The following is a 144,179-nucleotide window of genomic DNA, read 5'->3' as shown; positions in this document are numbered from 1 at the left end:
TCAGATGCAATTAAATCCCGGGTCAGTCTGGGTTCTTTCTCACTCCTCACAGGCCTCATTTTCTGTCTTCCTTCCTTGGGGTTAAGTGACTTGCCCAGGGTCACAGAGCTAATAAGTGTCTGGGGCCACATTTGAACTCTGGTGCTCCTGACTCCAGGGGTGGTGCTCTATCCACTTCAACACCTTAGCTGCCCCTCAGGCATCATTTTCAAACATCTCCTTTCCTCCCATCAGCAGTCAGACTTCTGCCTCCATCCTCTGCCTGCCCTCCCCCCTGACTGCAGGTGAGTCACTCTCTTACTTCACTGAGAAGATTGGGGTCATCTGGCAGGTCCCCTCCTAGCTCTATTCCTCAGATCTCCTCATGCTCATTCTTCCTTCCTTCCCTTCCAGTCCCCTCCAGAAAAGGTACTTTTGCTGCTAAGACCAAACCCTGGATCCCATTCCCTCCCACCTGTGATAGGACCTTGCCCCAGCAGGGATCCCTCTATACCCTCACATTGAACAATTCTTTCTCTGGCCATTTGCTCCCTCCCAGCTGGCTCTAGAATATTCAGATCCCCACTTTGTTCAGAAAGCCTTTCCTTGGTCTTCCTCCCCCAACCCAAGCACTATTCTATCTCTCTCCTTTTTACCCCTTCCTGGCTAAACTTGATGAAAAACTTAATAACTCCTGAGATTCATTTCCCTTGCTACTCAACCCCTTACAAGCAACCACACACACACACACACACACACACACACACCCCTCCCACCTCCCACTGTACTAAAGCCAGTCTCTAAGGCCACCAATGATCACCTAATCACCCAAAACAACCTGATTCCCCAAACCCCTCCTCTTTAAGCTCTCTGTAACTTTTTTTTTTGGTAGGGCAATGAGGGTTAAGTGACTTGCCCAGGGTCACACAGCTAGTTGAGTGTCAAGTGTCTGAGGCTGGATTTGAACTCAGGTCCTCCTGAATTCAAGGTCAGTGCTTTATTCACTGTGCCACCTAGCTGCCCCATCTCTATAACTTTTGATAGTGTTAACCATCCCCTTGAAGTATAAGGCACTTGACTTATCTCAGTCAGGAACACTTAGTTGCTGGAAGACCCTGGGTAAGTCATTTAACTTCTCTTTGCCTCAATTTCTTCATCTGTAAAATGAAGGGTTTGGCTTAATGACCTCTAAGATCTCTTCCACCTATAAATCTGTGAGCTTATGATCCTTTAAATCAGGAAGGCCTGGGTTCAAATTCTATCTCAAATACTTATAAGCTATGTGACCCAGGGCAAGTCACTTAACCTCTCTGTTCCTCAGTTTCCTCATCTGTAAAATGACGGGGGATTGGTTTCAATAGCCCCTCAGGTTCCTTCCAGCTCCAGCCCTCCATCAACTTCAGAGGTGCCATGTCTTCCTGGTTCTTCCCTTACCTCTAAATGTTCCTTTTCTGTCTCCTTTGCAGGCTTCTCACCCTCTTCATGACCCCAAACATCTGTCCTTGGCATCCTTTTCTTCTCTCCCTACACTTCTTCTCTTGCCAATTTCATTACCTCCTTCCTCTGTGCAGATCAGTCCTTGATGTTCATCTGTAGTTCTGACATCTTTGCTGAGTTCCCCTCCTCCATCACTGCCCAACCTTCCCCACACCATCCCACCCCCAAGACATCTGTACCTCAGCATTCCTTCGGTGCCTAAAACTGAGATTATTCTACCTGTTATCCTGCTCTGTGATCAGTGATCTTTGATATTACTATGGTAATTGTTTTGGAGTACCATGAAACTCACCCATATAAGATATTAATAAATGTTGTGTGTCTCCTGATTGCTCCACCAACCATCCTTCCCTCATCTCTCTCTCTGTCTCTCTCTCTCTCTGTCTGTTTCTCTCTATCTCTGTCTGTCTCTGTCTGTCTCTATCTCTCCCTTGCTGTCTCTGTCTCTCTCTCTCTCTGTCTCTCTCTCTGTCTTTCTATCTCTGTCTCTCTGTCTCTCTCTGTGTCTGTCTCTCTGTCTCTCTGGGTCTGTGTGTGTGTGTGTGTGTGTGTGTGTCTCCTCTTTCCTGGGGCCTACTTATTCCCTGAAACACAATGTTGAAATCAGGACAATTAATAACCTTACAATGGCCTCTAAGTGTTTGAGTGAAATGAAGAATCAATTCATGTGGCAATCTTCATTGTTGCCTTATTTGAAGAAACTGCCACAGCCACTCTGACCCTCAGAGCAGCCACCAACTGATCAGTCAGCAGCCATCATCATTGAGGTAAGACCCTCCACAAGCAAAAAGATTATGACTCCCTGAAGGCTCAGGTGATGGTTAGCATTTTTTAGCATTAAAAGTATTTTTAAATTAAGGCATATAGCTTGCACATGTATAACCTATATTTGATTGCTTACTGTGTTGGGGAAGGGGAAGGGGAAGGGGAAGAAGAAGGGAGGGAGGGAGAGAATTTGGAACTCGAAACTTTAAAAAAGTTACAAAAATGTTTTAACATATAATTAGGGGAGATAAAATACGTATACAAATAAATCAAGGTATGTACATTGGTTTTTTTTTTTCAGGCATAATACTATTGTACACTTAACAGACTATAGTTTAGTGTAAACATAACTTCTTTATGTCCTGGGAAACCAAAAATTCAAGTGACTCTCTTTATTGTGATATTCACTTTTTTGCAGTGGTCTGGAACCCAACCCACAGTATCTTGCTTTCATATGTGTAACCTCTGGGCATAGCGTGCAGTAAGCACTTAATAAGTGCTTTTCAGTCATTCATTGGCATCTACTTGAAGCTTTGTCTTTGCTAAGCTTTGTCCTTTCCTTGGTGACGCCATAGTACCCTGAGCACAGTAAATGTTTGATATTAGTTGCAAGATTTTGGTTGCTGGGGCAACTAGGTGGCACAGTGGATAAAGCACCAGCCCTGGATTCAGGAGTACCTGAGTTCAAATTTGGCCTCAGACACTTGACACTTACTAGCTCTGTGACCCTAGGCAAGTCACTTAACCCCCATTGCCCCACCAAAAAAAAAAAGATTTTAGTTGCTGGTTCACCTCAAGCTTGCTGAATGGATCACAAATTGCAGTGGAGAAATACTTGAATCAGGCAGACCCACTAGCATGCTATTGCAAATTGGTCAGGTGTAAGGTCATGAGAGCCTGCACCAGTATGGTGAAAGTGTTAGAGGAGAAAAGGGGGGGCATGTGGTGAGATTGTCAGGTCTTGGAAATAGATTGGATATGGAGTTCAAGAGATAGTGAGGGGGCAGGGGAAAAAGATAGTGAGGAGATCAGAACAATCCCTAGGCTGTGAGTCTAGGGGACTGGGAGGAGGATATTGTCCTCAATGGTAATAGAAAAGTTTGGAGGGAGAGAAGGTTTAGGGGGGAAATGGAACAGTTTTGGACATGCTGAGTTTAATATATCCACTGGACATCCAGTTCAAGATGTCTGAAAGGCAATTGGATATGGGAGACTGGAGGTAAGCAGAGAGGTTGGGGCAGGAAAGGTATATTTGAGAATCATCAGTTTAGAGATGGTAATTGAATCCATGGGGGCTGATGAGAGCAAGTGAAGTAGTGTAGCGGGAGAAGAGAAGACGGCCCAGGACAGAACCCTGAGAGACACTTACAATTAGAAGCTGCGATCTGGATGAGGATCCAGCGAAGCAGACTGAGAAAGAGCAGTCAGAGAGGTAGGAGCGAAAGGAGGAGAGAAAAAACCTAGAGAGGAGGGAATATCAAGGAGGAGGGAGTGGTCCACAGTCTCAGAGACTGTAGAAAGGCAGAGGAGAATGAGGATGGAGAAAAGGCCATTGGGTTTGGCAATAAGATATCATTGATAACTTTGGGGAGAGCAGTTTTGGTGGAATGATGAGGTTGAAAGCCAGATTGTAAAAGATTAAGGAGAGATCTACAGCAGAGAAAGTAGGAACATCTATTGTAGGGAGTTTAGCCATAAAGGGCAGAAGAGAAATAGGACAGATAGCAGGGATGGATCAAATGAAGATCGGGTGTTTTTTTTTTTCCCCCAGGATTGGGGAGATGTGGGCATGTTTGTAGGCAGTAGGGAAGGAGACAGTAAAGAAGGGGAGAATGAATATAAGTGATATTGGGGATTATAATCTGTTGGAGGGGGGGCAGCTAGATGGCGCAGTGGATAGAACACTGGCCCTGGAGTCAGGAGTACCTGAGTTCAAATCCGGCCTCAGACACTTAACACTTACTAGCTGTGTGACCCTGAGCAAGTCACTTAACCCCAATTGCCTCACTAAAAAAAAAAAAAAAATTATCTATTGGAGGAAAAGGGATGGATCGGTATGTAGAGGGGTTTGCCTTGGCAAGAAGAAAGACCACCTGATCATGTGAAATAGTGTAGTGTCACGTGGCATCTCACAGCTTGAAAGGCCCAGAAGACAAAACTGCTATCCCTTAGGAATCCCACCTTAACTATGGGTCACTTAGACAAGCAGGAAAGACAGGCTATGGGCTTGAAGTGTCAAAAAGAAATACAAAAACAGGCAGTGCTGGGTCATAGTTTGTGGACCTCTGCCCTAGAGAAGCAGTGAGGAAAAAGAAAAGAAACCAATTTTGAAATTGGAGCACCATGGGGCGGCTAGGTGGCGCAGTGGATAAAGCACCGGCCCTGGATTCAGGAGTTCCTGAGTTCAAATCCGGCCTCAGACACTTGACACTTACCAGCTGTGTGAACTTGGGCAAGTCACTTAAGCCCCATTGCCCTAAAAAAAAAAAAAAAAAATTGGAGCACCATAAGACAAAGATCAAAAAAAAAAAAGATGTAGGAATTAGGAGAAAGGGGGGTCTCATGAACCAAGCTCATCTGGGCTGGGTAAGAAAAGTATAAAAAAGAGTATAACAATAGGTTACAAGAAAACTATGAACTGGGTAGGATGGCATGAGATGCAGCATCTTCTGAGAGAACCATATTTCTATTAGCAGAAAAAGATGGAAAGGGTATAAAATTAAGAGATCTAAGATAAAAAGCAGTTTATTCATAATTGACAGTGGCCAAGGGAGATGGGGATTTGGAGAGACAGGACTGAGGAGGACAGGGACGAGGAGAGAGAGAGAGAGAGAGAGAGAGAGAGAGAGAGAGAGAGAGAGGGAGGGAGAGAGGAAATTTTTGTTTCGGTTGTACACTGAATGAATTACAAGGATAAAGGGAATTAGGAATTTACTTGCTGTAACACAGAGAATGCCTAGTAGATGGATGGGATCCACTCACTCTCTATTTCTTTAATGATAGCACAAAAGCAGTAAGGTGATTCATATAGCAGTGGTATTCATTATTCTTTAAATTCTGATCAAATTTACCCATAAATCCATCTGGATCAGAGATGTGGTGTTTTTTATTGGGTTGTTGAGGATCTCTATCACATGTTCTGCTATTTGGGGGCGTTTTTGTGGGGTTTTTTGTGAGTAAGCTTTCCTTTTAAATGTTGGGGTTTTGCCAGCACATAATCGTCTATGGCAGAATCCGATCCTTTTTTTTTTTTTTAATTTCTTCGGTTGGTTATGATTTCACCTTATTCATTTTTTTATTTGATCATTTGGTTTTTCTTTCCTTTCTTTTAAATCAGGTCTTAGTGATTTTAATCAAGTCTTTGTTAAACTTTTCAAAGAACCAGCTTTTTTTTTTAAGAACCAGCTTTTAATACCGATATAGTCTTCTTTATTTTTGGATTTACCTATTTCTCCTCTATTTTCAAGATTATCTCTTTTGTGCTTATTTTGTGTGTTTTTTTATTTGTTGATTTTCTGTTTATAAAGTGCATCCTCAGGGGAATTTGTTTTCCTTGACTATACATATTTTTAACAGGGGTTTTGTTTTTCTTGCTTTTGCAATTTGGTGGGGGAGGGGGGACAGGAAGGAGAGAATGTGGATCTGAAAAAACAATAAAATCTAATTTTAAAAATGCATACTCAGTTCATTAATATGTTCTTTTTATTTTGTTAATTTTCTCATAGATATAATATTGGCTCTGGTTTGACTGTATCCCTGAAATGTTGATATGTTATATCATTATCACCCACTGTACCTAAGTATTATTTGTTTCTATCAACCAATCAAGCAGCAAGCCAGGCACTCTACTAAGCATTGAGGACAGAAAGACAAATGAGACAGTCCCTGTCCTCAAGAAGTTTACATTTTAACAGAGAAGACAGCATGTAAACATACGCATTTATAAATAATGGAGGCACAGTTTTGGGAAGGAAGGCAATAGCAGTTACAAGGATCGAGTAGAGTCATATCAAAAGTGGTGCTTGAGCTGAGTCTTAAAGGAACCTAGAAATTTTAAAAACTAACAATGTTTTGGTTTTTTTGACCAATTCATTATTCAGGACATCATTAGGGATGGAGAAATTTAATTTAAATTTAATTTAAGTAAATCTTTTACTTGAATTCCCTATATTAGATATTATTTTCATTGCTTTATAGTATGTAAATAATGTCTAGTATTTCTGCATGTTTACACTTATTAATTTCTCTGTGCCTTAGGACATGACATGTCTTTGTAAAGGTACAATATGGTACTTAGAAATATGTATATTCTATAAGTTCCCCATTCAAAATACATAATATGACTCCTCCTTTTTTGGAAGATGTATTTATAAATTCATTATTCAATGGCTGGTGTGACTTTTGGAGGCTGGTGCACAGCAGGGAATCTGCTTTGGATTAGGTGGGGGGAATTCATCAAGGACAATAAGACTTTTAAAATATATACCCTTGGATAGAGCACTGGCCCTGGAGTCGGGAGTACCTGAGTTCAAATCCGGCTTCAGACACTTAACACTTGCTAGCTGTGTGACCCTGGGCAAGTCACTTAACCCCAATTGCCTCACTAAAAAATATATATATATATAAATGTAACAACATATAGTTTTCAATTTTGTACATGGCATTCAGTTTGTTGATTAATACCTAAAGAAACCTGTTAGGGCCTTAAGGCAATAGGTTTAGCCCTGGTTTGCTAGGGCAGCAGTGGGATAAGACCAGATCTCATAGGTCATTGCCCAGAGAGATGTGGCAGATAGCACCCCTTTAGAGACACAGTAGAAGACAACAGCAGTTCAACTGTCTTTTCCACCTCTGAAAGTCCAGGGAAACCTTGAAGGAGACCTAAGACCAGTTCAATCTTCAGCTTCTAATTGGGACCTGTCAGGACCACATCAAGGGGTAGAACCAAATCCTGGTTGGGGATTGTCCAAGTAAAAGGAGACAGAGAAAGGCTGAGGCCAACATCATTATTAGGAGCTCGGGAGAGAAGGTAGAAATCAAGGATTATGGCAGAGGATGGAGCCTGGTTGTAGGCAGTCAATTCAGAATTCTTTTGTTTTGTTTTGTTTTGTTTTAATTTTACTTATTTTTAAAATTCTGAACCCAACCAACATAAAATAAAACTAATGTTTACATATACAAAGTAAGATTAAGAGGATGTGAAACTGAATCTCTATTATATATTGTTTACTTTTCAAATATAAAATAAATTTGTCATGTAATTTTAAAATACCATAAATCTTTCAGAGCTAACTTCTTCAGCAGTTTCTTCTATTCTACAATTTCCTTTTAAATTTATTATTCTATTTGATTTATCCAGCTTTGAGAGAGGAACATTGAAGTCACTTATAGTTACTGTATTACTATCTATGTCTTCTTGCAATTTAGTTAATTTTTCCTTTTTGAATTTAGATTAAATGACCAATTAAATCAATCGATCTCTCACAAAAGACAAAGACAAACCAAATTACCAAAATATGAAAAAGGGAATTTATAACAAATGAAGATGAAATTAAATTATTAGAAATTATTATACATGATTCTATGACAACAAAACTGGAAATATATAAAATGGATGAATATTTCTAAAAGCCTAAAATGCCTAAATTAACAAAGCAGGAAATAGAAGCCAAACAACCCAGTCTTAGAAAGAGAAAGTGAACAGTCCATAAATCAAATCCCAAAGAAAAACACTACTGCATGCCCTTTGAGCTAGCGATTCTACTCCTAGGAATATACCCCAAGGAGGTAAATGACAAAAAAGAAGTTCCCACATATACCAAAATATCTGTTGCAGCCTTTCATGTAGTAGCAAAGAACTGGAATCCAAGAAGAGGCCCATTAATTGAGAGAATGGTTAAACAAATTTTATGCCAGAGTATAATAGAATATTACTATGCTGTAAAAATAATAAATAAGATGAAAGAGAGAAGCATAGGAAGACATGAACTGATGCAAAGTAAAGTAAGCAGAACCAGGAAAATAATATATACAATAACTAAAACAATATAAATAGAAAGAAAACAACAAAACAACCAAAATTGAATTATTTGACATTATAATGACCAAGTTTGGTCCCAAAGAAGAGATATGAGAAGGCATCTACTTTTATAGCTTTCCTGAAGTGGCAAACCATTATGGGTATAGGACAATAATGTTAGGATTTTTCAATATGTTGGGTAGTGTTTCTAAACTATTTCTTCCTCTCTTTTTTATTCTTTATTATAAAGGGTAGGTCTCTTTAAGGGAAGGTTGCATATAAAACCAAAGACTATAAATAAAAGTGCATTTTTTAAAAAGGAAAAGAAAACACTTCTGATGCAGATGCATTAAGAAAATAATTCTAGCAAACATTTGAAGATCAAATAATTCCAGTGCAATATAAAGTATTTGCAAACATTGAGAATAAGACTCCTTATTAAACTCTTTCTATGCTCCTCTTACCCAAAATGAAGAGAGATATGGTGGAGAAAGAAAATTATACATCAATATTGGTAATATTTGAATATTCATGTAAAATATTATATAAGATATTAACAAAGGGATAATAACTTTTTAAAAATTCGCTATCACCGAGTTGGATTTATATCAGAAATTCAGGGGTGATTGAACATTTGGAAAACTTTTAACATATCTAATCATGTTAATGAAAAATCATGTTTCTATCAATACACATTGAAAAAGCCTCTAAGAAAATAAAGCATTTCTTTGTACTTAAGGGATAAAAGCATTTTTCTTTTATATGATCAAAGGCATACATCAAAGCTGACATTTTTGTGAAGAAAAAACCCTCTCCAATAAGATCAGGAAGTGAAGCAAAGATGCCCACTGTTTTCACTATTTGATAGGCTGCTAGAAATGCAATCTATAGTAATAAGAAAAAGAAATTAAGGCAATAAGCATAGATGAAGAGGGAAAATTGTTTTTAACAGATGATGACATAACAGATGACATGATTGTTACTTAGAGAACCCTGAAGATTCAACAAAAAATTAAGACAACAAAAAAATTCAACAGAAAAAGAACAGAAAGCAGAGGTGGTGCCCATCCATTGGGAATGGCTGGGAAAATGCTGGTAAAATAAAAGAGAATATTATGGGGTTTTAAGAAATGGCAAAAGGAGCAGAGTCAGAGAAACCTTGGGAAGATTTCTAGAAATTGACATGGATTTAGTGAGCAGAATCAAGTAAACAATTTATGTTATAACTACAATTTTGTCATCCAGTCGTTTCAGTCATGTCCAGCTCTTCATGACCCCATTTAGGGTTTTCTTGGTAGAGATACTGAAGTGGTTTGCCATTTCCTCCTCCAGCTCATTTTGCAGGTGAGGAGCTGAGGCAAACAGGGTTAAGTGAGTTGCCCAAGATCACACAGCAAGCAATTAAGTATCTGAAGTCAGATTTAAACTTGGGTTCTTCCTGACTCCAGGCCCAGTGCTCTATCTACTGTATGATCCCAATGTCTTGATGACTACAATATTGGAAAGGAAAATAACTTCTAAACAATAAGAACAGTGATCAATGCAGTGACCAATCATAACTCCAGATGAATAAAGCTTGCTTCCCACAGCTTTGAAAAGAGGTGACAGACGGGGCGGCTAGGTAGCACAGTGGATAGAGCACCGGCCCTGGAGTCAGGAGTACCTGAGTTTAAATCCGGCCTCAGACACTTGACACTTACTAGCTGTGTGACCCTGGGCAAGTCACTTAACCCCAATTGCCTCACCAAAAAAAAAAAGTAAAGAAAAGAAAAGAGGTGACAGACTAAAGGACTAATTTAAATCAGCATTTCAGTGAAGTAGCAGAGGGAAAAAAACACAAAGCCTCAAAATCATTAGCTTTTCTTAATATGTCTAACAAAATCTGAAAGAGAAATTCCATTTAACATAACAATAGCAGGAATTAAATAAAATTAACAAAACAATTTTGCTGAAATAAAACGTGAAAAGGAGAGAAAACAGGTTTTTAATTAAAAAAATGAATTGAATTGAAAAAACAAAATAAAATTATGCAAAGCAATCATAGATAAAAGAACAACATACCCAACAACTACATCAATGCAAATAAACTCAACATTGCAATATAACAAAACTATAATAATTTAATAATAGCTAGCATTTAGATATTGCTTTAAGGTTTGCAAAGCACTTTACAAACATCTAATTTTATTCTCACAACGGCCTTGGGAGATATGTGGTTTTACAGATTTTATGCATTTTACCAATGAGGAAACTAAGGCAGATAGCAGTGAAATGACTTTTCCAGGGTCCCACAGCTAGTAAATACCTGAGGTCACATTTGAACTCAGGTCTTTCAAATTTGCAGCCCAGCTCTTTGTGCACTGTGCCACCTAGCTGCCTCATGATTAGATACAATGATCTCTTTCTGTTAAAAATGGATAAAATAAGAAAGCTGAAAGTGACATTTCCATTTTTGGTCACAATCATACTATTGGGCAGTGCTTTGTCCAGTTGTTAACCCTGAATGTTCATTGGGAAATGTCTTTCATGCTTAGCAAAATTTTGAAAATACGCAAAATAAAACTATAATTGCCTAAAATATATAAGTAACTAAAATGGGCAGCATGACCTTGACATTCCTTTCTGCCCAAGACTGTTGGCCTGGGGGTTTTGTACTCACAGAGTACCTCACACCCATCAGATCTGCAAAGATGACAAGACAAAAATAGTAAACACCAAAGGGACTATTAGGAAGGCAGGCACATGGATGTGCTGCTGGTGAAATTACGAATTCATCCATCCATTCTGGAGGTAATCTGGAATTAAACCCAAAAAGTCACTCAATCGTGTGTACCCTCTGACCAAGAAATACTACTAAGTAGGCACTTGACCCCAGGGAAGATAGATAAAAAGGTCCCATGTATACAAAAATATGCATAGCAGTATTTCTTGTCATAGCAAAGAACTGGAAAGAAAGCAGGTATCCGTCAGTAGGGGAATGTCCAAATAAATTAGTGTATAAGAATGTAATGGGATGTCATGGTGCTGTAAGAAACAAGTAAGAATTCAGAGAAACTTGAGAAGACTTGATTTGCAAGTAAGCCAAACCAGAGCCAGTTAGATGACAATCACAGTCATGCAAAGAAAACAACAACAACAAAAAGACTTTAGAGGTTGGATCAATGCATGATCAATCATGACTTCAGAAGGCTAATGACAAGTCTGCCTCCCTCTTCTTAAGAGAGAAGGTAGGGGGCAGCTAGGTGGTGCAGTGGATAGAGCACCAGCCCTGGAGTCAGGAGTACCTGAGTTCAAATCCGGCTTCAGACACTTAACACTTACTAGTTGTGTGACCCTGGGCAAGTCACTTAACCCCAATTGCCTCACTAAAAAAAAAAAAAAAACACACACACAGAGAAGGTAGTGGGCTAGTGGTGCTGATTGAGGCATATGTTTTCAGGAATGGACAATGTGTTGAACTGTTTGGTTTGACTGTGTTTGTTTGTTTAAAGGAATGGTTCTACAGATTTGTGGAGGCAGGGGAAGTCAGTGAGAAATGATAGTGATGGTTTTTTTTTTTTAAAGGGGGAAAGCACATCAACAAAGCATTTTTAAGTGTTTCCTAACATTTAAAGCAATAGTTATGGGGGATGTAATTATTATAATTACAAATGGATGTCAAAACTGCTAAATCTTTCCCCTTAATATAAACTTTCTTGGACCCAGACAAGAATTGAGAAAATGTACCCCCATCTTCTGCAGAGGTGGGGGACTATGCATATGGAATATTACATATACTGTCTGAGTTAGAGTCTAGTTGGTTAAATTGCCTTTTTTCATATTTCTTTTTTCATTCTTTGTTTCAAGGGTTTGGAAGAGAAGGGGAGAGAAAGGAAGGAAATGAGCATTTATTATTTTATTATTATTATTTAATAAGCACTTACTATGTGCCAAGCACCATGCTAAACTCTTGATATATGTTATCTCATTTTGTCCTCACAACAATGGGAGGTAGATGATATTATTATCCTCATTTTAAGGTGAGGAAACTGAGGTAAATAGAGGCTATATTACTTGCCCAGGGTCACACAGCTAGGAAGTGTCTGAGTGAGATCTGAACTCGAGTCCTCTTGTATCCAGGTCAAGAATCTACTACGCCACCTTAGGTAGCTCAATGGATCAACCACCAGCCCTGGAGTCAAAGATGACCTGAGTTCAAATCTCACCTCATATGCTTCCTAGCTGTGTGACCCTGGGCAAGTCACTTAACCCCAATTTCCATGAAACATCCAGAGCCAACTCCAGTCATCCTGATGTATATCTTGCCACCGAACCCAGATAGCTTTGGAGGAGAGAGTGAGGTTGGTGACTTTGCACAGCCCTCCCTCACCTAAATCCAATTCAGTGCAAGTTATGACATCATCGCCGGGTCACTGTCCTCTTTAAGTATGAAGGACAAAGAACAGCAACAAACAGATAGTCATTCCCAGGTATGAATCTGTGACTCCATGTACACAATAGGATCTGAACTCCTTGATTGCAAGGGACGTTCTGTCTTCACATCCTTGCCTGGAACCAGAATGGGCAATTAACAAGTACTTGATGATCGTTTTGACTGATCTATCGATCTCTTCATAATGCTTTACCTCTTCCAAGGAGAGGAGACATGGACACAAGTTCTATAAAACCAAAGTCCGTGAGGCTGGGTCTTATTTGTCTTTGTAAACCCAGCTCTGGGGAACAGAAGGGGAAACACGCCCATGCTCATATACATTAGATGTTTGATGAATGAATCATTGAGGGAAGCAGGGAGAAAAGGAACTGTCGGTCATTTCCTTATTTTAACAGAAGCAGCTGCAGAATGGGCCTTCCTTCAGCTCATCCCTGTCCCTTGTTCAAACATAGCCCACCCCCCCACCCCCAGGCCCCTCCAAAATAAGCAGGACCGAGAGGCCGGGTTCCAGCCTCTTTGAGGCTGACAGAAGTTTTCCAAGCTGTCTGAGAGAAACAGGAAGCAACTTTCAAGGGATTCAAACAATTGTCTTCAAGTGCCTCAGTCCTGTTTCCCCGCCCCTCCCTGGGACAAAATAAAAGGAAGGAGGGCAAGGTTGAAAGCTCAGCAGATGTCGCAGGTGGAAGACAGGCCGACAGGGGCTCAGTATCCATGTAAAATACAAATTTGTTCCAGCAGACGGCATTTCTTTGGAGGCAGGGGGAATGAAACTAGATGACACTTCCTTGCTAGGGAAAACAGGTCGATTTTGCTATTTTTCAAAGGTGAGGTAAGCTCTGTAAGAATCTCAGAATGCATCCAGGCTGCTGTTTGCACAGTCCTGGGCACTTCTGCTGAGCTTCCATATAGGATGGAGAGTAGAGGACTATGATAACCAGGGAACACAGAATGTTGGTGCAGGCAGAGCCCTTAGAACAAAGGATGTCAGGGCTGGGAGGGTCCTTAGAACACAGGATGTCAGAGCTGGGAGAGCCCTTAGAACACTCAGTCAATAAACACTTTTTAAACACCTACTGTGTGTCAGACATTCTTGCTAAGAGCTGAAGGAGCAAAAAAAAAGGTCAAAAAACAATGTCTCAGGGGCAGCTAGGTGGTGTAGTAGATAGAGCACCATCCCTGGACTCAGGAGGACCTGAAGTTCAAATCCAGGCTCAGATACTTGATACTTACTAGCTGTGTGACCCTGGGCAAGTCACTTAACCCCAATTGCCTCACCCAAAACAAACAAACAAACAAACAAAAAAACACCCAATGTCTCCCGAGCTCACAATCACAGAATATCAGCACTTGGAGGGATCTTAGAACACAGAATATCAGAGCTGAGACGGTCCTTAGATCCCAGAAGCTAGCACAGTAGGGTTGAAAGGACCTTAGAAAACCCTCTGCTCTGACCTCAGCTCACACAGCCCACAGCCCCTAACTCTCCACGAAGCCCCTCTACAACATCCCCAACAAGTGATCTACCCAGTCTCTTCATGAGAACCTCCCATACCAAGCAACCCATTACTTCCTGAAGCTGCACTTCCCACTTGGTAACTGGAAGTCTTAAAAATAAAAGGAGGCATTACTAGTATTATTATTAATAACAACAATAATTGTGATAATAATACATTATTATTCGTAATAATAATGACACTTATTATTACAGGGCTCACCTCTGCTCCTGTGGTTATTAGAACTTGAAGGCACCTGTGAGCTACTCCAATTTACAACCAACTAGAATAAAAGCTCTCCCCAGTGGCTGATCCATTGGGTGGCTTAGTTTGAGGGTCAATAGCTATTTACCCCAGGAGACCTGATTAAAATGAGACCACTGTAGTCAGCGGGCCATTAATGGGATCAGCACAGCCACCAGGACTGAGACAAGCTAGAGGAGGAAGAAATGGACTTCCATCACTCCAGTTCCTCTGGATTATTCTAGACCCCCCTCCCTGGCATTTTTTTTTTAATTTGGGCCTTTTAAATGGGTCTGTTCAAGCCCTCTGCCCAACCGCAGGACCTGAATCTGAATGTGCCTTCATCCCTGGCATGGATGGATTAAAGCAGAAGAGATGAGACAAGGGATTTCAGGAGACAATACTCAACTTGGATTGTTTCTTTTTATTTTCAAGGTGCTCCTTGGGATCCTTTGATGCCAATGTCCATTCCTGGGGCCCGCCCCCTGGTGAGGCTGACAAGGCCATGCTGGGAAAGAGAGGAGGATCCAGGGGCTCAGGTGTCCCTGGAAACCCTTCCAGCCCAGCGGCCCAGGCAGAGGTCAGAGGCGAGTAGCACTCGACATCTTCCAGCGGAGGAGGGTTTGGCAGCCTTGGTAGGCAGCTATCTTCTTGGCCTCAGTTTACGTGCACATTACACACTCCAGCGTCATTGGAGCGGGGGGGGGGGGGGGGGGGGAGAGGGAGGGAGGAATATGAGCTCCTCCCCATCCCCCCCCCCTCCACTGCTGCTCAGCATCCCAGAGTCCCAGGCAGCTTGTGAGCTCACAAACAACCTCTTTGCTAGGCAGAGAGAGAACCAGCGTGAAGCCTGATATCATTTGTAACACGGACTCAGGTGTGTGTGGCCCCATTTGAAGAGGGAGAGCCGAGCCCAGTCCTTGTTCCAAAGATGACAAGGGCCCTCCCAGCAGAAGGGAAGAGGGGAGGGTGGGGAGTGCGATTCATGGGGAGCTCATCCGATGTCATCCCCAAGCTGTCAGCTCTTTCCTTTTCAGTCTCTTTGATGAAGGCATCCGTCTCTTAATCACCAATCTCAATGGAAGTGGCTGGGGAGGGGGAGAGTGGGGGAAGAGAGAAAGGGAGGGCTGAGGGCTCCTTCAGTTTGGACCCTGGGGAACCAGAGGGAAGCACTTCTCATTGGGGCCATATCGGCTTTCCATTTCGAATCATGGGGAGGGCTTGAAACTAAGCCACCCTCTGCTTGTCTTAGATGGGGAGAAACCCCCAGAAGCCCAGAGCTTGAAGGGGCTATCTAACACAACCCCAACCTGAGCAGAAATCTCCACCACAGTGTGGCCAACAAATGGTGATCCAGACTTTTCTTGAAAACCTTGGTCGGAAGGGCAGCTAGGTGGTGCAGTGGATTCGGGCCCCTGGATTCACGAGGACCTGAGTTCAAATCCGACCTCAGACACTTGATACTTACCAGTTGTGTGACCCTGGGCAAGTCACTTAACCCCAATAGCCTCACCAAAAAAAAAAAAAGGAAAGGAAAAAAAAGAAAACCTCAGTCAGCAGAGAACTCACTCCCCCCCAGAGGGAGGGCAGCTCTGATTTCTAGGTACTTTATTCCTTGTCTCAAACTGCTTCTTGGCCATTTAGGATTGGAACTGTGGAATTGGAAGGACCCCCGGGGGCCATCTAGTCCAGAGATGCTTAACCTCTTTTATAAGGTCTAAACTCCTTTGGTTAGAACATTGGGCCTGAAGTCAGGAACCCGGAGTTCAAATCCAGCCGCAGACACTAGCTACATGACCTTTGGCAAATCACTTAATCTCTCCTTGCCTGTTTTCTCAACTATAGAATGGAGATGATAATAGCACTTACCTCCCAGAGTTGTTGTGCAAACCAAATGAGATAATATTTGTGAAATGTACTGGTACATATTGTTCACCTGCTTCAGTTGTGCCTGACTCTTTGTGCCTTCATTTTGGGTTTCCTTGGCAAAGATACCTGAATGGTTTGCTATTTCCTTCTCCTGCTCATTTTACAGATGAGAAAACTGAGGTAAACAGGAGAAAGTGACTTTCCCAGGGTCATACAACTACTAAGTATCTGAAGCTGGGCTTGAACTCAGGTCTTCCTGATGCCAGCCTTGGTGCTGGCATCTAGCTGCCCACCTGGTACATAGTAAGCACTATATAAAAGCTTATTTCCTTCCTCCCTGTGGCCTCTGGCAATAGGCTGGCCTAGGAGAAATCCTTCTCCAAAGCAGTTTTAAATGCATAAAGTAAAACACCTAGAATTCCAAAGGAAACCAGTTCTACTGACGTACAGTTATCAAAATTATTCATTTTTTTAAAAGTTCACGGACCTCAGGTTAAGAACCCATGATCTAGTCCAGCTCCCTCATTTTACAGATGGAAGAAACTGAGGCCAAGGGAGGGGAAATAATTCACCCAAGATCACATAGGTCATTTGCATCAGGGTAGGATTTGAATCTAGGTCCCAATTCCAAAGACAGTGCTTTTTTACATCATAGCATGTGACTTCTCCCCCATTGCTTCCAGTTCTCCCTTCTTCCCAAACTATATCAAATCCTTCTTCCACATGCTATGTCCCTGGCATGTCTTCTCTACTTCAGACTTTTTGGAAGGCCACTGCTACCACATTATGTAAAGAAAAGCCCCCACCCAGGAAGGGGCAGGGGGCCACTCTGGGAATCAGTATCCAAAACCCAGTTCCAACCCTGGCTCCATCCCTGCCAAGCAGGGGGCATCAGCAGAGAGACCAATGGTGCCAGCATGGATGGGAGCCTGGAGAAAAGCACCAGCTGGGCTCCCTCAGCCATCCCCTGCCAGCCCGTGGCATCTAGATCCTGATCTCTGCCAGACCAATTCCTTCAGGGATCCAGAGAGAGTTTGACAGGCCTGGGTTAGTGAACCATCCAAAGAGTCGCCCCAGGGTACCCACTGTGCTTGGCAAACTGCCTCTGCCCTCCCGGCTCTCCCAGGCCCTCTCACCTGAATCGTTCCTCCTGGATCTCCCCTTCCCCTTGCTGCGCATTCCCTGCATCCTCATTGCCCCTTTTCCGATGACTCACCCAGGCATTCTGGCCTCACTGTGGCTTCTCCAACGTCTCTTTCCAGGCTGGCCCTCTTGCCAGGTTCTGCTCCATGCATGACTCCTGGTTCTGACCGTGACTCTGACCTCTATTTCTTGAGGTGTGTCATCCTGGCTGCCTCCCTTGTACTATTTGTGGACAGCTAATAATCCCCCTAATCCCCCTGTCTCTTGCCCTCCTTGGTCTACTCTAGTAGTCATTCACCTTCAGCTTACTGCCACTTAGTAATGAGTTGCCACATTTGGGAGGCAGGGGGGCTGGGTAGGAGGTGTTGGGGTGTGTGTGTGTGGCTTTTTTTTTTTTTTTTTTGAGGCTGAGGTCTGTTTTTCCTTGTGTTTTCATTTCAGGCAGCCTTGTCCATCAAAGGGTTTAATAATTGGATTAGAATTGGGATCAATCAATCAACAATCACTTATTAAGGAGCCATTGTGTCACAGACAGGTGAGAAAGTATGTTGGTCTAGGGCCTAAGAAGAACTAGGTTCAAAGTCTCACCTCTGATAAGTGCATGCTGGCCAATGGAACCATGGGCAGGTGCCTACCTGCATTGGTAAAAGTGGTGGGGCAACAGACAGACAGAAAGGTACACCCACCAGAGACAGCCAAGCAAAAGCCTAGGTGGGGCTGGAGGAGGGAGAGTCTGTAGCAGAAAGGTAGATTGGTCCCCTGGGGCATCACTTGAGGGCCAGACTGGACAGATTGCATCTCAGGGTGCTAGAAGGAGTTGACACCTTTGTCCCGTTGGTCCGGGATCCCAGGGAGTCCTCACTCTTCTTCCACTGAAGAACAAACAGCTCCTTCTACTTAGTGGCATATAATAACAACTGTGCCCAGGAAAATTCATTTCAGGAGGGTAGGCAGCATTCTGAGTTGGCGGGACAAACCGAGCCAAGGGGAATCCATCTGCACAGACACAAAATCAATTCCGAGAACTGAAAGGTTCCCGAGAAATTCCGAGTTAACTGAACCTCTCGGCTTGAAGCTCCCATTACTCAGGGCAGGGAGCAATGACTTACAGGCAGGGTCTGAGGAACTTGGAGCCAAGTAAGCGAGTTGCCAAGCCCCAGAAGAGAGGCACGACGCGACTCGGGTGGCCATGGAAATCTCCTGAATCAGCAGGTTGGGGGCAAAGTCCCTGACTGCCTCCAAGCTCCCTTGCTTACTGTTCTGGTCTCCTAACTCCCAGGCCAAGCCTTTCCATTAGACCTCTTTTGCAGAGACTACAGTAAGTGCCAAAGGCCCTAGGAATCAGTGTGGGCTGGCGTGACCAGGGATGGCCCTGGGATCTTGAGCTGGATATTCAAGTTTGAGTAAGGTTTGCTTTGCTTTATTGTTTGTCCTTCGTTCTCAAAGAGGACCATGACATTGGGAGGTGATGTCATGACTTGCAGTGAATTAGATTTAAGCGAGGGAGGGCTGTGCAAGGTCACCAGCCTCACTCTCTCCTCCAGAGCCATCTGGGTCCAGTGGCAAGATGTAGATCAGCACTACTGGAGATGGCTCCAGATGTTTAAGGCAATTGGGGTTAAGTGACTTGCCCAGGGTCACACAACTAGTAAGTGTTGAAGTGAGATTTGAACTCAGGTTCTCCCAACTTCAGAGCCAGTGCTCTATCCACTGCACCACCTAATTGCCACACGTAAGATTTGAGTAAGGGGAGGAAAGAGAGGAGGGCATTCTAGATGGTTAAAGGCCAGAAATAGGCCTGGAATCTATGAAGAACAGGATAGATGTTGAGCTAGAAGAGGCTTTACTCATCACCCATCAGCTATCAAGTGACAGCTAGACCTGAATTCAAATCCTGCCTCTGGAGCTTAATAGCTGTATGACCCTGGGACGCTTAACCACTGTCTGTCTCACATATAAAATGGGAATGATAACAGCACCCAGGGTTCCTGTAAGGATAAAATGAGATAATGTTTGTAAAGTGCTTTGTAGACCTTATTATAGCATTGTGTAAATGCTAGCTATCATTATTGTTCCTTTTATTATAGTGTCTAATTTCCTCTCCACCCCACCCCCCATTTAACAGATAAAAGAACTGAGACGCAGAGGAGTTAAGAGACCTATTCAGGGACACACAGCTCCTAAGTGTCACAGGTGAGATTCAAACCCAGATCTTCCTGACTCCTGGCCTGACATCCTATCCACCAACCCCCATTACCTGCCAATACTGGGGGGGGGCGGGGAATGGCTTGACTGAAGCAAAAGATTTGTATTTGGGAAGGAGAGAATGTCTTGACCCACCAGAGCAAGGCAGAGGAGTGTGAATGTAGCACCTCTTCCAGGAAGTCAGCCTGATTCTCTCCCTGCCCAAGCAGAGCTCTCCCTGCAAGGAACCTCCATAGCACGGAGTTCCTACCTGTCCCATTAAATTCAGTTCAATAAGTGTTGATTACCAGGGGAATGGCTTCTGACTAGGCAAGGAGAATGAAAAGATATCAGATAAAATCACTCTCCTAGAGGAGCTTAGGCACCATAGTGCACAGAGAGCTGGGCCTGGAATCAAGAAGACTCATCTTCCTGAGTTCAAATCCAGTCTCAGACACTTACTAGTTGTGTGTCCCTGGGCAAGTCACTTCAACCTGTTTGCCTCAGTTTCCTCATCTGTAGAATGAGCTGGAGAAGGAGATGGCAAACCATCCAGTATCTCTGCCAAGAAAACCCCAAATGGGGTCATGGAGAATTGGAAAGGACTGAAAAATAGGAGCGTACTCTGCATCAGGGGAAACAGCACCTGAGTGCACAGTACATACAAGGTCATGAGGGGGTGGCCGGAGGCACTAGCAACTGGGGATCGGGAAAGGTCTCATGTAGGAGGGGACTCCAGAGCTGAGCTTGGAGGGAAGCTGGGGATTATGAAACAAAGGGAAGGAGAGAGCTCATTCCAGGCCTGTGCAAGAGGATGGAGACAGGAGAGGAGATATTACAGATAAGGAACAGTAAGAAGGGGTCAGTTTGGCTGGATCAGAGAATGCGTGATGAGTGATATATAAGATTGGGAAAATAAGCGGGCTACAGAATGTGAAAGACTCCTTGGCAAAAGAAGACTCTGCATTTAACCCTAGAGGTAATAGGGAGCCACAGGGGCTTATTGGGCGGGGAAGTGGCAGCATTTAGGAAGGTCCCTCGGGTAACCAATGTGAAGGATAGATTGGAGCAGGGAGACCAGAGGAATGAGCCAGGTATGTAAATATCATTCACATTAGGTCATGATTAAGTACATCAAACATGTCAGAACAGCCTAAGAGAATCCAAGAGGGAAGGATGATTCAGGCAGGCAAGATGAGGGATCAAATCTTGAAGGACGTGACACTCCAGCCTGGTCTTGAAAGATTGCAGCAGGCCGGAATGAGCCAAGAGAAATCCAGAGACAGAAATACTACTGCTGCTTCTGCTGTTACTACTACTACTACTATTACCACCACCACCACTACTGCCACTGCTACATCGTCGTCGTTGTCGTCATCATAATCATCATAGCAACGTGCCTTTGAGGTTTTCAAAGTATCTTGTGGCTATTATCTTCATTTCGTCCTCACAAACAACCATGGAAGGTAGCTTGAGTTATTGTTTAGGCTCATTCTATGGATGAGGAAACCTAAACCGAGACAATGGGTAATTTACCCAGGATCACACAATTAGTGATTACCTGATGTCTGATTTGAATTGAGGTCTGCTATTATGCTCTCACCCCTTAGGACCTTAGCCCTACCCCTCCCTCCACAGTCCATATTTTTTTTTTTGTCTCTCCCTTTACATTGTTCCCCGTGGAATCCCTACCATATTGTTAATTACCTCCTGGGAAGCTTTGATCTCACCACCTCATACCTTCCATCTTAGGGCCATCATGGAGACCTCTCTGCCTGTGGGAGACACCACCTCTCTGAACATCCTCTTCAGGGTTGGGTACTCCTCCTCTCAGCCTCCCTCCTTCCCCTCACCCCCACGCTGAGCCATAAGGAAGAGGCATTTTCTATAACCCTTCTGTCCCCTACTTCCAGATTGTCCCTCTGAACCTATTACTCTTCATCCTTTGAGACTCATTCTGTCTATTGGAGTCCAGTCTGTGTCCCTCCTCATCACTCTCCATCCTTTCTCAACCCTCAGTAACCAGATCATAGTCCTGTCACAGTCTTCCTCTCAACTCCAAACCCAGCCCTTGTGCTTGGAGACTCCAAGGCAAACTTCACCGTTCCCTCAAACATCCCACCCTCCCAGGTCGCCATTTTCCTGCAATCTCGTGACCTCCATCTTTCATCCTCTTTTGGCCTCATGCAGGAATGCCCACCTGAGATCCTTCTATCACTTATTACTCTGCTGCCTCCATGACCTTGAACTCTGAAATTTTTTCTGATACTCACTTCTCAGCCTTTCATCTCTCCCTCAGTCTCACTCCTCTTAAACCCATTCTTCTTCCTCCCCATGAGCTCCAGGTCCACCAACCTTCCCTGTTTCCCCAGTTCATCACACCGGCTTTGATTTTGCTTTCCTCCCCCTCACTCCCTTTGACCTTATTGTTGACCAGTTCAGGGAGCTATTATCCTCTGCCCTTGAATCCTATTGTCCCCAGGTTCAGTGTTCAATCGACTCTTGCCAACCCCCAAGCCCGGGGTTACTCCTACCATCTGCCTTCTCTGCTCCTACTCATGTGCTGCCGACTGTCGCTGGAGAAAATCTTACTAGCCAGATCCGCTACACATTTATGTTATTTAATCTCAACTGGACCCTGGATGCTGCTGGGTGACAAGCTTTTCATCAATTAGCAAGTATTTATGAAGCACTTCATATTTGCTGAGCGCTGTGCTCAATATGGGGCATGACAAAGACAAGGCAAAAAACAAAGTCCCTTCCCTGGCTGAATTTCTACCATGTTCTTCACGACTGTCTCAAATTCTCTCTTTTCTCCTCAAACCCCTTGGACAATTCTTTTCTCCCTCCCTCTCAGAAGATGACCACAGCTCCTACTTTAGATCAATAGAAAAATAGATGTGTAAAGGGGCTTTGGCCATGCCCAGAACACCCAAGATGGAAGCACCCATGAGGAAGACACCAGGGACCGGTTTCTGGAAGGAGACATGCCTTTTACCATGTGGGTAGGAGCAGCTTCTTTCCATTGGCTGCATCATCAGAACAGGCTGGGGCTTTAAAACTACCAGGCTGGCACAGTCTCTCTTTCTTTCTCAGGTTCAAGGGAACGAAGGTCCTGTTCACCTACAGCCTGGGGAACCATGCACTGAGCTGGGTGTTGGAGAAGGACTACATTCCTGTCCCCCACTCCCATGCCTTTTAAGGTCCCTGTGGCCCTAAGAATCAGGTATGGGGTTTGGTCTTTTTCATTTGTCCTTTTCGGTTAGAGGCACAGGTAGTGGACCCAGGAAATCCAACTGGGATGACCTTGGAGCCAGGATTCCAGGCCAGATGTTGCTGCCAGCCCAGCAGGGAAACCCAAAGAAACCAGAATTCAAGGACAAAGGCCCAAGGGATCGTTGGACTTAGAACTTGGTGGGATCATGATATATAGGAGTTGAGTTAAGCTATGAACCAAATCCCCACCCCACCCCCAGGTGATGTAAGAGGAGATTATGCCCCTTAAATACTGAGGGAGGATGCTTGTATATTTTTTCTTGCTATATCTTTGAAATAAATATACCTCTGTAAAAGCTGTTCTGTCTGTTAAGTGGTTAAATGGAACTAGAGTAAAATGGATCCCTTAAATTTGGGGGAGCACAATCAGTGGGGGGGGCGGTTTGAGCCAGTAGCAGAGAAACTAGACACCTCCTAACCCCCTTAAAGGTATTAGAAAAATCTGGAGGAGTCAAATGTAATATACCTAAACTTCTGGGCAGTGAGGGTCAGGGAAGTCACAGATAGATATGGAGAGAGAGAGACAGAGAGAAACAGAGAGATAGAGACAGAGACAGAGAGAGGGAGATACAGAGAGAGGGGAGCAGCTAGGTGGTGCAGGGGATAAAGCATTAGTCCTGGATTCAGGAGGACCTGAGTTCAAATCCGACCTCAGACACTTGACACTTACTAGCTGTGTGACCCTGGGCAAGTCACTTAACCCTCATTGCCCCACAGACAGAGAGAGAGAGAGAGAGAGAGATCTTGTGGTATGGACAGAGAGGATAATGGTATAGGATTAAGATTACCTACAAGTAGGGGGCAGCTAGGTGGCACAGTGGATAGAGCACAGGCCCTGGAGTCAGGAGGACCTGAGTTCAAATTCGGCCTCAGACACTTAACACTTACTAGCTGTGTGACCCTGGGCAAGTCACTTAACCCCAATTGCCTCACTAAAAAAAAAAAAAAAAAGATTACCTACAAGTAGAAGCAGCTAGGTGGAACAATGGATAAAGCACTGACCCTGGATTTAGGAGGACCTGAGTTCAAATCTGGCCTCAGATACTTGACATTTACTAGCTGTGTGACCCTGGGCAAGTCATTTAACCCCCATTGCCTCACACACACACACACACAAAGATTACCTACAAGAAAAAAAGAGAGGTTAAATAGATAGGCAGATGGATAGATGGATGAATGTATAGATAATTTAATTTTTTTTTTTTTAGTGAGGCAATTGGGGTTAAGTGACTTGCCCAGGGTCACACAACTAGTAAGTGTTAAGTGTCTGAGGCCGGATTTGAACTCAGGTACTCCTGACTCCAGGGCTGGTGCTCTATCCACTGCCCCATCTAGCTGCCCCTGAATATATAGATAATTGATAGATGGTTAGATAGGTAGGTAATGGATAGAGCATTTATTAAGCACCTTAAGTCTAGAAAATCAACAAAACAATAAATCAAGACCCGATTTTCAGGTTGCTAGTTATATATGCTAACACTGAAAAAGTGAACAGCAGTCTGGAGAAGCAGTTAAGGCTGCTTCTAAGCATACCCCCCTGGTCCTTACCCTCAAGGAGCTTACATTCCCAGAAAAGACTACATTAAAAACAACAGCTAAGAGGAGGAGCAGAAGTCCCGAGTCTGGAGCAGAGCCAGGACTTTGTGAAATTGGGAGTCCAAGAAGAAACTCACCAATTAGAGGAGAGGATTGCCTCTTCTGAACAGAGAGGAGATGGAAAAGTCTGTCTAGTCAGGGACAGAGGTGGGAGAGGAGTGAGAAAATAGAGTGGTCATTTGCTCTGAGTTCCCTCTTTTCCCCTACTCCACCCTTCAAAACCCCTCTTTCCCATCCCCCACTCTCTCTTCTTTTGTCCCATTCTTTGATGAAGGGGTAGCCTCTCTCCTTGCCAAGGCCACCACATTCTTCAAACCTTGGTCCCATACCATTCAGACACTTATGCCCTCACACATTCCCTCTCTTATCTTATTTTCCATTTCTCCCCACTCATTGGTGCTTGCTCTACTTTCTAAAAACACATCCATGGGTGTTTCTCATCCTTAAAAACCTTGATTTGATTCTGCCATTGCATTGAGTCATAGTCCTATATCTTTCCTCCCTTTCCTAGTTGAAATTCTAGAAAAATTGGCCTACAGTCTACACTGCTACTTTCATTTCTTCACCTCCCACTTATATCTCAATCCCCAGTGGTCTGGTTTCCAATCAATCAATCAATAAACATTTATTAAGCACCTACTATGTGCTAAGGACTATCATTCTGATAAATCAACCCTCTCTACAATTAACTGATTATCTATTAAATGCTAAATCTTAAAGGTTTTTCTCAATCTTTATTCCACATGACCTTCCTGAAACTTTGGATGGTATTGGCTACTCCCTCCTCTTATAGACTCTGTCTTCCCTTGACATCAGTTATAGTGATTTCTTTTGGTTCTTTTACCTTTCTGGCTGCTCCTTCTCAGCCCCTTCTTTGAGGGATCTTCATCAATACCCTTCCCACTTAGCACGAATGTCCCTCAAAAGATTGTCCAGGGTCTTTTTCTCTTCCCTCTCTATACTCAATCCCCATCATGATCTCAATCTGCTCTGATGGGTTTGATAATCATCTTTATTCAAATGACTCCCAGATTTAAATATCTGATTATAGTCTACCTCCTAAAATCTCTTTCTGCATAACCAGTTCCTTACTGGGCATTTCCACTAGGACATCTGATAGCCATCTCAAGCCCAACATAATCAAAACAGAATTCATTTCCTTATTGCTGTAATGATTGGAATGATGCCACCTACTGGAGACTTGCTGTGGGAAAGCTCCACCATGTGGAAAATGCCTCAGAGGGCAAGGCCATGTGGCTTTTCCTTGACGTCAGGAAGTGACGTTTGCTCATGTGATTTTAGTCAGTTTCCCCCAAAACTGGGGGAACAGATTAGAATCCACATTTAGAATCTTAAATTACACATTGCCTAAGTCTACCCATCTTCCAAAATTCCCCATATCAACTGAGAAAAGCCATCTCTCTTTCAGGCACCCAAATCTGTATCTCATAGTAATCCTCAACTCTTCCCTTGTCTCCCATACTCAAAGAATTGCTACATTTTATTAGCTGGTTGTCTTGACTTATGTCTTGCCTCTGGACTCTGATGATTCTGGAGGAGAGAGTGAGGCTGATGACTTTGCACAGCTCTGCCTCACTTAAATTCGATTCACTTGTGAGTCAAGACATCACCCTGCTAATGTCTTTGGTCCTCTTCTAGAACAAAGGACAAACAAGTCTTGTCCATTTTATCTCTGCACTATCTCTTACAACCATCTCCTCTCTATTCACATGGCAACTAACCTATTTCATGCCCAAATCATTATTTTTTTTTTTGACGTCCTGGCCAGATACATTTTATTTTTATTTTTTTCAGCAACAAACATTTATTTTATTTTCCAGTTACATGTAAGGGTAGTCTTCAATGTTCATTTCCATAAGATTTAGCATTCCAAATTTTTCTCCCTCCCTCCCTCCCTTTCCTCCTCCCTCCACAAGACTGCAACCAGGTTATATATGTACAATCCACAAGTGTTCTTTTTATCAGTTCTTTCTATAGGGGTGCATAGTAAGCTTCCTCATTAGTTCCTTGGGATTGTCTTGGATCATTGCACTGCTGAGAGTAGTTAAGTCATTCACAATTGCTCATTGAATAATACTGCTGTCACTATGCACAATGTCCTCCCAGCTCTGCTCACTTCACTATACATTGATGTTCATTAATCTTTCCAGGTTTTTCCTGGATCATCCTGTTTGTCATTTCCTGTAGCACAAGAACAATCATATAACACAGCTTTTTCCATCATTCCTCAATTGATGGACATTCCCTTGATTCTCAATTCTTAGCCTCCACCAAGAGTTGCTATAAATATTTTTTGTACAATTTTTCCCCCTTTTCTCTTTTTCATGATTACTATTGTTAACTGTTTCCCTTCCATCCTATTCCCTTCCCCATGATATTTATTCTATTATCCATCTTCTTTCATCCTATCACTCTTCAAAAGGGATTTGCTTCTGTCTGTCCCCTCCCCCACTCTGCCCTTCCTTCTTTTGCCCCTCTCTCTTTATCCTCTTCCCCTCCTATTTTCCTGCTGGGTTAGAGAGATTAGTCCACCCAATTGAGTGTGTATGTTATTTCCTCCTTGAGCCAATTCTAATGAGATTGAGGTCTTTGAGCCAATTCTGATCAGTGTTAGGCCCAGTTACTGCCCAGATTAAACAGATTACTACACCCAGTTGGGTGTGTCTGTTAGTCCCTCCTTGAGGCAGCTCTGATGAGTTTAAGGTCCTTGAGCCTTTTCTGATGAGTGTAAAATTCATTTGCTTCCCTGATCCTCTCCCATATCTTCCCCCACTCCATAAGCCTTTTCCTGTTACTTTCATGTAGGATTTCACTTCTGCCCTTCCCCCTCCCCCAGTGAATTCCCTTCACCCCTCAATTTAACCCTAAAGATGTCATCACTTAGCTAAGTGACACAATGGACAAAGCGTCACCCCTGGCCTCAGGGGGATCCCAGCCAAAACCCAGCCTCAGACACAAGACAGTCGCCCACTGTACAACCCCAGGTATGTCCCCCAGCTCCAATTGTTTATGGTTCTCTAGGGTCTTGTGTTTGAAAGTCAAATTTGCCATTCAGTTCAGGTCTTTTCATCACAAATATCTGAAAGTCTTCTTTTTCATTAAAGTCCCATTTTTTCCTCTGAAAGATAATGCTGAGTTTTGCTGGGTAGGTGATTCTTGGTTGTAATCCCATTTCCTTTGCCCTTTGGAATATCATATTCCATCCCTTCTGGTCCTTTAATGTAGAAGCTGTTAGATCTTGTGCTATCCTGACTGGGGCTCCACAGTACTTTAATTCTTTCTTTTTGGCAGCTTGCAATATTTTCTCCTTGACCTGGGAGCTCTGGAATTTGGCTATAATATTCCTAGGAGTTTTCCTTTTGGTATCTCTTTCTGGAGGTGATCGGTGGATTCTTTCAATTTCTATTTTAGCTTCTTCTAGAATTTCAGGGCAATTTTCCCTGAGAATATCTTGGAAGATGATTTCTAAGCTCTTTCTTGAGGTAGACCAAGAATTTTCAAATTATCTCTCCTGGACCTATGTTCCAGGTCAGCAGTTTTTCCCAGAAGATATTTCACATTGCCCTCTATTTTTTTATTCATTTGGATTTGCTTTATTGTATCTTGGTTTCTCATAAAGTCACTGGCTTCCATTTGTTCAATCCTCATTCTTAGGCAATTATTTTCATCAGAGAGCTTTTGTACCTCCTTTTTCATTTGGCCAATTTGACTTTTCAAGCTGTTGACTTTTTTCTCATGTCTTTCCTGCATCACCCTCATTTCTCTTTCCATTTTTTTCCTCTATCTCTCTAACTTTATCTTCAAAGTCCTTTTTGAGCACCTCTATGGCCTGAGACCAATAACTATTTTTCTTGGAAGCTTTAGATATAGGAGCCCTAATGTTGACATCTTCCTCTGAGGGTGCCCCTCGGTCTTTCTTGTTACTGAAGAAACTTTCTATGGTCCTTACCTTTCTCTGTTGGCTCATCCTGCCTTTCTTTTACTAGACTTTTAGCTCCTTAAAGTGGAACACTGTTTCCAGGCTGCAGTATCCCAAGCTTAAGAAGTCCCAGGTGGTATGACTTAAGGAGAATCAGGTTCTTCACTTGCCCAGCCTGTTCCCTGGTCCTTAGATGACCCCAGACCAACTTGCTAATCAACCAGCTTTGTGTATTGTGGTTGTTAGCTCCAAGGAGCCTGTGCCCCTCCCCCACCTGGGCCACTGCTACTGGAGTCTACCTCTTGGTTCTCAGCAGGGGTGTAAAATCCAAGTTCTGCCTCAGCACCAGCATAGAGCCCTGTAGTCTCCCCCCTGCCCAGGGCTCAGCCCACTCACCACACTGTGAGCTTAGTTCCAGACAACACCAGTGCTTCAGCTGATTCAGAGGCTCTGGGGGTCTGCTTTTCTGGTGAGGCCTTCCTGGGACTGGATCTGTGTCAGGGTGACTGTGGGGTTGGGCTCGACTCCTCTATCAGCACAGCAGCTCCCTCCTTCTGACCTTCCAAGTCATTCTTGGTTAGAAGATGATTTCAGCACATTCTCCTGTGAGTTTTGCTGCTCTGGGCATTTTCCTATGGCATTATTTGGATGTTTTTTGGAGTGATCAGGTCATGAGTTCAGGAGCTTACTGCCTTTCCTCTGCCATCTTGGCTCTGCCCCAGAAGTCCCAAATCATTCTTACTGGACTAGTACAATGGCATTTTAATTGTTCTTCCCATTTCTAGTCATTCCCCTCTCCAATACATCCTCCACACAGCTGCCAAATTAACATTCCTAAAAGAGAACCTAAGTATGTCACTCCCCTGCTCAAAATCATTAGTGACTCCCTATTGTCTCTAGGGAAAAATACAAACTCCTCAACATGGCATTGAATGCCCTCCCCAAGATGGCTCCCTTTGGGGACCCTGTGTTTCAGCCCAACTGCCCTGCTTGACACTCCCCAAACTCAATATTACATATTCTGCCTTCATATCTTGACAGGGGCTGTCCCCCATGCCTGGAATGTATTCCCTTCTCACATGTGTTTCTTAGAATTCCCAGGTTCCTTCAAAGCTCAGCTTGGGGTTATACCTCCTACTCCAAGCTTTCTTATTCCCCCAGATGTTAATATTCTCTCTTTCCTCAAATTATTTTGTATCTACTCATCTTAGTCCTGGGTCCTTGAGTTCTATCACCCAAGTAGAATGGAATCCCGAGGGCAGGCACTACCAAGTTTTTGTCTTTGTGTCCCCAGGATCTAGCATCTTGTATCTTGAACCTTGTACATAATAAGTGCTTATTAAATTGAACTCTACTTCAGGATTGGGGGATGACACGAGCAACTGGTCAGAGTTGAAAGAGAGACAAGAATACCGAGAAAACAGTCAGTGAGCCAATTTACCTAAAGTTATAGAGAGGGCTTTTGTGAAATAAGTCTGGAAAGATAGGTTTTAGGAAGGCTGAAGAGGGCCTTGAATGCCAGACTAAGGAAGTTGAATTAAGTCATGCAAACACAATGAAGGCATTTGAGCAAGGGAGTGATATGATTAAACCTGTACATTAGGAAGATTACTGGGGTAGCAGCAACATGAACTATGCTTAGTATAGTGCCTGGCACACAGTAACCATTAAAATGTTGATTAGATTGAATTGGACTGGTTTGGATTGGATTGTAAGGGGAATGACTGAAGGGATGGAGTTAGGGAGCCATTGCAAAAGTTGAGGTGAGGTAATGAGGACCTAATCAGCAACAACAATAAGTAATAGTATGTGTGCATGTATGTACGTATGTATTGGGTGTTTGTGTATATAAACTTTGCAAAGGGTTTTACATACATTTGGTAGTAGTGGGTGTAGGAAGGGGAAGATGCAAGAGATATATCAGAGGTAGACTTGAATAACTGGACAGATGTCAGGGATGAGAGAATGTGCTATATAAGTACTAGCTATTATTATTTCATTCACACCTTTAATTGTATCCAGAGCAAATGGGTCATGGTGCCTTACCGCCACCTAGTGGATGAGAGTATACCCTTCCTCTCAGTTCTCCAGTACCTTTCCTCGTTCTCAAGAATCTTCCTTTTAAATCAGGACATGCAGATGTAGCCCATCCTTGCAACTGGAGCTGAGATAGCTCCCAGTTGATCTGGACAGGGCAATCCAACCTGCCAGATTGGATTATCGGTATTCTTTGAAAGAATGTCCTAAAGCGCATCTTATGTCATTTCACAATGTAGGAGGTGGGGAGAGGAGTGTTGGGAGGAGAAAGGAAGAAAGTGAACTAACAATCAGTAGATCGGGATTTTAGTCCTATAAGTTACTCACTCACAACATAAACTGGAACAAACTATTTCTCCCCTCTCTGAACTTTGGTTCCCTCGTCTGTAAAATGAGGAACCTGAACAAATCAGTCCCTAAAAGTTGACAGAACATGTTCTATGTTCTATAGTCCCTCCTAGCTCTGATTTATTTATTTGTTTGTTTATTTATTTTTTGCAGGGCAATGAGGGTTAAGTGACTTGCCCAGGGTCACACAACTAGTGTCAGGTGTCTGAGGTGGATTTGAACTCACGTCCTCCTGAATCCAGGGCCGGTGCTTATCCAATATGCCACCTAGCTGCCCCTGCTCTGATTTATTTCAGGGCTTCAAGAATACCTCCAATCTCAACAATATGGGTATTGCCTCCATCCTCGAAGACCACCACCCATCAATGCCTCTTCATTCTGTGCTATTGGCATCCATGTTTTCCCATTGGTTCTCAGTAGAGGATCTATCCCATGTGCTGAAGACCTTCCTCTGGGTCAGGGATTCTTAACCTTTTTTGTGTCCTGGACTCCTTTGGCCCGGTGAAGCCAACAGACTGCTTAGAATAAGGTTTTTGAATGTATAAAATAAAATATATAGAATTACAATGTAAATCCAGTATATCAAAATGCAGTTATAGGGGCAGCTAGATGGCGCGGTGGATAGAGCACCGGCCCTGGAGTCAGGAGTACCTGAGTTCAAATCCGGCCTCAGACACTTAACACTTAACTGGCTGTGTGACCCTGGGCAAGTCACTCAATTGCCTCACTAAAAAAAAAAATGCAGTTATAAAAAAATTAAATTCATGGACACCCCACCAGGTTAAGAATCTCTGCTCTAGGTTAAGAAAGAAGAGGTTCATAAAGCACTGGCCCTGGATTCAAGAGGACCTGAGTTCAAATCTGGCCTCGGACACTTGACACTTGACACTTACTAGCTGTGTGACCCTGGGCAAGTCACTTAACCCCCATTGCCCCACAAAAAAAAAAAGAAAAAGAAAGGAGAGGTTCATTATTGTTATATTGACCACTGTATAGTAAATTCTTTCTCAGTCGCAAATCATGTACAGGGCAGGCTTCTAGACTCTGATGGTATCTCCCACAAGATGGATCCCTGGAAAGTAGGAGATATTGAAGCTGGGAGTCTCTACATTCCTCTAGTCTCATCACTCTTAGCAATTCCTCCTGACTCTTCTCTCATAAAAGGCTATCTACATCCAAAAGGGTATATTACACATGAAACCAAGGGGACAGAGAGGAAAAGAATATTTTTTTAAATTTTAAATTCCAAATTTTCTCTCCCTCCTTCCTTCCCTCCTCACCTCACCCTACTCCTTGAGAAGGCAAGCAATTTGATATGTTATACAGGTGCCATCATGCAAACATTTTCATATTAGTCATGTTGTGAAAGAAAACACAGACCCAAAAAACTGCGAGAAAAAATAATTTTTTTTAAAAAAAGTTTGCTTTGATCTGTATTTAGACTCCATCAGTTCCTTCTCTGCAGGTGGATAGCATTTTTCATCATAAGTCTTTCAGAATTGTCTTGGATCATTATCTTGCTAAGAATAGCTAAGTCATTCATAGTGGATTGTTATACAATGTTGCTGTTACTGAATACAACATTCTCCTATTCTCTTTGTTCTGCTCACTTCACTTTGTATCAGTTCATGTAAGTCCTCCTAGGTTTTTCTGAAAGCACCCTGCTCATCATTTCTTATAACACAACTGTATTCCATCACAATTATATACCACAACGTGTTCAACCATTTCCCAATTGATGGGCATCCTCTCTATTTCCATTTCTTTGCTACCACAAAAAGAGCTGCTATAAATATTTTTGTACATGTAGGTGGGTCCCTTTCCTTATTTTTAAAATCTCTTTGGGATACAGACCTAGTAGTGTCATTGCTGGGTCAAAGGGTATGCACGTTATTGTCCTTTGGGCATAGTTCCTAATTGTTCTCCAGAATGGTTTGATCAGTTCACAACTCCACCAACAGTGCATTAATGTCCCAACTTTTCCACATTCTCTCCATTTGTCATTTTCCTTTTCTGTCATATTAGCCCATCTGATAAGTATGAGATGGTACCTTAGAGTTGTTTTCATTTGCAATTCTCTAATCAATAGTGATTCAGAACATTTTTCATATGACTATAAATAGTTTTGATTTCTTCATTTGAAAACTGCCTGTTCATATCCTTTAGGGCAGCTAGGTGGCGCAGTGGATAGAGCACTGGCCCTGGAGTCAGGAGTACCTGAGTTCAAATCCGGCCTCAGACACTTAACACTTACTAGCTGTGTGACCCTGGGCATGTCACTTAACCCCAATTGCCTCACTAAAAAAAAAAAAAAAGAAAACTGCCTGTTCATATCCTTTAATGACTTGTATTCTTATAAGTTTAACTCAGTTCTCTACATATTTGAAAAATAAGGCCTTTTTCAAAGAAATTAACTATAAAATTTTTTCAGTTATTACTATGCAATTCTCTTCATCCTATTTCCTCCATTTATCCTCTCCACCCCCCTCTTTTCACCCCATCCCTCTTGAAAAGGTTTTGCTTCTGACTATCACCTCTCCAAATGCACCCTCCCTTCTATCAACCTCTCCTTTTATCCCCTTCCCCTCCTACTTCCCTGTAGGGTAAAATGGATTTTTGTACCCACCTTAGCATGTTGTGTTATTCCCTCTTTGAGCCAATTCCAGTGAGATTAAGGTTCAAATGTTGTCTGCCACCCTCATTTTCCCCTCCACTGTAAAAGCTCTTTTATGCCTCTTTTATGAGATAATTTATCCCATTCTACTTCTTCCTTCCTTCTCACAGTGCATCCCCCTTTCTCACCCATTAATTTTATTTTTTATATTATCCTATCATAGTCAACTCACACCCATATCCCCTATGTCTATTTATACTCCTTCTAACTGTCCTAATAATGAAAAAGTTCTTAGGAGTTCCAAGTATCATCTTCCCATGTGGGAATGTAAACAATTTAACCTTATTGAATCCCTTATGATTTTTCTTTCCTAGTTACCTTTTTATGCTCCTCTTGAGTCTCGTATTTGAAAGTAAAATTTTCTATTCAGCTCTAGTCTTTTTATTAAGAATACTTGAAAGTCTTCTATTTCATTAAATATCTATTTTCCCTTCCCCCCCCCCATGTTTTTGCACATACTGGAGTTCTTTTTTGCTGGGTAAGTGATTCTTAGTTGTAATCCTAGCTCCTTTGTCCTCCAGAACATAATATTACAAGTGATTTTATCCTTTAATATAAAAACTGCTAAATCTTGTGTGATCCTGACTGTAGCAACACAATATTCGAATTGTTTCTTTCTGGTTGCTTGCAATATTTTCTCCTTGACCTGGGAGCACTGGAATTTGGCTATAATATTCCTGGGAGTCTTCATTTTGGGGTTTCTTTCAGGAGACGACCAGTGTATTCTTTCAATTTCTATTTTACCCTCTGGTTCTAGGATATTAGGGCAGTTTTCTTTGCTAATGTCTTGAAATATTATATCTAGGTTCTTTTTTATGAAGATGGCTTTCTGGAAGCCCAATAATTCTTAAATTATTTCTCCTTGATCTATTTCCTGGTTAGTTGTTTTTCTGATTAGCTATTTCACATTTTCTTCTATTTTTTCATTCTTTTGATTTTGTTCTATTGTTTCTTGATTTCTCATGGAGTCATTAGCTTACACTTGTCCAATTCTAATTTTTAAGGTATTACTGTCTTCAGTGAACTTTTTAAACTCTTCTTCATTGGCCAATTCTGCTTTTTAAGGAGTTCTTCATTTAAGTGGATTTTGGTACTTTTCCCTGATTTGGCCAATTCTACTTTTTAAGGTGTTATGTTCTTCCATATATTTTGTTTTGTTTTTGTTGTTGTTGTTTTGGGGTTTTTTTGTGAGGCAATAGGGGTTAAGTGACTTGCCCAGGGTCACACAGCTAGTAAGTGTCAAGTGTCTCAGGCCGGATTTGAACTCAGGTCCTCCTGAATCCAGGGCCAGTGCTTTATCCACTGCGCCACCTAGCTGCCCCCTTCCATATATTTTGCATCAGTATTATTTTACCAAGCTGTTGACTCTCTATTCATGATTTTCTTGTATTATTCTCATTTCTTAATTTTTCCTCCAACTCTCCTATTTGATCTTTAAAATCTTTTTTGAGCTTTATCAATAATGGGGGGGGGGGAGCAGGGCTAAGACCAATTCACATTTTTCTTTGAGGCTTTAGATATAGCAGTTTTGATTTTGCTGTCATCTTCTGAGTTTGTGTTTTGATTGTCCCTGTCACCATAGTAACTTTCTATAGTCAGGTTCTTTTATATGCTGTTTGCTCATTTTTCTTTCTATTTCTTGACTTTTAACTTTATGTTAAAATTAAGCTCTACTTCTGGGGTAAGGGAGCACTATACCAAGCTTTATGCTTTTCATGCTGCTATTTTCCGAGAAATTTCTGTGGGTTTGTAAGTCTTCAGTTCTTTCAAGGTGTTCTCCTGGCCTATAATCTAGTCTGTGAAACACTCTTTTCTGCCCAGAAACTGTGACCAGGGTCCCTGCTGCATACCCCAGTGTGCTAGTACTCCTTCTTGCCCTAGGCCTGTAACTCAGAACCACTTATGAGCAATGCAACAGAGTCCTGTACCTGGTGCCAGCAAAGATTCTCCTTTAATCTCCTAACCAGCTTCTAAAAGTATAACCCCTTACCACTGGTGAGTTATCTCCAGAAGTTGCTCTTGCCTCCATACAGTTGCCTCCAAGACTTGTTGCTAGTTTGCCAAGGTGTGACCTGCACTGCCATGTCTTCTCTGGACTATACTCCCCGCTCACCTCAGTGAGACAGACCTTTCTTGCAAATCTTCTAGTTTGTCTTGGGCTGAAAAACTGTTTCACTTTGTCCTTTTGTTGGTTCTGCTGCTCCAGAATTTATTTTGAGGCACTATTTTAAAGTTGTTTGGAGGGGAATTGGGGAGATCTCATTATTACTCCACCACCTCTCATGGAGTTCTCCAAAATCCTATTTTGGTGTGTTCCTCCAATGACAATTAGCCAACAATATTATTTACTAGTGCCATTTAGTATCTCCCCAATATCAGCTAACCAGTTGATATCTCCTCAATATCATTGATAAGTAATTAACATCAATTAGCTTTAACAAAGGAATACTCACTGAGAGGATATAGTAGGGAGTACAAACATCACCCCAAGCTGGGGCATACTCTCCCTTATACCACCTTATTCCCTGAGGTGAGCTCAAGCTTAAGGTAGCAGCCACAAACATTCCTCCCACCAAGCTCACTTTCTTTTTTTTTTTTCTTTTTTAGTGAGGCAATTGAGGTTAAGTGACTTGCCCAGGGTCACACAGCTAGTAAGTTAAGTGTCTGAGGCTGGATTTGAACTCAGGTACTCCTGACTCCAGGGCCAGTGCTCTATCCACTGTGCCATCTAGCTGTCCCCCAAGCTCACTTTCAAATGCAGACTAGCCAGTGGATAAATGTCTTGGCTACAGGGTTGATTCATTGTTGACTATCTAGGTCAAACAGGTTGCTCCTTGGATCAACACTAGTATCCCACTTGTGGCTATGGAAATCTCTGTCATTGACTCCTGTCACCAGATTTTTAGTGGCTCATTCAACCTTTTGAAATTCACAAGTGCATTCTTTCTCATTTCCAGAAGGAGGTTCCCTAAGCACCCACATAGATTGGCAAATAGGCAGAGCAGAGTATGGGCCAAAACAGAAGAAAGCCAAATCCTTGAAGGGGAAGTGACATGATGGAGAAACCCTGCCCACCCACAGGTAGGGAGTTTCCTAGTCACATTCAATCAAGAAGCAAGGGGAAATTGACAGCTTGGTGTGCCTTGTTTGCCAGCAGGACCATCTTGTGATTGATTGGGTGGGGGAGATAACCCCTTCATAGAACTGTCCTGAAGCAAACACAATTCTACAAACATTCATGAAGCATCTGCAGTTCACGAGACATGTAAATTTGAGTAAATATTCTTATTAAATAGCAGTTAAACAGGATGCCTCCAGAAAAGTGGTGTGGACATGATCCCGGGTTCACAAAGAATATGCCAGTGGGATTGAAGCTCTTATATTCCAAGATTCCAAGCAAGAATTGCCTTGAGGATGCTTGTGATGATAGCCCTTGTCTGATTTCTGAGAATCAGCCTAGTTAAGTACCAAGAGACTCATCATCACCAGTAGGCTCACCACCAAGTGAGAAATTCTTTGGTTGTCCAGGGCAACCCATGAACAAAGAAAAAACATTAAATGGTCCTCAACCCTTTCGTTTCTGCAGCAATGATGACAGAATTTTGGGAAAGGAAACAAAGGATGCTAAGAATCACACAGATCTTAGCTAATTTATGAACATGAATTTAATTGTTGGATCAAATTTTTAAATCTTCTATTTAACATTCCAAATTTTAGTGCAGTGCAGTGCATAGAGTGGCCAGGCAAGGAGTCAGGAAGACTCATCTTCCTGAGTTCAAATCCAGCCTCAGACACTGAGTAGCTAGGTGACCCTTAGGGAAGTCACTTCACCCTGTTTGCCTCAGTTTCCTCCTCTGTCAAATAAGCTGGAGAAGGAAATGGCAAACTATTCCAGTACCTTTGCCAAGAAAACCCCAAATGGAGTCCTGAAGAGTTGGGCACAACAGAAAAATGACTAAATAAAAAAATCAGCATTCAAAGACCTTCATAACCTTTCCAGTCTTCTTACCTTTTACTACTGCCTATGTTCTATGAAAGCCAGGGGCCCTGGATTCCTTCCTTTTTCACTCACATGCTAGTTTCCTTGCTGCTCCTCACATGAGACAATCTATCTCCTGACTCGGCATTGTCACTGGCCGCCCCGAAATCTGGTATTCTCTCCCTACCTGTCTCTATCACCTGGCTTCTTTCAAGTGCTCAAGTCCCAGTTTCTACAAGCAGCTCTTCCTGATCCCCCTCAAAGCTAGTGTTTTCCTCTGTTATCTCCAATTATTCTGTATATATCTCATTTGCATATAACTGCTCGCCTATCATCTACCTAATTAGATTGTGAGTTCCTTAAAGCAGGTGCTATATTTTGTTTTTGTTTTTGTTTTTTGACATGCCTTAGTACAGTGCTTGGCACATAGTAGATGCTTAATAAATGTTTATTGACTGATTGGTGCTCTAGATATAAGATCTTTGTCCATCAACCATCAAATTGACCAGCTACTAGAAGAACTAAACAAAAGAGGCCAATAGGCAATGAATTGTAGACTACCTTATGAAAGTTTAGTGAATACTTTCTTCAAGTAGGAAATTAAACATCAATGGCCAGGACAAATGTGGCTATGCATGCATGTGCACACACACAAGCCCACAAAAAAAAAATGAAAATGCCTATATCCTAACAGATAGGAGACAAGGAGTTACCAATGTGGATGCCATTTCTTCCTTTCTTTCTTTCTTTCTTTCTTTCTTTCTTTCTTTCTTTCTTTCTTTCTTTCTTTCTTTCTTTCTTTCTTTCTTCCTTCCTTCCTTCCTTCCTTCCTTCCTTCCTTCCTTCCTTCCTTCCTTCCTTCCTTCCTTTCTTTCTTTCTTTTGCGGGGCAATGAGGGTTAAGTGACTTTCCCAGGGTCATGCAGCTAGTAAGTGTCAAGGGTCTGAGGTCAGATTTGAACTCAAGTCCTCCTGAATCCAGGGCCTGTGCTTTATCCACATGGGTGCCATTTCTGAGCCATCTGCCTGTGTATCCTTAGACCATTGGCTTGTTTTAGAGCAAGGATGAAAAGGAAAACAAATTAGTAGACTAAAAATGAGACAAATATATGGCATAATTGACTGATCTCAACCCCAGAAGACTGATAACTGTTCTCCATCCTCTGGGTAGAGGATTAACAGCAAGGGTCAGCAGACTACACCTGGGACCCTTTTTGTTTGCCCATAACCTAAGAATGGCTTTTACATCTTTAAATAAAGCCGTGTTTAAATATTTGCATCTATTTACAGTAATCTGTCTTGTATTTAATTGCAAATTTCAAAAACATTCTTAGATTAAGGGCCCTACAAAAACAGGTGGCAGGCCAGATTTGGTCCCAAAGTTTGCCAACCCCTAGACTCAGGATATGGAAGGAAGCATAAATTGTCAGACATGATCAATATGTTCATTTATATTACTTAACTGCAGTTATTTTTTATAAGAGAGAGTTATATTCGGATAGTAGCACTGGAAAATGATAATATTGTTAAAAGCATTAATTTTAAAATGTTAAGAGACATAAAGGAAATATGACATGCAAACAAAACAACCTAACCTATTTAAAATACAAAGTAAGGGGCAGCTAGGTGGCGCAGTGGATAGAGCACTGGCCCTGGATTCAGGAGGACCTGAGTTCAAATCTGGATTCAGACACTTAACACTTACTAGCTGTGTGACCCTGGGCAAGTCACTTAACCCTCATTGCCCCACAAAATAAAAAATAAAATAAAATAAAATAAAATAAAATACAAAGTAAAACAGGAATCAGATGAAATCAGCATGGACCATTGCCATTTCCTATGGAACATGGAAGTTTATATTTGTCAATGTAAAGCATACTTAATAGCTGTAGGACCCTGGGCAAGTCATTTAACACTGTTTGCCTCAGTTTCTTCATCTGTCAAATGAACTAGAGAAGGAAATGGCAAACCCCTCCAGGATCTTTTCCAAGAAAACCCCAAATGGGGTGAAGAGACAGACATAACTGAAACAACTGAACATCATCACCATCGCCATCATCATTCACTTGTATTATTTGAAAAGTAGTCCCTGCCCTCAAGGAGATCTCATTCTAATGGGGTGAAATAAAAGATCAAAGGAAACCCAAAGCCGAGGGTTAAGGAGAAAAGATGAAGTTCCCCAGCAAGGGGACATTGTAGGGAAAGTCCAGAGAATCTGGAGTAAGTTTTGGAAAAAAAAATGAAGACATGGCTAGCCTGGTTGTCCTCCTCCAGAATGGAAATTCTGAGAGGAACCAGTCAATTTGAGGGAAAGGACAAAGGGCAGAACAGGAGAAGTTCAGGGATAGAGAGATTTTCTGGAGTGAAAAGGCCTTAGAAAAAACCCAGAAGTCAGAAGTGTCACCTGGAGATGAACAGAGGGAGGGAAGATGGGAGGAATGAGAGAGCATTTCATCATTCTCCCAGCAAGTCCCAGAGAAAAAACTCCATACATTCCAGAAAGAGAGGGAAGAGAATGAGAACAGATGGTTGTCTCTCTCCTAAAAGTTCATTGGCGGGGCAGCTAGGTGGCGCAGTGGATAAAGCACCGGCCCTGAATTCAGGAGTTCCTGAGTTCAAATCCGGCCTCAGACACTTGACACTTACTAGCTGTGTGACCCTGGGCAAGTCACTTAACCCCCATTGCCCCACAAAAAACAAAACAAAACAAAACAAAATTAAAAAAAAAAAAGTTCATTGGCTCTTCCTGGAATCCAGAGAGTCATGTTTACATATGTCCTTGTTGCCTTCTCCAAAAGAAGGTAAGGTCTATGAAAACAAGGGCTGTTTCATTGTTAGTCTGTACATCCTCAGTGCCTGGCACTGTTCCTAGAACATGATAGATAGAATGTTGATTGCCTTCCTAAATAACTAGGAGGTTTTCCCTCTTTAGGCCTTCTAACAGAGGTTAGACAAGCCCTTATCAAGTATGTTGGTGTGATGGGGCTGGAGGAAGGAGATAGTTTTTCACGTATGGATTGAACTAAATGGCAGTTAAAACCTCTTCTAGCTCTGAAACTATGATTCTGTTTCCCCTCTCTGGTCCCCAGGTTTCTGCGTGAGAATGCTTTCTTATTATGTAATGAAACAGTATTATATAATTATATAATGAATATAACATTATTATCTAATTGTATCATTATATAATGTATGTAGCATTAGCTAATGTGTATAATTACATGTGTGCCACATAATTATCTAATGTGCATAATTTTATGATGTATATAACATATTATCTGTGTGTAATCATACAATGTAGTGGTGGGCCTCCACCAGTTGCTGACGACCATGGATCAGCGCCTTGAAGAGCCACAGACCACAGTGTGGCCGTGCAGTCTGATATGGGAGCCACAGCTCCTGAGTGACTTATAACAGGTAACTGCCACATCCCGTGTTGTATCTACCCCATGAGGAGTAGCTGGAGTGTCCTCTTCAGGGCGCTGGCCTGGGCAGATCAATATGGAAAACAAGCTGTTGCCCATGCAGCAGGTTTTCCCTCTCTGCGACATTGGTGGATCCAAAGGAAAGGCAGAGCCAATACAGTTTGGCACCAGTGCCGCTGCAGGAGTCACCAGAGGGATGTGATGTCCAATATCCAACTGCCTAAGGGACTCCGACTCCTGATTTTTCCTCAGGGTTAACTCCCGAAGTTTTTCCTATATATGGGTATAGCCGCAAGGCAGTGGAGGTTTAAAATCAGGGTTTTCCTTCCCCTAGGCAGGTTGCCTGCCAAGGCTGATGAGCCCCACCAGCCCAAAACGACTGGTTTTAAGGCACCAGTGACTCGCCTTCGCCCCTTCTCCTGTTAGTGGAAACAGTTCCGCCACAAGAAGGCCAGGAGTTGGGCTTCAGTTGTCCAAGGCTAGTGTGTATAATTACATAATGCATGCATTATCTAATGTGTATAATTATATAACATATAACATTATCTAAAATATATCATATTATGTATATAACATTCTATCTAATGTATAAAATTATACAACATATATAACATTGTTATCTAATTGTATAATTATAGAATATATAACATTATCTAGTGAGGATAATTATATAACATATGTAACATCATTATCTAATGTGTATAATTATGACATGTAACATTTTATTGTATAATTATATAATGTATATAACATTATCTAGTGTAATTACATAATGCAAATATTATTATCTAATGTGTATAATTATATAATACATAGACCATTATTATATGTGTATCATGGTATCATGTATATAATATTCTAATGTGTAAAACTGCACAATGTATATAACATTGTTATCTAATGTATATAACTATGTAATATGTAACATTGTTGTTTAATTGTATATATCTCTAACATGTAACATTCTATAATGTATACGATCATATAATGTGTATATAATATTGTTACATAATGATACCCTAATACCATGCCCCATGCCCATCCCCTATATCCACCCTTTTCCATTTGAATCAGGTATTACCTACCCAAGGCCACATTACAATCATGACTCTCATTTCACCAAGTCTCAGTGATGCCTATGAAGCCAAATTTGCTTTCTTGCATCAGGCTCTCTAGTTCATCTAATTCGCCTCAAATCTGCATAGACATCTAAGGCCATAGGTGTCGCTGTTGTATCCTTCCTTGGATTTTCTTCTCATAAATTTCTGGATGTATCTACTGCCATCCTTCCTACATTCTAGTTACTCTCAATAGTCTTGTGCTTAGTGGATAGACCCATGTGGTTTTCTTCCTCCTCTCTTCCTTTTAATTAGATTTGCAAAACTATAAGTAAATTCATCCTTACCAGCCCTTGTTTATTGCACTCCATCCCCAGCCAGGAGCCTGTCGTTCCTATATTTTGAGGAATGTGTGGTCCAACAACCCAAATTCCATCCTCAGATACCATCTTCTTAACCAACTGTTCACTTCCCAACCATGCCTTTTTCTTCTCAAGCCCTTGACTTCAATTGGCAGCAGTGATGAAAATACTACTTGTGCTCCCCTCCCTCTTCCCATCCCTGTCTTTAATTTCTCCCTAAGGACTGTTATCCTTAACAATATTCTCTAGATTCTTTCAGGCAAGGTCATTTGTACACACGTGACCCATCAGACGTGGTCAGGAATTACTGGTTTGACAAGTCATAAAAGATTCCCTTGGGTCAATGTCAGTTTGGAAGAGAAGTCTCTGGTAGAGAGTCTCAAGCATCCTTCAGTTCAGCCATGCAATTCTTTTTTTTTTTTTAATTAGGTATGGAACAATTTTCATTTCACTGGGCCACAGAAAATGAATAAGACACAAAGGGTTCATTGTAGCCCATGAATGAATAGAGAAACATAAGACACTTAAAGACCTCATTAGGCTTCTGAGACAGCAATTCAATTCAACAAATATTTGTTAAGCACCTGATGTTTGCAAGTTAGTCAGTCAACTAGTATTTTTTAAGCACCTACTACATGCCAGACACTAAGCACTAAGCTTAGACTTGGCTAAGCACTGGGAAAACAAAGACAGTCTGTCTTCTCAAGGAGTTCACAGTTTAAAGCAAACAACTATGTTCAAATAAGGTATAGACAGGATAAATTGGAGATAACCAACTGAGAGAAGGCACTAAGATTAAGGAGGACTGGGAAAGGCTTCTTCTAGAAGTGAGACTAGCTGAGGGAGGGAAGCCAGGAAGATATGAGGAAGAAGAGAATTCCAAGCATGAGGGGCAGCCAGAGTTGGAGATGAGAGTCTCATAACCAAAGAACAGAAAGGAAACCAGTGGCACTGCATTAAAGAGTTCTTGGAGGGGTGTGAAGACTTTAAAAGCCAAAATGAGGGAGGGGGTTATATTTGATCTTAGAGGGAATAGGGAAATAGCATGGTTTACTAAATAAAGAGTTGATATGGTCAGATGCACTTTGGGAAAAGAAATTTGATAGCCATGGGGAAGATGGGTTGGAAAGATTTGAGGAAGGGCTGAGAACCTATACCAGGTTGGCTGCAGTTTCAGAGGAGAGAAGGGGGAATATATGATGAGATATTATGAAAGTAGAAACAACAGAACTTGACACCTGGGGGGTGAGAAAGAGTGAAGAGTCAAGGATGACTCCTAAGTTGTGAAACTGGGCAATGGGGAGGATGATGACGCCTTTGACAATAATAGAGATTGAAGGGTGGGTTTAGGGAAAAGATAATGAATTCCATTTTGTACCTGTTGAGTTTAAGAAACCTATGGGAGGGGGGCAGCTAGGTAGCACAGTGTTTAAAGCACCAGCCCTGGATTCAGGAGGACCTGAGTTCAAATCTGGTCTCAAACACTTGACACATACTAGCTGTGTGACCCTGGGCAAGTCACTTAACCCTCATTGCCCCACAAAAAAAAACACCCCAGAAACCTATGGGACATCCCTCAGAGTGAAGACAGAACTCAACAGGCTTGAGCTTCTCTTCTTAGCTTCACTGCCCAGAAGATGAGAGAAGAGGCTAGAACAGCTGAGCTCAGGGTTCATGGAAACCACGTGGTCAGAAGGAGGTTCCTAGCCCTGTGGCCATACTGACTCCTTAGTTCTCCATTCCAACTTCCTCCCTTCCTCTGTGTTCCTCGGTTCTGTGCTTTTTAGAAACTCTTCCTTTAAAAAAATAAAAACAACATGATAAATATCTAGTGGGGAAAGAAACATGGAAAGAAAGGGAGGGAGAGAGGAAAGGGAGGAAGAAGGGAAGGAGGGAAGAAAGTAGGGTAGGAAGGAAGAATTGAAGAAAGAATAAAGGAAGAGAAAGAGAGAGAGAGAGAGAGAGAAATCAGTCAATCAATCTTATCACCTGGAGGGCTACATCCAAGAGGAGCCTTCTTAATAGCTACCTCTTCTACTACCAGGTGTGACACACCATATCTTCATCTTTTCCAACTCAACAGCCAATCAAGAAACACACAACAGGGAGTCCTATGCATGGCCAGAAGGTACCTCCCCACCCCCATAACTCCCATATGATCCATCAGAAACAGGTGGAGAATATCTGCCCATGTTGTTTGGGGGAGGGGGAACAGAAAGGACCCCATTCCATCAGCATAATGTTCTGCACACAGCAAGCATTTACTATATGTGGATGGAAGCCATTAGCATGAAGACTAGGGTATGATGTCCTTCTGCACCTTGTCACAGAACCACAGAACTGCTAAAGTGCAAGAATCCAGACCAGACTTGAAGGAATCCTGCTTCACACACACACACACACACACACACACACACACACACACCGCCCCCTTCCCTGACAAAAAGTCATCCAACATTTGCTCGATGACTCCTACAAGTGAAAACCACTGTCTCACCAGGCAGTTCACTGCATGTCAGGACAGCCTTTAGGGTTCAGAAGTTTTTCTTTGCAGTTCTCCCTCTCCCCCACCCCACTGCTCTTTATTCTAGCCCCAGGCCAAACAGGACAAATTTGATCTTTCTTTACACTATGGACCTTCAAGCCTGCTGTCATGTCCCCCCTGAGTCTTCTCTGAGTCACCTCCAATTCCTTCAAATGATACTCGGCTAGTAAGTGTCTGAGGCTAAATTTGAACTCGGGTCTTTTCTGATTCCAGGCCCCATGCTGTATCCACTGCAAATCAGCTGCCCCCTTTGTGTACAAACAAGCTCTATCCAGGAGAGGCAGGTGATAATTAACAGAGAGAAAGCACTGGAATTAAGAGGGGTTGGGATAGGCTTCCTGGAGAAGGTGGAATTTTAGTTGGGAGTTCAGGGAGGTCACCAGGCAGAACTGAGGAGGGAGAACATTGCAGGCATGGGGGACAGCCAGAGAAAATGCCCAGAGTCAAGAGATGGAGGGTCAGGGGCAGCTAGGTGGCGCAGTGGATAAAGCTCCGGTCCTGGATTCAGGAGGACCTGAGTTCAAATCCACCCTCAGACACTTGACACTTACTAGCTGTGTGACCCTGGGCAAGTCACTTAACCTTCATTGCCCCGACAAAAGAGAGAGAGAGAGAGAGAGAGAGAGAGAGAGAGAGAGAGAGATGGAGGGTCTTATTCATGGAAGAGCCAGGAGGCCAGTATCATTGGATCAAAGAGTATGTGTTGGGGAATAAGATGCAAGAAGGCTGGAAGTGTGTGTGTTGTGGGAAGAGAGGAAGATTATGAAGGTTATGAAGGACTTTGAAGGTCAAACTAAGGATTTTGTATCTGTAACTGGAAGCAATAGGGAGCCACTGGAGTTTATTGAATGGGGGGGTGAGGGTAGGAAGAGAGCACATAAGACCTGTACTTTAGGAAAATCACTTTAGTGACTGAACAGAGACACCAAAAGTGGCAGGTAGAGGGGTTAGCTTTGGTAAGGAGTAACACCACCTCTTCTGTTTTGTTTTTGTTTCTGTTTTTTGGTGGGGCAATGGGGGTTAAGTGATTTCCCCAGGGTCACACAGCTAGTAAGTGTCATGTGTCTGAGACCGGATTTGAACTCAGGTACTTTATCCACTGCGCCACCTAGCTGCCCCCAACACCACCTCTTCTCATGAGACAGGGGTAAAGGAGAGAGTGGCAGTAGGCACTTCTGAGTGATATGAGAGGAGGAAGAGGGAAGAAAAGGGAGCTCATAAAGCCTCAATTTTTTTCTCCGAATTATGAAATGGTGGGAGTGACTACAGTTTGAGAGGACTCGATTGGCAACATGATGTGGAGCCCTGCTGGTTCTTTGATTTTGGGTTGAATTTATTTTATTTTATTTATTTTGCAGGGCAATGAGGGTTAAGTGACTTGCCCAGGGTCACACAGCTAGTAAGTGTCAAGTGTCTGAGGCCAAATTTGAACTCAGGTCTTCCTGAATCCAGGGCCAGTGCTTTATCTATTGCGCCACCTAGCTGCCCCTGGGTTGAATTGATTTTGAGCAAGTTTTATTGATGCCTTTTGTTTTCATATTATGGTCATTTCACAAATACCCAATCCTCAAATTGAATTTTCCCTTGGGACAAAGAAAAACATTAAGCAAAAACATGTAACCTGTGACTAAATCTGACAGTGTATGCAACATTTTCTTGCTGGGTTTTTGTGATCACTGCTTCTGTTTCTAATTGTTCACTAACCATCTTTTTTAACAATGTATCCTATGCTTTTTCCAGGAATCAAAGTCCAGATCATTGGCCTAGGGTTTACTCCATTCTTTCACATATTATTGAAAACCAAGCCAACATTTCTGCTTCTCCAATACTACAGTATCTCTCCTATTTTCTATCATCTTTGAAAAACTACTGACAGTGTCTCAGCAATCACATTTGCCAATTCTTTCAGTCCTTGAGGAGGTAGTTCAAGTGAGCCAGGTGAATATACAGGTGAAATAGAGCAGGTAGACATTCACTTACCCACCTTGAGTATCAACTTCCTATTCATCATATTTGTTCCATCGTTTCCAGTCCAAAGAACCTCCTTAGCAGAGAAAATAGAAAGTCTCCTCATTGATGCAAGCAAGGAGACTCAAGGAAGGAATCTGGGTTAAGAGTTAGATCCTAATAGAGAGGCAGTATGGTCCAATAATAATGACAACTGATGTAAGAGGGGTAGTTCAGAGGAGCTCCCCAATCAAATCGATAAACACACCTCTTCCCCTACAGGGTGTGTTAAGAGGAAGAAGACAATTCTTAGTTAGTTTCCAGTCGATAGAAACCCAAGTGATTTATTGACTGGTACCGCTGTATGGATTTTTGTGGGAAAATCCATCCCTTTGCACTGGTCTATAAAATTGAGCCAGCAGCCCTGCTCCATCTTTTGTACTTATTTTTTCTGTTCAGAGGCCAGAACAAAGTTCAGAAGATTATATCCATTTGGAGTAAGGATAGCTGGATTCAAATTCTGTCTGTGCTACTATCTGTGTAACCCAGGACAAATCACATGGCCTCTCTGAACCTCAGTCTCTTCATCTATAAAAACAAAGGGGTTGGACTAGATGATGCTTGAAATTGATTTCAGCTCAAAGTCTTTGATCCCGTGTTGATCCTATGATTCTGATGGGGGATGCGGGACATAGACACAGTCTCCTCTCATCGACCAATCCTGGCTGCCTTGGAGCAGGAGCACATGGAAGCTACATATGCCCACCCACAACCTTCAGCCCACTTGGCCAGAGGAAAGAATTATTGACAGTGAATTTTCCCACCACCTCCCCAACCCCGCCAGCCCGCTGCAATGATAGTGCCAAGACTGTGAAGGAATACCAAGAGCTTCTGCAGAAGCAGGTGGCAGAAGGTGATGTGCTTGTCCATGTAGTCCAAGGGGGCATCTCATGGGCAATGGTCCTCAACTCATTAGAGGAGGGAGAGGGGAGGGTTGTGATTTCCTAAGCAGCATGCCTCTGAGATAAACTAGAGGATTGCCGATACGGTCCCTCCATAAGCAGAGCAGTATAGATAGTGTAAGACTTGTGTTTTGCTCTCTGCTATTACCACAAGTGATTTGGATGGTGTAAATCCAATGGGTAGTGGCTTGCCTCTCCAGCAATCCCAAAATGTCTGTTTTCTAGGGAGTCTCCATCGTGTCCGACTCTTCATGATCCCATTTGGAGTTTTCTTGGCAAAGGTACTGGAGTGGTTTGCCACTTCCTTCTCCAGCTCATTTTACAGAAGCAAACAGGGTGAAGTGATCTGCCCAGGGTCACACAGCTAGTTAGTGTCTGAGGCCACATTTGAACTCAGGGAGATGAATCTTCCTGACTCCAAGCTTTATGCACTATGGCGCCACCTAGCGCCCTTTTTTGCTATGTCATACTGCTATTTATGGGGAGCTAAGACAGGGACACAAGTAACCATAAAACAAAGTAGATCATGAAAATGTCAAAGGAGAGCAACACAACACCATACAGGATGTTTTAGACTCAGAGATACGGATACTCTTCTGCTTTCTATCTGTGTGACCTTGAGTGAAGCTCCAAATTGCTCTGTAAAAATAAGAGTCAGAGAGGCCATGTTGTACAGTGAAGTTGTTGGATTTGGGGTTAAAGGAACTGGGTTCAAATCTTGGTTCTGCAGTCGTCTTACCCCTCCCTAATTGAGTCACTTTCACTCACTACAGCAACTTTTTAAAACTTTTTTATCCCAACTTAAACCTCCCAGAGCATCTCCTAGCCCCACCCCCTCAGCTCAGAGCCCTGTCTCAAATTTTACTGAAAAATAATTGATCCCTCTTTTCTTCTCTTCTTCCTCCTCTTCCTCTTCCCTCCTCCTCCTCATCTCCCATCACTCAAATGCCTTCTGCCACCATCTCCTCCTTCACCCCCACCCCCACACACAGCCTTTTGGGGTGGGGATGCCTGAAAGACTTGGTATCACATTTCCTGAGCTCTGGGGTCGAAGGTTATAGCATTTTGGGGTGTGGATGCTTGAAACATTTCTGAGCACTAGGGTCCAAGGGGCCCCTTGGTATGATAATGCTGACCTCCAGGATTATCTGTCTCCTGGCTCCAGCCAGGTAATAAGCACACCTGGTTACCATTTGGCTTCCTGCTATAAATTTTTATAGCCCCTTAATTCTTAGATATGTCTGTCCTGCTATCTGGTTGATTAATCTTTTTTTGTTCCTCACAGGGAGAGCCCCTTCTGATTGATTCTATGCCCATATCACCCCAAATCTTTTTAATCATCACATCACCCTCAAAAAACCCTCACTCGAGGGGCAGCTAGATGGTGCAGTGGATAGAGCACCGGCCCTGGATTCAGGAGGACCTGAGTTCAAATCTGGCCTCAGACACTTAACACTTACTAGCTGTGTGACCCTGGGCAAGTCACTTACCCCAATTGCCTCCCTTAAAAACAAACAAACAAAAAAAACCCTCACTCGAGCCAGACATCCCTCCTAGCTATCATCCCGCATCTCCCTCCCATTCAAGGATAAACTCCTTGAGGAGGCTGCCTATCATCTGTGCTTCCTCAGCCTTTCCTTTCACTCTACTCAACTCCCTACAATCTAGCTTCAAACCTCATCATACCATGGAACCTTCTCTCTCCAAAGTTACCAATGATCCCTCTCAGTGGTCAAATCCAGGGGCCTTTTCTCAATCTTCATTCTCCTTGACCTCTCTGTAGTCCTTGACTCTGTGATCACCCTCTTCTTATTCTCTTCTCTCTAGGTTTCTGTGACACTACTTTCTCCCGTTTATCCCATCTTAAATGCTCTTTTTCCGTCTCCTTCACTGGTTCTTCACCAAAGTCCTGTCTGCCCCATTGTGCGTCCCCCATGGATCTGTCCTGGGCGCCCTTCTCTTCTGATGTGCTATTTCCCTCGGTTATCTCATCAGATCTCATGGGTTTAATCATTATTTCTATCTAGATGATTCTCAAATCTATTTATCAAGCCCTAACCTCTTTCCTGATCTCTAACCTCACATCTTCAACTGCCTATTGGACATAACAAACTGGATGTCTCAAAGACATCTTAAATTCAACATGCCCAAAACCAAACTACTCATCTCACCAAACTCAAATTTATTACCCTCCCCTCTTTCTAACTATTCCATTTCTGTTGAGGACACTATCTTCCCCATCACCCAGGCTCAGAACCTAGCTGTCTTCCTCAACTCCTCTCTCTCTCTCTCTCTGTCTCTCTCTCTCTCTCTGTCTCTCTCTCTCTCTCTGTCTCTCTCTGTCTCTCTCTCTGTCTCTCTCTCTGTCTCTGTCTCTGTCTCTCTCTCTCTCAGCCTCACCATTAATATTGCTGCCAAAGCTCTATTGATTACCTTGGTAACATCTTTTTATTTTGGACCCCTTTCTTTCCTTCTCTCACCATCCTGGTACCTCATCAACTGGTTGGTCTGCCCGCCACAAGTCTCCCCACTCCAGTCCTTTCTCCATTCAGATGTTAAATTGTTCTTCCTAAAGCACAGGTCTGACCATGTCACACCCCATTCAATAAATTCTACTGGCTCTCTCCCTCTTCCAGGATCAAAAATAAAACGCTGTTTGGTTCTCAAAGCTGACCTTCTCTTAGCTTTCCAGCCTTCTTACCCATTCTTTCTCCCAAGTACAGTGACGTTCAGTGACACTGGCCTCCTGGATGTCCCTTGACCAAGTCACTCATCTTTCAACTTCATGCTTTTTCACGGGCTGTCCTTCCTGCCTGGATCGCTCTCCCTCCTCATCTCCACTCACCATTCCCTCATCTCCTTCAGGTGCCAGCTAAAAATCTTACCTCTACAAGTTTTCCCTAATTCTCAGGAATTCTGGGGACTTCCTCCTATTGATTTTTTCCAGTTTCTCCAGTCTACACTTTGCACATAGCTGTTTGCATATTGTCTTCCCCATTAGACTGGAAGTTCCTTGAAAACAGGAACTGTCTTTTGCCTTTCTTTGTATCCCCAGAAGCTTAACACAGTACCTGGCACATAGTAGGTGCTTAATAAATAAATGCCTGCTAATTGTTTGATTGATAGATTGAGAGGAGGATGTTTGGGATTAAGGGTGGTGGTCCTACTATGTTAGAATGGCTAAGGGAGAGGGGAGGTAAGAACTGGGGTAGGTCTGACCATATTCTTTTCAATTTAATTTTAATTTTGGGTGGGGTAGGGCAATGAGGGTTAAGTGACTTCCCCAGGGACACACAGCTAGTAAGTGTCTGAGGCCAGATTTGAATTCAGGTCCTCCTAAATCCAGGGCTGGTGTTTTATCCACTGTGCCACCTAGCTCCCCTCCTCCTTCCCCCATATTCTTTTCAATGAAATCCAATGGCTCCTTATTACTCCCAATAAAATCCAGTTTGGCTTATAAAGCCCTACATAACCTGGCCCCTTCTTACTTTTCCAGTCTTATTACACCTTTCTCCCCTCCATGTACCTTGTAATCCAGTAGGTGCTTAATAACTGCTGGTTAATTGACTGACAGTGGGGGAAGGAGGGGAATATGGATGTACTGTCAAAAGGGACAGTGTTGGAGTAGGGAGGAGAATTTGGACTGTGTGGAAGGGGATAGAGAGAGGGGAAGGAGACGACGTGGACAATGAGGGAGGTAGGGGAGGATGATTTGACTGGTGGGGAGTGTTGGGAAGGATGGTTTTGGGGGTGGAAGAGGATGGTAGGATGATGAGGACTCCTTACAGGGGGACCCACTAGGGTTGCAGAGCACAATCTCCAAGGGGTCTGTTGATCGAGGGAGAGTGGTCACTTGCCTGGCCCCTATCAAGGTGGCTAACGAGAGCTTGATTCCCTGAAGGTTCAACCAGCAATTCTTTGTTCTGGGTTTGGCCTCCAGTAGGGGGTGCCAGAGAGCAAGGAGCAGTCCCTGGACCCAGGTGTGATAAGCAAAGGGACAAATAGAGTTGGAAAGGAGTCTATGCCCTAAGCAGAGACTCTTCTCCTTATTGCCAAGCTGGGCATCTGCAAGACCCGTGCACCCAGGAGAGGGAGGTGGTGGGCAGAAAAGAAGGCTGGTCTTAAACCCAGGAAGGTAAATTATAGAATTGAAATGGGCCGGGGGGGGGGGGAAGAGGGGTGCAGGGGAGGTGGCAGGGAGAGAAAATAGATTCGTCAGAATCTATTCATTGGGGAAAAATAATAAAACAATAGAAAAGGACTTCAGAGGCATACAACATACCCTAAGAAGAGGCCATCCCCCTTCTGATTCTGAAGGGGAACACTCCTACTTGCTCCCAAAGCAGCCCACTGCCCTCTGGGGCAACTCTTATTATTAGGAAGTCTTCCCCAACCCAAAGCCTGAACTGCCACTTTCTTCATTGACTTCCCATCCACCAACCCACCCAACCATTGTTCTGGGGCCAAACAGACCAGATCCGATCCTTTTTCCACATGACAGCCCTTCAGATACTGGGAGAGCTAAACAAGGTGCCTGCTGCATCTTCCCTCGATGCAGACTTAACATCATCGCTTTTTCTTATCGAGTATTAGAAGGATCTCAAACCCCCTCACTAGCCTGGAGCATCCCTGGGGACGCTCTCCAGCTTATGCATGCCTAAAATTCGATGCCCAGAATGGAACATGCCTAGCCTAGGCAGGACAACAGGCTGTTAGAATCACAGATTTAGACCTGAAAGGGACTTCAAGAGTTTATTCAACCCAAACTCTCTTATTTTACAAATGGGGAAACTGAGACCCAGAGGGTAAGTGACTTGCAAGGTCACACAAACCAGTAAATGGTAGAGCTGGGATTCAGACCCATGCCCTCTGACTCAGCGTCCAAGCTCTTTCCATTGTACCATACCATAATACTACTTATTGTTTACTAATCTCGTGCAGCTCTTGGGACTGAAGTAAAGGAAATGGGGGCGGGGGAAGTAGAATGGTTGTGAGATGAGAAGGGGAGCCGAGAAAGTTCTTGGAGAATAACCTTGAAATCTACAGAGCATAAAGATCTGAGCTAAGAGGGTCAAAAGAGGGGGGTGCTATTGGTGGCTTGAGGAGAAGGTCAGAACAGTAGTTGCAGAGCCCAGGATCCAGAATCACTTAGGAGGGAGCAGGATTGCTGCAGTGAAGATAGAGTAACACATTTGTAGTGGGCCCAGTGTGCAAGGCTTCATTACTTTCTCCCAACTCTATTCAGAACCATGTAAGTAGGAACACAAGAGGTTAGATGAGGGTTTGAAAAGCATGATCTGCAATAGGATAAAGTGGGGAAGGGGAAGCAGGGCAGAGACTCAAGAACTGAGGAAAGAGTAGAATCAAATTGGCTTATTAAGTTAAGGGTTAGAGATTGGTAAAGGGAGGAAGTGTGGTTAGAACAGGAGTGACGGCCTGACAAAATACTATAGATGCTGTGAGGACAAAGAAGAGTTCTAGAAGGAGTAAAAGGGAGAGATAGAATGGCAGAAGATTGATAAAAGATTTTCAGAGTTCTTGATCAAGGAAGTAGAGTCCTTGGGGGTGATAGTGAGATGGAAGGCATGATCCTCTCTGGGTGTGATTAAGATGGAGTGGAGGAATAGGGAAGGGTAGACTGAGGAACGGGGAGGTGAGAGAACATCAACATGTGTTGAGGCAGCAAGGCAGCACAGTGGATGGTGTGCTAGACCTAAGTTTAAACCCAGCCTGATATACTGGGCAAGTGAGAACCTCTACCTCAGTTTCTTCAACTATAAAATGGGGGAAAATAACAGCACCTTTGCCTCCCAGAGGTGTGACGGAGGCCAACTGCATAGAGTGCTTTTTTTTTTTTAAAGAGTAGCACTTTTGCTTAGCACAGTGCCTGACAGATAATAGGTGCTTAACAAATGCCTGTTTCTTCCCTCCCTTAGTAAGAGGACAGGAGATGGGGGGGCAGCTAGGTGGCGCAAATAGATAAAGCACGGGCCCTAGATTCAGGAGGACCTGAGTTCAAATCCAGCCTCAGACACTTGACACTATGTGACCCTGGGCAAGTCACTTAACCCCCATTGCCCTAGAAAAAAAGAAAAAAAGAGGACAGGAGATGGAAGAGGAAGACTGCATACCAGGGTCTAAACTCACTGAGAAAGGTGGGAGATTATCCCGGGGTTGGATAGTTAAGTCATCAGGATACCACTAGATCCAGTGAGACTCAAGGAAGAGGTTTCTGAGCGATGGCAACCAAGGGAGAGTAGATGTGGCAATGCAGGGAGAAGCAACAAGTCACCATAATCCCACAGGAGCCGGGTCTCAGGGGAGAGCTAGAAGGTGGAAGAAGCAGGAAAGAAGTCTGGCACAAATGGAAGTTTGTTCATTATAGAACAAGAGTTCTAGAGGACACTGCGGAAGGTGTGAGCAATTCTGGATTAAGGCATGGGCAGGAGGAGAGGAAGAATATTGAGGCCAATGGAAGGAGAGAACAGGAAGCATTATATTCTGCTTTACCTTCCCCCTGCCCCAAGTTGAGTATAAGCTCCTTAAAAGAAGGTACTATCTGGGGGCAGCTAGGTGGCACAGTGGATAGAGCACCGGCCCTGGATTCAGGAGTACCTGAGTTCAAATCCAGCCTCAGACACTTAACACTTACTAGCTGTGTGACCCTGGGCAAGTCACTTAACCCCAATTGCCTCACTAAAAAAAAAAAAAAAAAAAAAAAGAAGGTACGATCTGGGGGCAGCTAGGTGGCGCAGTGGATAAAGCATTGGCCCTGGATTCAGGAGGACCTGTGTTCAAATCGGGCCTCATGTGTGACCCTGGGCAAGTTACTTAACCCTCATTGCCCTGAAAAAAAGAAAAAGAAAAAAAAAGGGGACTATTTCTATTTTGCACGGCTTGATAGTCTTTTGCAAATAGTAGTGCTTAATGTTTGTTGAATTGAAAGGTTAACTGACTTGTTGGGGTTTGGGGGAGGGCATCCAGACCTTAATTGGCCAAAGGATGATCTTTTTTTTTTTTTTTTTTTTGGTGAGGCAACTGGGGTTAAGTGACTTGCCCAGGGTCACACAGCTAGTAAGTGTTAAGTGTCTGAGGCCAAATTTGAACTCAGGTCCTCCTGACTCCAGGGCTGGTGCTCTATCCACTGCGCCACCTAGCTGCCCCAGGATGATCTTGATGTTCAGTTGCGTCTGACCCCATTTGGGGTTTTCTTAGCAAAGAGTGGTTTGTTATTTCCTTCTCCAGCTCATTTTACAGATGAGGGATCTCAGGCAAACAGTGAAGTGATTTGCCCAGGGTCACACAACTGGTGTCTGAGACTGAATTTGAACTCAGGTCTTCCTGAGATTCCAGGCCCAGTGCTCTATTCGCCACACTAGGACTCTTCCAATTCTAAGGTCAGTGCTTCTTGTACAACCTGTGTTATTTCCATTTGGCGGCTCAGGAAGCCGGCTCAGAGAAGGCTGAGTGATTTGCCCAGTCACAGAGCCTATCAGAAAACCCATTCTCTCTGATTCCAAGTGTGCGGCTCTTTCCTCTCTCCTGAACAACTGCTGAGTTTCAGGCCCGATTTCAGCCAGGTCCTTTGTCCTTCTACACTAGGAAAGCCACTTGAGGATCAAGATACCCCACTTACTTAATAGCCACCAAGCTTTCAGAGGTGGGATTCTGCAGCAACAGAAGATGGGAGGCTGAGTCCCACAGCAGCTCAGCTGCATGCCCCTGAGGGTGGCAACAATTCAAATAAACTTCAGAGGAGGTAAGTAGGTAACCCTCCCACCTATTCTACCTGCCTCGTAGAGCCAGGAGCTGCTCACACTCCAAGTTGTGCAAGGCCTGGCTCGAGAGGGGACGAAGGACTGGGGGAAAGGTATAAAAACCCTCTAATTTCCCCGTCAGCCACTCTGCAACAAGTCCCTTTCTCCTCCAAATGACGAAATCTTCCAACAGCCATCCGTGCATTGCAGGGAGTTTGAGGAGCCACCTCGTCCACCCTCCCCGCTCCAGTTCCAGCTCCATCCATGGAAGTGAGACCCAGCTCTCCAAGAATGCCAGGCTGTTTGCAAAGTTGGGCGATCCAAATTTGAGACTATGGATTCACCTCATGACAAAATTTCATTTTCCACACCCTTTTTTCTCCCCGCCTTGAACAGGGATAAGATTCCAGGAAGGCAGCTCGAGTCCCTCTAGATCAGGGGTTCCTAACCTGGAATCCACAAACACAAGTGGGTTTGTACAGCAATTTCACAGACCATCAACTTGGGGGGGGGGGGGAATACATGGAGCAATGAGTTAAAGCGACCTGGCCAGCAAGAAGAAAGAGCAAGTGTCTGCAGCAGAATTCCAACCTGTCTTCCTCACTCCCACACTCTCTCCACTGCACTCCTCAGCTGCCCAAGGGTTCCACAGATAGAAAAACAGTTTAAGAACCCCTGGCCTAGAATCGTCAGCCTCTAAAACAAGACTCAACAGGAAGACCTTTCAATATGGCTTTATTTTTCCAAGTTATTCCTTCCCACAGTTCGCAGGGACCCTGAATTAATCAATGTCTTGACCTTACAGATCAACCATAGGCAGAAGACTCCTTAGCCCAAACACATCAGTGCTCACTTAAAACAATAAAAAAAGGGGAGGGGTGGGGGGACGGACCCCAAACCACGCCTTGAGAGCTGGGTCCAGCCTCTGCGTGGAGGCCCAGGAAGACAGAACAGGCAAGTTGATCCCCCAATGACATCTGGGAGGGAGGGCTCATTGTGCTCCCAGAAGAACCTGCGCAAAGGGCGCTTTAAAGGAGAGATAGAGGAGTGTGCTAGGAAACATGACGGCCCCTCCCGTCCCATTGCTCCCTCCAAATCCTCTCTCCAAAATCCCATCTCAGACCTGAGAACGCCAGAGCTGGATGGGGCCGTAGTCTGAGAAGATACCGAGGCCTAGAGTACAGGAAGGCCTTCACCATCTGGGCTCCCTCTCCTAGGCTGGGTGGTAATGTGCTGCCCAAGGGCAGCCTGAGGGCTTGTTGGAGGCGAGGCCTGCCAGGGAGTCATGGTAGGAGAGAAGAGGCACCTTTAGGGAGGAGTGTGGGGCATGGCAGGGGTTCAGGAGTATGAAAACTGTTGTCCACAGCAGCTGTGCAGTGACCCCAGCCCGAGCTCAGCCGCTGAAGGGCCGGATGGCCAGAGATGGGGTTAAGGGCAGGAAAGCCAGATGGAAAAATCCACCGCCCACACATCTATCCTTAGCCTTGGAAGCAGAAAAATGGAGGCAATATCTGAAGGTGGCACTCGATGATGCCAAACTTTGTGCTAAACCCTGTGGGGTCATCTAAATTTGCTTCTGCCCCGAGCATGAGGGCCAGTCTCAGCCCCACCTTCAAGCACCCTTCCCTTGTCTATTGTTCAAGGCCCAGCTCCGGTCCCAGACTACTGCAGCTTACCTTGACCTTCCTCCCATCTCCCCTTACAATCCACTGGGTGCTGAGACTCCCAGCTAACCTCAAGTTCTTCCAAAGCAGAGACCACCCACCTCTGCTATTTCACTTGTATGCTGAGATGGGAATGGAATGAGTGCACATTCAGTCAAGACCAGCAGAATGAGTTTGATGGACAGAAGCTTCGTCTGATGCCTTCAACCGACTAGCCAGGTCCCCAAAATTTTTTTGGAATATCCTTTCCCAAAGCAGACAGACCCCGGAGGTCAGCCTGGACACAAGGGCCCAATGCAGGCATATGGGCTGTAGGCCCCACAAAACAGAAGCCAAATCGGTGGAAGTGAAAGAAGTTGGGGAACTTCAGAAGTGGAAGGGAATCATCCCAGCCCTCCCCACCCCACGTAGGAATTCCTTCCAGAGCCTCCCCAAGAGGTGTGCACCCAGCTTCTGTTCAAAACATCTCCAGGGACAGGTAACTCACTACCTTGTAGAGCAAACCATTTGCTTCCCAGGCGGTTCGGTTATAAAGTTCTTCCTGACAGTGAGTCACAAGCCACCTCTCTGTGATGTCCACTTAGCGACCAGCCTTGGAGACACAAAATAAATCCCGTGCCTCTTGTCTGGGCTATAGTTACTTGAAAGCACAAGGGCCCTTCTTTGACAGGCTGAACACTCCTCTTTCCCATGTGTCACAGCGGAAGGCTACCCCTTGGAGCACAAAGATGGGAGCGAGCAACCCAGGAGGTCAGAGCTGAAAGGTACCTTAGAGGTCATCTGGTCCCATGCCCTTGTCTTAGAGGAGAGACTCAGGTGAGAGGCATGGAGACGGTGGCCAGACTGGAATTAGAACCCGGGCCTCCCAACAATCCCCACCCCCTCTGCGGCTGTTAGGGTTCCCCAGGGTGGAGCCCAGGTCCTCCCACCAGGGCTGCGGAGGGGACCCTCCTGCATGCTGGGGGCAGAGCACTCTCGGAAGGCAGAGGCACGGCTGGGGGAGCGGGAAAGCTGGGGCCTGGGGCCTCCTCGCCGAATGCCATTCTCCTCTGCCACACCTCCTGGGAGGGAGCGTTGGCCCTCCTAGGGCAGGGAGTTCCCTCCTCCCCTCCCTCCCAAGGCTGCCCATTCTGCCTCTGCCAGGCTCCCGGGGCTGGGGAGTCCTTCCTTCTACTAACCCAAAGCCTGTGTCCCCGTCTCATCCCCTGTGCCGCTCGGTCTCTAGGGCCTCTGGGACAGGGCCGGTGTCTCTCCCCACTCCCAAAGTCTTACTCGCCATCTTCTCCCAGGTGGCCCTACCCCTTGGGCACCCAGGCCTGCAGAGGGAAGTCAGAGAGAAAGCCCAGCCAGGATCACCGGCCCGGGAAGGAGTCCTCGAGTTTCTGGTTCTCTTTAATTCAGGTGTGCACTGTTAACATGAGCTCCAAGGTCTGGGGCGTGGCAGGTCCCAGGGCCAGAGCTCCGCTCCCCCAGGACCCCGGCAGGTCCAGGCTCCTCGGCTACACTCTGAGGAAGCTTAAGGACACCCGCTGTTCAGTGTCTCTGCCTCGCCCGCCCGTGATGGGGCAGGCAGGGGTGCAGGAGGCTGGAAGGTGGGCCCGAGCGGTCCTCTGGGTCTCTTGCCCTCCCTGCCCTGGAGTGGAGAAGAGAGCAGAAGGCAGGACTGAGCCAGACGGGGGTGGGCGGGGGGACAAAAGGGCAGAGACGTGGCTGGACTGAATGGAAGCTCCTGGCTGCTCCCTCTGAGGTGCCTGGCTCAGTGCTGCTTGACGAGGGTGCTGAGGGGCCAGTTCACTGCTGCTTCATCTTCAGAGATATTCTCTGTACTGTCTTATAGAGGAGCCCAAAGTGCTAGGACAGAAGGGAGAACCAGTAAGTCCACAGCCCAGCATCAGGCCGGAGGATAGTCAGGTGGGGGGGGGGGGGGGGAGAAGCTTGTCTAGAGTAAAAGGCAGAGCCCAGACATGGGCAGACCCTTGTGCCCTTCCATCGGGAGGGCCGGGTGTCCGCCATTGCCCCTTGTAGCCCACCCTCCACCTGCTGCTAGAATCCCACCCCCAACAATAGATCCAAAGCCCTAAAGACCTCAGACAGCAAGTCCAACCCCTCACTGTGCAGACAGACTGACAAGCATTTATGAAGCACCTCCTGTATACAGAGAAAAAGAACAGCCCCTGCTCTCACAGAGCTTCCCCAGTGGGGGAGATGGACAAGCAGCATTGCAAACAAATGCGGAAGAAATCCCAAGGCAGAGGTGCCAAGGGTGGGCATTGCAGGGAGCGGGGCGAGGGCAAATCAGAGCCAGGGCTGAAGCCCAGGGCCTCTGCATCTCACTCCCTCTACTGCCTAAACGTTTGTTTCTGGCGGCTTCTGTGCCTGGCATTCAAGGCCCTCCACAATCTGGGGCCGTGCCACACCTTCTCAGTCTCATCAACTGTTTCTCCTCTCCACAAATTCTAGGCCCCGGTCACACCGGGTAATTTCCTACCCCTTCCTGTGTCTTTCATGCCCTTCTTCCTCATCTGCACCTACTGAATTCTTACCCATTTTTAATGCCACCTCTTCTCTTCCAGGCAGCCTCCCAGGATTGCCTGCCTGCTGGACCATCTGTGATACTTTTTCTGCATTTCTCCAGTGTATTGATCATGTAACATGATGTATTACAGTGATTTATGTGAATGTCTTACCTCCCTTTCCCAGCCCCCCACTAGACTATGAGCTCCTCATGTCTCATAGGGATTTGAGCCCCTCCCAGGACAGGGCTCTGCCCTCAGGGTACCAGGAGATGGCACAGCTAGGCCATGCTGATTAAACACCATGCTCTCTGCCACCCCTGAGAGAGGCACGACATCTATCTGAACACTATGCTGCGCCCCCAGGGTGGGACTGAGGCGGGGGAAGGCCCCACAGCCCTGCTCTCACTCCCCCTCAAGAAGTGACCCTGGGCCGTGGCCAGGCTGAGGACAAAGAGCAGACCTGGCTTCTTCACCCCAACTGAACCATGATTAATTTGTGTGGCCACAGACAAGTTACTGAAACACCAGGCCTCGATCTCCTCACCAGGCCAATGGGGGCTCGCTTCACAGCACTGCTGGAGGGATCGAGGGCTGTGCCAATCGGCCAAAAACCCCGGGCTTGCCCCCTCCCAACTCACCTGGACGGCAAAGTAAGCCACTCCCAAGTAGGCTCCTATGCAGAGAGCCAGGAGAAGGTCGAAGATAGCTGGCTTGACCCTGATGGAGAGCAGAGGAAGACAGCGCAAGTCAGTAAAGAAGCCAGAGTTGGCTGGAAGCAGGTGTGGAGACAGCCATCCAGACAGACAGAGAAAGACACACACGCACAAACTCACATACACACACACTCACAAACTCACATACACACTCAAATACACACTCACACAAACTTACATACACATTAAATACACACACACACACACACGCACGCACAAACTCACATACACATTAAATACACAGACACACACACACACCCCTACCTGTAGGCATTCATCACCTGCTTCAGTTGGTCATAGAAGACAAACTCAGGGTCCCTGTTAGGGGGAAGAAATTGGCCTTTCAGCAGAAGTGAAGCAAATGGGCCTGACTTGGGCCCTCACACCCTCAGCCTCTTCCACTGCTAAAGAGCGCTGGGGTAGCCCCTTCTTGGCCTCTCCGTTCCCTAACTATCACCCAGCCCTAATCAGTGCTGCACTCAAAGGGAAAAGGAGGGGGAGAGGAGGAGGAAAGGGGGGGAGGAGGAGGGTCGGCAGAGAAACACAGAAAGAAAGAGAAGATTTAATGGCTTTGCTACAGAGGAGCAGAAGGTCCATTGAGAAAGAAATGGTCTCACCTCTTGGCAGAAAGGTGATGGACCAAAAGTGAAGAATGAGGCACACGTTTTCAGACACGGATGTGTAGTTTCGATTGTCTTGCTTATACTTGTGTGTTTTTTTTCATCATAAAAGTATGTTATTATTTTCTAGTTACATGTAGAGATAGTTTTCAGCATTTGTTTCTATAAGATTTCTAGTGCCAAATTTTTCTCCCTCCCTCCCTTCCCTTTCCCTCCCCAAGACAGCAACCAATCTGATATAGGTTATACAAGTACAATCACATTAAACCTATTTCTGCGTTACTCATGTTGTGAAAAAAGATTGATTATACTTGTTACAAGGGATTTTTTTTGCAGAGTGGTGGGTAGTTGGGGGTGAGGAAGGAAGGGAGAATGGGGTTGGGGAGAAGGAGGCTGGTGATGGAGAATCGAGGAAAGACGAGAAGAAAGTACCAATGAATCCCTTTTTAAAAAATGCACAGAAGAGAACAGAGAACAATTCAGAGGCAGAAACAGACAAGGAGCATGGCTTTGGAACTGAGGTGCTGAAATGATCACATCCTTTAAAAATCAATCCAAAAGTCAACTCGGCCACTGACAAAGCATTAAATGAAATGAGGATGGCAAAAAAAATGTGAATGGAGAACATGAGGGGAAGATGTAAAAGTGAGAAACAGACAAAAAAAAATCAAACTAACAAAATGCAAGGGGTTTGATCCTGAAGTCAGACACCAAAAAATTCTGACTCTCCACCATTCCCACAGTTGGAGGACAGTGTCGTGTCTGCGGGGGTGAGGGGAAGGGGAGGGAGAACAGGGCTTCCTTTCCCTTGGCCTTGGGTATCTTAGCCAAAGATTTATACTAACTAGGATGGGAGAGAACTCTGGGTGTGGAATACTGCATGTGCTCTCAAACAAGGGTGAAGTATGGGCTATCTACTTTCCCCCTATATTTTAAAAATCTCTGTTACAAGGGATAGTTGGCTGGGTACGGGAGAGGGGAGGGATATATATAGAAATGAATGTGGGGGCAGCTAGGTGGCGCAGTGGATAGAACACCGGCCCTGGAGTCAGGAGTACCCAAGTTCAAATCCGGCCTCAGACACTTAACACTTACTAGCTGTGTGACCCTGGGCAAATCACTTAACCCCAATTGCCTCACTAAAAAAAAAAAAAAAAGAAATGAATGTGATGGGTTAAAAAAAAAGGAAATCAGTCAAGATTTTAAAAACACCTCTCCCATCTGAGAGACATGCTCTACCCTAGCTCCTGGCTTGCAGACTCAGTGGCCCCAGCCCCATCTGCCCCATCCGCCCTCACCGTTTGTCTGCCTTCACATGGTGCTGTCTGACATCCTTCAGGTAGCGGCTCAGATAATACTCTAAGGTGTTGAGGAAGGTGCTGTCTTTGTCCACAAGCTGGGCGGCGCGGGGCTGATTGGTGAGCCAGTCCATCACAGAGTCGATCTGCTCCTGCTGGATCTGCTGTGAAGAGCCAGGTTGCCAGAGACTCGACCCACTCATCCAAACTCCTCCCCTCCTTGGTCCCCACCCAGCCTGGGGACTGCAAAGGCCCGGGGCTCCCTTACCATCTGTTCTGTGAACACCTGAAGATCAGCAGGGGTGCCCTGCGGAGAGAGGAGGAAGAACACGAGTGCTGAGGCTGGACGAGACGGCGAGCAGCAGGGAGGGGGCCAGCCACGCTGGGCTTTCTTACCTTCTTTGTCAGGTTGTAGATAACTCGGGTCAGGGCCTCTGCAATGATTCTGGTATTTCGGGTGAGAGTCTTGGAATCTACCCGCGACCTTCAAAGGAAGAGGGAGGAGCTCAAGGGACCAGAAATCAGAATAACTCTTTTCAGACTCTCCGGGAAACCTTTCAGAGGACACTGCATCCCTGACTATCCTCTCCAAGGCTGGTGGCTCTTCCTCTCCTACCCTCCACAAGGGCAGGTCAGGAAGAGGATCGAAGGATCAGATTCAGAGCTGAAAGTGACCTTAGAGGCTACCTGATAATAAGTAACACCTACTATGTGCCAGGCCTCATGCTAAAGCTTTACAAATATTCTCTAATTTGATCTTCACAACAACTCTGGAAGGGACGCACTATTACTATCCACATTTAACAAATGAGAAACAGATGGGGTAAAATATCTCGCCCAGACTGGTGTCAGAGCCCTATTTGTAGCCATTACCAACATCTTCAGTCCACATCAGCCATGCATAGGAATGGTCACAAGATTAAGTTGGTAAATGTTTAACAACAGGATTCTCCACTCCCCCCCCCAAAAAAGTACATACAACAGAGTCACACAGCTACTAAGTGTCAAGTGTCTGAGGCTGGATTTGAATTCAGGTCCTCCTGTATCCAGGGCCGGTGCTCTATCCACTGCACCACCTAGCTGCCCCACAACACACTTTTAAGTTGAAGCTGCATCATTAACACCTTCTCCATCTTTCTTAAACCTAGAGAAGCAACAAAACAATAAACTAAGTCCCAGATGTACCGTTTGCTGATTTCCAAGACCTAACAATCGGCTCTCAAGGGACGGTATGAGCTGGCTCCAGCACAATGCTGGATGGTGATACCCTAGATCTCCCCATAACCTTTAACTACACCACCTTCACAAATCTGACATCTGAAATTCCCTTTACTGATCACAATCTCCTGTCCTTTCTCCTTCCACTTCATTCCTCCAAAAACTATTCATCCTTTTTACTAAAGCCTCTGGCAGAATCATCCCTAGCTCATGAAGTCCAGCTTTGATCTTTCATCATCCCTTCCCAGACTTTAATCTACAACCACACACAGTCCTCCATCTGACTCCCTTGCCTCTGATCTGCTATCACTCACACCATACTCTTTATCACCCCTGAATATAATTTCTATCCTCTCTGTGCAAAACAACTGAGTCACTCAACCACAGTGACAGTTCAGAAAAAGTTAGCGTTATGTATCGTGGCTAGGTGACCCTAAGTAAGTCACTCTCACTTCTTAGTGCTCCCAGAAAAACATTTTTAAAATATGTGCTCTTAATCTGGGATTCATGAATTTTTTTTTAACAGATGTATTTCTATGTAACTGGTTTCATTTGCAATACCTTGTATTTTATAGAATTAAAACAAGATTCAGGAGTCCACAGGCTGCACAACTCACTGATGTCAGGGGGCAGCTAGGTGGCGCAGTGGATAAAGCACCGGCCTTGGAGTCAGGAGGACCTGATTTCAAATCCAGCCTCAGACACTTGACACTAGCTGTGTGACCCTGGGCAAGTCACTTAACCCTCATTGCCCCGCAAAAACAAAAACAAAACAAAAAAACAAAAAACAACACACTGATGTCAGGGTCTAGGACAAAAAAGTGAAGAGCCCTTGATCTAAGGCTGTGTATTACAGAATAGTGATGAAAAGCCATTAAGAAACTCCTCCCCACCAGGGAAAAATTAATCTCAACTTGGCCTTCATCATATCATGGCCACCCACTTTTGTTGTTGCTAAATTTATTTAGCCCTGACAGGGACAAACTGAGGTACCCCATTATTACGGTTTTACTGTCCATTTGTCCTTCTAACTATTTAACTTTTCCAGTATTTAAATCCTACTCTACTGGGTACATATAAGCTTGACATTGGCATGAATTCATTGACTACGGTAACTTTCAGCGAAATGTAGCTTCCTTATCTCTCTTAATCATCTATTTTTGTTGTTTTGTCTTAGATCATGACTGCCACCCCTCTTTTTTTTTTTTAATTTTAGCTGAAATCTAACAGATTCTGCTTTTTTATTTTATTTTTTTTTGTGGGGCAATGGAGGTTAGTGACTTGCCCAGGGTCACACAGCTAGTAAGTGTCAGGCGTCTGAGGCTTGATTTGAACTCAAGTCCTCCTGAATCCAGGGCTGGTGTTTTATCCACTGTGCCATCTAGCTGCTCCCAGATTCTGCTTTATAAGATACTTCACCAACTGCTTCAGCCTCATATTTTAACTATGGGAATCTTTCTCTTTCACCTGTGCCTCTGGTAATCTATACTGTTGGATTCTGGTTTCTAATCATCCTGCTGTCCTCTTCTATTTTATGGGTGAGTTTATCCCTTCCACATTCACTGTATATTGTTAGTTGTGTAATTCCCTCCATCCTATTTTCTTACACTTTTCCTTGTCTTTGTTTCTTGCCCCTTCTTTAAGAGTTTGTTTTGCTTAAAACTAATCTTTCCCTTAATCTATTTTCTTTCTTTTTTTGGTGAGGCAATTGGGATTAAGTGACTTGCCCAGGGTCACACAGCTACTAAGTGTCAAGTGTCAGAGACCACATTTGAACTCAGGTTCTCCTGAATCCAGGGCTGGTGCTTTATCCACTGCACCACCTAGCTGCCCCTCTCCCTTAATCTACTTTCACTCTTAATCCTCCCTGCTTTCCCTTCTCCTATTTCCCTGTTGAGTGAAATGTATTTCTGTATCCAATCCTGTGTTCTTCCCTCCTTTTCCCAGTTCAGAGTGAAGTTCAAGTGTTACTTGCTCCCTCCTTGTTTGTATAAAACTTCTACTTGTTTGTATAGACTTCTACTTGTGAAGCCTATTGTGAAGAGATTATTTTCGCTATCCTTCCACTCTGTTCCTCCCCTAGTGTTTTCCTCTTCTCCCTTTCCAACATTCTTTTTTTTTTTGTGTGAGGCAATTGGGGTTAAGTGACTTGCCCAGAGTCACACAGCTAGTAAGTGTCAAGTGTCTGAGGCCGGATTTGAACTCAGGTCCTCCTGAATCCAGGGCTTGTGCTTTAACCACTGCGCCATCTAGCTGCCCCTCCAATATTCTTTTGAGATCAAAACATAACAACCACTCTCAGGTCCTCTATCTAATTAGATTCCCTCTATGACTTCTGATAGAATTCTGAGTGAATACAAGTATCATTTCCCTATATTAGAATATAAACAATTTATCTTTCTTTTGCTTTCTGGAATATTGTATTCCAAGCTCTCCACTCCTTCACTGTGATAGCTACCAAATCATGTGTGATCCAAACTGTGGTTCCTGGAAACTTAAATTCCTTCTTTCTGGCTGCTTGTAGTATTTTTTCTGTGTTCTAGAAGCTCTGGATTTTGGCTATAACATTACTGGGAATTCTCATCCTGGCATTTCTTTCAGGAGATGACCAGTAGATTCTATTTCTACTTTGCCCACTAATTCCAAGAAATAGGAAGTTTTCTTTTATAAATTCTTTTTTAAAAATGTTTCTTTTTAACATTTTCTTTTTAAATTTTGAGTTTCAAAGGAAAATTTTTGTTTCAAATTCTCTCCCTTCTACTCCTACCTTACAACTGAGAAAGTGAGCAATATCAATTATACATGTGAAATTATGCAAAATATTTCCACATTAGCCATACTGCCAAAAAAAAAGAAGAAGAAGAAAGTGAAAAAAATTATACTTCAATTTGTACTCAGAGTTCATCAGTTCTCCCTCTGGAAGGAGATAGCATTTTTTCATTGTGAGTCCTTTAGAACTGTCTTAGATCATTGTATTGATCAGAGTAAAAAAGTATTTCAAAGTTGATCATTACAACATTGTTGTTACTAAGCACAATGATCTCCCAGTTCATCTCATTTCAGTTTGCATCCATGCAAATAGATCGTCATGTTTTTCTGAAACCAACCCCCACATCATTTCTAAAAGCACTATAGTACTTGATCACAATCATATGGCATAGCTTGTTGAACCATTCCCAAACCAATGAACACCCCCTCAAAAATGGCAACTGTACCAACAGTGCTTTTATTGTACCCATTTTTCCCCTATCCCCTCTTTTCTGATAGGTGTGAGGTGGTACCTCAGAGTTGTTCTAATTTGCATTTCTCTTATCAATAGTGATTTAGAGCTTTTCATATGGCTATAGAGAGCTTTGATTTCCTCTGAAAACCACCTGTTTATATCCTTTGACCATTTATCAACTGCAGAATGGCTCTTATTTTCATAAGACAGGCCTCAGACATCCACTGGGCCAGATTTAACTCAGGTCCTCCTGACTCGAGAGCTGGTGCTCTATCAACTGCAACACCTACCTCAGCCCCTCCTCCAACACACACACACACACACACACACACACACACACACACGCACACACGCACACACGCACACATTTTTAGAGGCAATTGGGGTGAAGTGACTACAATATCTTTAAATTAGGTCTATTGTGGCTTTTACTTTGCCAAAGATCATGACTGCTATAACAGCCTGTTAAAATTCAACTGAAGCATATTAGATTCTGCTCCAGCCCTTTACTTTATCTGTTTCAAGAGGTATTTCTTGTAAATAATATTATCTTCTGTAATTTCTTAAAATATGATGTCTGTGCTCTTTTTTTGGCTATGGCTTTAAGGTACTACAGTGATTCTTAAATTACCTCTCCTCAGTTTTCCAGGTCAGTTGGTTTTGCTATGAGAAACCTTACATTTTCTTCTAGTTTTTCAGTCATTTGAGTTTGTTTTACTATTTCTTGCTGTCTAATGGCTTTTATTTGGTCCATTTTAATTTTCAGGGAGTTCTTCTCTAGAGTAAGGTTTTGTATCCTGTTTCAAGTTATTTTCAAATCTTTCATCCTTAGCTCTTGTTTTTTCTCCTATTTTTCTCCTCTAGTGCTCTCATGTGGCTTTTAAAATCATTTTTAGCTTTTTTTAATATCATTTTTAGCTTTTTAAAAACTTGCTTCATCTGTTCCACAATTTCTAGCTGAACTTGTGTCCAAGCTGTTTTTCTTTGAGCCTCTGTTTATAGAAGTTTTAAAGTATTCTCTTTTTCTGGATGTGTGTCTTAAGCTTCCCAGTTACCTACTCATAACTCTTCATGGTGCCATTTTTTCCTATTTGCTCATTCTTCCAGGCTCTTTCCTTACCTTGGACTTTATTTTAGAGCCAGGCTCTGCTCACTTATGGAGGAAATTTCTGAGTTTTTTTAACTCTCCAGGCCTTCTGCTGCTTTCTTGCGGGCACTGAGAATTATGTAGGTCCAAGACGTTGGGGAAAGGTTAGGTTGAGAAACCACAAGCTGTCAATGTTTCCAAAGCGGTCTGATCCAAGACAAAGTGTGCTCACTGCCCCCTGGTCTGAGCTCTGTAAGTTCCCAACTTGGGTTTGGGTCTCTGCAACACTACTACTGGCTCACCCCTGGTTCAGAAGTCCAGTAAACTGTTGTCGAGCTCAGCCACCATCAGCCAGATGGGAAGGTGTACTGGTTCACAGTGGGTCTGGGATTCCACCCTAGTTATTCCACTGCAGGCTTCGGATTTGATTGTGGGCCAAAACTGAGTCCCCATTCCACTTCTTGAGCCAGTCACACAGCTGTTTGCTACAGAACTTGTACCTAGCTCAGTACACAGCCTAGGACCAATAACCACACATCACACTTACTCCTCAAGCTTCCTGGGTCTGTGACCTATGATGGAGCTGCCTGGTGGCCCCTATATAGATCCCTCCCCCTATATAGAGCCAGGAACTTTGCTCATCCTGGTACACAGTTCTGGTCCTCCTTCAGTTTCTATTTGTTAGAAGACATTGTAGGCACACCCCTGGCTAGATCCTGCTCCTAGCACCTCTATTCCTATACTGGCCCAGGCTAGAAATATGACATAGTGTGATTTTTTTCCTCCTTGGATTTCCCAATAAGGACTTAGCCTGATACATTTTCCAGATCTTCGGAGGAGCTTGTATTAGAGAAGAGAAACAGAATAGCTAAAGAGGATGACTGAAACAAGTGAGGACTTTTTTGAGGACGGGAGATACCTGCAAAAATTGAAGGTTTGATAGTGGAAATGGGGGAAGAGGGGAGGGCAAGCTGCTGGAAAATACAAGATAGAAGGACATCACTTGTGCATGTAGAGATTCAGGTCACCACTGGTCATACCTGCAAGACTGAGCCAGCCTGACACATTGCTGGGCACAATTTAACCCATTACAACTGCCCCACCTACCCAACTAAACTAGACTCCTAGCCAGCTGAAGAGTCACATCATTTGCAAGGGAATAACTATCTCTCACCACAGGAGAGGTGGTTCTGCCTCAGAATCCCATCTTCCCTTTCAATAAGCTCAAAACTCAAGCAATTACAGACATCTCCAATAAAGGAAAAACATTATTTCAATTCCATTCAGTGCTAACTTTGTAGTCTGGGGACCTGGGTTCAGATCCTATCTTGTCACTTACTATCTTTGTGACTCTGGGCAAATCATGTCATCTCTCTGGGCTTTGGTTTCTTGATCTAATAAAATATGGGGTGGGGAGGAAAGGGGAGGAAAGAAGAGTGCACACTCTCCAGCCCTAAACTGAGGATCCTGCCTTGCTGCTGACCCCTCCACCCACACAGCGACGTGCTTTGCTAAACCCTTTGATCTTATACAGGTCCTGACAAGAAATGAGAGGGCTTGCCAGCAGCCATTCCAAGACAGGGTAGGGTGGAGGCACAGGGAACACTGCCAAATGAGATCACTGTACAGACTGGGGACACCCATGCCAGGACCCCTCCCCATGTGCCCACATGTCTCTGGCTAAGTGCAGGAGCACAGCTTGTTACTATCCCAGTTTTCCAGCAGAGACAGCGGGACACTCAGATCCTACAGAGGTCTCCTGGGTGGGCTGCGACAGCCAGCTACACGATGTGAGAAAGCCTCTGGCAGGCCTAAGGGACATCAGCACTCCACACACAGGATCCTGGAGCTGGCCTCGATAGAGCCTCAGAGGTCACCTATCCAATGCCGTCACAGTGCAGATGAGGAAAGCGATGGCCAGTCACTCATCCAACATCCCTCCTGCTGAAGTTAAGGAGGGCGTCAAATGCCGCCATTGCTAAAAAGCCGGCCCAGATCTCTTCCTCCTCTGATTCCAAAGCACCTCAGAAGCAAGAGTGCAGGGTTCAAGTCCATCCTGGCTGTGGGATCCAGAGTAACTCACAAGAGCGCCTCTCAGCGCTCTCTGTGACTCTCCGTGACCACAGCCAGGATATTGAAGACCCTGCAATGATCACATGTATTGGAATTCACACTATGTGAAGGTGCAATTACGCAAAAACGTTCATTATGGATTCCAGACCAATGTAAAAAGGCTCTATATATCCAAATAACATGACCCCTATAGCTGGTCGAGTTGCAAAGGAAGCACTGACCTGCCTGGAAAGAGAGAATTTCCCCACCTAGGACATCCCTACATGCATGAAACCACAAGTCTGTCAGTGCCCCTTTGATTCTTAGGTACTCCACAGTCCCTATCTCAGCCAGCAGGCCCTCCCAGGCTAGATTTCATGACTGGCCTGGAAGCTCTAACCTGCCCCATTTCTGACCTGACTCAGTTCCTTAGGCCTACGAGCCCTCCTACAAGGCAGAACTTCCGAGCTCCAGCAACCCACCTGCCTCAGCCTCCCAGCAGCAGAGACTTCAGGCCTGCACCACAAAGCCCAGCTCCCCATTCTAATCTACTGCACTACTATGGGCCTCACACTGGATTCCTGAAGCCTAGACCAACAGAATGTTTACCCTGGCAGCTTCTATCTGGCTAGAAACAGAGGAAGCCCCAAGCAATAGCTTGTTTGTGTCCCCAGAACCAGCCAAAGTACAGAGAGGATCATTCCCAGCAGGTCAGTCATGGGGGGTGAGTATACAACCACAGTACCCCATGAAACAGAGAAAATGGCTCTCAGTCCCATGAAGCCACTTTCTGCTCCAGCATCAACAGATGACGGTGGTAAGACCATCAATGAATACTGACGAGGCTACTGGCACCTAAATGGGAGACCTTTATCCAGTGACCACTGAGCTCACTTACAGTTACAGGAGGAACTAAATCCTATCACAGCCTTGACATTCTCCCTATGACTGAAACCAGAAGTCAGTCAGAAGGATGCAGCAGCTAACTCAGGCTGGTTCTCCTAGGAAAGGCAGACAAAGGAGCCAGGAGCTAGATTTTATCTTGCAGCCAAAGGCAAGAGAAACCTCATTTCAAGAGGCTGCTGGTTATCTGATCTTGGTTATCAGCCCTCACAATACCGATCCTCGGCAAAAAGACTGCTGGAGGGGGCAGCTAGGTGGCGCAGTGGATAGAGCAATGGCCCTGGATTCAGGAGTACCTGAGTTCAAATCCAGCCTCAGACACTTGACACTTACTAGCTGTGTGACCCTGGGCAAGTCACTTAACCCCAATTGCCTCACTAAAAAAAAAAAAAGACTGCTGGAGATAATTCATTGGCAGAGGATGAGGAGGCCCAGAACACATCATCACAGGAACAGTTCCAGATCTGCGCGGAACCTCAGAGGTCATCAAGTCCAACCCTCTCTTTTTACAGATGAGGAAATGGAGGCTCAGAAAGGTTCAGTGATCTTCCTAAGATCATAAAAAGGGAACCAGAGACAGGATTGGAACTGAAGGTCTCTGACTCCAGAACCACACTGCTCTTTCCCCTCTACTCAGTGACTTCAATGAAAAGGGGCAGGGGGCTATGTTGGAAATCCTGTTTCCAGAGTAAGAAACCAAAGATGCCAGTGGCTAGTAAACAACACTGCAAACCCCACCCATCCTGAATATTTTCTCTAAGTGGGAAGGCCTGTAGCACGGGACAAAAAAAGGAAACTGATAGCCTTGGTCCAGTTAAGTTTTTTTTTAATTAAAAAACTATTGGAACAGAAACAGTTCTAGCTCTTAAAATGAATAAATCAAAATGAATAAAGACAGGAAACATTCAGATTTGAAAGTGGAAGTCATTTCTAAATTAGTGGTCTCAGCCACCGACTTGTGAGAGCAAATAAAAACCTAACACCTAATGTGAAGAATAAAAATGAGAAGACGAGATAAGCAAATAAGGCAATTCTAACCTGACTTTTTTGGGGAGGGGGAAGGGGGAGCAGTGAGGGTTAAGTGATTTGCCCAGGGTCACACAGCTAATAAGTGTTGTGAGGGCCAAAATTTAATATACAGAGCGTTTTTTGGGTAACTCACCTTAATACTGGGGTCCCAGAAATATGAGGGACCTTTTAGGTTCTCCCTCTGCTCTGAACTGCCTTTTTTAGATATTTCTCCCAGGCCAGTAAGAAAGGAACCTCTAAGCTTTAGTTCACAAAGGATCAGATTTGATTACTTGGGAATTAATTAAACAACAACAAAGGTGAAACTAATAAAAATCAAAGATAAGGAAATAGGAAAATAGAAATACAGATAAATATTCTTAACTCTAAGCTTAACCTATTCACTGCCCAGACCATTCTCAATTAAGCTAGTTCAAAGGAATTTAGGGGTTTCCATAATTAACTCAAAGAACCTGAAAGTCTACAGTTGCTCACACCGCCAGAACTAACACACCACCACAAGGGGACAGAGAGAGCTGAGAGTGAGTTCGCATTCCGGAAGAAGCCTTCAGGAAGCAGCCCTCCCCCTCCCTTCAGGGAGTATTCAATCAATCTTTCCTTCCCCAAAAGGGGAGGTCCTTCAAAAACTGCCTATGGAGAGTTCTCCTTCTTAGTTCAGTAGCATACATAACCTCAGGGTGGGCCAGGTGTAGCCCCTCCCAAATGAGTTAGCTAAAAACGGGAATATTAATCTTTACCACAAATAATTTTTACCACAGTGTCAAGTGTCTGAGGCTGGATTTGAACTCAGGTCCTCCTGAATCCAGGGTCAGTGCTTTATCTCCTGCACCACCCAACTGCCCCTAACCTGACCTATTTAAACAAGCTACTAATACAGGAAAATGGGAAATAAATAAAAGAATAGATTTGTGCTAACCGATGTAAAAGCAGGAGCCACACACAAGCACCTTGGCACCATCTTGGCCAAAAAAAACTCCATCTCTTTGCCCACCAGAGAAAGACAGCTGCCAAGGCCAACATTGGTTTACAACATAAACATTTGTAAAATCTTACAGCAGATGATGATGGAAGAACACAAGCCATATTTCACTTCACCAAAGTTACTGAGAAGCAATGTAGAGAAAACCACATTTAAAGGACGCTTGACAAGAGACCCAACCAAGCCAGGACAGGCTGAGGGGACATTCAAGGATAAAACTGGAAGAAGAAAAGGTAAGCAACGGAAAGATCTGTTTTCCACCAGCGACGGTGAAGCTCATACACATCTGAATCCTGCCATCCCAGTCAGTCCCCTGAGGACTTGCATGAGACAAGAGAAGTAGCAAACATGTTGAGAAATTTAAAATGGCAAGAGCAGCCAAAGCCCAGGTGAACTCAGGGATATCGTGGGAGGGAACATGGCACTCAGGTTGTTGAGGGACTTGCCAAAAGAAGGCAAGAGGTTGAATGCTTGGGTGTGGGAGGTACCCTAAAAGCTGGCACATAACCATAGGCCTGCTTTCCACCTCTTCACGACTTTCAGGAAAATAAATCTGCACGTGCATCTGTGTCAGCAGCCTCTCCACTGCCAACGAGGCAGCCCGGCACAGGGAGGAGAGTTGGCCTCGAAGCCAGGAAGACGTGGGTGCAAGTTCAGACTACGCTCCACTAGCTGGGTGATCCTGCAGTGTGCCAAGTGACTCTAGGAGGCTCTGTGTGGCACAGAGGGTGCTGATGTCTAGCCCTATTCCACAGCTTCATGGGTCTTTGTGGTCACACAAACTGACCAAAAGATCCAGCCCTATTTACTGTTTGTTGATTTTAAAAAAATAGTTCATAAGAACAAAACACTGCCCAGCAAACTCTCCCCCAACAAGGCACTTCCTAGAAACACTCTGAAAGGTGTTAACAACCGAGACAGATGCTTCTGCCCAAGAGCCGAGGCACAAGGCAAACGGACTGCGTGTGCTCCCCAAAAGCATCTGCTACTGTCCTGGAGGGCGGCCATCATACTCCAACTGGGGGCGATTCCCTAGCAATGCGGAGGGGCCTCCAGATGCTCCTGTGTTTGCCCTCAATCATGGCAGATGCTCCCAAATGAGCGGCAGACTCCCTCAAAAGTGTCTGACTGAACCATCTACACAGCAAAAACCAAGAGGGGGCTGAACGTGTGCCCGGAGCAGAAAGAGCCCAGGAACGGACGAGATGGCCCAGACAGAAAGCAGGCTAGAATGCCCTTGGGAAAATGCCCCCTGCATTTAATGACCTGAGGTTCATTTGAAACACAAGCCTGGGGGGCAGTGAGGTGGTGCAGTGGATAAAGCACCGGCCCTGGATTCAGGAGGACCTGAGTTCAAATCTGGCCTCAGACACTTGACACTTACTAGCTGTGTGACCCTGGGCAAGTCACTTAACCCCCACTGCCCCACCAAAAAAACAAAACAAAACAAACACAAGCCCGCTGTGTTGCTGTGTCATGAGAAATCACCTTCTCTAGAGAATTAGATGCTTCAGGTTCATCAAAAGGTATAAGAGAGACATTTGGTCACCAGAAGCAGTAACACCAGGGACGTCATAGCAATGGATGACCCATAAAGGGAGGTGGGCTAATCAAATAATGGAAGGGACATCCTGGCCGCCTGCATCCTCCATCAGGAGCCACACAATGCCAAGACATCCAGAGAAGGCCCTCAGCTCATGGATGGAGGGTGGGCTCCTTGTGGAGAATTTGCAGGAGCCCGGGACCACAGGTCCCACTGAAGTACAGGATCTATTTCTGCTTGTCTCACCTTCCTTTAGCAGACTATAAACCCCATGAGAGATGGTGTACCTTCCTATGTCCCTGCACCACAGGGACTGGATACATGTTTGTGGGAGGAAAAGACCTGTCCCATTTCACAGGTTCAGTACTAGAAATAAATATTGTGAGGAGAGTGAAAGGGCCCAGTGTGGTAGGGGTAACAAACTGTCAGGAGTGATGTGCCCCCAAAGATCAAGGACCCAGGTGGAAAAGGAAGTGAGCAGTCCTAGAGGAAAAGCGAGGGAGAGCACAGGAGCAAATACTGTAAAATAAATGAAAGGCAGGAAGGTGCTCAGCCCACGGGAGAAACTCTGAATCCAGGCGCATGTACACAATGGCACAGGCTGATCAGGCATAAAGGGGATGCCAACCAGGACTCACAGCCATGGGCGGCTGCTCTGCTGAATAACAATGAGACAAACGCCAGGGTCTGGAGGACTTGGGGGTCTACAGAGTCCCTCCCTCCCAGGAACTCTGAGGAAACGTAATGAGTGAGAGGACAAGCCTGGTGTTCGTGAAGGGAAAGCAGACGGCAGAGGGCTTGGATGAGCTGTGGACACCCTGCAGCCCCTGCCTCCGAAGCCCCACCTGAAGACCCAGAGGCCCTAGTTCTCTCCAGCTCCCCACAGTCCTAACCCTTGGCCAAGACGCCCATCTGGGAAGCTGCCTCCAGAGAGCCCAGGCCCTGCGGGAGCTCCAGGCCAGAAGGCCCAGGCCCCGACACGCCACCCTGCTCACTCACCCTCATCTGCTGTGGCAGCTCGGCACAACAGCAGGCAGCCAGCACCACCGTCCTCCCCAAACTGCCCACCTCTCTCAGGCAGGAGAGGGCGGCTCACCCAGGGCCTGGCTGAGGCTGCCCCAGAGAAAGGCTTGGGGAAGGAGGGATGCTTACCGGACGTCCATGATGCTGTTCCGCAGCCCATCTCGATGGCTTTCCAGATGGGAGACCGTGAACGCGGGCAGCCGGCGGATGGCGAAGCGCTCATGCTCCCAGGCCAGCATGTCCTCCGCCAGGTTGATCTTCTTGTGCACCATGGAAAACCTCACCTCTGGGAACTGGCTGGCGGCCACCTGCAGAGAGAGCAGCTGTCGCCCGGCTGGGGCTGGGGAGGGGACAGCGGCCAGCGCCGGCTGCAGGGCTCGGGCCCAGCGCCTACACAGCCAGCTGGCAAAGGCGGCCCGGCACAGGCAGAGGTTCTGGCCTTCCCCGGGGCTGGCCTCACTGGCCGCCAAGTGTGAGGAAGGAGATGGGAGGAGAAGAGCCCGAGCCTGGCTTCTGCGGGAATCTTGGTGCAGTCCCTGCTCAGACCCACTGGCATCGAGCAAGAGGGATGGGGAACCCCACCCCCCTGGGCTGCGGACCTCAGGCTCCCGCCCCGGGCCGTTACCATCTCGAGCTCTCGAAGGAAAGCGTACTGCAGGGTGCCCCTCCTTGGGGGGGCTTCGACACGTGCAGGTGCAGGCCATTCCCTCGGCCCAGGGTGTCCAGGCACAGGACGAAGGCCACGTTGTCCTGCAGCAAGCTCGAGTCTGCAAGAGGGTGGGGGACGGGTGACAGGGAGCAGCCAGAGCGGCCCGCCTGAGCGTGGCAGCAGACAGGAGGAAGCCTGCTGTGCCCGGGCATCTCACCCACATCCCAGCCCTCCCAGGCCTGCCGACTCACCGGTGTGATCCAGGTTATCTTCTAACCACCTCTTAGTGCCCTGATAGTTAAACTTGCCCCCACCAGAAGCAAAAAACAACAGGTTGTACCTGCCAGGTGAAAAACAGAACCATGAGATTAGACTGTCAGAGCTGGGAGGGTCCTTAGAGCACAGCAGGTTACAACTAAGAGGAACCTTAGTTAATCCAACCCCCTCATTTTACAGATGGAGAAACTGAGTCTTGGAGAGGAAATGACTTGATAAAGGTCATTAAGTGAGTTAACAGCAAACCTGGTTCTGGCACCCAGGAGGACTGGCTCCCAATTCAAGGGTTTCTTCAACTATTATGTATTTTGTGCTAAAGTGTTTATGCAACATTCAGATACCAGCAAAGGCCTTGAAAGTGGAAAACACATGGATGGACCCTAGGGAAATAGGGATCTCTAAGTGCTCATTATAACTGGGGAGGTACCTAGCCTGTGAACACGAAGAGTGGCACATCTTTCACCAATTCAGTTCAATGAACTCTCATGAGGAAGGCTCCATGCCAAGGACCCAAAACAAAAACAGTCTAAGGGCCCTCCCAGTTCTGACATTCTGAGCTCTAAGGGCCCTCCCAGTCCTGACATCCAGTGTCCTAAGGGCCCTCCCAGCCCTGACATCCTGGGTCCTAAGGGCCCTCCCAGCCCTGAGATCCTGGGTTCTAAGGACCTCCAGTTCTGATATTCTATTCTCTAAGGCTTCTTCTTATAGCTCCTCTATCACACTAGTAGGCATTAGCACAGCCCTCTCATTCAGGAAGAGCATACACTGATGGAGAACGGAAGGAAATGCATGAGTAAAGTCTGAAAGGAGCCTATTTAGGGGAGAACAGAGAAAGAGCACACTGGATCTATAGTGAGAATCTGCATTCAATGCCAGCTGTCACTGACTCCCCATGTGACCTTGGATAAGTCTCAGGAGAAGGGGAGGGGGGCAAAGGGGTCTGAAGTCATTCTGGCCTCTCCGCGGTGGCCCCGTGAGAGGAAGCCTCTTCTCCAAGCCTCGGGCCCGCTTACCCCGCATGGGTGCGTTTGTAGGTGTACAGCCTTGAGAAGAGTCTGGCCAGCTCCAGGAGCACAGAAATCCCGCTACCATTGGAGTCAGCTCCATGGGAAAGCCACTAGAACAGAAGCAGCTGCCTCAGAGTCCGACTCGAGGGAAGTCGCCCAGAGCTCCCCCCTCCCACTCTGGCCCTTCCTGCAGGGAAAGGGTCCCTGGAGGGAGGAAAATACGTACGGGGGCCACCCCGAAGGAGTCGTAGTGAGCCACAATGACGATGGTGGGGAGGTCCTCTCCGCCCAGTCCTGTCAGCCGGCCCTGTGAAGAGAACCACCATCAGCCATGGGAGGGCCGTGAAAAAATGTCCCAAGAATCAGGAGTCAGAAAGTGCTGCTAAGGATGAGCATCGAACATCATCCCATGGGGGAGCCTAAGGGCCACATGAGCATAGCTCTGGGGCCAGGGGGCCTGGGTTCCAACCCTGCCTCTCTGACGCTTCTTAGCTGTGTGACCCCCTGATCCCCAGGATCCTCTTCTACACAGTGAGGGGGCTGGCCTCCCAGCAGCATTCAGTACACTTGGCTGCAAAAGTTCCCCGACCTGCCCATCCCAGGCCATGGCATCCAAAAGCAGGACATAGAGTAAGGAAAAGAAGGGGGCCATGAGCATCCTCATTCCCTTTACAATAATAATGTATATCAATTGGTTGTGCATAATTTCGTCCCCCACCAAAAGGAGCTCACATTTTCTTCTCATTTACTTCTTATTCTTATTATTCTAACACTAACCCAAGAGGCCTGGTATAGAGGCTACAAGGCGAGCCTTGGCATCAGAAATGCGGTTCCCAGAGGCCCATCTTCTAGTTCTAGAATGTAAGATCCTGAGGGCACAAGTGTCTCAGTGCAGATCCCCTGAATCTAGTACAGGGCCTAGCACTCAGTGGAGGTTTACTAAAGGGGCTCTGGATAGCTATGTGCCTGGAGAGCCAATTTGCCACTTCCCCGACAACATCCAGCAGACGTCCTGAACCTTGTGGTGTCCTGGACCTCCTGAGCATCAGGCTGCTAGAGCCTGAGGACCCTTACTCAAAATCATGTTTGTAAAACAAAGAAAATACCGAGGATTACAAGAGATCACCTGCACTAAGATGCAGTTATCGCAATACGTATTTTACAAAGTTCACAGACCTCAGAACCCCTGCCCTGCAGTCAAGTTTCAATTATCCCTAAGTGAATAAACCAAAACTCACTTTTATCAGTGTGGGAAGGATGGGCACACATACACACCTCACGGGGCCGTGATTTCATCAGAGTGGGTCACTGTTCTCACCAAGGCAGATCCCAATCCCTCCACATCTCTTCCTGAGCTACCTTGTGGTAGCCAAAACAATCCTTCCCCTGGTGGGTCACGTTCTGGTGCTGAGCCTCTTCTAACTCAGCGAGTCTTTTCAGGCCCACCTGCACCAGAGGCCCTGCCAATGGGGCAGACCCTGCCAGAGCATCCCCTCCACTGAAGAGCCTTCGAAGACCCAGATTCATCCCCACACGAGGCTTAGACATGGATGGGGGGACCACGGCGGGGAGGGGAGCATTAGAGTCTTGAGAAAGGAGACAGTGGATCCGAGTCTTTGCCAATCCATAACCTCAGTGAATTCAGGCGTTAATCTATCAGATTCCTACACTTCCATCAGACTGCTCTTCATAACAGCAAACTCTGCCTTCACTGAGCATACACCACTGCGGGGCGGGGGAGTTGATGGCTGGCAAGGGGAAGTTCTTCTGGCAATTAAAGAGCCGTCAAATGCCACATGCAAATGATGACTGAAGTTGTCTGAAGACCGCTTCTTCTTCCCCCTACTCCTCCTCTGAAGAGGTAGGAAAGGGGGTGAGGATGCCAGCTCTTTTAGACATATCTATTATATGTATTACATATAATTCTGATGTCATCATTTTTTTTTCTTCCCTCCTTTTAAGGAATGGCTCCCAGTGGGAGCAGAAACACACAGGGAATTGAAACAATCAGTAAAATGTATTTTTTTAAAAAGGAAGTTTTCTGTTTTTCTACTTTTGCTCCTTGGTAAATTCAGCAAGGGCTAAGGAATGTCTCCAGCTCACACAGGGCTGGCTCGGTGCTCCGGTCTCACGGCACTCACCTCCACACTGGTGATGAGCCAGTCGCTCACAGCTTTGCTCTGGGCTCCACTAGTAACCATCTGGAAGCCATTGGCAGTGGCTGTGTGCAGAAGAACTGTGGAGACAAGAAGCACACGGCTCAGGCCACCCTCGCCCCCTCTCCATCCAGGGTCCCCCTCCTCCCAGCTCCCTCCAGGAGATCACAAGCGGCCCAGCCAAGGCTTCTCAAAGCGAAGCCAGTCCCACTGATCGACTGGTGAGCAGAGCAGGCCTCCACGGCCTCTTCTCCAAACCCATTCGGAGAGCCCTCTGTAGATGGGGCAAAATTGCCATCACCTGTCCCCCCCCCCCACTGTGTTTGCTCTCTGTGGTCCTGGGGCTTGAGCTCTTTGGCACATGATTCTAGCACAAAGACTCAGCTGCCCTCCCACAATAACTTTCACCGTGTAATTAGGTAGAGATGGGAGATGACAGAAAGAGATTTATTTAAAAATGCTGCCTCTGCACACTGGGGGCAGCCGAAAGGGGCCCAATGACTGGGAACCGCTGAGCAAAGTGCTCTAGGAATGTAACGGAACATGGGGCTCTGGTTGTGTCGTAAAAGACAACTAGCAAGAGAGAGGGTCTGGGAGAAAGGCGGGGGAAACGTCAGCAGACCCAGGAAAGCCACCCCCTGGATGGCTACAACACCGTAAATGAGAAAAGCGCCCAAACCTGCTGAACACGGTGTGACTACGACAAGCAAAGTGGTGCCCGGAGAAGAAATGAGGATGAAAGGATGATCCCCAGGAGCTGGAGGGAACCTCAGCCATCCAGTCCACCCCTCCCCCTTAACAGAGGTAGAAACCGAGGGCCCTAGAGGTGAAATGCCTGGCCTGAGGTCACCTCTCCTCCAGGAGGGTGGGGCGGGGCAGGGGCGGGGCGGGGCCTGGGGACAGAGAGTCCCTGTTTGGGGTGGCTGGAGAGTTCAATGAGTGAAGGGTGACAATGTGAAAAAAACAAAAGCCATCAATAAACCTGAAATTTTTTAAATGCCTAAAATGGAGATAACTTTTTACAAATGTTCAATAGAATTAATAATAAAAAATCTATTAAAAGCTCCTTGTTTTCTGATGATTCTTCCCAGCTAGAGAGGAAATGCTGCTCCACTGTTGAGTCATTAGTACCTGGCCAATTATCCCCCCAAACGGACACTTTTCCCTGGAATGAAGGAGAGCAGCCACCCCACACCCGAGATCAAACGCCCTTGATGGGGACACGAGGAACTCTGGGGGCGCAGCAGCCCCTACCTTCCGCTGCAGATGCGGAGCCCTGGGAGGCTGAGGCAGCCTGCGTTTGCTCGTAGATGGAAAGCAAGGCCTCATCTTCCACCGCGAAGTAGACGGGGACAATGGTCTCCATGGCCAGCATCTCGGGCTCAATCTCCATGAATTGCTGTGGAAAGAAGGGAAAGCCTGGGCTGACAATGGGGCCCGGCAGACGGCTCCAGAGTCCAATAATAAGGGGGGGGGGGCGGGGGAAGCTAGATGGTGCAGTGGATAGAACACCGGCCCTGGAGTCAGGAGTACCTGAGTTCAAATCCGGCCTCAGACACTTAACACTTACTAGCTGTGTGACCCTGGGCAAGTCACTTAACCCCAATTGCCTCACTTTAAAAAAAAAAAAAAAGAGAGGCCGGGGAGGGGCCACGAGTGGGGGGACAGGACGCCACAGCGGGAGGCCAAAGGGGAGCCCTGAACCCAGAGGCAGAAGACCACGTGCCTAGACCCCGTGGCTCACCATCTACCAGCTCTGACCCCACCTGTACACCAGGCCTCCCTACTGTGTGCGGGGCACGTTCAGTGCTGGCTCCTGAGGACTGGGCAGAGACAAATGCGGAGACCAGCAGGTGGCCCAGGCCCTTCCTGAACAGGAGGCCCCAGGGAGGAGCATCCTGGCCAGACTCTCGGGAGGCCCAGCAGAGAGTCCGAATGGAGGAGGGACATCCCCAGAGATAAGATCACAGCCACGCTCCTCTCGGCAAACCCCAGAATCCTACAACCTCATGCGAGGCATGGACCGGAAAACAGAAATGGGGGAGTTCTTGATCATGTGTGGCAGAAGGTGAAATCAGGGCATGACTGTGCCCATGTAGGGCTGAGGTACTGTTATTACTACTACTAATAATAATAATTAATAATGACAAGAGCCAACATTTACAGGCCATCTGATCCCCACAACCACCTTGGGAAGTAACTGCTCTTATTATCCCCATTTTAAAGAGGAGGAAACTGAGGCAAACAGGGTGAAGTGACTTGCCCAAGGTCACACAGCTAGCAGGTGTCTGAGGCCAGATTTTAACTCCGGTTCTCCTGACTCTAGGTGTGGTGATCTACCCACTGCGGCCCAGGGATACCACAGTGACATTTCTATAGCCCTTCAAAGTCTACAATTCACCTGACATATATTATCTCATTTGATCCTCAAAATAATCTTGGAAGTGGGTCATGGGACCAGAAGAGACTGAAACACTAGGAGGTCAGGGTAACTAGGTGGCCTCACTGTGTACTTTGATGTCCTTGATGTAAGAAAGGAAGACCCTGGACCAGGTAAGGGATTCCTTGAGCAGTGCCTGACACATAGCAGGCGCTTAATAAATGTTTATTGACTTACTTAATCCACACTTATTGTTGACTGACTACTAGTAGAGAAAGGACCCACCCAGAGCCATGGAAATATAAAACCCTGGGGAGTAAGAACAAAGAGGACAGAGCCAGGAAGAGGAGAGATGGAGGGTGACAAGACGATTAATGCCCGCAGCACAGCAAAGAACTGCTAGAAGCTCCAGAAGCCATTCAGTCCAACTCAACCATTTTACAGCCAGGGAAACTGAGACCCATCGAACCAGAAGCACTTGCCCCCCAGGGCCTCCCAACCCGCCAGTGACCAAAGTGGGCTCAGAAGGCCAGTCTCTCTTCCAACAACACTTCGAGCTCTGAGGGCAGGCTCCTAGGAAGGCTGGGGGGGCTGAGGGTGGAGGGGGTGAGAGAGGACTGAGCGATGGGGAGAGACTGGGGGGACGGTACAGTACATACCCGGATGACGTCCTGGGGCACAGCAGCCATGGCCCGAGGCAGGATGATGACGACTGCCCCAGCTGACTGCCGGAGGGCCTTCTGATACTGTTCATAGGAGAAATCCACCAGCCGCATCATGACGCAGCGGCGGCTCAGCACATCCGCCTCTACTGTCCTCGCCTCTGTGTTGAGCACTGCATTCCGGGTGCCTGTGAGAAGGGAGAAAGCAGAGAAGCCCTCAGCCACTGAAGACGCTCTCCCCAGCCTGGGGATCTCACAAAGAAAGAGTATCCAGTGGGGCCACCTGGCAGCATGAATCGATCAACGAGACTGATGGCGCACCTACTATGTGTCATATACCAAGTTAGGTGCTAAGAGATCCAAGTACCCAAAATGAAACAACCCCTGCTAGAAAGGAGCTGATGTCCTCAGAGTGGAGACAAGGGCACCCCTAAATATACACAGCACAAATATTAAGTGAATACAGACATATACCAGAGAACTAAATACAAGGGAATGTGGGAGCACTGGGGGGATCGGGAAAAGCTTCATGCAGAAGATGGTGTCTGAACTGCATCTCAACAGAGGAGAGGGACTGCTCCGGGAAGAAGCAGCCAGCTAGTACAAGGGCTCCAGAGCTAAGGGGACTGCCCTGTGTAAGGACCAGAAAGAAGGCCAGTCTGGCTGGAAGACAGTGTCCAAAAAAAGGAAGCTGGAAAGTTAGGTTAGATGAAGGTATTACACTGTAAGAAATGGCAGGAAGGGTATCAGAAACACCTGGGAACAGACTGATGTGAGCTGATGCAAAGCGAAGTGAGCAGAACCAGGAGAACATTGTACACAGTAGTAGCAGCAACTTTATAAAGATCAACTGTGAACGGCTTCACAGCACCAAAGGACTCGTGATATAAATGCTACCCACCTCCAGACAGAAAGCTGATGGACTCAGAGTGCAGACTGAACAATATTTTTTTTGCTTTTTTTCAGAACACGGCTAATGTAGAAATGTTTTTGCATGACTTTGTTCGTATGTATAATGGGCATCATATTTCTTACCTTCTCAAAGAGTGGGGGAAGAGATAGAGGGAGATTTGGGAATTGAAAATTTAATTTTTTTTTAATTAAGCGGGGGCCAAGTTGTGTATGCCTTTTTTTAATTTATTTTTTGGGGGGGTATAGCTTTAAAAGCTATAGAGAAGGGGACAGCTAGGTGGCACAGTAGATAAAATACCAGCCCTGGATTCAGGAGGACCTGAGTTCAAAATCAGCCTCAAACACTTGATACTAGCTGTGTGACCCTGGGCAAGTCACAACCCTCATTGCTCCACCAAAAAAATTTAATTTAATTTAAAAATAAAATAAAAGGCTATAGAGAAGCTTATATTTTATTCTTGGGCAGCTAGGTGACTCAGTGAATAGAGCACTGGGCTTGGAATCAAGAAGATTCATCTTCAAAAGTTCAAATCTGGCCTCAGACACTTACTAGCTGTGTGACCCTGGGCAAGTCATTTCACCCTGTTTGCCTCAGTTTCTTCTTCTATAAAATGAACTGGGGGGGCAGAGCCAAGATGGCGGAGGAAAGGCAGTGAGCTCCCGAACTCATGACATGATCACTCCAAAAAACACCCAAATAATGCCATAGGAAAATGCACAGAGCAGCAAAACTCACAGGAGAATGTGCTAAAATCATCTTCTAACCAAGAACGGCTTGGAAGGTCAGAAGGAGGGAGCTGCTGTGCTGATACAGGAGTCGAGCCCAACCCCACAGTCACCCTGACACAGATCCAGTCCCAGGAAGGCCTCACCAGAGAAGCAGACCCCCAGAGCCTCTGAATCAGCTGAAGCACCAGTGTTGTCTGGAACTAAGCTCACAGTGTGGTGAGTGGGCTGAGCCCTGGGCAGGGGGGAGACTACAGGGGTCTATGCTGGCGCTGAGGCAGAACTTGGATTTTTCACCCCTGCTGAGAACCAAGAGGTAGGCTCTAGTAGCAGTGGCCCAGGGAGGGGAGGGGCGCAGGCTCCTTGGAGCTAACAACCACAATACACAAAGCTGGTTGATTAGCAAGTTGGTCTGGGGTCATCTAAGGACCAGGGAACAGGCTGGGCAAGTGAAGAACCTGATTCTCCTTAAGTCATACCACCTGGGACTTCTTAAGCTTGGGATACTGCAGCCTGGAAACAGTGCCCCACTTTAAGGAGCTGAAAGTCTAGTAAAAGAAAGGCAAGATGAGCCAACAGAGAAAGGTGAGGACCATAGAAAGTTTCTTCAGTAACAAGGAAGACCAAGGGGCACCCTCAGAGGAAGATGTCAACATCAGGGCCCCTATATCTAAAGCTTCCAAGAAAAATACGAATTGGTCTCAGGCCATAGAGGTGCTCAAAAAGGACTTTGAAGATAAAGTTAGAGAGGTAGAGGAAAAAATGGAAAGAGAAATGAGGGTGATGCAGGAAAGACATGAGAAAAAAGTCAACAGCTTGAAAAGCCAAATGGAAAAGCTCTCTGATGAAAATAACTGCCTAAGAATTAGGATTGAACAAATGGAAGCCAGTGACTTTATGAGAAACCAAGATACAATAAAGCAAATCCAAATGAATTAAAAAAATAGAGGGCAATGTGAAATATCTTCTGGGAAAAACTGCTGACCTGGAAAATAGGTCCAGGAGAGATAATCTGAAAATTATTGGTCTACCTGAAAACCATGATCAAGGAAAGAGCTTAGACACCATCTTCCAAGATATTCTCAGGGAAAATCGCCCTGAAATTCTAGAAGAAGAAGCTAAAATAGAAATTGAAAGAATCCACCGATCACCTCCAGAAAGAGATCCCCAAAGGAAAACTCCTAGGAATATTATAGCCAAATTCCAGAGCTCTCAGGTCAAGGAGAAAATATTGCAAGCTGCCAAAAAGAAAGAATTCAAGTACTGTGGAGCCCTAGTCAGGATAGCACAAGATCTAGCAGCTTCTACATTAAAGGACTGGAGGGCATGGAATATGATATTCCAGAGGGCAAAGGAATTGGGATTACAACCAAGAATCACCTAGCCAGCAAAACTCAGCATAATCTTTCAGAGGAAAAAATGGGACTTTAGTAAAAAAGAGGACTTTCCGATATTTGTGATGAAAAGACCTGAAATGAATGGCAAAGTAGACTTTCAAATACAATATCCTAGAGAACTATAAAAAATTGGAACTGGGAGACATGCCTGGGGTCATACAGTGGGTGACTGTCTTGTGTCTGAGGCCGGGTTCTGGCTGGGATCCCCCTGGGTCCAGGAGTGATGCTTTGTCCACTGTGTCACCTAGCTGCCCCATGATGACATCTTTAGGGTTAAATTGAGGGGTGAGGGGAATGCACTGGGGGTGGGGGAAGGGCAGAAGTGAAATCCTACATGAAAGTAACAGGAAAAGGCTTATGGAGTGGGGGAAGAGATGGGAGAGGAGCAGGGCAGTAAATGAATTTTACACTCATCAGAAAAGGCTCACAGACCTTAAACTCATCAGAGTTGCCTCAAGGAGGGACTAACACACACACCCAACTGGGTGGAGTAATCTATTTAATCCGGGCATTAAATGAGCCTAATACTCATCAGAATTGGCTCAAAGACCTCAATCTCAGCAGAATTGACTCAAAGAGGGAATGTACACACTCAATTGGGTGGAGTAATCTCTCTAACCCTACAGGAAAATAGGAGGGGAAGGGGATAGAGAGGGGCAAAAGGAGGGGCAGAGTGGAGGAGGGGACAGACAGACAGAAGCAAATCCCTTTTGAAGAGTGATAGGATGAAAGAAGAGGGATAATAGAATAAATATTATGGGGAAGGGAATAGGATGGAAGGGAAACAGTTAACAATAGTAATCATGAAAAAGAGAAAAGGGGGGAAAATTGTACAAAAAATATTTATAGCAACTCTTTGTAGAGGCTAAGAATTGAGAATCAAGGCAATTGAGGAATGATGGAAGAAGCTGTGCTATATGATTGTGGTGGAATGGTCTTGTTAAGCTATAGGAAATGACAAACAGGAAGATCCCAGAAAAACCTGGAAAGACTAATGAACATCGATATATAGTGAAGTGAGCAGAGCTGGGAGGACATTGTGCATAGTGACAGCAGTATTATTCAATGAGCAATTGTGAATGACAACTACTCTCAGCAGTGCAATGATCCAAGACAATCCCAAGGAACTAATGAGGAAGCTTACTATGCACCCCCATAGAAAGAACTGATAAAAAGAACACTTATGGATTGTACATATATAACCTGGTTGCAATCTTGTGGAGGGGAAAGGAAAGGGAGGGAGAAAAATTTGGAACTCTAAATTTTATGAAAATGAATGTTGAAAACTACCCTTACATGTAACTGGAAAAAATAAAATAAATGTTTGTTGCTAAAAAAAAAATGAGCTGGAGAAAGAAATCACAAACCACTCTAATACTTCTGCCAAGAAAACCTCAAATGAGGTCACAGAGAGGCAGACACAATGGAAAAACACGACAATATATTCTATCCTTGAGACTGTAAGAAGCCATTGGAGCTGACAGAGGAGAGTCAAGGGGTCGAATCTCTGCTTAAGGAAAATCATTTTGGCTACAATGTGTGGGACAGGTGGGGAGTGGGGGCAGTGGGGAGACACTTGTGGCACAGAGGCCAATTAGGAGGCTGGAGCCTCAACTAAGGGAATGGACAGAAGGGGCTGGATGAAAGAGATGAGGAAGTAGAAAAGACAAGATTTAGCAACTAACTGCATACAGTCAGAGGAAAAGGAAAAGGACCCACATATACAAAAATATTTATAGCAGCTCTTTTTATAGTAGTCAAAAGCAGGAAACTAAAAGGGTGCTCTCCTATGGGGCAATGGCTAAACAAAATATGGTACATGAATGCAATGGAATACAACTGAGCCAAAAGAAACAAGGGACAGTTTCTGAGGAAATTGTAAAGATCTCTATGAACTGATGCAAAGTGAAAGGAGCAGAACTAGAACAATTTATACAATGATAACACTATAGAGAAAAGCAACTTTCAAAGACTTGAGAATGGGGCAGCTAGGTGGCGCAGTGGATAGAGCACCAGCCCTGGAGTCAGGAGGACCTGAGTTCAAATCTGGCCTCAGACACTTAACACTTACTAGCTGTGTGACCCTGGGCAAGTCACTTAACCCCAATTGCCTCACTAAAAACAAAAAACAAAACAAAAACAAAGACCTGAGAATTCTGATCAATGCAACAAGAAACCACTAATCCACAGAAAAACCTGCAAAGACTTACATGAACTGATGCTGAGTGAAGTGAGCGGAAGAGAACATTGTACAGTAACAGCAACATTGTGCAATGAGTAACTATGGATGGACTTAGGTCTTCTCAGCAATATAATATTTCAAGACAATGATAGAAAACGTTCTCCACATCCAGAGAAAGAACCACACAGTCTGAACGCAGATCAAAGCACACTATTTTCACTTTTTTTGTTTTTTTGGTTTCTCTTTTTTGGGGTTTTTCCCTTTTGCTCTGATTCTTCTCTCACAAGATGACTAATGTGGAAATATGTTAAACAAGATTGTACTGTATGACCTCTATCAGATTGGTTGCTGTCTTGTGGAGGGGGGAGGGAAGGGAGGGGAGGAGAAAAATTTGGAACTCAAAATCTTACAAAAATGAATGCTGAAAACTATCTTTACGTGTAATTGGAAAAAAATACACTAAAATACTATTACGCTGGGGGGAGGGAAGGAATCACTAATCCAAAGACTTAAGATGAAACAGGAGCCCCACCTTGTTCCAGAGGGGTGATGGACTTTTAAATGCAGAACAAGACATGCACTTTGGACATGATCCACGTGGAAATTTGTTTTTTACCCAACTATACTTATTTGTTATGAGGCCTTTTTTTTAATTAAAAAAAAAAATCAATTGCACACTTCACCCACCTCCTTCCAGGTCTAATCAAAGGTTTCAGCTCATGCTGAACCTTGAACTCCTACCCAGCAATCCAAAATGTTAATATAATCCTTGTAACAAAACCTTTTTAATAAGCATTAATAAATAGCCATATCAGGGCAGCTAGGTGGCACAGTGGATAGAGCACGGGCCCTGGAGTCAGGAGTACCTCAGTTCAAATCCGACCTCAGATACTAGCTGTGTGACCCTGGGCAAGTCACTTAACCCCAATTGCCTCACTAAAAAAACAAAAAACAAAAACAAACAAATAAATAGCAATATGGCCCCAGTCAAGTCTCAGCCTCAGTTTACTCATCTTCCAAAAGGGAAGGAATACTTGTACTCAGTACTTCCCAGGGCCATTGTGAAAGAAAGTAACTGTCGTACACTTTAAGACACTAAAACAAATCAATTTAAGAACACTCCCTAAGTGCCTACCATGTGCAAAGCAGTAAGTGTGCTGGGCTATAGAAAGAGGATTCTTCTTTATTATTCTCTCTCCCTCTACACACTACCTACTCACTCTCCTGCCAGGGAACAAACATGGAGAAAGGATGTCTTCAGTCAGGCCCCCTCTGGACAAGCTGCTGTTGGCAGCCCCAGGCGAGCACTCTGGGTTTGGGACAAACCTCTGTAGCCAACCAAAGCCCTGACATTAGAGAACAGCTGGCCTCCCTACAGACAGAACAAGCAAGCATTAGCAAACCCCAGGGACGTGAAGAAGGAACATTTCACCAGGAGAAAAGTAGTCCCGAAAAAACAATTCTATGAAATATTAATTGCAAGAACTTGGACGGGGTGAGAGGGAGGCATTGATGCGGTGCTTTTCAAAGGAGTTCACGAGGAAAGAGGCTATCAGCACTTGGTCAGCTGGATTTGCCAAGAGCTCACCGGGAAGCCAGCCGTGTTCTGGGCATCATGACAGCAAAGATAAATGGAACTCCAGCAGCAAAGGGGATCTGATATCACCTTGTCCTGACAACTGTCCAAATCCCCTATCAATAAATACCACCCAGTGCCTGGCCCTATACCCACTGAGCTCCAATCCTGCCTAGGACACAAATCAGCCCTGTTATCTTGACCAGCCTCAGCCAGGATGGTTCCGAATCAGGATTTGAACTTGGGTCTTCCTGGCTTCAAAGCCAGCTCTCTATCCACCAAACCATGCTGCCTCTACAGGCTACAGAAATGGGAATTACCATTCGTGACAATCATTACACCAAGATCTGCGGCTTTATATGCAATCTTCTTTTTCCGCTTATATTCAGAAATAGAAAAATCTTACTTGTCAAGTTTGTAATAACAGAATTTTAAAAAAATTATCATCATTTCATATGGAGAAACTGAGATGCAGAGACGTGACGGGGCCAAGTTTGCCTACAGTCACTGGGCCAGTATCTGAGAAGACCGCCCACCACTGCCTTGAAATGTTCTCTCAGGCTCACCATCCAGGAACAAGGACTTCAGCTATTCAGTCAATGGCCTCCCAAGGGTCTGGACTCCACTCCCCACCCCCCCTTGCCTTTTTTTTTTTTTTTTTAGTGAGGCAGTTGGGGTTAAGTGACTTGCCCAGGGTCACACAGCTAGTAAGTGTTAAGTGTCTGAGGCCACATTTGAACTCAGGTACTCCTGACTCCAGGGCCGGTGCACTATCCACTGCGCCACCTAGCTGCCCCCCCTTGCCTTTTTTAAAATACATAGTCTTTGCTTCACAAATTAAGAGCAATAATAATGTTTTTACACCACGCAGACAAGTGTAACTATTTACCATATGACCACTGTCATAATCCAAGTCACTCCAAACTTCAACATGGCAGTGTTTGACTCCCCTTATTTATCTGGAAGCTCAGCATTCTCTACAAACTACTCTTTTTTTTTTTTTTGGTGGGATGATGAGGGTTAAGTGATGTGGCCAGGATCACACAGCTAGTTGTCAAGTGTCTGAGGCCAGATTTGAACTCAGATCCTCCTGAATCCAGGGCCAGTGCTTTATCCACTGCGCCACCTAGCGGCCCCCTGCCCCACAAACCACTCTTAAAGGGATTGCTAGAAAATCCCTCATTCTGAGACTATTTTTGGCATCTCAGAACCTTTTGGCTGCAAGGGCCATTAAGAGCTCAAGTCCAAACATCCCATTTTATGGATGAGGAAAGCGAGGCCCTGACAGAGGAAAAGATTTGCCTAAAATCATGGAGCAATGGAAGGCCAGGACATGGATTTAAATCTGGGTCTTCCAACTCAGAGCCCAGCCCAAGTCCTCGCCCACTTCACCTGACTCCCTCCAGGTCTAATCTAAGGTTTCAGCTCCTGCTGAACCTTGAACTCTGCCCCAGAAACCCAAGATGTAATATAATCTAACCTAGAAATGGGTGGGAGGTGATTGGGGGTAAAGGTAGCAAGCAAGGCAACCTTGAGAGGCCGTTCATGAAGCAAAGAACATGTTCCCCCCAGGGGCAGACTCCATGACAGGCCCCAAACTGCAGAGAGAGGGAGTGGGCAGCTCCTGGAGCCAGACCTCCTCTCCCTTCACAGGAGAGGCCCCCAAGGACCACAGAGCCAGGGCCGCCTCCAGGCCCAGCCGCCCAGCATGAGATTTCTGGGGCTGCTTTAAGGACGGCCGATGCCCCATGCAGCTAATCAGCTTTCAACATTTCCTCTACTTCCCTCTGTTGGAGCCCAGACAGAAGGGCCCCAGCTAGAAAGCAGGGAAGGCCAAGAAAGAGGAGCCGCTCCCCATGCCCCTGGCTTCAGACCCTCCCCCACACACACACACACACCCCTTCCCCCGGGCACCTTTCTGCAGCCCAGCCCAAATCCTTCCAGTCACACACAGGGTCAGCACCAGAGTGTGGGGCAGGGAGTCAGCAGGAAGCGGACATGTGTGCGGAGCCCGCCCGCTGCCCTCAAAGAGCTTGCACCTACCAAGCAGGCCCTTGCCTGACGAGGGAACGGCAATGCAAACATCTCAGGAATGGGCAGCCCACAGAGCTACACGGCAGATTAGGAAGAGGGTGGAAAGCCCACTTACAGGGAGGAGTCTGGGGAAAGGGAGAAGGGAGAGGGGAAGCCCTGTGGCAGAGACCGAGTCAGAGGGCCTGGTCCCAGGGGGAGGGAACCTAATCCAATCCCAGGGCCCCATTCCCGGGGAGGATCACAAGTTCCCAAGGCTGGGGCCAGGCAGTCTCCCAGGAGGCCCAATTAAGCAGAGCTCAGAAAAACATACAGCCTCCTCCCCAGGCCTCCAGAGCCTTCATTTCCCCAGGGCAGAAAAAAAAGGTAAGGGGAGGGGCCTAAGGCCCACAAAGCCTTAGGGGAGGGGAGTCAGTCCCTCTACCTGTGCCGGGCTTAGCGAGGGCCGGGAGAGGCCATCTGGAGATTCAGTGACATGTCCAAGGGCACGCAGGCAGGAAGCCAGGCCCCTATTCCAGAGTCATTCCCACAGTTCTTCCCCAAGGGCCACTCCAGGCAAGGCCAAGCTGCCCAGGTTCGTGCCGAATGGGGTACGCTGAAGAAGGGGCCTTGGAAATCATCTCATGTGCCCTCTCTGTTTTTCAAATGAGGAAACTGAGGCTCAGGAAGGATAAGGAATTTGCCCAGGGTCACACTGGAGTGGTGGAGCCTGGCTCTGAACCCAAGTCATGAAGGTTTTCTCCACTAGTCCGCATCGGCTGGCCCGTGAAGGGGCATGAGGAGATTCACGACCACTGGTGGTCTTTTCTCCAGCGGCTGCTGGGTAGCCTCGGAAGGGCTGACACTGGAGCCGGCAGATCTCCTGGGCGCCTCTCTTTCTGGGCCTCAATTTCTCTACTTGTAAAATGAAAGTAGTCCTCCCCTCCCAAGGTTACTGTGAGGAAAGCACCCTGCGCCCTCCAACACCTTACATATAAAAGGTTATCAGTGTCATACGTGGGGCAGCAGGTTGGAGGTGCCAGGGTTAATTACCTCATTTTTGGTTTTTTTAAAACAGATGAGAAAACTGAGGTTTAAGACTTGCCACCCAAGGTCAAATAACCAGCAAAGGGCAGAAGGAGAAATTTAAATTCCAGGCTTTGAATTCCAAGTCCAGTGGGGCCCCCTGGATGCCTGGTTGTACGAGAGCGAGCGCGCGCACACACACACACACACACACACTCTCTCTCTCTCTCTCTCTCTCTCTCTCTCTCTCTCTCCCCCTCCCCTCTACCCCCAGTGCAGACTCCAGTCCATGAATGGAGGGGGGGCAGGGACATGGCATACATATCATACAACATGGTACATGACACACGTGCATCACACACAAATTCTTCTAGGAACACGTGCTCTGCAGATTCAAAAGCCTGTCACTGCCAACTGTCCAAGCCTTTCCCCCCAAAGCAGCTGGTAAGGGGGAGGGGATGGGAAGGACTCTCTGGGAAACAGTGCCCCCCATGCCCCTGAGGGTAGGGCAGCTCCCAAGCTTGGGAAAAGCTGGAATCCTAAGACCAGGAAGGAGTAACTGCCTCCAAATGCCTCCCTCCAAAGGCTAGGACTTCAGGAGAGGAAAATAGGCGGAATCTGTAGGAAAATGAAAGGTGACTGAGGCTGGGGGTGGGGAAGGCAGGTAATTAAGTGGGTTGTAAGAAAGAAGCTGACTCTGAGGAAAGAGGTAGGAGAGTGAGACTGGGAGAAAATCGAGCATCTTTGGAGAATGGGGGCAGAAGGGGGGAGGGAAGTTCCAGGAGAGGTCTGGCCCGGCCCCTACACAGGGGCCTGCCCTCTGGGATTGAGGGAATGAGAGACAGGATGGAGGAGCAGGTGACTGAGCCAGGGTTCCTGGGAATGTTCTAAGCTCACGAGTCCCAGACTGGGTTAGACTCCCTGACAGGTGAGGCCCAAGACAGGTGCTGAGTGGGGGGGGGGGGGGCAGGGCCCGACCCGGCTCACTGGCAGGGGTGACAGACAAGATCAGGTCTGAGGACAGATTGCCAAAGGGCCACGAGGCAAGGCTGAGACAGCCTGGGCCCAGAAGCAGGGGCCGGCCAGAAATGGGGAGGCACGGGAAAGCAAGGTTGGGCTCATGGGGAGGGGGCAGCTGGGACAAAATTGGGCTCAGTACTCGTTGCAAAGAGGGGGAAAGGTCAGCTTGGGGCAGATGCTGAGACAGAATTCGGCTCGTGGGCAGGAGACCCCCTAAGAACAGGGCTGGGCTCTACCCAATCCGTGGATCACCAGCACTGGGAGACAGAGGTCCAGTTTCCTGGGCTGGGAGCTTCAGGCTCCAGGGCAATGGGAGAGGCTGGCCCCCAGACCCAAGGATGGGTGTGCAGGGGGCAGGGCTGGGCTCCCACTCCAAACAGTAGGTTCTGATGGGGATCAGTCCGAGGGCCACAAGGAGCGGGTGGGCACTGGCTTGGCCGGGGTAAGAGAAGGGCGGGGATCTGCCTCCCTGGCGGTGGACAAGGTGGGGAGGGGGGAAGGGGCTCTACGACAGGGAGCGGGAAGGGCTCCAGCTTTAGGACAGGAGAGGGGGAAGGGAAGGGGGAGGGCCCCAGCTCTAGGACAGTGGAGGGGGCCCGGCTCTAACCCCGGGTCAGAGGCCCACGGGCTCAGGCTGGGGCACTGCGGGCGGGGCGGGGCACATACACTCTCTCTCGGTCTCTCTCTCAGTGGGGGGGAGGTGGGTCCGCGGATCGCGGACGCGCGGGGACCGGGCCCGCGCGCGGGGTCGCGGCGGGGGGCTGGGGGGGGGCCTGGAGCGCGGGCCGGGCGGGCCGGGGCGGCGGCGGGGGAGGACGCACCGTAAGCCTGGCCCTGCAGGTCGTACTGCTGCATGCGGTAGACGGTGAATTCGTGCGCCGCGTCGGCGGCGGGCAGCGGCGGCGCCACGAGCAGCAGCACGGCCGGCAGGAAGACGATGAAGCTGAGGGGCAGGCACGAGGCCTTCAGCATGTTCTCCAACACCTCGCCCGCCTCCTCCAGCATCCTGGCGGCCGGGCAGGGGCGGCCCGCGGTCGGCGGGACTCCGGCAGGGTCACGGACGGCGGCGGCGGCGGTGGCGGCTCGGGCTTGGACTCCCGAAGCTCGGACTCCTGGTCCGCCGGCAGCACAGCGGCATGGAAAGCCCTGGGGTCCTTCAGGCAGCGCCGCTTACACCCCCGCCTCCGCTGCCGCTCTACCTCCTGGGAAACGTAGTCTTAGCGGCACCGGGAAAACAACGCGTTCTCAGGGCGCGCTCAGCCTCATGGGAGTTGTAGTCCTCTGGACGGCAGGTGGCCACGGGGAGGGGCGAAGCTTTGACAGGCGAGCGCAAACGCGGTTGGGAGATGTAGTCTCCTTGGCCAAGGTGGCTGGGTCACCCAGCCCCAAGAGAGCACGTGTAGTTTAAAATGTTAATTTTAGGATTGGGGGAGGAGGCACTCTGGAGCTGAGCACCCACGTGGCGTTTAGGTTTGACTCAGCTCTGATATTCAATTGTGTGACCTTAGGCAAATCAATTTACCTCTGTGAGCCTCAGTTTCCTCACCTGCAAAATGAGGGGGTTGGGCCAGATAAGGCATCTAGATGGTAAAGTGGGTACGGCTCTGGGCCAACAGTCCACGAGATGACCAGTGTTCGTATCTGGCCTCAGATACTTCCAGCCCCCTGACCCAGGGCAAGCCATCTCACCCCTTCCTGCCTCAGTGTCCTCATCTTTAAATTGGAGATTAATAACAGCTCCTACCTCCCAGAGTTGTTTTGAGGATCAAATCAGATAATATTTGTAAAGCACTAACATACAGTAAGCACTTAACAGATGCTTTTTTCATTTCTTCCATCCCTAAATCTGTGATCCAATAATTTTTTTTTCTTTACTTCCTTTCACAATTGACAAAGTGTTGTCCTCACAACAACCTTCTTATAATTTGCAGGTGTTATTATGACTTGTCTGTGGCTGCCCAGCTAGAAAGGGGCACATGTGGGTCTCAGGTAGGATCCCTGATTTTGAGAACAACTGTACCACTCCCCAAACATCACTGGGGAGCCATGGAATTTTTGGCAAATTATTCAATGAGCAAATGAGCACATTCTTCATACTGAAGACATATTACGTTACTATTCTTAAATGTATGTCCTTTTGCAGCAGAGTGGGTAATGAGGGCAGGAAGAGACCCTCAATTTCATCCATACAGGGAACTCCCAGCAGGGAAAATTCCCTCCAGTGATACAAATTGGCAACTCCTATACCTTGTAGTCCTACACAGTTGACTAGGGCACACTAAAAAGTTAAGTGACTTGTACAGAGTCACACAACTACCATGAGTCAGAATCAAGACTTGAACGAGGGTCTTCCTGACTCCAAGGCCAGCCCCTCCATGTTGTGATGAACAAAATACAAATGCATTTGAAAGCACTAATGCATTTCATCCTGTATTATCTCATTCAACAGATACTAACAGTATTCCTATCATTTGGGGGGAAGGGTCCCCAAAAGATTTTTGACACTTAGAAAGGGCCCCCATGCTAGAAAAGATAAGAAACCAATTCATTTATTTATACTTTACTTCCTGCCTATGAGTGAGTCAACAAACTTTTTTTTTAATTGTTTGATTTTATTTTCATATCCACCTTCTTTCCTTCTTACCTCCACCCATCCCCCCCTGGAAAGCAAGAAAAGTAAAACCTGTGTAAATATGGACAATCAAGCAAAGCAAATTCCCACATTGTCCAAGTATCTCCCAAAAATGCCTTAATCTACCCTTAGAGTCCATCATCGACTCTTAGGAGGTGGGGAGTGTGCTTCATTATGGGTCATCATCGGACATGACACTGATCTGAGCTCCTAAATCTTTCAGTGTTGTTTATCTTTACATTATCCTTGTCATTATACAAATTGTTATCCTGGTTCTGCTCACTTCACTCTGCATCAGTTTATAAAAGTTTTTCCAGGTTTCTCTGAAACCATCCCCTTCATCAGTTCTTACAGCACAATAGTATTGCTTTCATGTGCCATAACTTGTTCAACCATTCCCCGAATGATGGGCATCCCTTCAGTTTCCAATTCTTTGCCACTACAAAAAGAGCTGCTGTCAATATATTTGCACACATGGGCTCCTTTCCTCCTTTTTTGGTCCCCTTTAGAAGATATATGTAATAGTGGAATCAATAGGGTATGCACAGTTAATAGCTTTTTAGGCATGGTTCCAAAGAGCTTCCCGGAATGGCTGGACTAGTTCACAGCTCCACTGGTGTAGTTCATTATATTTATTTTCCCACAGCCCTTCCAACATTTGCCATTTTCCTTTGTCAGCTTTGTCAATCCTATGGGTGCAAGGGGAGACCTCAGAGCTGTTTTAATTTACATTTCTCTAATTATTAGTGACTCAGAGGACTTTTTCATATAGCTATTGATAGGGTGAATTTCTTCCTCTGCAAACTTCCCGTTCATATGCTTTGATTTTTTCAGTTGGGGAATAGCTCTTATTCTTAAAAATTTGAATCAGTTCCTTATCTGTCTTAGAAATGAGATTTTTATCAGAGAAATTGCTTCAAAGATTTTTTTTTCCTCTCTTACCTGCTTCTGTTCTAATTTTAGGTGAATCGGTTTTGTTTTAAAAGTGCAATTTTTAAAAAAAATTTATGCAATCAAAATTGCCCATTACACCTGTGAACCTCTCTATTTCTTGGTTATGAATTCTCTCCCATCCATAAATCTGACAGGTAATTTCTTCCATTCTCCTGCAATTTGTTTAGGATGTCTTTATGTCTAAATTTTACACTTTTGAAGCTTTCAACAAGCATTTGTTGAGTGCCTACTATGTTCCAGGCCTTATGCTAAATGCTGGGAATAAAAAGAAAGGCAAAAAAATTTGAATATGAAAAACAAAGAGGTATATGAGGACCCTCAAAGAGCTCCCATTCTGAATGGAAAGGACAACATGTCTGTAGGTAAGCTCATCAAAAAGACCTTTTACAATAGGTGCCTCCACTAACTCTCCTCTCACTCTCTTCTTAGCCCCTTACAATCCAGCTTTTGACCTTATCATCCCACCAAAACTACCCTCTCCAGAGTTACCAGTCCTGGATACTGTCTTTTCTCTAGGTTTTCAAGACACTCCACTCTCCTGGTTTTCCTTCTGCTCCTCTGACTGCTCCTTCCCTGGATCCACTTCCAGATCACACTCTCTAACCATGGGTGTCCCACAGGGTTCTGTCCTAGGCCCTCTTCTCTTCTCCCTTGATACATCTTCACTTGGTGATCTCATCAGCTCCCATGGATTTAATGACTATCTCTGTGCTGATGATGCTCAAATCTACCTGTCCTTCCCCAACCTCTCTGCTGACCTCCAATTTCCCATCTTCCACAGCCTTTCGGATAGCTCCAACTAAAATGCCCAGAAGACAACTTAAACTCAATATGCCTGAAACAGAATTAATTCTTTTTCTCTCTAGGGACTCCTCCCTTCCTAACTTCCTTATTACTATAGAGGACAACACCAAACTCCCATCCCTCCAGCTCACAACCTAGGAGTCAGCCTGGACTCCTCACTATCTCTCATTTTCCCTTCCCCCTCCCAAATCCAAGCTGTTGCCAAGATGTGCCATTTTCACCTCGGCAGCATCTCTCAGACATGCCCCCTTCTCTCCTCTGCCACTGCCAAGCCTCTGGTACAGACCCTCATCACTTCATCCCTGGATCATTGCAAGAGCCTGCTGGGGGGGGGGGGGTCTGCCTGCCTCAAGTCTCTCTCCACTTCAGTCCATCCTTCATTCATCCATTAAAGTCATTAAAGTCATTAAAGTCACCCCCACCACCCCCACATTCCATAAACTCCAGTGGCTTCTTATTGCCCACAAGATCAAATACAAAATGCTCTGTTTGGCATTCAAAGCCCTTCATAACCTAGCACCTCCTCTCCCTACCTTTTCAGTCTTCTTATGCCTTACTCTCTGACACATACTCTTTACCTTTTTTTTTTTTTTTGGTGAGGCAGTTGGGTTAAGTGACTTGCCCAGGGTCACACAGCTAGTAAGTGTCAATTATCTGAGGCTGGATTTGAGCTCAGGTACTCCTGAATCCAGGGCCAGTGCTCTATCCACTGTGCCACCTAGCTGCCCCCTGATACATACTCTTTAATCCAGTGGCACTGACCTCCTGGCTGTTCCATGAACAAGACCCTCCATCTCCCAGCTCTAAGAATTCTCTCTGGCTGTCCCCCATGCCTGAAACACTCTCCCTCCTCCATTCTGACTACTGACCTCCATGGCTTCAAGTCCCAACTAAAATCCTATGGTCTACAGGAAGCCTTCCCTAACTCCTCTTCTTTTTTTTTCTTTTTTTTTTGAGGGTTAAGTGATTTGCCCAAGGTCACACAGCTAGTAAGTGTCAAGTGTCTGAGACTGGATTTGAACTCAGGTCCTCCTGAATCCAAGGCCAGTGCTTTATCCACTTTGCCACCTAGCTGCCCCCTCTCTAACTCCTCTTAATTCCAAAGCCTTCCCTCTATTCATTATTTCCTATTTATCCTGTATAGAGCTTGGTGGGTGTATATTTGTTTTCTGGTTGTCTCCTTCATTAGATTGTAACCCCCTTGAGGGCAAGGACTGTCTTTTGCCTCTTTATGTGTTCCCAGCATTTAGCACAGTGCCTGGCACATAGCAGTCATTAAAAAAAAATTTATCGATTGAAGAAAAAAAAGGAACATACAAGATGCATGACAGGTAACCTTAGAGTAGAAGGTTCTAGCAAGTGGGGAGATCAACAAAGACTTCCTGAAGAAGGTGGCATTTGAGCTGAATCCTAAAGGAAGCCAAGGACTCCAAAAGGCATCAGTGAGAAGGGAAAGTGTTTCGGGCATGGGAGACAAGCTGCAGGTGCAAAGCCATCTGAAGACCAGCAAGTGGACCCTTCCCATACCCCATCTCCTCTTCTCCTGGTAGATGGGCCCTGTCTCTGAAATTCCCTAAAGGGGGAAGAAAAGGAGGTTATGGACTTGTAGCATAGCAAATATTAGTGGTTTAACATATATTCACACAGAGGGGGCAGCTAGATGGCACAGTGGATCCAGTACCAGGTCTGGAGTCAGGAAGACCTGAATTCAAATATATTCTCAGACACTTAGTAGCTGTGTGACCCTGGGCAAGTCACTTCACCCTGTTTGCCTCAGTTTCCTCATCTGTCAAATAAGCTGGAGAAGGAAATGACGAAGAAAACCACCAAATGGGGCCATGAAGAGTCAGACATGACTGAAAAGACCCTCAACAGCAACAAAAGTGCCGGGCTTTGTGCAAAGCACTGAGGACATGAGGAAGCATGGTCCCTGGCCTCAAGGAACTCACATTCGAATGAGGCAGACAACAGACAAACAACTATGAACATACAAGATATAGATGAAAATTGGAGATGATCTCAGAGCGGGGTTGGGCTGGCAAGGACTTCCTGCAGAAGATCTTGAAGGACCAGAGAAGCCGGGAGGCAAAGGTGAGGAGGGAGGAAATTCCAGGACAGCCAGTGAAAAGGCACAGACTCAGGAAATGGGGAATCCTGGACTCGAGAACCAGGCTGGAGGCCAGCAACACTGGATCATAAAGGACTTAGAAGGGAGTAAGGTATAAGAACACTGGAAGGGTAGGAAGCATTGAGAGCTAAAGAGATCACCAAGTGCAACAGTGTAGATGGAGAAGAAGAGAATGACCAGGACAGAATCTTGGGGGGATGGGGAGGATGGGGGCAGACATCCACCAGGAGCTAAAGGTATGACCTGTATTGTAAAGATGCGTTAAAGGAGGCTGAGGAGTAATCAGAAAATAGGACTCCCAACCCAACAACCTCTCTGCTAGATCTGGTCAACCCTGGTGAGCCATGAGCATCAAAGAGGCAATGCTTTCTCCCAAAGTTCCAGCCAAGAACCATCCTCCTAATACAGTCCCATGACTCCAGGACAAACTCTCATGAGCTGGCTGGAGACTCAACCATGATGGCCACCAGGGGGAGCCAATGACCAATGAGCCTAGTTGATTCATTTCTACCATAGACACTGCAGCTGTGCCCTTGGGGCTAGGGTATTGCTCCCATTCCCTTTACATTTAATGAGCCCATATTCTCTGGACCCAGTCACATGGTCCAGACCTGAGGAAGTGTGGCCTCTAATGGGAGGCTCCCTTTTCTCACCCTCTGGTTCATTCAGTCCCCCACTCCAGCATGCTGGGAAAAAAATTCCTTAAGCTTAAGTTTTGGCTCATGTCTAGGATCTTTCCAAACATAGGAGTAGAAAGGTGCTACTCAACATACCATATGAATCAGTTATGGGACATGTATTTATTTCCTATATGCAAAAGAAATACTAAACATTAAACACTCAGAAACATGCATTAAGAGAAAAGACTTAAAACACATTTCAGTAACAACATAACTAATTATACAGTCCCAGGAAGCTGAGACCTATTTTCTTTAACACTTGGCTTCCCTATCTCACCCAGGTTGCAAGTACAGGGGCTACTCACAGCCCCAAACTATTGCTGATCATTTCATAGCTTCGATCTACTCCATTTCTTTCTTTCTTTCTTTCTTTCTTTCTTTCTTTCTTTCTTTCTTTCTTTCTTTCTTTCTTTCTTTCTTTCTTTCTTTCTTTCTTTCTTTTTTTTGGTGGGGCAAAGAGGGTTAAGTGACTTGCCCAGGGTCAGGCAGCTAGTGAGTGTTAAGTGTCTGAGGCAGGATCCTGCTCTGTCCACTACACCAAGCTACCTCCAATTTCTCCTGGTGCCTTATTCTAGTCTAACTCAACCGCCAGTTGTTCAGCCCCTAACTGATTTTCTAGGTTATTGCCAACTCAATAGTCTCACTTTCCTCCCTTCAAAATCTATACTCTTTAGTCATCTGGTTCAACATTATATTGTCTATAGGTAGCACAGTAGCTAGAGCCCTGCCCCTTAAGTCAGAGGACCTGAGTTCAAATTTCACTTCAGACACTTACTAGCTGTGTGACTCTGGGCAAATCACTTAACTCCAATTGCCTTAAACATCCTAGGCCACCTCCAGTTGTCCTAATACATATCTTGCCACTGGAGCCAGATGGCTCTGGAGGAGAGAGTGAGGTTGGTGACTTTGCACAGCCCTCCCTAGCTTAAACCCAATTCACTGCAAGTCATGACATCACCCTGGTGTCATGGTCCTCTTCAAGAACAAAGGACAAACAATAACAACGTTGTCTCTCCTCTTCTACCTTCTCTTCCTCGCCCCCCTCGTCCCTTTCCTAACTTCAACCTTGGATTGTTCCAGCCATCCAGACCCTCTCTCTACTTCTGCTCTCTTGCTAGTGAATGCCAGGAGAGAAACCAATGCAATGGTTCACTACAAATCAATGTTATCCAAGGCACTTGAGTCCTTACCATTGCCCAACCATCTTCATCTTCCCCAATTGACTCTCCCTTCCACTCCCCACAGTGGCTTTTCTAAACTTTTCCTCTTCTCCCCAAACCTTCCATACCACCCCAGCCCTCATTAGAGAACCACATCCTTTACTTTGCTGAAAAAAAAATTGAAGCCATGGGGCTCCTCCCCAGTCCTATCCCTCCAATTCCCTTGATACCATCCCACATTCATTCTCTTTTCCTGTGCTCCGGTCTTGAAGGAACAGATAACCCTCCTTCTTGCCAATGCCAACCTCTCACCTTGTATGCTTGATCCAGGAGCTGGAAGCTAGTTCACACTGGCTCCCAAGAGCCAATGGTTAAATGTTTAGTGTGAGCATTCACACCTTGGGAATTATCAAATGCTACAAATCAAGACTTGATTTTGTTGTTGTTGATTGACGAAAGGAAAAAAGTTATGGAGGAAATATTAATGATGCAAATTACACTTAAAAAGTGTTTCCTGTGTACATGGGTTTTGGGCGGGGAGAGCCTGTTATTAAACATTTACTAGCCCACCCCTGCTTTGATCCCTTATTCCTCATCTCCTCCAAGAATTTGCCTTTTTTTTTTTTTAGTGAGGCAATTGGGGTTAAGAGACTTGCCCAGGGTCACACAGCTAATAAGTGTTAAGTGTCTGAGGACGGATTTGAACTCAGGTCCTCCTGACTCCAGGGCTGGTGCTTTATCCACTGCGCCACCTAGCCACCCCCTTAAATTTGCCTTTTTGATCACCCTTTCCCTCCCTTTCATCACGATGGAAAGATATAAAGCCAGCCTCCGAACCAGAAAGACCCACCTCTGACACATACTGGCTGGGAACTCTGGCTTGGTTATTTAATCTCTTAGAGACCTTGGCCAGCAACTCTTTGACTATAAATTTCAAAGGAGCAGCCAGCTTTCATGAGGAAAGAGCTTGTTCCCTATACCAGGGAATTCACAGGTCTGGTCCCTATCTCTGTCCTGCCAATACCCACTATTTTCTTCCCTAGTCCCCACCCCCACCCCCACCATCTTTAAAGACCTTCGCTTGGCCCTTAGTACCTCCTGAAAGAATCTTATACCTCTTCTCCCTTCCACTCTCAAATTCCTAGAAAAAAAAACCTATAAAGCTTCCTAGAGTCCCCACATTCACTTTCTTACCCTCCCACACATTTCTCAATTCTCTGCCAGCTGGTTTCTGTTACCACGATTTTAATGAAACTTCTCTAAGGTCACCCACCCTTCTTGACCTCTCTGCAGCATTTCACCCAACCAACCAACCCCTCTGTCTGGATTCCCTCTTCTCCCTCAGTGTCTGTGCCCTTGTTCTGTTGTGGTCCTCTTCCAGCAATGTCCAGACAGTTCTACTCAATCTCCCTGGCAGCTTCATTACCCACACCACCCCCCTCCATGTCAGGGTGTGCCCTATGACTGTCCTGGGCCCTCTCCTTTTCTCTTGCTACAATAATTTGTTTTCTATATCCTGTATGAGTTTATTGTGAAGATATATTCCCTTAGTTGAGTCATCTAGGTGGGATAGGGAATATCACACTGGACTTGGAACTCAGGAGGACCTAAATTCAAATCTAGTCTCAGATATTTCCTAGTCGGGTGACCCTGGGCAAGTCACTTAACTTCTGTCTGCCTCAGTTTCCCTCAACTATAAACAGGCATAATAACAATAATGCCTGCCTCAGTTTCCTCAACTATAAAACAGGTATAATAATACCTACCCCACAAAATTATCGTGAGGATTGAATGAGATAACATACATATTGAACTTTGCAAACCTTAAAGTGCTATATAAATTAAGCTATAATGATTATTATTTATTATTATTATATAATGATAATAATTATTGAATGTGAAATTTGTGAGGGCCAATGCCTAACACACAGTAGGTGATTAATTAAAATACCTTTTGATTGATCCAAAGTCCACCTAATAAGTGAATAGATTCCAAGATAACTGATATAAAGACTATGGAAACTGAAAGAGGCCACCAGGGAAATCTAGCTCAACGTATACCAGAGCAGTAATCCTTTTTTTTTTTTTTTTGCAGGGCAATGGGGGTTAAGTGACTCGCCCAGGGTCACACAGCTAGTAAGTGTCAAGCATCTGAGGTCGGATTTGAACTCAGGTTCTCCTGAATCCAGGGCTGGTGCTTTATCCACTGCGCCACCTAGCTGCTCCCAGTAATCCTTTTGATAAATTTCAAACATGTGATCCTCCAGCCTCTTTTAAAGACACCCCACACACACACATGTCTGAACCCACTCACCCTCACCCTTCACGGTATGACACTGCTGATGAATTCAAGGATCATTGAAGAAGTGAAAGGTACCTTAGAGATACCTCAGCCAGTCTCCTCACAGATGAGGAAACGGAAACACAATGCATAGCAAATGTAGCTTGATCTCTCAACCTGGACCCCCAGATTCCAGCTCACTTGTTCTTTCCATTGTAACAGAAATTGATTCATTTATTCACTAGGGAAGGGAAGGCCCAGCCAGGGGGGCGGAGTTGGGTTGAGGTAAGGAAAACACAGTCTGTCAACAACTATTTTTATTAAGTACCTACTAGTTGCTGAACACTGTGCTAAACACTAGGGATACAAAGAAAGGCAAAACACAATCCGTTCCCTCAAAGAACTCACAATATATTGGAAGAGACAACATGCAAACGATTATGGGCATACAAAGATATATACAGGTACAAACTATCATACAGGATATATACAGGTAAGTTGGTGACAATCAAGAGAGAGAAGCCATGAACCTTCAGAATTTAGGGTCAGGAAAGGCCTCCTATACAAGGTGGGACTTTAGAGGAGATTTGACTAAAACCAGTGAAAACCCAAGATGATGAGACAGAGCATTCCAAGCATGGGGAACAGATAGTAAAAATGTCCAGAGCCCAGAGATGGAAGGTCTTGTTCAAGGAAAAACAAGGAGGTGAATGTCACTGTATGACTGCTTACAGGGCATGAGGGATGAGAAGCTGGGAAAGCTAGGAAGGGGCCAGCATGCAAAAGACATTGTAAGTCAAACTGAGGGTTTTATATTTTATCCTACAGGTAGACACCCCACCCCCCAACCAGTGCCATTTGCTAGCTAGGTAACACTTAGCGATGTCCTCTTCTGTTGTCCTTTTAATAAGTCTCAGTTTCCTCATCTGTAAAATGAGGGGCTCCCCCCATAAAGGGGAAGAAAGAGGGTAAGCATTTACACGGCACCTACTGTGAACCAGGTACTGTGCTAAGCATTTTTTCCAAATATGATCTCATTTGATCTCAGAGAAATAAAGGAACAGGACTCTTATGTTAGCTCACAACTCTTCTGCTACAAAAGAACATGAAAAGTCTCGAGTTTTCCCAGAACCAAGAGGTTTCTCTAAAGTCAGCCAGTCCAGCCCCAACCCAATCTCCTTCAAAACATCCCGTACAAGTGGTCATCCAGTCTCTGCTTGAAGACCTTCAGTAAGAGGGAGCTCACTCGCAGAGCTGAGAGGACATTGTGCGTATTGACAGCAGTATGGTTCGATGAGTAATTGTGAATGACTTAACTACTCTCAGCAGTGCAATGATCCAAGACAATCCCAAGGAACTAATGAGGAAGCTTACTATGCACCCCCATAGAAAGAACTGATAAAAAGAACACTTGTGGATTGGACATATATAACCTGGTTGCGATCTTGGGGAGCAGGGAGAAAAATTTGGAACTCTAAATCTTATGAATGTTGAAAACTACCCTTACATGTAAATGGAAAATAAAATAAATGTTTGTTGAAAATGCCAAAAAAAAAAAAAAGAAATAAAGACAATTGATCCTATTACCAACAAAAAAAAAAAAGAGGGAGCTCACTCCCCCATGAGGAAGTCTATTCCATTGTCTGACAGTTTTACTTGTTGCAAAATCCCTCCAAATGATGGGGCAGCTAGGTGGCCCAGTGGATAGAGCACCTGCCCTGGAGTCAGGAATACCTGAGTTCAAATCCGGCCTCAGACACTTAACACTTACTAGCTGTGTGACCCTGGGCAAGTCACTTAACCCCAATTGCCTCACTAAAAATTAAAATAATAATAATAATAAAATCCATCCAAATGCTGACCCTCCAGGTCCATAGTAACACTGGTCAAGGACTGTTCTCATAGGATCATAGATTTAAAGGTTTTAGGGATCATTTAGTCCAATCCTCTCATTTTACTGTTGTTATTTTTGTTATTGTTTTGTTTTAATGCATTTTGTCTGTACATCACAAGCGTTCCAACTTCCCCTCCCCCTCTGAACCCACCCTTGTGACAAAGAAACAATTAAGCCACCATACCCAATACAGAGACCTAATTAGACAATGTAAACAATATTCTATCGAAGTAGTCCCCCACCTCTCTGCTGTAAGATAGGAGATATGTTTCATTATTTGTTCTTAGGGACCTTCCTCACTTTTTCAGTTACCCAGAAGTCCACTTCCTTTAGAAATCTCTTCATTTACATTGTAATAACCAATGAGTCTATTGTGTTCTTCATTCTTCCCCTACACTCTGCATCAGTTCATATAAATTTTCTGATATATTATCAAAGAAGAGAAAATATGCAAAGTGCTTTGCAAACCTCGAAGCACTAGGTAAATACGAGCTATTATTTTTAGCTATTATCACATTCCTTTGAATTCTTTAGATTCGTCATTTCTTGCCGCACAATGTTTTATCCATTCATCTGCTATCTTTTTTGAGCCATTCCCCCATTGATGGACCTCCACTTTGTTCTCCAGTGTTTACTACCACAAAGGAAATTGATATAAATATTTTAGCATAATATGTTGGATCTTCATTTCTGTCTTTGATTTCCTTAGGGGCATATGACCAATAGTTAGAATGTTGGGTCACCTGGTGAGGGTGATTTAACTTTCTTTCCTTGAATAATTCCAAATTGAGATTCAGAACAACCAACCACCTAATTTTATAGATGAAGAAATGGAGGCCCTTAGAGGTTATTGCTGCTCCTTCATTCTTGAAGAGGACCAATGGCATCACAAAAGTTATGTCTTGACTTGTGAGTGAATTGGGTTTAAGTGATACAGAACTCTGCAAAGTCATCAGACTCACTCTCAGAGTCTAGTGGCAAGAATAAGGGATTTACTCAGGATCACAGGGGTATTGAATGGCAGACCCTCAGATTTAAACCCAGTAAGTTTCCATTACATCATACTGCCTTCCTTTTCCGTCCCTTGACCTGACTATTCATCCATCCTCTATCCATCCATCCATCCATCTATTCATCCATTCCTCCTCATCCATCCATTGATTCATCCGTCTCTCATCCATCCATCTATCCCCTAATTTATCCATTCATCCATCCATCCCCCATTCATCTAAGCCATTAAATACCCATTAAGATCCTCCTATATAATGTAGAATGTGTTTTGCTTGAATGTTACATAGTGACTGTTACATATGTTATAAGAGTTTTGTTTTCCTTATTTTGTTTTCTTTCTTTTCTTTTTTTTTTTTTTGGTGAGGCAATTGGGGTTAAGTGATTTGGCTATGGTCACACAGCTAGTACGTGTTAAGTGTCTGAGGCCGGATTTGAACTCAGGTCCTCCTGACTCCAGGTGCTCTATCCACTGTACCACCTAGCTGCCCCATTTTCTTTTTCTTTTAAATGGGATGGGGAAGTAGGAAGGGGAGAAAATAAATGTTTGTTTATTTTAAAATTATGTAAAATAAAATATTTAGGTGAAAATATTTCCTTTATGAAGCACTCTGTGCTGGACCCTGCAGGAGGTAGCACATTTAGGTGGTATTGTGGAGTAGTAGACCGACTCCTAGATCTAGAATCAGAAGACCAGGGTTCGAAACCTGTGGGCAAGTGAGTCACCACCTCTGGACCTTGGTTTCCTCATTGGACTCATCCCTTCCACCTCTAAATCCATGACCTTGTGATATGTCAAAGTGATGGGGGTTGGTGTGGGCAAGACACCAAAGGTGCCTTTATGGAGCTCAGCATCAAGCTGAGAAATCTTAGATCCCATCCACCCAGGTCCTCCCTCTAATGACACATGTTCTCCTGGAATACCTCCAGAAGGGGACCGATGGACTGGCTTTGGGGTGGGGGTTGCCGATGGAACCTTAAGAACACCCAATGCTTTTCTACATCTTCCTGGAAGAGCTCCAGCTGTCCCTGGGGTGGTCACACTTGTGACCAATACCATCATTCTTGTGTCTGGTATCTCTTTCAGAAAGATTCATCTCAGTACCCAGCCGGGGGTGTTAGCTGTTTCCTCCTCAACGGTCACCACTTCATACCCTCCCATATCCAGCACAAGCCCTCTGCTTCCTGTTTCCAAGGCAATGGGTGTGGGGGGAGGGAGGCAGGGCAGGGATGTTTCAGGGGCTTCTGAGGCCTACCAAAAAGGTGGCCTGGAGGTCAAAATCAAGAATAAGTCCTCAGCCACATTGTCATTATCAGAAAATGTTTATTAACTATTACCTGGGGTTCTGTTTTCCTCCTAAGAGGGGATCAGAGAATCTCAGCTGGAAGGGACTTCTGAGAGAATTTTGTCCTTTCTACATCATCCCTGACAAGGGGTCCTCTAGCCCCTTGAAGACCTCCAGTGATGAAATTCCAGTTCCCTATCTGGATTCTTTTTCATGCATACAATGCCTAGAACCTTGGGTCCCAGGACATCAAGTTGGGGAAAACATTAGAACAAAGAATGCCAGAGCTGGCAGAGACCTTAGAATGTCAGAACAATCCTAGAACACAGAATGTCAGAGCTAGGAGGGATCCTGGAATGCAGAAGGTCAGAGCTGGGAGGGCCCTTAGAACATGGAAGCTCAAGGCTGGGAGCTGGGTCTTGGAGGTCTAACCCTCTCAGTTGATAGAGGAAGATACCGAGGCTCAGAAAGGGGAAGAGGTTTGTCCGATATGATACAGCAAGTTGCTGTCAAGAGCTGTCAAGTCTCCCAGATTGGCAGCCCGAGCCTCCTTCCATTGTTCTAGGAAAATGCAGAAAAGAGGTAGCCTGTGAATATGGGACGAAGGAGGGAGGCCCTGGGAACACAAGCGAAAAAGAGGTAAGAGGCTACTGTGGGTCCCCAGGGTAGAAAGAGAGGGACCTCTGCTGACATCTGGAGTCAGAGAGGCCTGGCCCAGGGCTCAGGGCTCTGACCTTTTCATCCTCCAGCCCTGTCTGCCTCAACTGGCCACTGGCCTCCCAGAATGATGGAGCCTTACACCCCCCATCTCAGAAAATGGCAGCTACCTTCCGGCAATGACCAGACACCGGCTGGAAGTTCCTCTTTAATTTATGAAAAATAACATTTAAGGGTGAGAAGAAGGGAGGGGCCTGTGGGTGGGGGAGGAGGAAAGGCACGGGCCCCAGAGACTGGGAGTTGGAGAGAATGACCTTTCTAAATGGTCTCAGGCCAGGGGACTCAAAGCCTGAGACTCTCAGACAAATCCCCCAGAACTAGAGAGGGGGAAGGGTGATGAAGAGAAGAGGAGGAGCCTCCAGATGGTAAAAACAAAACACCAAGGCCAAGAGCAACCCCTCCCCATACACATAATCACATTATAATATACACACATATATGCATGTATACACTTGTGTACATGCATGCATGTATGCATTTGTAAATCTATACATATATGCGCATATACATGTGTGTGTTTGTGTATAGATATATATGATATGTATGTAAATGTATACACACACACACACACACACACACACACACACATATATATGGGTTTTTTCCCCGTTTCTGTTACAAATAAGATCTCTTCTCTGGGCTTCAGTTTCCTCATTTATAAAATAAGGGAATTGAACTAGATCAATTAACTTTACTTTGTGTACTTAACTAACCCCTTTAGGAGGGAGCCTGGTGAAGTTTATGGACCCCTTCTCAAAATCATGTTTTTAAATACATAAAGCAAAAGACAGCATTACAGAGGAAGCCAATTATGTTGAAATGCAGTTATCAAAATGTAAAAACAACAACAGCACCACATACACACGTACCAGGTTCACAAGCCCCGGGTTATGATCGCCTACACTAGGGCATCTCTGATGTCCCAATGAACTCTGAAACCTATGATCCTATAAAGTGAATTAAGACACGCGTCCTTGAAACACATGTAGACTATGTTCAGACCTCTGAGTAACAGGAAGCCCAGGGTCTCCCTCCCTAGAGATCTCTGAAAAAAGAGGGACGAGCAGTCTCTTCCACCGGAGACACTCTAAGTGCCATGGAAGCAAGGGGAGGAATAAGATGACCTCTCTATGTTCTATCATGCAGGGGAACTGTGTTGACTGAGATCTGCACACATAGAGACACATCTAGTGTCTCACACACATGGAAGAAAACAGATATGTCCCTAAGGAAAGCCTTTCCCAGGACTAATTCCCCTTACCTGCCCACATTGCTATTCATGCTATAAATTCCATTGCATTCCATTTACATTGCATTGCATTCTTGAGGCCCCATGTACACTGGGCTCCCCACCCAGCTTAATTGAGAGCCCCCCCCTTCTCTACACTGTCCCCACTAAAACAAGTCACCAATCTGTGAGCTGCCCACTCAGCCTGGCCCAGCAGCCTCAGCATTGCATGGATTCCTTAGTAATCGTGACCCAAGGAAGAACAAGGCTGGAGTTGTCCTAAGCACCTTAACTTTCCTGGTCAACCAGAACAGAAAGGAAGGGTGTCCATAGGGATGTGGAGGGCGAGGCAGCTGCAGGCAAAGAGCCCCGACCCACCAAAGCAGCCACTCCCTTAGACACAGAGGTAGAAGATCTTTGCCCTAGGCATTCTGCCAGTGCCCACGGGGGCCACTGAGCTCTATGGTGTAACATCCTCTTTGCCCAAGACATCGGGGCCTTGGCCTCAAGCCCAGGACCCCTACCCCAGATCATTACCCAAAACCCCTTGCAGGAAACTAGGCAAGAGGGGACAATTCCTGGAACTTCAGCAATAGTTCATCCAGCAAAGGGCACGAGGCCCCACCCCCAACCTGCCCTCCCTTAGGGGGACCATGGTCAGAAGTCAAGAGCAAGAGGAGGGGTTTGGGCCTGGAGACCAGGGGCCAGGGATTCCAGCAGGCTCAGACACTTCGGACACTGGACACGCTGGACAGAGGCTCACGCATCCGGAAGCTGAGAGAGCGGGAGGTCCTCAGGCTGTCCCGGGGCCGGAGGGAGCTCTCGGTGGAAGAGATGGAATGGGTCTCCATGGCCCGGATCAGGCAGTCCCCAGGCCCTCGAATGCCCAGGCTGAGGCAGCCACAGCACAGGAATCCCAGCACGGCCCGGCACACCTCGCGACTCCGGAAGGAGTAGATGAGAGGGTTGATGGCTGAGTTAAGCACCGCCAGGGTCAGGATCCAATCCATGCCTCGCAGGTACTCCTGGGCCCAGGCAGCCGAGCTGAAGATGTCCGCCAGCAGCAGCCCGAAGAGCGGACCCCAGCAGATGAGGAAGGCCACCAGGATCATCAGCACCGTCTGCAGGAGGCGCTGGGCCTTGCAGTGGGCGTGGCCTCGTGGCATCTTCTGCCCATTGGCTCGGACCAGGCGGAAGATGGCGCCGTAGAGCAGCATGATGGAGGCCAGGATCAGGCTGAAGATGACCACGCAGAAGAGGATGTACCACTTGGAGTAGAGCGGCAGCAGGCTGGAGCAGTTGGAGAAGTCACAGACGCAGTTCCAGCCCAGCAGAGGCAACAGGCCCAACAGAAAAGCCAAGAGCCAACAGAGGCAGATGAAGCCAAACACGCGGACCCTCTTGCTGGTGCTGCGGGCCAGCACGGGACGCATCATGGTGGCGAACCTCTCCACGGCTGTAAAGAGGAGGCTGAAGGTGGACGCGGCCAAGGCCATGAAGAGCAGCCCCTCTCGGAGGAACCAGAGGGTGGGCGTCAGGTGGAAGGTCCTTCCACCGGACAGGACAATGTTGGCCAGGTAGGCCACGCCCGTGAGGAGGTCGCTCAGGGTGATGTTGACGATGCAGTAGTAGACCCAACGGCGAGAGGGCATGTGAGTGATGATGGCCACCAGCACCAGCAGGTTCTCCACAATGATTACACAGCTGATAGCCACGAAGAGGCTGCGAAGCCAGCCGAGGCCCTCTTCAGGGGGTCCCCGAAACTCCAGGCGGCCCGTGTGGTTGTAGTGCTGCAGGATGAGGGCGGGTTGCCCGAGGTCCACCAGCCGGTAGCAAAAGGAGAGGTTCATCACCCAGCCTGCGAGCAAACCAGGGCGCACGAGGAAACTGAGCTCCGCTATTCCCCAGGGCCTCTCACAGGCAAAGTGAGACCGTGGTGTCTGGGCAGGAGCAGGGTGGAGTGCCCTGCCTGCCTTGAACAGCAAAGAAGACTAGGCCAGGGTTTCCTGTTGTTTGAAATTTCCTGTTATGCAGTGGAGCAGTGCCCCCAAGGGTGAGGCGGAGGGGCAGGGAGGGGCCAGGGCCCCAGCAGGGCCTCCACCCCAGCTGTGGTGGAGGAGCAGCCACAGAAGAGCCCCCGGTGGCCCCCAGGAAGGCGCCCAGATGGGGACGAAAGCAGGACGGGTCCTGAGCTGGCAGGGGAAGGAGCCCAAGTAAGGCTAAGGTGCTTAGATGGTCCTCTCCATGTCCTCCTTCATGCACGCAGGCCTTTCTCTCAGGAAAGAGCAAGGAAAGGGACATGCCTTGGGCATCTGAAAGAATGGAAACCCTGGGCAGGAGTAATTCAGTCAGAGCTGCTCTCCTTAGCCCACTCTGTCCAAGGAAGGGCTCTGGCAGCTGGTCAAGGGGCAGCCCAGTTACTGAGCCTGGAACCTAAGTTCCTAGAAGCCACGGAAGGGGAAATTAGTACACAGGCAAGTACCCATGCACTTACACATACACACCCCCACTGATGATAGACATACACAAGAAACCAATATACATGTAGACAATACCAGAAAGGAACAACCCAGAAATAGACAGACAGCTGGTGTTGAAGAGTAGAGCATAGATGCATCCACCTGGACACAGCACAGAGACACTGAGGGCTGGACGGGACTCAGCCAGGAACTGAGGGGAACGTTGGAAGGTGAAAATTCTTCCCTTCAGATATTCTATCTTCTTTGTTCTAAGGACCCTTCCAACCCTAGCATTCTGTAGTCTAAGGGTCCTGTCAATGTAGACATTGTGTTTTATATTCCAAGGGCCCTCCCACCTCAGGTCTGACATTTTATGTGCCAGGGTCTGTGTTATAGGAGCCCTCCAGCTCTGACATCCCGTGTTCTAAAGACCCTCCCAGCTCTGACATTCTGTGTTCTAAGGACCCTCCCAGCTCTGACATCTGTGTCCTAAGGACCCTCCCAGCTCTGACATTCGTGTCCTAAGGACCCTCCCAGCTCTGACATCCCATGTTCTAAGGACACTCCCAGCTCTGACATTCCATGTTCTAAGGGCCTTCCCAGCTCTGACATCCCGTGTTCTTAGGACACTCCCACCTCTGACATTCTATAATTGTATGATTCTGGTAAGGAGAAGGAGGCAGGACAATAGCTGATGTACCAACAGTTTACAGAGTGAAAAAGAATACCACCAAAGTACCCAAAGGGGAGAGCTCATAGGCAACAGTTAACCCACAATGGGAGCCCAGTGCCCCCTGTCGGAAGAACCATGAACTAGCCACAAAAGGAGAAGAAGGCAGGCTAGGAAGAAGCTGCTCTGATGGGGGAGACAGGGCCCATGAACTTCAAGAAGCCTTCAACTAAAGGGGAGACCCAACCTTGCCCTTGAGAAGCTCCCAGTCTAAGGTGGAGGGGAAGGGAGAGAAATAACTCTCTCCTCAGGGTGTAGTCTAACAGGCTACTTACAGATTACTTTATGTCTAGAGGGCTGGGTAGAATCAACCAAGAAGACTCCTAGGACCTGAGTTCAAGTCCCGCTTCAGCTACATACTGGCTATGTGATCCCAAGCTAATCAGTTAACTTCTCTGTGTTTTAGGCAGCACTTTAAAACTATAAAAACCATAATAACTATATATTCTATTTATAATAATCTATCTATCTATCTATCTATCTATCTATCTATCTATCTATCTATCTATCTATCATCTATCTATCTATCTATCTATCTATATATCTATCTATCTATCTATCTATCCTATTTAAAACTAGAAGTTGGAAGGTACTTATTGATCTGCATGAGTAGAGAGGATTTCCTTACTAGGAATTCTTCACACCAATAAAATCACAAGTCAGGTCCAACAATCAAAATGAAACCAAGCAATCAAACAATCAAAAACCCAGCAAGAGAACTTTGTACATTTGTTTCTTGTGCCCTAATTAATTCTTACTGTGCTCTCTAGAGAACGAACATTTATTAAGCACCGGCTGTCACAAGTGAGCCCTGTGCTAAGGGAGCTGATTTAAAGATATGATCTCACTTAGTCCTCAAAGCACCCCTGGAAGGGAGGTGCTAGATAGATCAGGAGGCTTGCTGGGTTAACCCTGTAAGCTCCTGGAAGGCAGGCACCAACCTGGTTTTCATTTTCTTCCTGTCTTTCTCCAACACACAGCACAGTACATGCATTGCATACAAAAGGCACTTAATAGTTATTAGATGGATAGATGGATGGATGGTTCTTTCTATAGGTATAGCTAGAGATAATCTAGAAAGAGACAGATAGCTCTATGTCTATATGGATATATCTATATATACAAACATATCCTCTCTATATAGACATATAGCTCTAGATCCATAAAGGGTGAATGTATATAGATAGATGTATACATCTATATATCAAGTGAAAGAGTATCTGTGTATACACACCCCTCCCCCATATATATGTGTGTGTATCTTATAAATACACACATTTACATGTATTTATATATGTGTATCATATAAACACACATACATATATGTGTGTCTGATAAATACACATGTACCTATATGTGTATGTATGTATCTTATAAATACACATATACATATATGTACATGTATTTTATATGTGTATCATATAAACACACATACATATATGTGTGTGTCTGATAAATACACATATACCTATATGTGTATGTATGTATCTTATAAATACAATATACATATATGTACATGTATTTATATATGTGTATCATATAAACACACATACATATATGTGTATGTGTCTGATAAATACACATGTACCTATATGTGTGTATCTTATAAATACGCATATACATATATGTACATGTATTTATATGTGTGTATCATATAAACACACATACATATATGTGTATTGTCTGATAAATACACACATACCTATATGTGTATGTATGTGTCTTATAAATACACTTATACATGTGTGTATTGTGTATTTTATAAATACACATATATACATATATGTGTATCATATAAATATGTTATAAGGACATGTGTTATAAGGACCTAGTTAATTGCGAGTTGACTTCTCTGCCATTAGAATGTGAACTCATTATCCCCAGCACTCAGCATGGTGCCTGGCACATAGTAGGAGTTTTATAAATGCTTTTTCATTCTTTCATTCATTTATTTTCTCCTGGCTCTGACATCCCATGTTCTAAGATCTGGAGTATTTCTGATATTCTCTATTCTGTGCTCCCCAGTTGACATTCTGTGTTAAAAAGGATTTTTCCACATAAAAACAAATTTTCAAAAGCACTGGCCCTGGATTCAGGAGGACCTGAGTTCAAATCCGGCCTCAGACACTTGACCCTTACTAGCTGTGTGACCCTGGGCAAGTCACTTAACCCTCACTGCCCCACACCCCCCAAAAGGAGAGGGGTTTCCAGTCCTCAAATTTTAGGATCCTCCTGTTCTTATACCTTCACACTCCCCATGATCCTCTAGTAAGCATCCTTTGAATTAATGAGGAGAAAGGGGTTAAAGGAAGGGTCTTGGAGGGGAAAGAAAGTCCAGTGGTATCAGGGTACAGTGCTTCAAAGGAGCAGAGAGGAACACAGTGGGGCTCCAATGAGATTTTAGGGGTGCCCTCCTGAATCTGGGGCTATTGGGGGCTGTCTTTTTTGGGGGGGGGGCAGGGCAATGAAGATTAGGTGATTTACCCAGGGTCACACAGCTAAGTAAGTGTCAAGTGTCTGAGGTCAGATTTGAACTCAGGTCCTCCTGAATCCAGGGCTGATGCTCTATCCACTGCGCCACCTAGCTGCTCCTAAATCTCTCTTTTTCATCCTCATCCAGGGCCTTCCTTTCCTTTCCCTTCCCTGAGCTGCCCCCTTACTTTTGAGTCCTCTTGGACTCCCCATCTCTCCACTCTTCCCCTCACACTCTTGCTGCCAGGTCCTTTGTCAGTGTTGTTCAGTAGCATCGGACTCTTTGTGACCCCAGCTGGGGTTTTCTTGACAAAGATGCTCTTCTCCAGTGTTCAGGTCCTTGGGCTCAGGCTGTGTGCCTTCCAAGGATCTGAGAATATGGCTCTGTGTGTTCTCATACTATTCCTTGCTCATCAGAGACTTGGCCAAGCAGGGTCCTTCCCTCCCTAAGTAGCCTGCTCCAGCTCCATCCTAGGACACTTCTAAATGTCCAAGCTTCCCCCAGCTAGCCCAAGTCCCTTCAGCAGGTGAAATTCAGCCTGAGAGCACTGCTTGGCACAACGCTGGCTGCTTCTCTTTTTTTTTTTTTTTTTTTTTTTTTGGTGAGGCAATTGGGGTTAAGTGACTTGCCCAGGGTCACACAGCTAGTAAGTGTTAAGTGTCTGAGGCTGGATTTGAACTCAGGTCCTCCTGACTCCAGGGCCACTGCTCTATCCACTGTGCCACCTAGCTGCCCCCAATGCTGGCTACTTCTAATGGTTCCCTGCCATTTTCCTCTTTCTAGGTCTATGCTTTGGGGAAGCTAGAATGCATTTGTCTCCTTTAGGATTCAGCCCTTCAGTATCTGAGGACAGAGAGCACACCCCGCCTCCTGGGCTTCTCTTCTCCAGGGGAAGCCACCCTAGCTCTTACAACAAACAGGTCTTTGTAGGAAATGGTTTCCAGCTTCTTCATCATCCTCACTGTCCTCTACTCAATGTCACACCCTGGCTTGTCAACATCCTTCCCCAATTGTACTTCCTGCCCAGGGTCTCAGAGGGACCCTGGAACTTCTTTGGAAGGTAACACGCTGTCTAGCTTTTCTAACCCATCAGGGGCTCTGGCTAGGGGCTGTTGATTCTGGCCTGTCGAGGTGGAACAAGAAGAACTGGGGGGTGGGGTGGGGCAAGAGAGACAAGAATTTCCATCCTCAGCTACCAGCTCCTGCAGGGTGACTATGGGAGCCTCTTTCCCAGAGTGGGGACCAAAGTGGGGAACAGAAGAATCCCTGATAGGTGTCTTGAGGGAGCTGGAGCAAGGGCTGAGGTCCTGGGAGGTGATGGCAGGGAGGGCCTTCCAACACGGAACACCCCTCCACGAGTGCTGAAAAGGCTTGACCGGGATGTCTGCCAGGGGAAGTCAGAGACTAAGAGGAGTGACTGGCATTGTCTTCAGAAACATCTGCCACATCCCAGTTCTGGATCTGGGGCGCCACATGTTCAGGCCCAAAGAGACCCTCCCCCCTCAGTCTGATTCCCTGATCATCACTGTCCAGAGCCTCTGACCCTAAGCCCTATAAAGAATAAAAGCAGCGGCCTCTTTCCCATGCCCACAGTTTCTCAGCTCATCTATCGATACATTGCCTGGTTCAGAACCACAAAGGAAGCAGTAGATTCCAGTTGCCATGGAGACAAGCTCCCCATGAGTGCCTCAGCAGGCCTTAGAAGAACCTATTTGCCGGATTCCCTTCATCAAGGGACTGCAGTTGCTTCCAGTTCCCTTGATGGCTGCCCCTAATTACATAGCCCCACCCACCCAGCCTCCTGCAGCCTGGCGAGAGGCCGTGTGATGAAACAGGGACTTCAGACGCACAGAGCCAAGGGTCAAATCTCAATTTGGCTTACTAGTGGCATAACCTCGGGCAAATCTCTGAACCTCCCTGGGACTCAGTTTCCTCAACTGAAAACTGATTGAAATGACTTCTGAGGTGCCTTTTAGCTATGTTCTAATCCTGATTGTGCCACTGGCTCAGTGTGGGACCTTGGGGAAATCCCCTACCCTTCTCAGAGACTTTGGTATCTTCATAAAATGAGGTTTGGAGGCTAGATCTCTAAGAGGCTGTGGTCCTAGCCACGTTTTGGGAGACCTCTAATGTGGTCTAACCACAGGGGCAATCCTTGGAGAGTCAGATCCACTGAAAGGCAGAAAGAACAAGAAATCATTGGACTTCCAAGTCCCAGCTCTGATACTAACTCAGTGTGTGACCTTGGGTAAGTCATTTCTCCTTACTTTCTTCCTTTATGAAATAAAGGGGGGGATAAGGAGGGGGAGGTCTGGAAATGACTGGTATAGAAGGAAAAAAGTGCCTCAGTGAAACTTAATAAACAACAACAACAACAACAATGAAGTGGATTACATGGTGTCTAAGGGCCCATGGGTCTCTGGCTTGGCCTCTGTCTGGCCTGGGCTAGGGGTTTTAGGCTGCTGAGTCCCAGCCCTTAGCCCTCTTCAGTCTCTGGCTCAAGAATGGGGAGCCAGGGAGGCCCCTTGACATGACCCTCCTTCAGAACTCAGGGGGCAGTGGAGGAGATGCCCCAGGAGGCCAAGAATACCCTGGCAGCCTGGATCCCAGCCTGCTCTGTGTGAGCCTCCCCTGACCCCATAAAGCAGGTTCCCCGGGGACAGAAGAGCAGCCAGTCCTTGTACATATCTTTAATGCCTTCACTCCGAGGGGCTCACAGGAGATCAGGAAATAAATAGAGGAGAATGGGGTAGAGGAAATGGGAGACTTAACAGGGAGGGCTCACCAGCTTAGGAATGAGGATAAAGGCCCAGAGTTACGAACTGGTGAGCCCCAGCCTAGCTGTTCCCCAGGGGGATGTTCAGCCTCCATCTGGGAGAGCCCCCTGTGGTGCCCAGGGCTCCCCAGGCCTGCAGAGGTCTGGACTTCAGGGCTGGAACACCCTGCTCCAGGACCCAAAGTTACTGGTAGGCAACAGACACTGACTCAGGAAGCGGCACACATGGAAGGGTGGTTCTGCAGCTCATTTCTGTGGGACTATGGTTCGGTCCCTTCCCTTGAACTCAACTTTCCCATCTGTAAAATGAGGGGATTTCCAGCTCTGACAGTCTGTTCCAAGAATCCCCCCCACCTGTGACATTGGGCTCTAAGGGATCTTCCAGCCCTAACATTCCATGTTCTAAGGGACCTCCCAGTTCTGACATTCTGTGTTCTAAGGGACCTCCCAGCTCTGACATTTTGTGTTCTAAGGGACCTCCCAGCTCTGACATTCCATGTTCTAAGGGACCTCCCAGCTCTGACATTCCATGTTCTAAGGGACCTCTCAGCTCTGACATTCCATGTTCTAAGGGATCTCCCAGTTCTGACATTCCGTGTTCTAAGGGACCTCCCAGCCCTGACATCCTGGGTTTGAAGGGCCCTTCTAGCTTTCCCATCCTGTTTTCTAAGGGATCTCCCAACTCTGATATTCCATGTTCTAAGGGTCCTTCCAGCACTGACATTCTGTGTTCCATTGGCCTTCCCAGTCCTGACATTCCTGCCCTAAGGGACCTCCCAGCACCGACGTTCTCTGTTCTAAGAGTCCTTTCAATTCTAACATTCCATACATGAAGGCTTTTCTTTGCCTCCCTTGATGTTCTCCAGTCATTCACATTCCCTTTTAGGAACCCCGAGGTGTTAAGTTCCAATCAGCTTCAGGGAGCCCGAGTCGAGGTGACAACAGGAGGGCCATGAGCAGCCATAGAGAGAAGAGGAAGCTCCCCCCCCCTCAGAGGCCTCTAAAGTGCAACATGGGAGCCAGGCCTCCTCTCTAGGCGCCCCAAGACTCAGAGCAAGTTGATCTCATCCAGGTAGCGGGCGAGCACTGAGTCCCGGACATCCTTGAAGACCTTGCGGATGTTGTGGGTGTCCGTGGCACAGGTGTAGTGGCTAAAAAGGCGCCTGGAGCGGGAGTTCTTCCTTGTGGAGCCTTTGGCTTCTCCGGAGCCAGTGTACATACCAGTGTACATATCTAAGATGAACTGCTTGGCTGCTTCTGCATCCTGCTTGGGGCCTGGCGAGGGGAAGGAAAGGAACAGTAAAGACACGCCCAAACATGGTGGACCCAGGAGTGTCTTGGGGTCTCCAGAAGCCATGCTCCAGCCACCACAAGAACAAAAGAGGAAGTGGGACCAACCACCCCTGCTCCCCAACTGGGGCTGGAGTCTGGCCAATTAGTCCCCCTTCCTGTCTGGGGTCTGGTTTCCTCAAACCAGGAACCAGAGAGCCAGAGAGGCTAGCTGGGAAGAGAACAGGATGTGTGCTCTGGGGTAGGGGTAGGGAGCTGCCTCAGCAACCTTTCCCTGGTTGGGGAAGATGCAGGTGCCTTGGGAAGAGAAGCTATGGTAGGAGAGGGTAGGGGACATCCTAGGATTTGAGAGCTCAAAGGCAATTAAGGGACTGAATCCAATCCTCCCAGTGTACAGAAAGGGAAACTGAGGCCAGAAAGAAGAGAGACAGACAGGCCATTGCATGTTTACACATGAAGCCAACCTCTCCTGTCATGGGAGGGAACCGGAAAGAAGAAGGGGTCCAGGGACCCCAGTATATGGGCAAGAGACCAGAGTTCTAGTGTCTTTGCTCCTAAGCAGATCCCTCAGGGAAGCCGTTTCCCTTCTGCAGGCCTCATATTCCCCATCCATATGCATACTGAAGGAGGTAGACCAGGTTATCCCTAACATCCCTTCCAGCTCTATGACAAGAATATGGAGCGCATGCAACTGAGGATAGGGATGACACACAGCACTGTCAAACAGGGCACCCTGGAGAGAAGCCCAGGATCACTTAGGGATCACTCGCTCACCAGGGAAGCTGGGGAAATAGGTGGCCAGGTGGGAGGTGGGGATCTTCTCCTCCAGGATGTCTGTCTTGTTGAGGAAAAGGATGACAGAGGTGTTCTTAAACCAGGGCAGCTCCAAGATGGTGCCAAACAGAGCCAGGCTCTCCTTCATCCGGTTCTAGGGAGGGAAAGTAACACAGGGAGTGATTATCGAGTACACTAAGAGGGTCTCAGGAGGCCCCCTAATCCAACCAGTACCTGAACAGGAATAACCCTGGCTCTGTCACTTGCTACCTATGTGACTTTGGACTAGTTTTTGCCTTTTCTGGGTCTCAGTTTCCTCCTTTGTAAAATGAAAGGGCTGGATTGTAGCCCCTCCAAAGTCCTTTCTAGTTCAAGACCTAAGGTCTCTCTATGACACACCCCAAAAGTGGCTATCCAAAAAAATAAAAAAGTGGCTATCCAGCTTTCTTCTAAAGATTTCCAGAAACAGAGAAGCGACTAATCCTCCAAGTTTTTAGCCCCTCCTCCCTCCAAATAAAATAATACCCTTAATTTATATTTTTTATAAATTTATATATAGGCAGCTAGACAGCATAGTGGGTAGAGCTCTGGGCTTAGAATCAGGAACACTCATTTTCATGAGTTCAAATCCAGCCTCAGACACTTATTGGCCATATGACCCTGGACAAGTCACTTTACTCTGTTTGCCTCAGTTTCCTCATCTGTAAAATGATCTAGAGAAGGAAATGGCATACCACTCCAGTATCTCTACCAAGAAAACCCCAAATGGGGTCACAAAGAGTCTGAGATGACTGAAATGAATTGAATAGCAACAAATAAACTTTATATATGTACATGCTGTTTCTCTTGATAAAACATTAGCTCTTTGAGGGCAGGGACTTTCATTTTTGTCTTTGCAATGCCTAGAACTCAGAGAAACATCTGTGTCCTAGTAGATGCTTAATAAATGCTTTTAACTTGGCCAGTTAACGACAATCCCTCTTCCCCCTGACAACCTTTCAAATATTTGAAGATTGCAATCAATTTCCCCCTTACCTCCAGACCATAGCTCCACCCTTTTTAAATAACAATCACTGGGAAAGAAACAGTTTCCATTCCCTTCCCCATTCTGGTCACTTTCCCTTGGTTGCATCTGGCACTGGGATTAGAAAAGCTGTGTTCAAATCTTATCTTTGATGATTACTGCCAAGAGACCTTGGGCAAGTCATTTGGCCTCCATGGTCCTCATTTTCCATATATGTAGGAGGAGGCAATTGGACTCAATGGCCTTGGAAGTCCTTTCCACTCTACCTATACCTATAACCCTATGATCCTCTGATTTGCCCATTTATTTCCCTTTGACCAATATTGATTGGATCTGATTGATCTGCTTGGATCAAGCTTTTATCAAGCACCTACTACATGTAAGACAAAATGAAAAACAGCCCCTGCCCTCAAGGAATTTACATTGTGACCAAAGCAGAGGATGATATTTGTGAGCAGTTAGGTGTCTATCCCTGTACAAGTAAGTACTTATGTGTCTTAGGGTGTGAGGGACTGCCCCTGTGCATTGTGTGTGTCTGACTATGCCTTTGTGCATGGGATTATTTGTCTATATTGCCAGACCCTCTGGTCCCACTAGCCACCTGCACAGATCCCATGCTGACCCCTTTAAGACTTCAGACGTGGCCTTGAAGAGCCGCCAGGATCCAGGGCTATTTCTCACCCATCAGCCAACTTGGATTCAGACATAAGCTTCTCTGGACTTAGTGAGCTAAGCCTGTCTCTGGGCTCAGACTCAAAGTATTTCCAGATTATTAATACCTGCCAGACCTTGTGTCCTGCCGGCATAGCCGTCTGGAGCTCTGGGCACCTTCTATGCTGTCATGAAACTAAAGAGGAAGACTTCAGTGCAGATATATAGACTTTGGGGTAAGCCGGTGGTCTCAAGAATCATTTGATTGCATGCCCATAACAACAAAAAACTGGAGGCATGTACCCCGATATGGATATATTAATTTATTTATAAATTATATGTATGAGATACTGTACTGTAATTATGCATATTATAAAATTTACACAAGGGCAGCTAGGTGGCCCAGTGGATAGAGCACCGGCCCTGGAGTCAGGAGTACTTGAGTTCAAATCCAACCTCAGACACTTAACACTTACTAGCTGTGTGACCCTGGGCAAGTCACTTAACCCCAATTGCCTCACTAAAAAAAAAAAATTAAAATTAAAATTAAAAAATAAATAAATAAAATTTACACAAAAATAGAAATCACAAATGATGACATAAGATGAAATCATGTTGGATGTTGGAGCCACTAGAGAAGGGGAATGGATGGTTTTGGAGATATCATTTGGGCAGCTGTGCAGATTGTGAATCAGAAAGGTGAAAGACTTGAGGCAGGGACACCAATTAAGAAACCACTGCAATGATCCAAGCAGAACATGATGAGGTAGCAGCTATGTGAGTAGCAAGAGAAGGGGACAGAAAAGATACTGAGGACACAAGAAAGGTAAGATTTGTCAGCTGATCAGATGTGTAGGGCAAAGGAATTGAAGGAGACGAAGATGACTCTCTGGTTGCCAATCTGGGAGATTGGAAGAATTGTAAGGACTTCAACAAAAATGGGTTTAAGTTTTGAAGAGGTTGGTGGAAAGATAATATAATCACAATCCATCTAGACCTATTCATGCTATGCTTTTTCATTGAGAGGGAGGGAGGGAGAAAGTGAGCAAGTGAGCAAGAGAAAGAAGGAAGGAAGGAAGGAAGGAAGGAAGGAAGGAAGGAAGGAAGGAAGGAAGGAAGGAAGGAAGGAAGGAAGGAAGGAAGGGAGAGGAAAAGGAGAAAGAGAAAAGGGAGGGAGGGAAAGAAAGGAAGGAAGGAAGGAGAGAGAGAAAAAAAGAAGGAAAGAAAGAGAAAAAAGTGAGGGAGGGAAGGAAGGAAAGGGAGGCAAGGAAGGAAGGAAGGAAGAAGACATAAAAGGGGTTTACTCACTAGCCACTGCTCCAGAGCCTCACCACTCAGGGGTGCCTGCTCTAGCCACAGGGTGATGGGGAGGCAGGGCGTGGAGACCCAGGAATAGGAAAGAAGTAAGTACAGGTAGAACTCCTACCAGGAATTTTGCTGCCCATTTATAACTGCCCTAGGGGTCCATGTCCTGTACATTCCCAGAAAGTCAGGGGTAAATGAGGGCAGGGAGGGGGAAGTGGTTAAGGGCTGTTGTAGCTAAACAGAAGCCCACAAATGGCTATGGGAAGGGGTGAGGTTGGGATATAACCCATCTCCCCAGCCTCCCATTGATTGATCTAAGGGGTTCCCTTGGGGGTCAAGCTATGGTTTCCCTAGAGTTTTTCCACAGTTCCCACTTTGGGGACTATTGGTGGAGTACATGGTGTACTGCGTTCCAATCCTACTTCCATTGATCACTAGATAGGTAACCCTGAACAAATCAAATCACTTTTCTGGTCGTCAGTTTCCTCATCCATCAAATGAAGGAAATTCTAGCAGCTGCTTCACCATCTTATTGTGAGGATCAAATGAGATAAGGTGTGTAGAGTTTGTTGAAAACCTCAAAGTACTAGATAAATGTGAACTACAATCATGTCCCATTAGGTAAATGTGAGAGGTCACATGGTGAAATGGATGGAGGTCAGACCTTGGAGCCAACAAGCCCTGGGTTCGTGTTCTGACTCTGACACACCTAGCCAACAAGAGGCAAGCCATTATCCTCTCAACTGTCTAAGACACAAATTAATGCTGGGTCAACATTAGGAGAGGACATTTCCACACTGGGAAACTACAACCAGAAAGACCATAGAACATAACATATTAGAACAGAAGACCTTAGAAAACTTCCCATCTAAAGTGTTCATTTTACACATGAGGAAACTGAGGTCCAAAGAGGAAAGTGACTAGCTCAAGATCATAAATTGGGGGGAAGGAGCTAGTCCTGGATTCTCTTGACTTTTAATCTCAGTCCTTCTGGCCTAAGAGGGTGTGTGTGCATGCATGCGCATACAGAAGTGCATGTGCATACACATAGACAAATGCACATGTGTGTATTACATAAATATGTGTGGGGTGTGTACACATATGTAGAGCACATGTGTGTCTTGTGCACATGCACATGAGTGTGTGTCTGTATTGGGGGAGAAGTAAAGTTCCCTACATTGAGAAAATTACAGGTCCGTACTCGGCTCTTCTATAGTTAAGAAAAGACTGGCTGTCCACTTGTCAGGAGGTGCTGCAGAGGGGGAATCTTGTCAAGGTCTAGACCAGATGAACCCCCGAGCTGCCACCTAGCTTTGAGATTCTGTGCATGACTGTCCAAATGACTGTGCCTGGCTCTCTCTACGATGTGCGTGATTGTATGTGCCTGACGATGCCCGGAGCCACATCCAAGTAGGCTGTGGATCCGTATGGGGGCAAGCTTGATCATGTCTTTCCATGTGACAAATCACCTTCTGGGAGGGGGGGGGCAGGGTCTGTAGTAGGACTAATGACAAGCACCCGAGGAACCACCTGTGACCACTTGACTGCCTGGGTCTCTGTGTGACACCATGGGAATGAATATCCAGGCAGGCCCCTAGCTAGGGGACGGAAAACGCTACCAGGCACCAATGGGACCTCCCAGGATGCAAACCCTCATACCCCCCACGGGGACTGTGACAACAGCTTCCAGCTTGGCCTCCCTACCTCCAATCTCTCCCCATCTTCCAAGTGACTACAGCCCTCCCTCACCGAAATCCAATTCACTGCAAGTCATGACATCACCCCGAGGTCAGGGTCCTCTTGGAGAAGGAAGGACAAACAACAACAACAACAACACCGCCACAAAGATGCCAACTAGACTTTCTAAATCTCCTCAACGTGTCACTCCCCTACTCAAACAACTCCAGTGGCTCCCTATGGCCTTTGGGATCAACGTTTAAGTCCTCTGTGGGGTCTTCTCTCCTGTTCTTCCAGTCTTCTTACGCCTTCCTCCCTTCACATACTCTGGACTCCTTTTGGTTCCTCCAACTCTCCGTCTCCCAACACAGGAAGTTTTCTCTGGCGGTCCCTCCCCCATGCCTGGGACACTCTCCTTCCTCATCCCCACTTTCTGGCTTCCCTTACTTGCTTCAAGCCTCACAAGAAGTCTTTTGTCGGTCATCCTTAACCTTAGTGCTTCCCTCTGAGATTACTCCCCCCCATCTTGTTTTGTACTCAGTTGTTTGCATGTTCTCTCCCCCATTAGACTATAAGCTCCCTGAGGGCAGGGTCTGTCTTTTGCCTTTCTTTGTCTCCCCAGAATTTAACACAGTGCCTGGCACATAGTAGGCTCTTTATGGGGGCAGCTGGGTGGCTCAGTCAATAGAGTACTGGGCCTAGAGTCAGGGAGACCTGAATTCAAATCCAGCTTCAGATATTTAGTAGCTGTGTGACCCTGGGCAAGTTACCTAACCCTGTTTGCCTCCGTTTCCTCATCTATAAAATGAGCTGGAGAAGGAAATGGCAAACCACCCCAGGATCTTTGCCAAGAAAACCCCAAAAGTGGTCACAGAGAGTTGGATACAGCTGAAAACAATTGAACAAGAGATGCTAGTTGACAGACTGACCTCCTGGTTGTTTTCCTCCAGACACTGGTCATATTCACTCAGTGACGCCAGATAGATGAGAGCAATGACATTTTCAAAACAGTGGATCCACTTCTTCCGCTCGGACTTCTGGCCACCCACATCCACAATCCTGCACCAACCAAACAGACCCTGTCTGTGTCTGGGTCAAGGTAGGGGCAAGCTCTGGGAGAGACTTGCAGGACACAAACCTGACCATTTACCCACAGGCCCAGAATTAAGTCAATGCCCAGGCTCCCTAGAACCTCCCCCACAAACATACACACACAGAGGTCTTGCAGAGACAAGAAGGAATGAGATTAAGGGGTAGGAGGAAACAGGAAAAGATCTGCCACCAACCTGATCGGTGACCTTGGACAATTAAATCTGCCTCTCTGGGCCTCAGTTTTCTCTTGTGTAAAATGAAAGGCTTGATCTAAAAAAATGTCTAAGGGCCCTCCCAGTCCTGACATCCTGGGTTCTAAGGGGCCTCCCAGTCCTGACATTCTGTGTTTTAAGTGCCCCCCAGCTCTTTTATTCCATGTTCTAAGGGTCCTGCCAGCTCTGACATTCTGTGTTCTGGTGCTTCTAGTTTTTTTTAGAACTGAAGTAGATCAGGAATCCAGAGTACTGGGCTCTATTCCTGGTTCTTCTGGTCATTTGCCATGTGACCTTGAACAAGTTGCATTTTGTCTTTCTGAGCCTAAGTTTCCCCATTTATAAAATGAAGGGATTGGACTAATTGATTTGTAGGCAGCTAGGGGGCTCAGTGTATAGACGCTAAACAAAGAGTCAAGAAGACCTGAGTTCAAATCCAGCCTCAGATACTTACTGGCTGTGAGACCCTGGGAAAGTTAACTTCTGTCTGTCTCAGTTTCCTTGTCTACAAAATGGAGATAAGAACAGCACCTACCTCGTAAGGTTGTTGTGAGGAGAAAATTATATAATACAAAGGTTACCGACATTGATGTGCTATATAAAGGTTAACTGTTCTTTATTATTGTTATTTTCATCTCTAAACATCCTTCCAGTTTTAGTATGTAGAGGGATAAGGCACGTGGACAGAGAAAAAAACCAGCCATTTTTCTGGGCTTAGCCACTGGGGAGAAGGACACAGGGGCCAAATTTTCAAGCTAAGGGGAGATTTTGAGGAACAGCCAGAAAGGGTAAAGTCTTGGATCATCCAAACCCATGACCAGCCCTTAGCTAGTTCTCAGCCTTAGTTTCAAGCAGAGGAGCCGAGTCACCCTCTTGTTTGGAAAAGGTCTGGCCAGGTTCCTGGCAGTGCCTCCACCCTGCCCCCGCCCCACTCACCACAACAACAGGGCTGAGGCTCCAGGTTTTCTTCCTGTTCTCTGTTCTCAGAAATGTGGGTCACTGATAGTGGGGTGTACGTCATTTCCCCCCAACCCCCATGGATAGGTTATTTCCCAGGGGCCTTCCCTAGTAGGTACTGTCTCAGGAAGCTTCAGAGCCCAGGGAGGGAAAATAGTAGGGTGTTGGAAGCCACGTACCACAGCTTCCCAGGTCTCCAACTCTCTCCCTATAGGTGTCTGGGGTGGCTCCCTGGGGTCAGCAAAAAGTCTAGCGAATATGGAAATGTATGCTATAGAATTAGTTGCTAGAACTAGAAGAGACCATAAAACATTGAAGGGGATGGACCTTAGAACACAGAATGTCATGGATGAGAGGGCCCTTAGAACATGGAATGTCAGGGCTAGGAGGGTCTTTAGAACAGGGAATGTCAGAATAAGAAGAGGTCTTAAGAGATCATTCAATTCACTATACACTCAGTGTGTTCAGGGCAGGCCCTGCTCTGGGTGCTGAGGATACAAAATCAAACAGAATAAATTCTTTGTCAAGTTTAAGGTACTATATAAAAGTTATGATGAACAGGATGCTATCAGAAAAACCTGGAAAGACCTGCGTGAAATGTACTGTATACAAAATAACAGCAATAGTGTAAGATGATCTGCTGGGAAGCACGTGATTATTTTCAGCAATGCAATGATCCAATATAACTCTGAAGGACTTATGAAAATTGCAATCCATCTACAGAGAAAGAACTGATGGTATCTGAAAACAGGTTGAAGCATATTTTTTGACAGTTCCTTAATCTGAAGTTTTGTTTTTAATCTGTTTTCTCTCACAACCTAACTAATGTGGAGATGTTTTCCATGACTATTCATGTATAACATATTGAATTACTTGAGTTCTTGGGGGTTGGGGGGTGGTGGGAAGGGAGGGAGGAAGAGAAGTTGGAACACAGTTTTAAAAAATTGATGTCAGGGGCAGCTAGGTGGCGCAGTGGATAGAGCACTGGCCCTTGAGTCAAGAGGACCTGAGTTCAAATCTGAACTTAGACATGCTTACTAGCTGTGTGACCCTGGACAAGTCACTTAACCCCAATTGCCTCACCAAAAAAAAAAATTGATGTCAAAATTTGTTTTTACATGTAATTTGGAAAATAAAATTCTAAACAGAGGGGAAAAAATCAAATGGAATACCCCTTACCCTCACAGGACCATAGCTAAAGAGCTGGAAGGCCATTAGACACCAGCACTAGGACTCCCTTCTGGTCCCAGCTACAGTCACGCTTCCTGTCAGAAGCCTTTCTCAATTCCTCTGAATGCCAATGCCTTCCCTCTATTGATTATCTCCAATTTATCTTGTATATATCTTGTATGTGTTTAGCTGTTTGCATATTGTCACTCAGGTTAGACTGTGAGCTCCCTGAAAGTAGGGACTGTTTTGTACCTTTCTTTGTATCCCTAGCATGTGCCTGGCATGTAGTAGGTGCTTAGTAAATGTTGACTGACTAAATCTAGTTCAACCTTCTCCTTTTACAGATGAAGAAACCGAGTCTGAGAAGTGCTATGACTCATCCAAGGCCACCTAGATGGTAAAGTGGGAATCCTTTGACCTCAACTCTAGTTGAGGTCCCTCTCCACTGACTCCCCCTGAGCCCGTGGGGCACCTGAAATATACACAAATGAGTTAACACCCAGAAATAGAGGGAGAGCGCCCTGGGAACTGGAAGGACAAAGACAGGTAGGAGATAGTCCCATACCCAAGGTGAGCCATGCCAGTATATCCCACCCCCACCTCCAGACATTTGACAAATGGAGAGAATTAGGCCAGAGGCAGGAGGCAACTTGCCCAGAGTCACACACGATGACACCTGAGCCCACTGGCTGCCCGTTGTCTCTATGAGCTGGGCCAGAGATCCTGGAGAAGTCAATGTTGATGGGGGGAAGGGGCAAGAAGGCCTAGAGATTGATTTTGAAGTCAGGGTTGGGGGGGAGTAAGGGACAGGGCAGCCCTCGGGGGCTCTGGGGCGCTCACCTCAGATTGGTCTTCTGAACAGAGAAGCAGTATTCATTAATGCCGGTCGTGGGCATCCGGCTCCGCAGAACGTCCTGGGCTGTAGGGATGTAGCTTTCTTCCGTAATACGCTCCAAGTTGGACAGGTAACTGAAAACCCAGACCTGGCCCTGAGCCCTGGCTGCTGACCCTCTTAACCCTCTGGGTTCTTAACCCTTGCCCATTGCCCCCCTCCCCAACAGAGCAGAAACCACTGCCTTTCTGTTTGCCTACCACAAAATGGCAACCCCTACCCCACCTCTACCAGGGAGTTTGCCAGGACTACTGTGATTCTTTCCTTCTCTGAGCTTCCCCAGGCAGTGGGGTCTGCATTCTGCAGGGTGGGGGGACCAGATAATCACTGCCCCTTTCTCCTGCCTGCCCCCACAGCGTCCAGCACAGGGCCATCTCTACACAGGGGCTCTATAACAGTTTATTGACCTAGGGTGGCGGTTATGGGAAATGTGGTCAGAATCACTGGTAAGACGATGGTGTAGATATATAGGGCCTGGCTGTTTATTTGTGAGGGTGTGTGGTGCTAAGAATACAGAGTCTGACCCTGGTGGATGCTGAGAAGAGGTGGTGTCAGGTAGAGCAGGTGTGGTGGGGAGTGCACCCTTCTCTAAAAAGGAAGGAAAATGAGGCTGGAGGCTCATGGGTGAACCAATGGAGACATCCAACAGAATGGGCTCTGCCCAAGACCTCGAGCAAAGACAGTCTCCTACAACTGATCACTCATAGCGACATACCCAGATACAAGGATCATCCATGAAGGCCCTTACATGCAGACTGCCACAGAGTAGTGGGAGGATATAGTCACACACATCACAAACACACGTTCCCTACTAATAGACAAATTCTCTGTCTTGACATTTGCACGTTGCCCGTAGACGCACCCTTTCTTTCACACACACACATAGCCCATGCCCAAAGGCACATACCTCTGACACATTCTCCCCACATGCATACACATGCACCTCATATTTCTAGATCCAGACAGAAGCCCTCCAGGGGCATGTATTTGCTCATTTTTGTGATGCATTGCCCCCCAACACCCAGAGTTGTGTGGGTATATTTGAGAACACATGCACACATGTGTAGAGATGACTATGGGAAAGCATTGGATTTCTGGATTCCTCATCCTCAATGTGGGTCCCCCTCTGGAGATTCTATCCAGCACCCCTCCCACCAGGGTAGCTCAGAGACCTCCAGGGCTCAGTCTTTAGCCACAGAGCCCAGGGAAAAGCCTGGCAACTCAATGACCCAGAAGTTAAATTTCTTCCAGGCAGACCACCATCCCTCCACCCCGACAATGGAACCTGCTGGACCCCTCATCCACCCTGCACTCACTATACAGCAGAGTCCAACAGATGGAACTCGCGGCGACGCTCATAGCAGGCCCTGATGCCAGCATCTTTCCACAGACACTTGATGGCGTGGGCTTGGGGCTTCTCAAAGGTCGTCACTTTGTAGGCATCTGTGCTCATAATCAGGTCAGCGTGATGCTGAGAGGGAAAGGGGTCAAAAAGTCAGAGGCCATGGGGTCATCGGGGCTATCAGTCCAAGTCAAACTAGAAGGGCACCTCCAAGAGAGGAGGAATGTCAGGCCCTGAGTTTCCAAAATAATTTCTTTCCTAGTTTGCCTCCAGCCCCTCCACAACATACCCCAGTATGTCATCTTCTTCATCAGAGAACTACAGGAATACAGATTTATAGTTTGGGGAGCCTGGGAGATTTAGCCCAACTCTCCAGTTTTACAGATGAGAAAACTGCAGACCTAGGAAGGTTGAATGCCTTGCCTAAAATCATTCAAGTATTAAGGGCAAAAGTAAGATTCAAACCCAGATACCCTCATTGCCCTGCAAAAAACAAAACAAAACAAAACAGAAAAAAGATTCAAATCCAAAGTCTTTAACTTCAAACCCACTGCCCCAGGATACCTCCCATCCATGCTGTAGGAGCTAGCTCCAGACAGCAGAGAGAACTGAGGTGGGGAACCTTGGGCAAATCTCGTTTCCTTCTCTGGGCTTGTTTTCCCCACCTCCACCACTGTCCAACAAAGGATCTTCTAAGCCTAAACCTATGGTCCTCTCATCCTACAGGGACCCATGTGATTGGGGGTAGGGAAAGAGAGATGAGCATGGGCTGGAGCAGCCAGGGGGTGTGCCAACCACCTGTCTTTCCCACTGACCCCAGACCACCCTTGGTTCCCTCTTGCTGGGCTCACCCTGCTCTCAGGGCAGCTATAGGAGATATGAAGGGTGTCCATGGCCTCAATCATGGCCTGCATGGAGGTGAAGATGTTCTGATAGACCAAGGACGTGAACCCCTTGCGGTCCTCCTCTGAGTAGCCTGCCCCGTGGATAATCCGCATCTGTTTGATGAAGGTGCTTTTCCCACTCTCCCCGGTACCTGTGGGCGAGAGACCAGATGAGGGTCAGGAATAGCCACCGGCTCTCCATCCCAGGCCCCACACCAGGCCTCCTAGAACGCCACCAGCCTATCATCCTCCCATTGCATGGGATTCTCAATCTCGGCTCTTTATCTAAGAACAAGAGTCCTCCTCCTGCCTCCCAAGAAACCCTTGGGCAGACATTGACCACAAAGCCTACCTTGAACACGTTTATCCCAGTGGAAAGGACTTGGGACTGGGCAGTCACAAGACTCCCACTTGGGTCCCAGGCCTGACTCCACCACTGGTTGTGTGACCTTCACAGAATCGGTTTCAAAGTGGAAAGAGACCTCAGTGCCCAACACACCTGACAAGAGGCCATCCAGCCTGTGCTCTGAGGCCTCCCAGGAATGGAGTCTTTCCTCTATTTATTGATGAGTCTTTCCTATGTCAGTCTTCAATTCGCCTTTTTGAAGCTTCTACCCATCGTTGCTCTTAGTTCTGCCCTCTAGGCAGAACAGCATCAATCCAATCTCTTCCAGATCATAGCCCTTTAAAGACTTGAAGGCAGTTATCAGATCCTTTCTGAGTCTCCCCTTTTCTAGGCTAAGCATCTTCAGCTCCTTTAATTCCTCTTCTCATGGAATAGATTCAAGCTCCTTCACCATCCTGAGTGCTCACCTGGGAACATTCTCCAGCTTAGCCGTGTCCTCAAACCGAGGCACCCAGAACCGAATTCAGTATTTGAGAAGTAAACGGACTAGAGCAGGGGGTTCAGGGGTTGCTGCCTCCCTGATGCGGCCCCAGATTGAATTGGTTTTCTTGGATGGCATATCTTCACTCTCTTCCACCACCCACCTCACACGTCCCCTACCCCAAGCCCACATCTAACCAGTCACTAGGTCCTGCCTTTTCTACCACCCCTCCCCCTCTCACAAAGTCACCAGCCTCTCATCACCTCCAGTTGGGATGGTGGCAATGGCCTCCCCGCCTTGCTTACCTTCTGCCAAAGTGATTTCCCTAAAGCCCAAGTCTAACCACGTCATTCTCTTATTCCATAAACTCCAGTAACCCGGTTTACGGGTAGATTCAAATATATCAAGCCCTTTACAACCTGGCCTCGACCTACCTTTCCAGATGAGATATCGCATTTGCTATCTCATTGAGCTTATAGTATTGAACCCCCTCGATATCCTTCAAATGAACTGTTGTCTAGCCAGGCCTCCCCCTTTTTTATACCTTAGACAAAGACCCTCCCCCATTCTGGACCTCACTTTATTTATAATAATTAATTAAGGAACTGGATATTCAATAAAGGGCCCTTAAAGAAATCATTTTAAAAGTAATTGGGGGGGGGTGGCTAGGTGGCGCAGTGGATAGAGCACCGGCCCTGGAGTCAGGAGTACCTGAGTTCAAATCTAGCCTCAGACACTTAATACTTACTAGCTGTGTGACCCTGGGCAAGTCACTTAACCCCAATTGCCTCACTGAAAAAAAAAAAAAAGAAAGAAAAAAAAAAGTAATTGGGGGGCAGCTAGGTGGCACAGTGGATAAAACACCAGCCCTGGATTCAGGAGGACCTGAGTTCAAATCCAGCCTCAGACACTTGACACTTACTAGCTGTGTGACCCTGGGCAAGTCACTTAACCTTTATTGCCCCCCCACACACAAAAAAAGTAATTGGATGTTTTACATAATTGCACATGTATAACCTATATCTGATTGCTTACTGCCTCAGGGATGGGGGGATAGAATTTGGAACTCAAAACTTTAAATAATAAATATATTGGGGGCAGCTAGGTGGCACAGTGGATAAAGTACTGGCCCTGGATTCAGGAGTACCTGAGTTCAAATCCGGCCTCAGACACTTGACACTTACCAGTTCTGTGACCCTGGGCAAGTCACTTAACTCCCATTGCCCCGCAAAAAAAAAAAAATAATAATAATAAATATGTTTATTATCAAAAAAGTAACTGGAAACAAATAATTCTAAAGAACTGGTGGGTCAAAGAACAAATTATATCTTTGTCAAAAGAATAACAGGAAATTTCATTGAAAAAATGACAATAAGGAGACAATATACTAAAACTTACAAGCTTCAGCTAAAGAAGTTCTCCAGGGAAATGTTATATTTCTAAATGTTTTAATCAATAAAAGGGAGAAAGAATTAATGAATGATTTTTAAAAACTTGAATAAATCAAAAATCTCCAACTAAATAACAAAGTAGAAATTCTGAAAATTAAAGAAGAGATTAATAAAATTAAAACAAAAAGACCATTGGATTAATAAAACTGATTTTGGAGCTGGTCTTTAAAATTTAATAAAAGAGATTAACAGTTAGCTAATCTGATTTTTTTTTTAAAGAGAGGAAAGCCAAATTGTTTATATCGAAAATGAAAAAAGAGAACTTATAACAATTAAAGAGGAAATCAAGGAAATTATCAGAGACTAATTTGTCCAATTATATACTGAGAAAACTAATAACTATGGGGCAGTAGATGAATACTTAGAAAAATATAAGACACACATTTACAAAAAAAGGAATAGTTAGCTTACATAACTCAATATGCAAAAAATAAATTGAAGATATAAATGGGTTCCTAAAGCAGGCAGGGGCGGGGGTGGGGGAGTGGGGCGGAACCTCCAGTACTAGATGGATTCACAAATGAATTCTATCAGACATTCAAAGAAAATTTAATTTAAATGCAACATAAACTGTTTACAACTATAAGAAAAGAAGATACCTTTTAATTTCTTTCTATGATATAAATATGATCTTGATACCTAAATCAAAGAGAAAGAAAGAGAAAGAAAACTATAGCCTAATATCCCCAATGGACACTGATGCAGAAAATTAAAAAAATATATATTAGCAAGTAGGCTACAATGACATATTAAAAATATCATACTCTAGGGGGCAGCTAGGTGGCACAGTGGGTAAAGCACGGGCCCTGGATTCAGGAGGACCTGAGTTCAAATCCGACCTCAGACACTTCACACTTACTAGCTGTGTGACCCTGGGCAAGTCACTTAAACCTCATTGACCTGCCCCCCCCCCAAATATATCATACTCTATGATGAGGTTAGGTTTATACCAGGAATGAAGGGTTGTCTCAAAAAAAGAGAAGCTATGCATATAATAAACCATGTTTATAACATAATTAAAATAATTATATTAACAATGTTGACAAATCCAATATATTTATAATCATATGACAAAATCCAACACTCCTTTCTATTAAAAAACTCTAAAAATCATAATAATAAATAGACCTTTCCTTAATATGGTAAATAGCATTTATCTAAATCCAAGAGTAAGCATTATAAGTAATGGATAAGATCAAAGGGAAGGATGCCCGTTCTTTTTTTTTTTTTTTAGTGAGGCAATTGGGGTTAAGTGACTTGCCCAGGGTCACACAGCTAGTAAGTGTTAAGTGTCTGAGGTCGAATTTGAACTCAGGTACTCCTGACTCCAGGGCCGGTGCTCTATCCACTGCGCCATCTAACTGCCCCAAGGATGCCCATTCTTGACACTACTGTTTAACAGAGGGCTAAAAATGCAATCAGATAAAAAATAAATAAATTGGAGGAATAGGCATAGGCAAGGAAAAAACAAAATTGCTACTTTCTGAAGATGAGATGATAGTATACTTAGAGAACCCTACAGAGTCAACAACAACAAAATTGAAAAAAATAGCTTCAGCAAAGTTGCAGGATATAAAATATATCCACATAAATAATCAGCATTCTTCATAACCAATAAAACCCAGACAGAAGAGCGAGATAGAGAAATTCCATTCAAAGTAACTAAAGAAGCTATAAAATATTTGGGAATGTTTCTACAGGCCAGGCCAAAAGTCATGAAGGGGTCTGACGTTTTAACAACTTTTTAAAAATTATTTTTTCTTTTTCACCATTTATGAGATTTTATTTTTCATATATAGTGTAAATTCACTTCCTATACATATTGTATATGATGCTATGATATTGTAAATTAAAAAAAAAATAAGTGAGTTATTAAATACTTGTGACTTTTGGTCTGCCCTGTAGTAAGATTTACCCAGAGACTATGTGAACCCAACTATAAAACCCTCTTTACAGAAATAAAGACAGACCTAAATAACTGGAGAAATAGTCATGGCTATTAGGTAGGTCAAGCTAATGAGTAGGTCAGTTGGGTGGTACAGTGGATAGAATGCTGGGCCTGGAGTCAGGAAGACTCATCTTCCTGAGTTCAAATCTGGCCTCAGATACTTACTAGTATCTGGGCAAGTCACTTTCCCCTGTTTGCCTCAGTTTCCTCATCTGTAAAAATGAGCTAGAAGAGGAAATGGCAAACCATTCTAGTGTCTTTGCCAGGAAAATCCCAAATAGTGTCATGAAGAGTCAGACATGACTGAATATCAACAAGCCCTCAGCATGGTGCCTGGTGAATAGTTGACATTTAATAAATGTTTATTGAATGAAACTGGATTGAATTGGGGAATAGCCAAACTGTCGTCAATGTCTTTTTTTGTTTGTTTGTTTGTTTTGGTTTGGTTTTTTGCAGGGCAATGAGGGTTAGGTGACAAGTGACTTGCCCAGGGTCACACAGCTAGTAAGTGTCATGTGTCTGAGGTCGAATTTGAACTCAGGTCCTCCTGAATCCAGGGCCAGTGCTTTATTTACTGCGCCACCTAGCTACCCCCTTTTGTTAAATTTTTTTTTTTTGTAGGGCAATGGGGGTTAAGTGACTTGCCCAGGGTCACACAGGTAGTAAGTGTCAAGTGTCTGAGGCCGGATTTGAACTCAGGTCCTCCTGAATCCAAGGCCAGTGCTTTGTCCACTGCGCCACCTAGCTGCCCTGTCAATGTCTTTTAAAAAATGTAACAGGGGCAGCTAGGTGGCGCAGTGGACAAAGCACTGGCCTTGGATTCAGGAGGACCTGAGTTCAAATCCGGCCTCAGACACTTGACACTTACTACCTGTGTGACCCTGGGCAAGTCACTTAACCCCCATTGCCCTGCAAAAAAAAAAAAAAAAAAAGAAAGGGTATCATAAGGACCTTGAGGAGGTAGGAGGGAGGGGTTATGCTTCATTTACTTTTTTGTATTTATTGATGGAGGAATTTCCTATGGAGGATTCATAAAGGGCCAACACAGAAATCAAACAGGTTGAGAAGGGATGGACGAATTGTCACCTTAACCATCAGAAAGGTCTCCACGTGTTCATGGGACCATAGATCTGTCAACGTTTATGTTATTTTGGAGAGAGAGAGAAGAACCATGTCTGGGATTCTATTAGCAGAGGGAATGCCCTAGTGGGGAAACTTGTTCTACTAATGGTGGTTGGCTTCTCCACATTTTATAATTCCAGAGACTCACCTGGAGCCCTGAAGGGCTAAGGAAGTGACCCAGGGTCATAGGCCAGGAGGTGTCAAAAGTGGGATTTGGATTAGAACCTTTCTGGCTTTGAGGCCAGCTCACTAACCACTATACCTTGCTGACTCGCGGGTGCAACATATATATATATATATATATACCTATTTATTATATATGCTTATAATAAAAATCATTCCAAGCTCTAAGGTTCTTCCAGACTCTTCCATCCCATGACTCTGTGACTCATGCCCTACATCTCCTCCTCAAAAGCCTCATGGGGTATGATCTCATTGGCTTCCAACTTCCCTCTGCCACTAGACTGGGCAAAGTCTCCCCATTTTATGGGCCACAGGTACATGCCTGAAGTCACCCTGGAATTTGGGAACGGAAGGTTGAAACAAAACTCAAGTGAGGAGGGGGAGGGCATCGACCCAGTGATAAGAGAAAAGACCACCAGGCCTCCTTTCCCTTTTCCTTAGGGCCCTTCCCCCACTAGAAGGAGAGTGAAAGGGGAAGGGGTGGATGGACCAGGAGGAAGGGAAAAGTTGCAGGCCACAAATGAGGAAATGGGTGGAGGCAGGGAGGGAGCTGGGAGGAGAGGGCAGGAAGCAGGAGAGTGAGGCAGGGATGGGGGGGCCTGAGTCATACACTGACTGAATACAGGCTCCTTTCTGCTCCAAAATTCTGTTCTCAGGTTGGATTAGATCACAGAATCTTAGAATAGGAAGGGGGTCTGGGGCAGCTAGGTGGTGCAGTGGATAAAGCACCGGCCCTGGATTCAGGAGGACCTGAGTTCAAATCTGGCCTCAGACACTTGACACTTACTAGCTGTGTGACCCTGGGCAAGTCACTGTAACGATTGGAATGATGCCACCTGCTGGAGACTTACTGTAGAAGAGTTCTGCCCATGAAGCGAAGGTCTTTGAGGGCAAGACCGGGCGTCAGGAAGTGACGCGGGCTAGTGGGAGGAGGAAGGAAGAGACTGGCGCTCGGTCTCAGTCTTTTTCCTGAGGACCCTGGTGGAGAGCGGAGCTAGAAATGTGCTCTCCCTTTAATAGATAGGAATCTAGGCCTTTTTCTCTCTCTTTACCAAATTCTTATTCTCCTTAATAAATGCTTAAAAGTCTAACTCTTGCTAAAGCTTATAATTTATTGGCGACCACTCATTAGATATTTTAGACAGTTTAGCTAGAATTTTAGCCCTTAACATCACTTAACCCCCATTGCCCCGCCAAAAAAAAACAAAGAATAGGAAGGGGGTCTTTGGAGGGGTCTTTGAGCTCAACCTGTCCCTAGAAGGTGGTCGCTTCTGTTGGAAACCCTCTGCCAATGGGAAACTCACTACCTCTTGAGGCAGCCCTTTCCACTCTAAGCCAACTCTCATTATTAGGAAGTTTTTGCCTACATGGAGCAAAAATCTGCCTGTCTGCAGATTTGTTGTAGCTCTGCCCTCCAGGACTGAACAGAACGAGTCAGATCTTCTTCCAAGGGACAGCCCTTCAAATACTGGAAGCCGGCTATGACACTCCTCCTTGATCTTCTCTTCTTCAGGCCAAACACTCCCATTTCCTTTGTTCCAGTAACAAATGCACAAAGTGCTAACAACTGGTTTGGGGTACCTAGCACTGTGGGCATTCAATTATTAACTGATCAGTTGTCTATTTCATCTCTTCCTTCCAGCCCTAATATTTCCTGTTCTGAAGATTTTTTTTTCTGGTTCTGACATTTGGTGCCACTTTCTCTAAGGCCACATCTTTCATCCTTCTTGCCTGAATTCTTGTTTTGTTTGTTTTTTTGGTGGGGCAATGGGGGTTAAGTGACTTGCCCAGGGTCACACAGCTAGTAAGTGTCAAGTGTCTGAAGCCAGATTTGAACTCAGGTACTCCTGAATCCAGGGCCAGTGCTTTATCCACTGTTCCACCTAGCTGCCCCCTTGCCTGAATTCTTATAATAGCTTCCTAACTGTTCTGCCATCTCCAGTCTTTTTTTTTTTTTTTTTTTTGCAGGGCAATTTGGGTTAAGTGACTTGCCCAGGGTCACACAGCTAGTAAGTGTTAAGTGTCTGAGGCCGGATTTGAACTCAGGTACTCCTGAATCCAAGGCTGGTGCTCTATCCACTGTGCCATCTAGCTGCCCCATCTCCAGTCTTTACCCTACTCTAACCCATCCATTGCATTTTCCCCCAAAGTCTATCTCTGATACTTCTCCCCTGTTCAAAAACTTCTGGACATCTTCTGAGTCCAACAGAAAACCCAAACTCCAAACTGTGACATTCAAGGCCTGCCACAAACTAACTCCAACCAATCTTTCCAGCTTATTTCCCCTATTTCCCTCTGCATTCTTGATGCTCTGTCAAAAATGGATGGCGCGTGGGGCAGCTAGGTGGCGCAGTGGATAGAGCACTGGCCCTGGATTCAGGAGGACCTGAGTTCAAATCTAGCCTCAGACACTTAACACTTACTAGCTGTGTGACCCTGGGCAAGTCACTTAACCCCAATTGTCTTACTAAAAAAAGAAAAAAACAAAAGAAAAAAAAAACTGGATGGCGTGTTCTTCCCCAAACACATCCTAGACTTTCCCCCCTCCTTGGCATTCTTTCTATTTACATGGACTGGGGCAGCTAAGTGGTGCAGTGGATAGAGCACTGGCCCTGGATTCAGGAGGACCTGGGACACTTGACATTTACTAGCTGTGTGACCCCGGGCAAGTCACTTAACCCCAATTGCCTCACACAAAAAAGGGAGGCTATTTACATGGACTAACCTATACCATCTTGGTCTATTAAAATACTACCAGTTGGGGCAGCTAGGTGGCGCAGTGGATAAAACACAGGCCCTGGATTCAGGACTCCCTGAGTTCAAATCCAGCCTCAGACACTTGACACTTAACTAGCTGTGTGACCCTGGGCAAGTCACTTAACTCTCATTGCCCTGCAAAAAAAACCAAACCTACCAGTCAGGGGCAGCTAGGTGGCGCAGTGGATAGAGCACCAGCCCGGGATTCAAGAGGACCTGAGTTCAAATCCGGCCTCAGACACTTGACACTTACTAGCTGTGTGACCCTGGGCAAGTCACTTAACCCCAATTGCCTCACAAAAACAAAACACATATACACACAAAAAAACCCCAAAATCCTACCAGTCCTACAAAGCCCAACGTGCATGCCGTTTCCTCCAGACTCCCATCCACCCCCCAAGCCCACAATGAGTGTTTCTCTTCTCAGTCCTCAGAACACTGGATTTCCCTTTCTGATGGCCTTTATCCTATCTTGCCATGTCTTATATGACCCTATTTCATCTCCTTTCTACTACAGGCTCCAGGAAAGCAGAGGCCAGATCTTATCCATCTTTGTCCTCCCTCAGCCCAGGGCCCGATGCACCAAAGACCTCAGGGAATATCTGCTGAGCTAAGGAGGCACCTGGCACTCAGACAGGAAGGGTCTGCTTCCTCTGTGACCATATGGACTCTGGTTTGGATGGAGAAGGAAGAAGATTCATCTAGAAAGTAAAACTAAAAACTCTGTGCCCAGGAAAGCATCCCAACAGTTGGTGTTTGGAGGCCTTCCTGGATCAGCCTGTTTTCTGGGAAGAGTCCCCTAAGGCCTAACAGGGATGATTTTAGAACCTCAGACTTGGACAGGTCCCTGGAGCCATGTAACATCAAAGCTGGAGAGGGTCTTAGAAGACAAAACATGAGAAACCAAAGCTGGAAGGATGAACTGGTCATTCAGTTTTAATATTCTGTGATTCTTGGATTTGGGGTCTCTAGTCCCTAAACCCGGGTCCCAACAGAACCGTAAGATTTGAAATAGAATAGCAAATTTACTCCAGGGAGATCCTACCAGGAGGCAAAGAAGTACAATCTTTCTGGGGCCCTGGGCAGCAAGAAGGGGCAGAAGCTCTCTCAATGGTGGGGGGGTGGGGAGAGGAGACAAGGAAGGGGGGAAGTTGTAGGAGCCACTGACATTTAAGAATTAAGAACTGGGGGGCAGCTAGGTGGTGCAGTGGATAGAGCACCGGCCCTGGATTCTGGAGTACCTGAGTTCAAATCCGGCCTCAGACACTTAACACTTACTAGCTGTGTGACCCTGGGCAAGTTACTTAACCCCAATTGCCTCACTAAAAAAAAAATTTTAATTAAATTAAAAAAAAAAGAACTGGGGGACAGCTAGGTGGCACAGTGGATAAAGCACTGGCCTTGGATTCAGGAGTATCTGAGTTCAAATCGGGCCTCAGACACTTGACACTTACTAGCTATGTGACCCTGGGCAAGTCACTTAACCTCCATTGCCCCGCAAAAAAAATAAAATAAAATAAGAACTGGGGCTCCCCACCTCCCACTGACCTCCCAGATCAGAAAGCATTTTTAAGGATGATCTTGTAGTCTATCCTGTCCCTCCCCGTATCTGGCCCACCCCCATCTTTTTGACCTTTTATCCTGCAGCTCCAGCCTAGCATAAGAAGGAAGAGAGAAAACAATCATTTAGAAAGGATGACTTTGAGGAAATAGCAACGGGAGAAATCCCCAGTCTGTTGAAATGAAAAAAAGCCATGGTGATAGAAGTGCAAGTGGAGTCCCCATCCCAGCAGCCCCGCAAATGCTAGGCCTCACTGGCCTGGGGGTCCCGGTGGGGAAGGAAGAGTAGGGCCAGTTACCCCGGAGCCTTAAGAGAACAGAGGGGGTACACATAATCATCCTGAGGAACAGGATCAGCCTGGTCTGACAGGTTCATGACAGGGCCCTTCAGGCCACTGAGGTCTCCCGGTTCATGGACTTTGAACTCTGAGGAAGTGAATTTAAATCCTCTTGTTTCCCCTTCCTACCTTAGGAGGTGTGACCTTAGGAAAGTCTCCTATCCTCTCTGGCCTCAGTTTCCTCATCTGTAAAATGACCTCTAATTTTCCATACAGATCTAAATTTTTACCTTTACCTCTGCCCCCAGTGCACTGTATGACTGCCTGAAGTTCTCTCTCCTCCCTGGGTCTTTGAGGGTAACAGACCTTAAACCTCTCAGAAATAGGGGAATTGGGGATGGGAAAGCCAAACAACCCAGTAAGAGAGAGGCACAAGTCTGGCAACTATCAGGGCAGGAGTGACTCATGGCCTCACCAACACCACCATGTGGATGACACCTGGTTCAAGTACAATGTCACCATTTCATAGCCGTCACCTTATTTGCTGGGAATTGGGAGATGGGGGTTCTCTCTGCTAGACTTTGGGCCAGTCCCTTCCCCTCACTAGGCCTTTCTAAAATGAATATACGGTCTCAAAGGTCCCTCCTCACTCTGATACTCTATGAGCCCAAGAGAGAGTCAAGAATTCTTACTTCTGGATCCTCCCCTGGTACAGATGCCCCTCCGAGGCCGGGGAGGACCAAGCAGACAGAGACACTCACCCAGCAACAGCAGCTTAAGTTCTCCTCGGTCTCTCTTCTTCTGTTCCATGAGGATCTTATTGATCTCTTGGTCAATCCTTAAGGCCGTCTTCTCGTCCTCTGTCAGGCACCAGGGGCAGCAGTGCCAGCTGAAGGAACGGGCCATGGCCTTGGAACGGGGAGACCTAGAGTGGTCACAGGGGCTAAGGCAGCATGTTGAGTCTCCTGGATCCCCACAGGCAAATTCCCTAGCAGGCAGATCCTGTCTTTCCCAACTCTCCCCAATGGCCAATGGAGCTCCTTAGTACAGCTTCTAGTTCTACTGGGGCCAGGAATAAGTAAGTGGTGGAATTCAAGGGAGGAGGGGATTTGATCTCTTCTGCGTCCTCTCCTGCCCAGGTCTCCTATAAGCCTTAGCTTATATTTTGACTGCAAAAGGAAAGGAGAAGAAGAGAAAGAGGAGGAGGGCACTAAGTTCCAGACCCAGCCAACCAGGCTGATGAGACAAGACAAGGAGAGGTAAGAACCAACTGTCGCGATGCCCCCTTCTTCTTTCCCGTGTGGAGGAATGAGCTCAGACTTGGAGACGGGTGTCCCTTAGGCGGCAGGCGTGCAGAGGAAGAAGTTTCAACCACAGGCCTGCCCCTGACTGTCACCCAGTGGGGAGCTCCTTCCTCATTCCAAAACCCGGGTGTACTTAAGCTCGCGCCTGTGCCTCAGGGTGCCGCACCCCTCCTTGGCTGGGGTTCCCTGGCCCCTCTGGCTGGAAGAAGACAGGATTCAGCACCCCCTCAGTAAAGGCTCCTCCTTTCTCTCGGGCCCCTAGCCACAGGCCTTCCCCCTCGCCCAGCTAACCAACCACCAAACACCATGCACGAGCTCTCTCTCAAAAAAACCCCAAAAAAACAAAAGCAAAAAACCTCTCCCGCCCAGTGAAGGAACAAACCATTTCCGGAGGGGAAACGGGGTGTTGCCTCTGCTCTTCTGGAGACCAAAGGGAGAAAGAAGAGACACGAGGTCCTCCTGGCATGAAGCACTTAGGGGCCAAGCCCTGGTATGAAGCACCTACACCCTTCCCAGACAAGGCCTTTATCTTCAATAAATCCTTTACGGCTTCTATGACAGGCAAGGGGAAGTGGACTTCATCCACATTCAGACATCTCCACTCTCTGTGCCCTCCTCACCTCACCTCATCCCATTCCCCAGGCCCAGAGATAATACTCACTGGTAGTTTCAGTAAGTGCAGCCCGAGTCTGGATGCTCTCATTCATTCACCAGTTCCTGGGATGCGAGTCCTCCATTCATTAAAGAAACCAGCAGGTTCAGAAAGCAGCTGGTCACTGGGACAAGCCGCAGGAATGCTGGCTCCTTCCCTCCTCCCTCTTCATACTGCCCCCCTCCCTGAGGGGTGCTCCCCCTGAAACACATACTCACACAAGCCCTTTCATGTGGGGCTTTGC

The 144,179-nt window shown here is 45.9% G+C and overlaps 3 protein-coding genes across 3 annotated transcripts; all 3 read right to left on the bottom strand.

Moving 5' to 3' along the window:
- Nucleotides 1-58,564: 58,564 nt before the first annotated feature.
- On the bottom strand, nt 58,565-94,548 carry NCLN (nicalin). Its single transcript, XM_043975544.1, is given in 16 exon segments — nt 58,565-59,041; nt 60,345-60,423; nt 60,684-60,737; nt 62,338-62,501; nt 62,606-62,644; nt 62,734-62,821; nt 75,524-75,702; nt 76,020-76,070; nt 76,073-76,161; nt 76,295-76,383; nt 77,333-77,436; nt 77,553-77,633; nt 79,468-79,562; nt 80,737-80,881; nt 82,522-82,712; nt 94,195-94,548. Coding segments are annotated over 16 exon segments (1,692 nt in total). The 5' UTR covers nt 94,379-94,548; the 3' UTR covers nt 58,565-58,981.
- A 13,247-nt stretch (nt 94,549-107,795) lies between these two features.
- On the bottom strand, nt 107,796-111,995 carry S1PR4 (sphingosine-1-phosphate receptor 4). Its single transcript, XM_043976488.1, has one exon. It carries the CDS (start codon nt 111,993-111,995, stop codon nt 110,868-110,870), a length of 1,128 nt encoding a protein of 375 aa, XP_043832423.1. The 3' UTR covers nt 107,796-110,867.
- A 7,092-nt stretch (nt 111,996-119,087) lies between these two features.
- GNA15 (G protein subunit alpha 15) lies at nt 119,088-143,585 on the bottom strand. The gene is made up of 7 exons (XM_043975493.1): nt 142,741-143,585; nt 131,821-132,005; nt 130,944-131,098; nt 129,576-129,704; nt 126,234-126,363; nt 120,648-120,801; nt 119,088-119,858 (listed from the first exon to the last, which is right to left on the bottom strand). Exons 1-7 carry the CDS (start codon nt 142,883-142,885, stop codon nt 119,632-119,634), a joined length of 1,125 nt encoding a protein of 374 aa, XP_043831428.1. The 5' UTR covers nt 142,886-143,585; the 3' UTR covers nt 119,088-119,631.
- Nucleotides 143,586-144,179: the final 594 nt, after the last annotated feature.

This window comes from Dromiciops gliroides, chromosome 1 (assembly GCF_019393635.1).
Source record: "Dromiciops gliroides isolate mDroGli1 chromosome 1, mDroGli1.pri, whole genome shotgun sequence".
Lineage (NCBI taxonomy): Eukaryota > Metazoa > Chordata > Mammalia > Microbiotheria > Microbiotheriidae > Dromiciops > Dromiciops gliroides.
Note: the sequence above shows the minus strand (reverse complement) of the source record. Positions and strands in the feature narration are given on the sequence as shown.

Bases quoted from the DNA above. Each gene is read 5' to 3' on its own strand.
- S1PR4 (XM_043976488.1), bottom strand. From the start codon at position 111,995: ATGAACCTCTCCTTTTGCTACCGGCTGGTGGACCTCGGGCAACCCGCC.
- GNA15 (XM_043975493.1), bottom strand. From the start codon at position 142,885: ATGGCCCGTTCCTTCAGCTGGCACTGCTGCCCCTGGTGCCTGACAGAG. The intron at 126,364-129,575 runs GTGAGCGCCCCA...TGGTTGGTGCAG, and splicing joins GTTCAGAAGACCAATCTGAG to GATTGTGGATGTGGGTGGCC. The intron at 120,802-126,233 runs GTCAGTCTGTCA...TTCCCTCCCTAG, and splicing joins TGGAGGAAAACAACCAGGAG to AACCGGATGAAGGAGAGCCT.